The 113,800-nt window shown below is 46.9% G+C and overlaps 1 protein-coding gene across 5 annotated transcripts; it reads left to right on the top strand.

Moving 5' to 3' along the window:
* Nucleotides 1–29,053: 29,053 nt before the first annotated feature.
* LOC141239282 (OX-2 membrane glycoprotein-like) lies at nt 29,054–112,030 on the top strand. 5 transcript variants are annotated; one of them, XM_073668527.1, is made up of 10 exons: nt 29,054–29,199; nt 63,327–63,659; nt 67,709–67,900; nt 68,796–69,002; nt 70,003–70,035; nt 85,845–85,950; nt 88,329–88,404; nt 89,662–89,787; nt 93,890–93,982; nt 111,570–112,030. In XM_073668527.1, exons 1-10 carry the CDS (start codon nt 29,121–29,123, stop codon nt 111,663–111,665), a joined length of 1,341 nt encoding a protein of 446 aa, XP_073524628.1. In that variant the 5' UTR covers nt 29,054–29,120; the 3' UTR covers nt 111,666–112,030. The 5 variants fall into 5 exon arrangements, with proteins under 5 accessions (XP_073524628.1, XP_073524627.1, XP_073524630.1 ...); XM_073668526.1 differs by having other exon boundaries at nt 88,326–88,404; XM_073668529.1 differs by lacking the exon at nt 70,003–70,035.
* Nucleotides 112,031–113,800: the final 1,770 nt, after the last annotated feature.

The following is a 113,800-nucleotide window of genomic DNA, read 5'->3' as shown; positions in this document are numbered from 1 at the left end:
CTCCATCGGTTCACCACTGTTAGTACACACATTCTCATAACCAGAAACTGACATAGCAGAGGATTTGCTCTCATTAACCCTTGCACGCAGTCTCCTATCCACACGTATAGCTAATTGCATAGCCTGTTGCAAATCTTCAGGTGTAGGATAAGCAATTAGCAGGTCTTTAACCCTTTCACTGAGCCCAGCAAGAAATAGACTTTTCAGAGCAGAATCGTTCCACCCTGTTTGAGTAGACCATCGACGGAAATGAGTACAATATTTTTCCACATTACCTGATCCCTGTCTCAAACGTCTTAACTCAGTCTCAGCTGATGAGACACGATCAGGATCATCATATAATAGTCCCAAAGCAGAAAAAAAACTATCCACTGAACTGAAGCATGTATCACTAGGTTGCAAAGAAAAGGCCCACTCCTGAGGCTCTTTGCGCAAAAGTGACATTATAAACCCTATGCGCTGGGAATCATCCCCAGAGGACTTGGGTCTCAAACGAAAATACAATAAGCAAGCATTTTTAAATGAAAAAAATTCTCGGTGTTCACCAAAAAATAAATCCGGCATACGTACCTTAGGCTCCAAGAAATGTGCTCCAGGACAGTTACTCACGTGTTGACGGAGCTCAGTCACCTCCAAAGAGAGTCCCTGCAGGTGTTTAGCCAAATCCAGAACCGACACCATGATGGAACAGAAAAAATCTTTCCTTAGAACATTTGCTGGGCTGGACTTACTGTTATGTTCTGCTACCAGAGCTAAGGAAAGAGAGGAGATCTGTCCCTACGATAGAACTCAGCTGAATCCCTACGATGTAACAGGGAACCTGATCCTGCGATCAGACCTGCTAAAGTCCTAAGCTAGTCTGTACGGAGACCTATAGATGTGGGGAAGGAATCCCTACAAGTACTAAGGACTGGGAGGAAAATGGGACACCTCCTAACAGAAATAGTAGCAGACAGACGAACAAACAAAATATATAGAACATAGAGGTCCGTAGACCAAGCAAACTAACAGAGTTAGATACAGAGCACAGGCTAGCTAGAAAGTAGTTAAACAATGAAGTCCAGCAAAGCCAGAAGGGCGGAGCAGGATTAAATAGACCAACAAGGTCATGTGACCAGCAAAGGAAAAAAAACCTAAGAGCAAGGTTCTAACAGATATACCTCTCTGGACACAATATCACCTCCCTACTAACCAAAATCCCACAATGTCTGTCCCCTATTTCATCCTTACTCTCTGCTAGATTTCTTAAAATTAACAGGGACAAAACAGAGTTCATCATCTCACTCAACCCCCCAACTGACCGATCAATTTAAGTCAATGGCTGCTCACTTTCCCCGATCCCGCAAGCTTGCTCCTTTGGTGTAACCCTGGACTCTGATCTCTCCTTCACATCACATATCCAAGCCCTTTCCACTTCCTGCTGACTCCAACTCAAAAATATTTTCCGGATCCGCATATTCCTTACTCAAGAATCTGCCAAAAACCCTAGTCCATGCCCTCATCATCTCCTGCCCTGACTACTGCAACCTCCTGCTCTTCGGCCTCCCTTCTAATACTCTTGCACCCCTCCAATCTATCCTAAACTCTGCTGCCCGACTAATTCACCACTCCTCTCGCTATTCCCCAACCTCTCCCCTCTGTCAATCCCTTCACTGGTTCCCCATTACCCAGAGACTTCCGTTCAAAACCCTAACCATGGCATACAAAGCCCTTCTCAACCTGTCTCCTCCATACAACTATGGCCTAGTCTCCTGGTACTTACCTAAACGCAACCTCCGATCCTCACAAGATCTCCTGCTCTACTCCCCTCTTATCTCCTCTCCCCACAATCACATACAAGATTTCTCCAGAGCATCCCCCCTACTCTGGAACTCTCTACCCCAACACATCAGACTCTCACCTACCGTGAGTCAAAAGGAATCTGCAGATCCACCTCTTCCGACAAGCCTACAGCCTGCAGTAACCACCCCCCCCACCACATTACTGCATGACCTCCCCTACCCTCACCTACTGTATCCTCACCCATCCCTTGTAGACTGTGAGCCCTCGCGGGCAGGGTTCTCGCTCCTCCTGTACCAGTCATTGATTTCTATTGTCTAAGATTATTGTACTTGTTTTCATTATGTATACCCCTTTCACACATGTAAAGCGCCATGGAATAAATGGTGCTATAATAATAAATAATAATCATATATAAAATACTCTACGGTGTATGAAATGCTGAATCATCCTTCTTGAAGTAACACACGCAGTAAAAGATCAAATAGCAAATCTAGATGCATAAAACAGTGCAGATCTCTGCAGGGAACAGTGCAACAGTACAAGTATTCTAGTGCATATAGAAAACATACTTCAGATTATTATTAATCCCCAACTTTGGGGTATTACCCTATTGTCCGCTGTTATCAGCCTGTTTCCATGTTAGTTCTCAATTATCCTGAGCAATGCAACCCTGTCTTCAGCATTTTCAACGCGCGTCGGGGCTGTACCACATGGTGCCTCTTACGTATTTGGACCAGTAATGCAGGTATTATATATTTGCCCCTGTTTTGCTTGAGGTTGAGGTAGACAGTGTCTATATTCAGGTTATCACCTTCCATGCACTCTTACCTAGACTCACATAGGAGATCTGTATGTATATTTCCACAGTAACTATTTAGTATTATACATATTTTGAGGCGTACACCTCTGGAATGAGTATCACTCCCTCCTCTGTTGTGGTTTACATGTGAATTGTATAGGCTCAAATCAGTCCTCTCCTTTGCAATTGATGTGGTGCATTGTTACATATATAATTATGTTAGTTTCATTCCAGTATGTATTTTTCCTTGTTCCTGCTGGTCCCATTTGAGTAACGATTGAATCTTTGTATCTGTGTATCATTAATGATCTTTCATTTGGCACTTTGGTACGGTCATGCTGGTGCATGTAGTGCCACTAAACCCTTCTACTTCTTAATAAAAGTTTTTTATTTAATTTAGTTTCCTTTTGACTTGTTATTCGGATGTTCTTTTGTTGTACATTATAGTTTCCGAATGGTCTGCCATTCTATATGGGTCCGTATAAAACAGCACAACACTAGTTGTAGACCCGATTAATTGCGGGTCTAAATAAGGATTAATATGTGCTGGTACATCCAGTGTATTGTTAGCATTTTCAACATGCAAACAATTATCATGAGCTATTGTCTTCTGTTATCAGTCATTTTAACCCCTTAAGCCCCGGAGCATTTTCTGTTTTTGCATCTTCGTTTTTTGCTCCCCTTGTTCCCAGAGCCATAGCGTTTTTATTTTTTGGACAATATGGCCATATGAGGGCTTATTTTTTGCGGGACGAGTTGTACTTTTCAACGCCATTACTAGTTTTACCATATCGTGTACGGGAAAACGAGAAAAAAAATCCAAGTGCGGTAAAATTGCAAAAAAAGTGCAATACCACAGTTGTTTTTTAATTATTTCTTTTACCACGGTCACTGAATGCTAAAACTGACCTGCCATTCTTATTCTCCAGGTCATTACGAGTTCATAGACTCCAAACATGTATAGGTTCTTTTATATTTAAGTGGTGAAAAAAAATTCCAAAATTTGGTAAAAAAAAAAAAAAAATAGTGCCATTTTCCGAGACCCGTTGCGTCTCCATTTTTCATGATCTTGGGATGGGTGAGGGCTTATTTTTTGCGCGCCGGGCTGAAGTTTTTATTGATAACATTTTGGGGTAGATCCGATGTTTTGATCGCCCGTTATTGCATTTTATTGCAATTTTGCGGCGACCAAAAAACGTAATTCTGGCGTTTAGAATTTTTTTCTCGTTACGCCGTTTACCGATTGAATGAATTCTTTTTTTATATTGATAGATGGGGCGATTCTGAATGCGGCGATACCAAGTGAAAAGGTTAAAGACCTGCTAATTGCTTATCCTACACCTGAGGATTTGCAACAGGCTATGCAATTAGCTATACGGGTGGACAGAAGACTGCGTGCTAGGGTTAATGAGAGCAAATCCTCTGCTATGTCAGTTTCTGGTTATGATAATGTGTGTACTAACAGTGGTGAACCGATGGAGATTGGATCGGTGGCACCTCGCTCTCAAGAAAAACACCGTCGTTTTTCAGAAGGCTTGTGTTTCAGCAAAGGAAAAAAAACCTAAGAGCAAGGTTGTAACAGTACCCCCCCTTCTAATAGGATCCTCCGGATCCCCTAGGACCAGGCTTATCAGGAAATCTCCTGTGAAACGCTCTGATAAGTCTGGACGCGGAAACATCATCCGACCTCACCCAAGAGTTATCCTCGGGTCCGAAACCTTTCCAGGCCACAAGATACTGCAAACTACCTCTATACAGTCTAGAGTTAAGGATGCGAGAAATTTCATATTCCCCGTCCTCCACCACCGGAGGAACAGAGGCAGAGGCGTCACAATCCGATACAACAGCTTTTTTCAACAGAGAGACATGAAATACCGGATTAATTCTCCAGGAGGTAGGAACCTCCAACCTAACAGCAGATTGGTTGACAACCTGAAGCACCTTAAAGGGCCCTACAAACTTGGGACCCAATTTCTTAGAAGGAATCCTCAACCGCAGATTCCTAGAGGACAACCAAACCATGTCACCAACAGCGAACAAAACCTCCTGTCGTTTCCTATCAAAGTAGTCCTTAGATTTTCTGTTGGCCTCCTGAAGATTACCACGCACATCCGTCCAAACTCTCTCCAAATCACCGGAAAAATTCTCCTCCTCAGGCACGGCAGATCCCAACTTGGAGAACGACCCAAACGACGGATGTCTCCCAGAACAACAAAAAAAAGGCGAACAACCAGCAGAAGAAGATGTATGATTGTTCAGAGCAAATTCAGCAAGTGGCAGAAACTCAGACCACCCCTCTTGATTGTCTGCCACAAAACAACGCAAGAACTGCTCAACATCCTGGTTTTTCCTTTCTGTCTGGCAATTAGATTCAGGATGATATCCGGACGAGAACGATAAATGAACTCCCAACCTGTGACAAAAGGCACGCCAAAAACGAGCCATGAACTGAGGACCCCTGTCAGAAACAATGTCAGTAGGAACGCCATGAAGTCTGACAATTTCCTTGACAAAGGCCTTAGCGAGAGTTTTAGCGCAGGGCAGTTTGACGAAGGGAACCAAGTGACACATCTTGCTAAAACGGTCCACGACCACCCAGATGACAGTAAAACCCTCAGAGGGGGGAAGGTCAGTTATAAAGTCCATAGCCAAATGTGTCTAAGGAGCACTGGGAACCTCCAAAGGACAAAGCAACCCCGCAGCAGGAGTATGTGAGGACTTAGATCTAGCACATATAGTATATTGACGCACCCACTTAATGACTTCCTTCTGCCATCCAGGCCACCAAAAACTGCGACCCACCAGTCTCTTGGTCTCAGAGATTCCGGGATGACCTGCCAGCCGAGATTCGTGACACTCAACAAACAAATCTCTCCTAAAGGTCCCAGGCACAAACAACCTCCCATGAGGAGTGTTAGATGGGGCATTCTCCTGTGCTTTAAGAATCTCATCTTCCAAAACGGAGTCCAAAGCAGCTATCACAACACCTTCTTGTAAAATGTTCTCCTCTTTCTCAGCACCGACTATGGGAGAAAAACTGCGAGACAAGGCATCCGCCTTAACATTCTTAGTACCAGGGATGTAAGTAACGGAGAAATTAAACCGCGAGAAAAACAGTGCCCACCTAGCCTGACGGGCATTCAGGCGCTTGGCAGCATCAAGATATATCAGATTTTTATGATCCGTAAGAACCTGAACGGGAAATTCCGCACCTTCCAAGAAGTGGCGCCAGTGTTCAAATGCGAGTTTAATAGCCAATAATTCCCGATTACCAATATCGTAATTCAGTTCAGTCTCCGAAAATTTTTTTGAAAAAAAGGCACAGGGATGTAATCCATCCCCGTTATCCTGAGACAATACTGCGCCAACCCCCACAGAGGAAGCATCAACCTCAACCAAAAACGGCTTAGTCACATCAGGCTGCATAAGGATGGGAGCAGAGGTGAACCTCTCCTTGAGATACACAAAAGCTTCAATGGCCTCAGAAGACCACTGAACCGCATCAGCACCTTTCCTGGTGAGATCGGTCAGAGGTTTGACAATACTAGAAAAATTTTTTATGAATTTTCTGTAATAATTGGCGAAACCTAAAAACCTCTGTATCGATTTCAAACCAATAGGCCTAGGCCATTCCTGTACAGCTTGAACTTTAACCGGGTCCATCTCAAAACCTTCGCTGGAGATAATGTAACCCAAAAAACTAATTCTCTGTACAGCGAACTCACATTTCTCCAGCTTAGCAAAAAGCGAATTGTCCATTAATAACTGTAATACCTCACGTACGCTCCGCCAATGAGACTCCAGATCCGGCGAATAAATCAAAATGTCATCCAAATGCACAACCACATTTTTGCCGATCAAAGGTCTAAGGATGTCATTAATAAGATTCTGAAAAAATGCAGGAGCATTAGTAAGACCAAAGGGCATAACCAGATTCTCAAAATGACCCACAGGAGTGTTAAAAGCAGTCTTCCATTCGTCACCCTCCTTCATGCGCAACAGATTGTATGCCCCCTTAAGGTCAATTTTAGAGAACCACTTGGCCCCCATTAACTGGTTAAACAGATCAGGAATCAATGGCAGTGGGTAAGGATTGCGTACAGTAATTTTGTTAATCTCACGAAAATCCAGACAAGGACGTAAACCGCCGTCCTTTTTTTTTACAAAAAAAAATCCAACCGCCACAGGAGACTTAGAGGGCCTAATGTGACCGGCGGCCAAACTTGTCTGTATGTATTCCTCCAAAGCCTTCCTCTCAGGAATAGTAAGGTTAAATAAACGACTTTTAGGAAGAGTCGCTCCAGGGACAAATTCAATAGAACAATCATAGTCTCTATGGGGAGGCAAAACCTGCGATTCCTTCTCAGAAAAAACTCTCCAAAAATCCTGAATAGGAACAGGCAATTCTCCCCTATCCAAAGCTGCAATACGCCCGTTACAACACTTGTCATAACATTTATGGCTCCAGGATTTAATTTCACTGGTAGACCAATCCAGTACAGGATTGTGAAATTTTAACCAGGGCAATCCCAATATTACTGGAGAAGGCAAGTTATTCAAAACTACCAAATCCAACTTCTCATGGTGAACACCATTAATAGTGAGAGGAAATTCACAGACCTTGAGAGTAATATTCTTCAAAGGGGAACCATCCACCGAAACCACAGCAATGGGGGATGATAAAGGTTCGGGTTTTAAATTGAGTCTTTCCAAGAATCCCCCATCAATTACATTCAGAGTAGACCCACAATCAACAAACACCCGAAATTCCATTAATTTTTCCTGAGCAATCGTGGAAGCAGCTAAAAATACACCCTTGGAATTTAAACAGGCAATACGGGCATGACTGACCATTTTTTTTTCTTTCTTGATACGAAGCTCACAGTCTTTAATTAAATGACCAGATTTTCCGCAATAGAAACACAAGCCTTCAGAAAATCTGCGATCTTTTTCTTGAGAGCGAGGTGTCATCGCTCCAATCTCCATCGGTTCACCACTGTTAGTACACACATTCTCATAACCAGAAACTGACATAGCAGAGGATTTGCTCTCATTAACCCTTGCACGCAGTCTCCTATCCACACGTATAGCTAATTGCATAGCCTGTTGCAAATCTTCAGGTGTAGGATAAGCAATTAGCAGGTCTTTAACCCTTTCACTGAGCCCAGCAAGAAATAGACTTTTCAGAGCAGAATCGTTCCACCCTGTTTGAGTAGACCATCGACGGAAATGAGTACAATATTTTTCCACATTACCTGATCCCTGTCTCAAACGTCTTAACTCAGTCTCAGCTGATGAGACACGATCAGGATCATCATATAATAGTCCCAAAGCAGAAAAAAAACTATCCACTGAACTGAAGCATGTATCACTAGGTTGCAAAGAAAAGGCCCACTCCTGAGGCTCTTTGCGCAAAAGTGACATTATAAACCCTATGCGCTGGGAATCATCCCCAGAGGACTTGGGTCTCAAACGAAAATACAATAAGCAAGCATTTTTAAATGAAAAAAATTCTCGGTGTTCACCAAAAAATAAATCCGGCATACGTACCTTAGGCTCCAAGAAATGTGCTCCAGGACAGTTACTCACGTGTTGACGGAGCTCAGTCACCTCCAAAGAGAGTCCCTGCAGGTGTTTAGCCAAATCCAGAACCGACACCATGATGGAACAGAAAAAATCTTTCCTTAGAACATTTGCTGGGCTGGACTTACTGTTATGTTCTGCTACCAGAGCTAAGGAAAGAGAGGAGATCTGTCCCTACGATAGAACTCAGCTGAATCCCTACGATGTAACAGGGAACCTGATCCTGCGATCAGACCTGCTAAAGTCCTAAGCTAGTCTGTACGGAGACCTATAGATGTGGGGAAGGAATCCCTACAAGTACTAAGGACTGGGAGGAAAATGGGACACCTCCTAACAGAAATAGTAGCAGACAGACGAACAAACAAAATATATAGAACATAGAGGTCCGTAGACCAAGCAAACTAACAGAGTTAGATACAGAGCACAGGCTAGCTAGAAAGTAGTTAAACAATGAAGTCCAGCAAAGCCAGAAGGGCGGAGCAGGATTAAATAGACCAACAAGGTCATGTGACCAGCAAAGGAAAAAAAACCTAAGAGCAAGGTTCTAACAGATATACCTCTCTGGACACAATATCACCTCCCTACTAACCAAAATCCCACAATGTCTGTCCCCTATTTCATCCTTACTCTCTGCTAGATTTCTTAAAATTAACAGGGACAAAACAGAGTTCATCATCTCACTCAACCCCCCAACTGACCGATCAATTTAAGTCAATGGCTGCTCACTTTCCCCGATCCCGCAAGCTTGCTCCTTTGGTGTAACCCTGGACTCTGATCTCTCCTTCACATCACATATCCAAGCCCTTTCCACTTCCTGCTGACTCCAACTCAAAAATATTTTCCGGATCCGCATATTCCTTACTCAAGAATCTGCCAAAAACCCTAGTCCATGCCCTCATCATCTCCTGCCCTGACTACTGCAACCTCCTGCTCTTCGGCCTCCCTTCTAATACTCTTGCACCCCTCCAATCTATCCTAAACTCTGCTGCCCGACTAATTCACCACTCCTCTCGCTATTCCCCAACCTCTCCCCTCTGTCAATCCCTTCACTGGTTCCCCATTACCCAGAGACTTCCGTTCAAAACCCTAACCATGGCATACAAAGCCCTTCTCAACCTGTCTCCTCCATACAACTATGGCCTAGTCTCCTGGTACTTACCTAAACGCAACCTCCGATCCTCACAAGATCTCCTGCTCTACTCCCCTCTTATCTCCTCTCCCCACAATCACATACAAGATTTCTCCAGAGCATCCCCCCTACTCTGGAACTCTCTACCCCAACACATCAGACTCTCACCTACCGTGAGTCAAAAGGAATCTGCAGATCCACCTCTTCCGACAAGCCTACAGCCTGCAGTAACCACCCCCCCCACCACATTACTGCATGACCTCCCCTACCCTCACCTACTGTATCCTCACCCATCCCTTGTAGACTGTGAGCCCTCGCGGGCAGGGTTCTCGCTCCTCCTGTACCAGTCATTGATTTCTATTGTCTAAGATTATTGTACTTGTTTTCATTATGTATACCCCTTTCACACATGTAAAGCGCCATGGAATAAATGGTGCTATAATAATAAATAATAATCATATATAAAATACTCTACGGTGTATGAAATGCTGAATCATCCTTCTTGAAGTAACACACGCAGTAAAAGATCAAATAGCAAATCTAGATGCATAAAACAGTGCAGATCTCTGCAGGGAACAGTGCAACAGTACAAGTATTCTAGTGCATATAGAAAACATACTTCAGATTATTATTAATCCCCAACTTTGGGGTATTACCCTATTGTCCACTGTTATCAGCCTGTTTCCATGTTAGTTCTCAATTATCCTGAGCAATGCAACCCTGTCTTCAGCATTTTCAACGCGCGTCGGGGCTGTACCACATGGTGCCTCTTACGTATTTGGACCAGTAATGCAGGTATTATATATTTGCCCCTGTTTTGCTTGAGGTTGAGGTAGACAGTGTCTATATTCAGGTTATCACCTTCCATGCACTCTTACCTAGACTCACATAGGAGATCTGTATGTATATTTCCACAGTAACTATTTAGTATTATACATATTTTGAGGCGTACACCTCTGGAATGAGTATCACTCCCTCCTCTGTTGTGGTTTACATGTGAATTGTATAGGCTCAAATCAGTCCTCTCCTTTGCAATTGATGTGGTGCATTGTTACATATATAATTATGTTAGTTTCATTCCAGTATGTATTTTTCCTTGTTCCTGCTGGTCCCATTTGAGTAACGATTGAATCTTTGTATCTGTGTATCATTAATGATCTTTCATTTGGCACTTTGGTACGGTCATGCTGGTGCATGTAGTGCCACTAAACCCTTCTACTTCTTAATAAAAGTTTTTTATTTAATTTAGTTTCCTTTTGACTTGTTATTCGGATGTTCTTTTGTTGTACATTATAGTTTCCGAATGGTCTGCCATTCTATATGGGTCCGTATAAAACAGCACAACACTAGTTGTAGACCCGATTAATTGCGGGTCTAAATAAGGATTAATATGTGCTGGTACATCCAGTGTATTGTTAGCATTTTCAACATGCAAACAATTATCATGAGCTATTGTCTTCTGTTATCAGTCATTTTAACCCCTTAAGCCCCGGAGCATTTTCTGTTTTTGCATCTTCGTTTTTTGCTCCCCTTGTTCCCAGAGCCATAGCGTTTTTATTTTTTGGACAATATGGCCATATGAGGGCTTATTTTTTGCGGGACGAGTTGTACTTTTCAACGCCATTACTAGTTTTACCATATCGTGTACGGGAAAACGAGAAAAAAAATCCAAGTGCGGTAAAATTGCAAAAAAAGTGCAATACCACAGTTGTTTTTTAATTATTTCTTTTACCACGGTCACTGAATGCTAAAACTGACCTGCCATTCTTATTCTCCAGGTCATTACGAGTTCATAGACTCCAAACATGTATAGGTTCTTTTATATTTAAGTGGTGAAAAAAAATTCCAAAATTTGGTAAAAAAAAAAAAAAAATAGTGCCATTTTCCGAGACCCGTTGCGTCTCCATTTTTCATGATCTTGGGATGGGTGAGGGCTTATTTTTTGCGCGCCGGGCTGAAGTTTTTATTGATAACATTTTGGGGTAGATCCGATGTTTTGATCGCCCGTTATTGCATTTTATTGCAATTTTGCGGCGACCAAAAAACGTAATTCTGGCGTTTAGAATTTTTTTCTCGTTACGCCGTTTACCGATTGAATGAATTCTTTTTTTATATTGATAGATGGGGCGATTCTGAATGCGGCGATACCAAATATGTGTATGTAGGGTTTTTTTTTTATATTTTATTTTGAATGGGGCGAAAGGGGGGTGATTTAAACTTTTATATTTTTTTATTTTTTTTTATATTTTTAAAAACTTTTTTTTTTAACTTTTTGCTTGCTTCTATAGTCTCCATAGGAGACTAGAAGTAGCAACTGTCCGATCGCCTCTGCTGCATAAAGGGGACGAGCAGGTCCCCTGCATGCAGCAGAAATGGTCCTGTGCTATGAGCGCCGACCACTAGGTGGCGCTCATAGTGACAAGATCATGACAACCACAGGCGTCTGCTGCAGACCCTGGGTTGTCATGCCCACCCATCGGTGACCCGCGATCACGTGACGGGGTCGCCAGTGGGCGGGGCTTAGGACGCGCTTCCAGGAAGCGCGCGTTAAATGCCGCTGTCGGAGATTGACAGCGGCATTTAACATGTTAACAGCCGCGGGTGGATCGCCATTCCACCCGAGGCTGTTGCGGGCACATGTTAGCTGTAAGAATCAGCTGACATGTGCTCCATTCAGTGAGGGCTCAGCGCTGCAGCACACACTGAACGGGCAGTACGCAAATGTGCGTACTAATACGGCAAGGGTAGTTAAGGGGTTAACAATATATAATTTTTAAGCTCCTTCAGCTATTGTCTATGATGCCTCATGCATGGCCACCAGATGAAGAAATATTTGATTTTCTATTTTTTTTTAACAGACTTTGATGATTTTAGATATTTTTTCCTTCTTTATTTTTCCGCATCAGAGAGATTGAGGCCTAAGAACAGGTCTGCCCTGAATACGGGGTGAGTTGAGACTCACAGCCGCGTGAGGTGGTTATGTCGGGACATCTGGATGGTGAAAGACTCCTCTGGAGGACCCCAGAGTGTGACATCACCACAGGACCTACAGATAGGAGGACACATTATATGTGTAATCAGGACCCATCAGAAAAGCCTCTGATCCTTCAGTTCTCCGGTAATTCTCGGCCTATTGCATTTACTGCATGTTTTATTATATTGGTGATCCAGAGACGAGACGAGTAATATTAGGAAACACATAAGGATGGATGGAGCTGCTTCATCTTCAGTGGTGACAGGTATCTGGCCCATTGTGACATCACTCGTGTTCCGCTCCTCGTGATGTCACAGTGAGATCACCATTGCGATGTCACTGGCTGTGGGGTTATCAGGAGTGAAGGTACTGGAAGAGGCTTTGTCTGGAGAGGCTGACTGTGGACTACACAAAACGCGATATTCCTCCAGGCTACAATGCTGTTTGCATTTCTTCTATTAGCGAGTGTGCTATTGTGACGCCCAGCTGCGCTTGGTATCACAGATCCTAGAAGAGTGTATTGATGGATTCCTCCACAAGAGGCCCCCATAACCATTCACACATCTCCACCTTCCACCTCAGACCACCAGAGGGAGCCCGTTAGGGATAGATAAATAGGGAAGGTGGAGCCAGGCAGCAGTTAGTCTAGACTGGAGTCGACAGAGAGCAGAACCTGTTGAGAGAGTTCCTGCAGTAGAGAAGCCTGAGAGAGGCTAGTCTGCAGTGGAGCACAGTCCAGACTCAGTTGTAGCTCAGAGGAGTGAGCTTTAGGTGTGCCGGCGCCATAAGATCGGTGAAGCGTGGCAAGCTGCCGTTAGTGTGTATAGCCTAGTGAGGGCCCGAGTAGGCCGAAAGCGAGTGGAGAGTTAGTACATAGGGGGCAGAGGAGCTTAACTAGCTCACCCCGAAGCAGTTACCGGACACCGGGTCCGAAGCTTAGCAGGATCTCCACGACCCAGTAAGATATAACCGGAATCCCTGGAGAACTATAAGTCCCAGGATCGCTAAAGTGCTGATACGTACCAGAGCCAGGAGACACATAGGTCGGGAGCGTCACTCCAAGAGAAGGCCCTACCACAAGGTCAGCCAGCACAGGACAGAGACAAAGTTAGGCCTAGCTCCAGGCAGGTCAGAAACTTACTACGCAGAGGCAAGAGACAGGAGGCCCAAAACCCGCTCATTGGGGAGGATCTTGATGTGCACCCTTCACCCTACAGTGCTCCGGGACGTGCCTGAATTTCCATCAGTTAAAGGTACTGAAGTGACTATCGTGTCTGTCCCTGTTCTTGCTTTGACCCGGCTGGGTCTCGCCTGTCCTGCATCCCCCTTCATACGCTGCCCTGAGGCCTAGCTCCACCTGTGGGGAGCTATACCATCGAGCTGCCTTATCATCGGCCTCAGTGGACTGCGCAGCGCTGGTGAATCTCACCAGAAGCCACAGGTGGCGTCACAAACTTTTATAAAAATTAATAAATATCCACCCTTTTTAAAGAGAGACCCCAGGGTACGGGCCCGAGAGATGACCACCGCGACATCCCTAAGACTAAAGGCCCGGGTAACCGAGTCATCCCTATCCCCTGGGCTAGTCACTATTTGCACCTGCGGAGGGCGCTAATATCAACAGCCGCCCCCAGGATTCCAGGGCTTTGACCCCTGCAGGTAAGTGCTTTACCAGATATTCACACAATATGGGATTATTGGTAATAAGTCAGAGGATACATTTCATGGAGTATTCTCCATGTATTACTTGTGATGTCCGGAGTCTTCTCCCATCATGTATTCCCTATTCCAGCATCTCTAACACATTGTAAGAATGGGAATCCACTCTGAGCGACAAAACAAGTCACGTGTCTCTGATCCTCATATCTGTGACCTCATCAATACTTTTGGGAGAAATAATTTCATATTTTTGGTAATTGGAGAATTTCTGCACCTTTTTGGGATTTACTATTATCCTGCCCTGTTCACTCCTAGAGTTCAGGCCTCCATACACATGAGACTAACGACCGTGGAACTGGCTGATATCAGCCGCTCTGCCGACAGTCCAATCTCCAATTTACAACTGTTCGTCCTTTTGTTCTCAGCTAAATAAGCCGCCGCCAGAGGAATCTACCAGTGGCTTTCTTACAGAGGACACCGGTGTGATCAGTAGAGTTAGCGTTCCTGTGTATGGAGGAGTCAGGAGAAATATCTGCCGGCTGATCCATCAGCTGTGAACCATCGGCCGACCGCTATGTATTGTGTGGGTGTCCCTTACTCATAGGAATGGTCCTGGGTCTGATCAAGTGAAGAAGATGCAGAATATTATGTATATATAAGTAGCGCTAAATATCTGATGTGTTCTTCATCTTTTCTTCCATTAGAATCCTATAGTAGATTTGGTATAATTCCTGCCATCTACTTCTTCTCTGGATTTATATTTGGTGTCATCTGTACCGTCATATGTGGGTAAGTCTTATAATGATTTATGGGCTTCATGGGAGTCTGTATCAGGAATATCACATCTTCAGGTTATCACACCAGTCAGTAAAGAGCACAATCCAGTGTAGATGCTTCGTGGCCCATAAACTGCCTCTGACCTGCTGGGGCCACAATGGACTTTTCTGTACAATAGAAAAAGAATTGCTGATTGTCAGATACCAAAAATTACTGCAGAAAGGGACAGATACAAGAGATGACGGAAAATATATTCTGCAGAATATAGATATGGTTACTTCATAATGTGACTTCTGTTTTATCATTTTAAAGCTATCGCCATATGTGTATGGATGCTAGAAGACAAGATACATTGGAAGCAGATATAAAGAGTAGGGCTACTCCTAACGGTAAGTACGGCCATCACCAATCTGACAATAATATCTAGCTACATACAAATACTTCTTGCAAGTGAATTTACCATAGACATAGGAGAAACAATCTAGAAGAAACATATAGCAGTTTATTCTTTTGAAATACTGATGTCAATGTTCTGTGTTACAGGAGAACGTGAGGATGAAACATCTATTATAACGGATGATGCTCCTCATGGACCCATGGCCGAACAGAGAGATGTCCACAAAGACACCGACATCTCTACGGCTGGACCCCATTACGTCATAATCAATATGGACCTGGATGAGGATGTGATCATCTCCTCTGACAGTAAGTTCTCAGGCTTTTATTACACGTACTATAACATGTATTTAACAGGGGAAAAAAACTGCCTAATAAGAAAAAATCTCCAAAAAATCTCTAAAATCCCATACAAAAATGTTACTCTGGGGGTTGGGTCCCTCTACTTTCATTATTAACTGTACCATTTAGAGATTATAAACCTTCCACAATTTTAATATGTCTAACAAACATATACAAGCTTTACTGTTGTTAATGTTAATTTCAATGTTCTGTGTTGCAGGAGAACAAGAGGATGAAATCATGAATGTAAATGATGATGCTCCTCATGGACCGATGGCCGAAAACAGAGAAGTCTTCAAAGACACCAACATTTCTACGGCTGGTCCTGGTTATGTCATCGATATGGACCTGGATGAGGATGTGATCATCTCCTCTGACAGTAAGTTCTCAGATTTTTATAAAGTGTTTAACAGAGAAAAAAATTGCCTTTTAAAAAAAAGTCTCTAAATAAAGTATGTAGGGAATTAAACCCTATTAAAAAGTTCCCACTGGCGGTTGGGTTCCTCCATCTTCAAACTTTAGTGTACCATTTAGAGGTTTCAAAGCTAGTATGATATGAATATTTTAACAAAGATATAGAAGCTTGTATTCTAATAATACAAATGTCAATGTTTTGTGTTGCAGAAGAACAAGAGGATGAAATAACTATTGTAAATGATGATGCTCCTCATGGACGGATGGTCGAAAAAAGAGAAGTCTTCAAAAACACCAACATCTCTACGCCTCGTCCTGATTATGTCATAATCAATATGGACTTGGATGAGGATGTGATCATCATTATGGACTTGGGTGAGGATGTGATCATCTTCTCTGACAGTAAGTTCTCAGGCTTTTATAAAGAGTTTAACAAAAAAGAAAACAGCCTAATAGAAAAAATGTTTCTAAAAGAAGCATGTAGGTAATTAATCTATAAACAGAATTCAAGCTGGAGGTTGGGTTCCTCTGTCTTCAAACTTTCCTGTATCATTTAGAGATTACAAAACTTGTATAATATTAATATCATTTAACAAAGATATTGAAGCTTGTATTCTAATAATAATAATTTCAATGTTCTGTGTTAAAGAAGAACAAGAAGATGAAATCATGAATGTAAATGATGATGCTCCTCGTGGATCGATGGTCGAAAAGAGAGAAGTCTTCAAAAATACCAAGATCTCTACGCCTGGTCCTGGTTATGTGATCATCAATATGGACCTGGATGAGGATGTGATCATCAATATGGACCTGGGTGAGGATTTGATCATCGTCTCTGACAGTAAGTTCTCAGGCTTTTATAAAGTGATTAACAAAAAAGAAAACAGTCTAATAGAAAAAATGTCTCTAAAAGAAGCATGTAGGTAATTAATCTATAAACAGAATTCAAGCTGGAGGTTGGGCTCCTCTATCTTCAAACTTTCCTGTATCATTTAGAGATTACAAAACTTGTATAATATTAATATTCTTTAACAAAGACATAGAAGTTTGTATTCTAATTATTCTAATTTCAATCTTTTGTGTTACAGAAGAACAAGAGGATGAAATCATGAATGTAAATGATGATGCTCCTCATGGACCGATGGCCGAACGGAGAGAAGTGCTCAAAAACACCACCATCTCTACGCCTGGTCCTGGTTATGTGATCATTAATATGGACCTGGATGAGGATGTAAGTTCTTAGGGCTCCTGTGTATGTTTTATGATATATGTTATGTTTTACTATGAACAGGCAATAGGCTAAATCATTAGAAATTGGGCACAAAACTAATAACAAAAAGTAATGTCAATGCCAAGTACGTGTAGACGTGCTGTAGTACCAGAAATGCCAGGCCACCACTTCTACCCTGACAGTCGTTTCACCATCACAGATTTTTCAAGGAGTTATAGAAATTGGAGTGGAGTGTTGTATATGGCTGTATATGTATCATGCTGGAGGAATTGCTAGTAAGCTGTAATATAATAATACAAGATAAAAAAAAATAATAGCCAGGGTACTATTCCTATCACAGCAATGATAAGGTGTAGAGCATACCTGAACATAGAGATTAAATAATGGCCACTAGATATTACCATATAAACTCGAGTTTAAGCCCACCCTAATATAAGCTGAAGCACCTAATTTTACTAGAAAAAAATGGGAAAACTTATTGACTCGAGTATAAGCCGATGGGAGGAAAGGCAGCAGCTACTGGTATATTTTCCCCTCCTGGAATGGCATGGCCCTCATCCCCAATCCTGTTATGCATAGCCCCCTTATCCCAATCCTGGTATACATGGTCCCCTCATCCGCAATCCTGGTATACATGGCCCCCTCATTCCAATCCTGGTATGCATGGCCCCCTAATCCCAATCCTGGTATGCATGGCCCCCTCATTTCAATTCTGGTATGCATGGCCCCATCATCCCAATCCTGGTATGCATAGCCTCCTCATCCCAATCCTGGTATACATGGTCCCATTATCCCATATCCTGGTATGCATGGCCCCATCATCCCCAATCCTGGTATGGAAGGCCCCATCATCAGCAATCCTGATATGCATGTCCCCATCATCCTCAATCCTGGTATGCATGGCCCCATCATCCGCAATCCTGGTGTGCATGGCCCCATCATCCCCAATACTGGTGTGCATGGCCCCATCATCCCCAATACTGGTGTGCATGGCCCCATCATCCCCAATCCTGGTGTGCATGGCCCCATCATCCCCAATCCTGGTATGCATGGCCCCAGCATTCCCAATCCTGGTATGCATGGCCCCCCCCACTGCACACACAAAAAAATAAACAATCCTACTCACCTTCCTTCCCTCTGCTCCAGCGCTGCGTCCTGTTCTGCCAGTGCCAGCAGCTCACCTCAGCATCTGAGCAGCGCATGATATCACTGCCATGCGCCCTCAGATGCCGAGGTGAGCTGCGGGGATATTCACTCCTCTCCATGCCAGGCCTATCACCGTGGAGAGGAGTGAATAGTTATTTTCTTTAATAGCGCACACTGTTAGCTGGAGCCATGCCCGCTCTGCGGGTCAGCGATCCTCTGTGCCCGCTACTAAAAAGAATGAGTATTCACTCTTCTCCACGCGCATAGGAGTGGAGAAGAATGAATATTCATACTCTCTAATAGCGGGCACAGAGGAGCGCTGAGGACGATCTGCGGCTGCTGCTGACTGTGTGCGTTTTTAAAGAAAATGAATATTCACTCTTCTCCACTCCCAAGGGCATGGAGAGGAGTGAATATTCATTTATTTTAGCAGCGGGCACAAGTGGTAACTGCAGCAGCCGGCTACTGCCTGTGCCCATTCCTCCTCCACCGAAACTCCCCGCACATCGGTATATATAAGTATATATAAGAACATACCCCAGTATAAGCCAAGGGGGGCTTTTCAAGCATAAAAAATGTTCTGAAAAGGTTGTCTTGTACTCAAGTATATATGGTACATAGTACTGTATTATAATATAGAGTTAATTTACGATATGTAAACTTCTTCTGTTGCCACATTCATTATAATCTGTCTCCATGTACATATATTAATCTTTATTATTTTGCTGATTTTGTAACATATATTTTCCAGATGAGGCAGAGCGGTGTCTCGCTGTGTTCCCACTAACAATATGGGATCCAGCTGGAGATGACAACTGTACATCAACAAGAAGAGGCAGATTCCGGGCTCGGTCTCTGATCCCAATCACTGGATAAGACATTTATTGGACTTTCCGCAGCTAGATGCACTCACAGAACAAGTGAGTTTCCTTCTGCATGACGAGGCAGATTCCGGGCTCGGTCTCTGATCCCAATCATTGGATAAGACATTTACTGGACTTTCCGCAGCTAGATGCACTCACAGAACAAGTGAGTTTCCTTCTGCATGACGAGGCAGATTCCGGGCTCGGTCTCTGATCCCAATCATTGGATAAGACATTTATTGGACTTTCCGGAGCTAGACGCTGTAGCGCTGGCGTCCCTGCCCTCTGCTAGGCAGGGACGCTGCTCCCCTCACCGCTCTGCTGTCAGCGCGCGCTCCGTCCCGGCGTCCTCTCCCCGCTCTGCTGTCAGCGCGCGCTCCGTCCCGACGTCCTCCTCCTGCTCTGCTGTCAGCGCGCGCTCCGTCCCGGCGTCCTCCTCCTGCTCTGCTCTCAGCGCGCGCTCCTTCCCGGCCCCTGTGCTTAGGGCGCGCGCGCTTCCCTCCTCTTAAAGGGGCCGCGCGCGCCGCCCTAAAGAGTCCCCGGCCAATGGCCGGAGGACTTCATCATATATAAGGCACCTCCTCCAAAATGGAGGTGCCCGAGCAATGTTGTTTGCACCTGTGTCTCACCTGTGCTTCAGCCCTCAGGTCCCGTTGCCAGTTACCTGCCAGTTACCTGCCAGTTTCCTGCCAGTTTCCTGCTAGTTACCTGCCTGATTCCTGCCTGAATACTTGTTACCTGCCTGCCTGCCTGAGGTCCGACGGTCTGCCTTACAACTCCGGTCAGTCTGTCTAAGGACCAACTTGTCCGCTCACCTGGGAGCGCACATCAGCTACCTGCCTGCTTGCCTGAGGTCCGACGGTCTGCCTTACAACTCCGGTCAGTCTGTCTATGGACCAGCTTGCCCGCTCACCTGGGAGCGCTTCTCCGCTACCTGCCTGCTTGCCAGCCCGGAGGCTCCGTTGTCACGTGCTGTGACCACCAGCTATCTCAGAGACTCTTGCCCGCTCACCTGGGAGCGCATCTCCGTTACCTGCCTGCTTGCCAGCCCGGAGGTCCCGTTGTCACGTGCGGTGACCACCAGCTATTCCAGAGACTCTTGCCCGCTCACCTGGGAGCGCTTCTCCGTTACCTACCTGCCTGCCAGCCCGGAGGTTCCGCCGTCACGTGCCGTGACCACCTGCTATTCCAGAGACTCTCGCTTGCTCACCTGGGAGCACACATCTACCATCTGCCTGCTAGCCTACCCGGAGGCTCTGCCATCACAGGTCGTACCTACCCCTTACCCAGAGACTGCCCTGATCACTTGCCGTAACTCCCTGTCCGTTCACCCAGAGACTGCCACCCGCTCCCTTACAAGGGCCGCCCCCTTGTATAGTAGCTCAGAGGTTCCGCCTCCCGGACCCGTTACAGTTTGCTCGGGCCATGGAACCCGGTGGCACCCAAGCTCCCTCGCTCTCGGACCTCTGTCTTGAACTGTCCCGTCAGAAGTCCCAACAGGAGGCCATCCTGGGTCATCTGCGGAATGTTAATACTCGCCTGAACACCCTGTCTGATCCTGCAACTACGACCAGTACCATGGTATCCTTTTCCGGACCCCGGCTCTCTGCACCTCCTCGCTTCGGAGGCGACTCCGTCCTGGCTCGGGGCTTCATAAATCAGTGCACCCTGCATTTTGAACTATTGTCCCACCAGTTTAACTCCGACCGAGCCAAAATTGCATTCATCATGTCCCATCTCACCGGGGAGGCTCTGGCCTGGCTAAATCCTCTATGGGAGAGAGGAGACCCCCTGGTGTCCGATTTGCCTGCCTTTCTCACGGCTTTCCGGAAAGCCTTCGACGAACCCGGACGGAGGACCTCATCCGCATCATCTCTGCTACGCCTCCGTCAGGGAAGCCTCACCGTGGGTCAATATGCCATACGGTTCCGTACCCTTGCCTCGGAGCTGGCCTGGGATAACGAAGCTCTGGTATCCGTCTTCTGGGAGGGTCTGTCCGGCCGTATTAAAGATGAACTTGCTGGTCGGGACATTCCTACCACTCTCGATGACCTAATAACTCTTGCCACCCGGATTGACCTACGGTTCCAGGAACGTGCCAAAGAGGTCACCCGCGAAAAGGGGCTTCCACGTCTGGTTCCTACTTTTCTGAAACCCGTCACTCCTTCCGTTTCTCCCCAGGTACACTCTCCTGAGCCTATGCAGGTCGACCAGACCAAGATGGTCAAATCCCGTCAGGACTTTCGCCGTGCCGAGGGGAGCTGCTTCTACTGTGGCAGTAAGGAGCATCGGATCCGTGCCTGCCCGGAGAGGTCGGGAGAACGCCTGTGTCTAGGTTCGCTCAGAGGACTTGATCTAGACAAAAATAAATCCTCTCCATCCCTGCTGCTGTCTGTCTCAATCATCTGCGGGGAGAATCGTTATTCCGAACTAGCCCAACTTGACTCTGGAGCAGCCGGAAATCTTATTTCACTGTCCCTGGTGGAGAAATACCGCATCCCCACCAAACCTCTGGCTGTACCCTTGTCTGTTGTTGCCGTGGATGGGGGCCTCTTATCTCGCCCCATCCAATTCATCACCGAATCCATTACTCTGCAGGTGGGTATGCTGCATTCAGAGAGTATCTCCCTTCACGTTCTGCCTGGACTCTCTCACGCCCTCTTGCTAGGTCTGCCTTGGCTCCAGAGACATGCACCCGTGCTTGACTGGCAAACCGGAGAAGTCCTTCGCTGGGGACAAGACTGTCATAAAACCTGTCTGGTTCCCGTCCATTCCGTCCGTCCCTCTCCTATCCCAGCTAATCTACCTGGACTTCCGATTCCTTATTGGTCTTGTGCTGATGTCTTTGATATGGAGGAGGCAGAGACATTACCACCTCATAGACCATGTGACTGCCCCATCGATCCCGCCAGAGTAATGCAGGTGGCCCCCGTGAGTCTAAATTGTCTCCCTCCTGGTAAGACGTTCGTATCGGTACCTGATCGGGAGAGGATCCTACACTGGGGTCATTCGTCTAAACTAGCTGGCCACGCCGGTCAGAAAAAGACCCTCCAGCTTATTACCCGGCACTACTGGTGGCCTAACCTGCACAAGGATGTTATGGACTTTGTTTCTGCCTGTGTGTCCTGCGCCCGCAACAAGGTTCCGAGACACCTGTCGGCCGGCCGCCTTCTTCCTCTGCCAGCACCTGCTGCCCCCTGGCAGCATATAGCGATGGACTTCGTAACTGATCTGCCCGTCTCTGCCGGTTGTACGGTCATTTGGGTGGTCGCTGACCGCTTTTCCAAGATGGCTCACTTCATTCCCCTGCCAGGTCTTCCGTCTGCACCCGAGCTGGCTAGAGTCTTTATCCGCCACATCTTCCGTCTTCATGGCCTGCCCCGTCACATCGTGTCGGATCGAGGAGTACAGTTCACTTCTCGTTTCTGGAGAGCCACTTGTAAATTGCTAGACGTCACTCTGGACTTCTCCTCCGCTTACCACCCACAGTCTAATGGTCAAGTGGAGCGGATCAATCAGAACCTGACCAGTTACCTCCGGCACTTCGTTAATGCTCACCATTCTGACTGGGTGGATCTCCTGCCATGGGCCGAATTCTCGTACAACAATCACGAGAGCGAGTCTTCCTCCATATGGGAGAGTACCCGGTCCGCACTCCTTCTGTCATCCGAGCGTATGAAAAGGCACGCTGACAAAGAACGTCTGGATCCTCCTCAATTCCGTCCTGGGGATAAAGTCTGGCTCTCGTCCAAATATGTCCGGCTCAAGATCCCTTCCTATAAGTTGGGGCCTCGGTTCATCGGCCCACTGGAGGTTATCAGTCAGATCAACCCGGTGGCCTATAAATTGAAACTCCCGGCCAACTTACGGATCCCTAACTCCTTCCATGTATCTCTCCTCAAACCTGTGGTACTTAACTCTTTTTCTAAGTCTACAGGTACGCCTCTTGCTCCGGTTTCTGCTGAGGACGAGTTTGAGGTAGAGAACATTCTTGCCACCAAAAGGGTAAGAGGAAAGACCTTTTTCTTGGTAGATTGGAGGGGGTTTGGTCCTGAGGAGAGAACGTGGGAGCCCCGGGAGAATATCCATGCCCCTCTCATCCTAGCTAAATTTCTGTCTGGCCTAAAAAAGGGGGGGCCTAAAGGGGGGGTACTGTAGCGCTGGCGTCCCTGCCCTCTGCTAGGCAGGGACGCTGCTCCCCTCACCGCTCTGCTGTCAGCGCGCGCTCCGTCCCGGCGTCCTCTCCCCGCTCTGCTGTCAGCGCGCGCTCCGTCCCGGCGTCCTCCTCCTGCTCTGCTGTCAGCGCGCGCTCCGTCCTGGCGTCCTCCTCCTGCTCTGCTCTCAGCGCGCGCTCCTTCCCGGCCCCTGTGCTTAGGGCGCGCGCGCGCGCGCTTCCCTCCTCTTAAAGGGGCCGCGCGCGCCGCCCTAAAGAGTCCCCGGCCAATGGCCGGAGGACTTCATCATATATAAGGCACCTCCTCCAAAATGGAGGTGCCCGAGCAATGTTGTTTGCACCTGTGTCTCACCTGTGCTTCAGCCCTCAGGTCCCGTTGCCAGTTACCTGCCAGTTACCTGCCAGTTTCCTGCCAGTTTCCTGCTAGTTACCTGCCTGATTCCTGCCTGAATACTTGTTACCTGCCTGCCTGCCTGAGGTCCGACGGTCTGCCTTACAACTCCGGTCAGTCTGTCTAAGGACCAACTTGTCCGCTCACCTGGGAGCGCACATCAGCTACCTGCCTGCTTGCCTGAGGTCCGACGGTCTGCCTTACAACTCCGGTCAGTCTGTCTATGGACCAGCTTGCCCGCTCACCTGGGAGCGCTTCTCCGCTACCTGCCTGCTTGCCAGCCCGGAGGCTCCGTTGTCACGTGCTGTGACCACCAGCTATCTCAGAGACTCTTGCCCGCTCACCTGGGAGCGCATCTCCGTTACCTGCCTGCTTGCCAGCCCGGAGGTCCCGTTGTCACGTGCGGTGACCACCAGCTATTCCAGAGACTCTTGCCCGCTCACCTGGGAGCGCTTCTCCGTTACCTACCTGCCTGCCAGCCCGGAGGTTCCGCCGTCACGTGCCGTGACCACCTGCTATTCCAGAGACTCTCGCTTGCTCACCTGGGAGCACACATCTACCATCTGCCTGCTAGCCTACCCGGAGGCTCTGCCATCACAGGTCGTACCTACCCCTTACCCAGAGACTGCCCTGATCACTTGCCGTAACTCCCTGTCCGTTCACCCAGAGACTGCCACCCGCTCCCTTACAAGGGCCGCCCCCTTGTATAGTAGCTCAGAGGTTCCGCCTCCCGGACCCGTTACAGACGCACTCACAGAACAAGTGAGTTTCCTTCTGCATGACGAAGCAGATTCCGTGCTCGGTCTCTGTTCTCAACCACTGAAAACGACATTTACTGGACTTTCCGCAGCTAGACGCACTCACAGATAAAGGGAGATCCCTACTGCACAGGAGGCAGATTCTAGGTGGTCTCTGATCTCAACCACTGAATATGACATTTACTGGACTTTCCGCAGCTAGACGCACTCACAGATAAAGGGAGATACCTGCTGCACATGAGGCAGATTCTGGGCGGTCTCTGATCTCAACCACTGAATATGACATTTACTGGACTTTTCGCAGCTAGGTGCACTCACAAATAAAAAGAGATACCTACTGCACACGAGGCAGATTCCGGTCTCTGTTCTCAACAATGGATAAAACATTTGATGGACTTTCTGAAGCTAGATATAATCACAAATCAAGTGAGTTATCTGCTGCACCATGAGGCAGATTCCGGGCTCGGTCTCTGTTCTCGTCCATGAACATCTACAGCCTAAGGGAAGGGCAGTCCTTCAGCCATGGTTCCCTAGAGGTTTCCTCCAAGGGGGTTTTTCCTCTCCTGAGTGCTGAAGGTTGACTCTAAATGAGTCAATGGCCCTTTGTCATCATTATTATTGGGGAACTTTTTAAGACTATTGCCCTGACTTCTAATGGGAACTTCTACATTATCTACCTTGAAAGAAGTTAATAAAGAAGTCAGTGAATCTTATGTAGCCGTGTATCTGAGTTTCTATTGATCCTTACAGTACAGCAGAATGTACAAAACACTGTGAGGAGGGAATATTTTTTGTAGTCATTAAACACATGGCCACTTTTTTTTCTCACAATCAAACTTATTTGCCACAAATTTAATTGTACATCTTTTCTTCGGTCTGTTTCACAATGGGGCTGGGACTTCCAGCTTGTCCAAGACTTTAATGTCACTGCACACCATACAGTCATGGAGCAGATCATGTCATTAGAACATTACGATGTGCGTCGCCCAAGGACCAGTTATTGTCTGTAGGGCGCACATCAGTGGCAACATGCTTCTCGATGGAAGAACGTCTGCGGCCTGTTCAAGCTGGAAGTTCCGACCCTATGGTTCAGCAAAATAGTAGCTACAGCTGGCAGCCATAATGCTCAATTTGTGGGGAAAAAAATTGCAAAATATCTATATTCTGGAGAATACGAATTTTTGTACAGTACGAGTTGAATTCTCTCATCTCCATTAAATAGTCTTTAAGATATAATGATTATGACTCTCACTCAAAGCACATCACTCCACCGGTAAGTGTGGGAGCATAAAGACATTACAAATTAGCACGTTCTTAAAAAAATATACAGTACATGCAGTCTTAAATCATGAGAAAGGCATTTGTGGTTTACCATCTGCATTAACAACACCCCCCGAGTATTCTAAGCTGCTAGAAGTGATTGTTGGTAAATTATACCTTGTGTTCTTTAAATCAAGTAAGAGCCCTATAGTAGAATAAGTTTATATTACTTCTAAATGCATGCATTACATGTGTTGAGCATGTTATTTCACATGTCAATTTTGTTTTTCTACATCTTTTTGAATAAATGCTTCTGAATTCTCACAGCGCGCACTGACAGAATTATCCGGTTCCGGGAGCAGGTGATCATGCGACCGCAAGTATTTGATTTCCACACCTCCGGCCACATTCTGACTAGACGTGCTCGGCTATGCTCAATTTTCTCACTTGTATTGAGCGCGGCCACGCACGGTTGGCAGGTGACTACATGTATGCAAATCTCATGCTAACAGTCACATGACCGCCCCCTCCCGGCACCAGAGAACTTCATAGCGTGCGATGCACACACTGTGAGGATTCAGAAGTCATCAGTCACATAGAGACACTGCAGACTTTAACCTCAAGCCTAGACAATACAATTAACCAAAATCACTGTACTAGGACTGATATTACCACTATAAAGTGGCTGTATAATGGTTATATCAGTTCTACACCAGTACTTTGCAGACCATATATGCTACAGCCTCTTAAATTCATACTTTTAAATCCTCACAGCGCGCACTGTTAGGATTCTCCGGAGCCTGAAACGGAAGGTCATGTGACCGCAAGTAAAAGAATTTGCACACCTCCGGCCAGAGGCATACATATAAATCATGGGGTCCTATAACAGAAGTTCTAACTGCCCCTCCCCAGCAAAAATAATAATATTCGGTAGGGTCACCGAAGAGCATACGAGTATGTCACGACTTTGCAATCCTTACAAAGTAATTTTCCTCCTAGTGAAGCCCTAGATTCACTTTTCATTGCACCCATAAAGTATGATGCTAACAAAAGTGCCCCACAAACACTGTATGATACTCCCTGTGGTAGAGTCGCTAGCTTTGCTGCACTAGGAGGTAGATACAGGACACTGTCTCTTTAAATGACTTTGTGGTTTATTGTAGGAAGCATCATAAACCACGGTCAAGTGCATAACATAAACGTAGCCTTTCTGGCATAACAGGAAACAAAAAGGAAAAAGGTACAGAACAGTCCTTACTTCGGCCAAGGTCCGTCCACTCAGGGTTAGCAATAGCACATGGTCCAGTTGAGCACATAAACACAAGCTCCTCTCTCTCAGGAGATAGCTTCCACACACTGAACAACACCTGAGGATAAGGCTGGCTATTTAAAGCCCAGACCCCACCCCGGGGTGGAGATATGGGGAATGACCTCCCACCCGCACTACGGTCATTCACCTATAAAACATGCCCTTTTTAAATGGCTGATTAGCCCTCTCTGCACCTACTTTCGCATCACTGAAGCTAACAGCCTCAGTGAAACATATCTCCCCTCCAGTATTCTGCCAGTGACTTTGTCACACCCCACATTGATTTTTTCCACAATACCCTCCACACACACAGTATGATGACCCTGCTGTTGTACCCCACCTCAACTACCAGAGAGTATAACAGCCCCCATACAGCCCTCCACACAACTCGTGAAATTGACTTTAAAAATAGCCTTCATTTTGAAAAAATTAAAAACATGAGACCATAGTGCAAATAAAAGCGTACAGAGGCTTTTCGCGTTTCGGATATGTAGATTCTTACTCATAGCATAATACATACAATGTTGAAATGGAAAAACTTTTAAGGCATACGGAGAAAGTAGCCGCCCACCGACATCACCTGTTCAGAAGCTCAGTTACACATGAGTCCAGCATCTCTGAAAACTCAGTTTTAACCCTAAATGAACTGACTGTTTCTGTTTAAAAAAAAAAAAATGGAAGGTTGACAAAATAATTACAAACTCCATAAATATAACTCGCTAAATCTAAGTATATAATGCATTCCATTGTCCTCCATGTAGTATAATGCACTCCCCATAGTATAATGTGCTCACCATAAAAAAAAATACAATACTCACCTCTCTTCTTCATTTCCCCGCTGCTCCAGTCTCTTTAGTGAGCACTCTGAGCGCCCGCACATTTCAGCACAGCGGGTGCCATGTCGTGACGTCATCATGCCTGCTGTGCTGAGACGTCAGATGCAGAAGGGAAATGGTGGGACAGGCAGCGTCAGCTGACGCTCACTCTCTCATCATTGCTTTCAACTGTATTGGCATCCAGTGCCCGGTGCACCCGGTGCTGGCACCAGCCTTTCCCCCGGCTCCTGGGCCCCATAGCGCCTGCGTGGCAGTGCAGGGAGATTGTGTCTCTCTGCTCTTCCACTGAGTTTAACTGTATTGGCATGCACTGATACAGTTCAAAGTAGCGTAGCTCCAGCTGGGCCCCTCAGAGTGCGGGGGCCCAGGGCGACTGCACCCTACGCCCCCCCTTGTAGCTACGCTACTGCAATGACCCATCACTATGATAAAAGCTTCAGCTGTGCCTCTGGCTCGTTTTTCATGCTGGTTTACGACAATGATCGGTTTTGAGTAAAGCTGTGTCCAATTTCTACCAAACTGAAGCTTAAGGCTATGTTCACATGCAACTTTTTTTTTTCTGGCTGCGTTTTTTTCTTCATGCAATTTTTAAAACTGCTTTTTTTAACACTTCCGGCAAAAACTGGAAGATTTTAGAAATCTCATGCACACGCTTGTTTTTTTTTTTTTTTTCATGACTGAATTTGCAAAGTAGAGCGTTTTTTTTTTAAAAAATCTGCAGCGTGTCAATTACTGCAGCGTGTTTGCGGCGTTTTTTCGCCCCCCCCCCCCCCCCCCCAGAAAGCAATGAAAAAATCAAAATGCATAAAATGCAACAGCGTTTTTCATGAATGAAACCAAATTTATCTGCTGTAAGATCAAAGCACAAGTATTCTGCACCCCAAAAAAAAAAAAAAAAAGCGCCAAGAAACTCTACGAAGACCCTAAAAAGCGGGCAGTTTGAATGCAGCCTTTCTGCCAAGAGAGACTGTTTTGGCTGCAGAAAAAAAATGCATCAAAGAAATGTTGTATGTGAACATAGCCTAAGTGTCATTTCTTTATATCTGCATGGAGATAGGAGAAGTATACTTCTTATATCTCCGCAGTCTAAACAGCGCTGCGATGGTGCTAAGATCAAACTTTTCAATCACTCAGCCCCGCCCTATCAGGGTGGCAGAGCTCCCGGGACTATGTACATACAACCCTGAACATGGCAAGCACAGATACATTGCTTCTGCTGTGATTGCTTTGCAGGGACTGGCCCTTTAAAATAAAAGTGAAAGTATAGTGAATTTCCCGCCAAAACTGAGAATCAGAAATGCAGCTGAGTCTGTTCCTCATGTCTGTGCTCACAAGCTTCATAGTTATCGGGCTCATGTTCTGCCATGTAATCCTGGGTAAGTGCAGTCCTCCTTGTGTCTGGTATTTAACTCTTTCTTCTGTCTCTCGCTTTCCCACTATGTAGCCCTGTGCATGCTTCTTTAAGAAAATATTTGCATTAAATCATTGTTAACCCCTTAACTGCCCTTGACCTTCAGAGACGCGGACATCACCCCCCCCCATTTACTTCTCTGGATCATAAGGGTCTGTGCAGACGTCAAGTAATTTCTGCACCATTTTTGCATCTCTTGGCAGGAAAAACGCAGCGTACAAAAATACGTGTTTTTTGCGGCATTTTTTCACCTGCGTTTTTGGACAGCAATGATTGCTATAGGGATAGATAATAGATATAGATGGACAGATATATAGACAGGCGCGTAATGACCATAGTCGCAGAGGTCGCGACCGGTGCCATGTGGGTGGGGGGTCGCCCGACGCCAGCACAATCTTCAACTGGACGTTGGTCCTCTGATGCACATTTAGCTGCAGTGTATTATGGCACAGAGACCTGCTGGGTCTGTACACTGCCATACACGCTGCCCGCCCACCAGAAGCTGGCAGCTGACGTCAGCGTGCACGAGACCGGGGGAGCATGGCAGTGACATCATATGCTCCCGTCACGTGCACGCTGAAGTCAGGGAAGGTGAGTAGAATGGTTTATTTTTTTTATGTGCATTAAAGAACAGAGGCAGAATGGGGGGCATATACCAGGATGGGGGATATATACATCCGGATAAGGCCCAGGATGGGGGACATATATATCCGGATGAGGGATATATATTCCAGAATGGAGGACATATATACTAAGAAGGGGCCCAGGATAAGGGACATATATACCAGGATGGGGCCCAGGATAAGGAACATATATACCAGGGTGAGGGATACATATTTCAGAATGGATGACATATATGCAGGATGGGGGATATATATACCAGGATGGGGGACATATATACCAGGATAGGGTACATATATACCATAATGGGGGACATACATATATATCAGGATGGGGGACATATATACCAGAATGGAGGACATATACGTATACCAGAACGGAGGACATATATACCAGGATGGGGGACATATATACTAGGATGGGGCCCAGGATAAGGGACATATATACCAGGGTGAGGGATACATATTCCAGAATGGAGGACATATATGCAGGATTGGGGACGTATATACCAGGATGGGGGACATATATACCAGAATGGGGGACATATATACCAGACTGGGGGATAAATATACCAGAATGGAGGACAGATATACCAGGATGGGTGACATATATACTAGGATGGGGCCCAGGATAAGGGACATATATACCAGGATGGGGGATATATATATACCACAATGGAGAACATATATACCAGGATAGGGGACATTTATACCAGGATGGGGGGATATATATATACAGGATGGGGCCAGGATGAGTGACATATATACCAGGATGGTATACGTATATATCAGGATGCGTTTTCTTTTATGCTGAGAGCTGATATTGCCAAAGGCCGGTGTTCACAGGAGGTTTAAAATGACAGGCACGGGGGTCATCAGCAGACCCCCGGCTGTCATGAAAACCCATCTTGCCCCACGATCACGTGACTGGGGCATTGATGGGCGGGTTGAGTCAGGCGTGGACTGGCCCATAGGGGAACAGGGGAATCCCCCGGTGGGCCCCTGTGCAGATATGGGCCCCCAACCGCATTGTATGGGCTTTACTTGGCATAATTCACTTGATTCACTCTGTACAGAAAAAAGCAGCATCTCATCATTCATTAGCCAAACTACCCAGTTTATTATTATATAGAGATATAGGTACATTTGTGAATGATGGTGGTGTAATTTCTACATGCAGGTGAAAAGTGGGGCCACCAAAGTCAAGGTTACTGCGTGGTCCTAGGCACCCCAGTCTGATACTGGGTTGAATGACGCGCTTCCGGCCAGCGCATATTAAATCCCGGTGTCAGTGATTGACAGTGAGACTTAACTGGTTAACAGCCGTGCTCCACTCACCGCTGTTAGAGACACTTGTGTGAGGAAAGATGCGAGCCCACATCAACGGCGGGGACACTACATTTGACGTACATGTACATCAAAGGTAGTGAAGGGATTAAAGCATACAAGGACCAAACTTCTTAAAGTTAACCAAAGTTATGGAAAGTTAGTTTAAAAAAATAAGGTGAAACCAATAAATTTCAGTCTCCTGGTTCTCCTCCTACCTCTCTGACCGCTCCTTCACGGTATCTTTTGCTGGCTCCTCTTCCTCTTCTTGTCTCCTTACTATCAGGGTTCCTCAAGGCTCAGTCCTAGGCCCCCTCCTCTTCTCTCTATACACTGCCCCTATTGGACGAACAATCAGCATATTTGGGTTCCAGTGTCATCTCTATGCTGACGACACCCAATTATACACTTCTTCTCCTGACATCACTCCTACCCAGGGCCAGCTCCAGGTTTTCGTGGGCCCTGGGCTAAAGAGTTTTTCTAGGCCCCTTTAACACCTACCATGATTCATGATGCACAGATACCGCAGAGAAATATAGGTATACAACACAGGGTCCAGCCTGCCCCCTCATCCTTCACATATGCAGACATGCACACACACAGTACGCAGACATGCACACACACACACACAGCACAGTACGCAGACATGCGCACACGCACAGTACGCAGACATGCGCACACACACAGTACGCAGACATGCGCACACATACAGTACGCAGACATGCGCACACATACAGTACGCAGACATGCGCGCACGCACAGTACGCAGACATGCGCGCACGCACAGTACGCAGACATGCGCGCACGCACAGTACGCAGACATGCGCGCACGCACAGTACGCAGACATGCGCGCACGCACAGTACGCAGACATGCTCAGTATGCAGACATGCGCACACACAGTACGCAGACATGCTCAGTATGCAGACATGCGCACACACAGTACGCAGACATGCTCAGTATGCAGACATGCGCACACACAGTACGCAGACATGCTCAGTATGCAGACATGCGCACACACAGTACGCAGACATGCTCAGTATGCGGACATGCGCACACACAGTACGCAGACATGCTCAGTATGCAGACATGCGCACACACAGTACGCAGACATGCTCAGTACGCAGACATGCGCACACACAGTATGCAGACATGCTCAGTACGCAGACATGCGCACACACAGTACGCAGACATGCTCAGTATGCAGACATGCACACACTGTATGCAGACAACACAGGGCCCAGCCTGTCCCCTCATCCTTCACATATGCAGACATAGACACACACACAGTACGCAGACATGCACACACACACAGCACAGTACGCAGACATGCGCACACACACAGTACGCAGACATGCGCACACATACAGTACGCAGACATGCGCACACATACAGTACGCAGACATGCGCGCACGCACAGTACGCAGACATGCACGCACAGTACGCAGACATGCGCGCACGCACAGTACGCAGACATGCTCAGTATGCAGACATGCGCACACACAGTACGCAGACATGCTCAGTATGCAGACATGCGCACACACAGTACGCAGACATGCTCAGTATGCAGACATGCGCACACACAGTACGCAGACATGCTCAGTATGCAGACATGCGCACACACAGTACGCAGACATGCTCAGTATGCGGACATGCGCACACACAGTACGCAGACATGCTCAGTATGCAGACATGCGCACACACAGTACGCAGACATGCTCAGTACGCAGACATGCGCACACACAGTATGCAGACATGCTCAGTACGCAGACATGCGCACACACAGTACGCAGACATGCTCAGTATGCAGACATGCACACACTGTATGCAGACAACACAGGGCCCAGCCTGTCCCCTCATCCTTCACATATGCAGACATAGACACACACACAGTACGCAGACATGCACACACACAGTACGCAGACATGCACACACACAGTACGCAGACATGCACACACACAATACGCAGACATGCACACACACAGTACGCAGACATGCTCATTATGCACACACAGTACGCAGACATGCTCAGTACGCAGACATGCTCAGTACGCAGACATGCTCGGTATGCAGACATGCACACACTGTATGCAGACAACACAGGGCCCAGCCTGTCCCCTCATCCTTCACATATGCAGACATGGACACACACACAGTATGCAGACATGCACACACACAGTATGCAGACATGCACACACACAGTACGCAGACATGCACACACACAGTACGCAGACAGGCAGACACACAATACGCAGACATGCACACACACAGTACGCAGACATGCTCAGTATGCAGACATGCGCACACACAGTACGCAGACATGCTCAGTGCGCAGACATGCTCAGTACGCAGACATGCGCGCACACACAGTACGCAGACATGCGTGCACACACAGTACGCAGACATGCGCGCGCACACACAGTACGCAGACATGCGCGCACACACAGTACGCAAACATGCGCGCACACACAGTACGCAAACATGCGCGCGCACACACAGTACGCAGACATGCGCGCGCACACACAGTACGCAGACATGCGCGCGCACACACAGTACGCAGACATGCGCGCACACACAGTACGCAGACATGCGCGCACACACAGTACGCAGACATGCGCGCACACACAGTACGCAGACATGCGCGCGCACACACAGTACGCAGACATGCGCGCGCACACACAGTACGCAGACATGCGCGCGCACACACAGTATGCAGACATGCGCGCACACACACAGTGTGTAGACATGCGTGCGCACACACAGTACGCAGACATGCGTGCACACACAGTACGCAGACATGCGTGCACACACAGTACGCAGACATGCGCGCACACACAGTACGCAGACATGCGCGCACACACAGTACGCAGACATGCGCGCACACACAGTACGCAGACATGCGCGCACACACAGTACGCAGACATGCACGCACACACAGTATGCTGAAATGCACGCGCACACACAGTGCGCAGACATGCACACACACTATACGAAGACATGCACACACACTGTACGCAGACATGCACACACACACTGTACGCAGACATGCACACACACACTGTACGCAGACATGCACACACACACTGTACGCAGACATGCACACACACACTGTACACAGACATGCACACACACACTGTACACAGACATGCACACACACACTGTACACAGACATGCACACACACAGTACGCAGACATGCACACACACACTGTACACAGACATGCACACACACTGTACACAGACATGCACACACACACTGTACACAGACATGCACACACACACTGTACACAGACATGCACACACACTGTACACAGACATGCACACACACACTGTACACAGACATGCACACACACACTGTACACAGACATGCACACACACACTGTACACAGACATGCACACACACACAGTACGCAGACATGCACACACACACTGTACGCAGACATGCACACACACACTGTACACAGACATGCACACACCCACTGTATGCAGTACGCAGTGACAGCAATCAAACAACGCCAGCAGTCCTGCACAGATGCTGGGGGAGCAGCCTGGGTCTCGATGGCGAGGGGGCCCCCCTGATGGTCCAGGGCCCCTGCATTTGCCCGGGTGCGCCGGGTGCTGTCACTGGCCCTGCCCCTACCCTAATACAAAATACTACAGATTGTCTGTCTGCTGTCTCCAACATCATGTCCTCTCTCTATCTTAAACTGAATCTCTCCAAAGCTGAACTTCTTGTGTTTCCTCCCTCTACTAACCTAACTCTATCTAACATTAAAATTACCTTGGACGGTTCAACCATAACCCCCAAGCAGCATGCCCGCTGCCTTGGGGTCATATTCGACACTAACCTTTCCTTTACTCCCTATATCCTATCACTCACTCGCTCTTGTCACCTGCATCTTAAAAACATCTCCAGAATCCGACCTTTTCTCACCTTTGAAACTGCTAAACTCTTAGGCTATGTGCCCACGCTGCAGAAATGCTCCGGATTTTTCCTGAATGTTTCTGCATCTCCCTGGCAGAAAAAACGCATGCGGATTGTACACGTGGATTGTACACGTGGATTGTACATGCGGATTGTACATGCGGATTGTACATGCGTTTTTCCTGCCAGCGACAAGCGTAAGTGAAGCATTTTTCACATGCATTTCTGCATGCGGGTTATCAAGCGCTTCTCCAAGTGATTTTAGCATCACTTGGAAAGTGCTTGACAACTTGGTCACACTATATAAATCCATGCAGCCGGCATGTATTTTATATAGTGTGACCAAGTTAGTTAAAAAAAAAGAATACAAATGGTAAAAAATAAAAAAAAAACATTATACTCACCTTCCGATGTCCCCCAGTCTCCTCCGATGCGTCCGGTGTCTCGCGGTGGTGTAAAAGGACCTTCCATGACGTCATTTAGTCATGTGACAGGTCACGTGACAGCCGAAGTCAGCGGTCGCGTGACCTGTCACATGACTGAATGATGTCATGGAAGGTCCTTTTACTCCATCGCGAGCCGCCAGGGAGCCAAGACGTACGGGATAGAAGACCGCGGGCCATCAGAAGGTAAGTATAATGTGTTTTTTTTTATTTTAAATTCTTTTTTAACTACAGGTTCTATGGTACCCGGGTCTGGATGAGAGTCTCCTCTTCTCCCGACCCGGGTACCATGCGCACATTGAATCGCTTAATATCCGCATGTGCACATGTAGTCATGCGGATATTAAGCGATTCAATGCAAATGGCAACAAAAACGCAGTGATTATGCAAAATAATTGGTAGTGCTGCAGATTTTTCTGCAATGATAATCCGCAACGGAAATTTCCGCAGCATGTGCACAGCACATGCGGATTATCATTGGGGAACATAGCAAACCTACTAACAAGCATTTTTTAAGCATTTCTTCGGTGGAATTGCCGCTGCGGAAACGCTTAAAAAGCTCATAGTGGGCACACAGCCTTACGGTCACTCTTATTCGCTCTCGTCTGGACTACTGCAACTCTCTTCTGATCAGTCTCCCTCTTACCAAACTTTCTCCTCTCCAATCCGTCTTGAATGCAACAGCCCGAGTCGTATTTCTGTCCAGCCGCTTCACCGATGCCTCCATCTTGTGCCAGTCATTACACTGGTTGCCCATTCTCTACAGCAGGGGTCCTCAAACTTTTTACACAGGGGGCCAGTTCACTGACCCTCAGACCATTGGAGGGCCGGAATATAATTTTTTAAAAAAACTATGAACAAATTCCTATGCACACTGCACATATCTTATTTTGAAGTAAAAAAACAATACAGGAACAAATACAATATTTAAAATGAAGAACAAGTAAAGTTAAATCAACCGGTATTTCAATAGGCAGCATAGGTCCCCAATAGGCAGCATAGGTCCCCAATAGGCAGCATAGGTCCTCAATAGGCAGCATAGGTCCTCAATAGGCAGCATAGGTCCCCAATAGGCAGCATAGGTCCCCAATAGGCAGCATAGGTCCTCAATAGGCAGCATAGTTCCCCAATAGGCAGCATAGGTCCTCAATAGGCAGGTAAATGTCCCCAATAGGCAGGTAAATGTCCCCAATAGGCAGCATAGGTCCCCAATAGGCAGGTAAATGTCCCCAATAGGCAGCATAGGTCCCCAATAGGCAGGTAAATGTCCCAAATAGGCAGCATAGGTCCCCAATAGGCAGGTAAATGTCCCCAATAGGCAGCATAGGTCCCCAATGGGCGGGTAAATGTCCACAATAGGCAGGTAAATGTCCCCAATAGGCAGCATAGGTCCTCAATGGGCAGGTAAATGTCCCCAATAGGCAGCATAGGTCCTCAATAGGCAGGCTGTTTCCCCCTTATAATGCCCTATGCAGGCTGTCCCCCCCCCCCTTATAATGCCCCATGCAGGATGTCACCCCCCATATAATGCCCCATGCAGGATGTTCCTTTCTCCCACCATATAATGCCCCATGCAAGATATCACTCCCCTGTCTATATAATGCCCCATGCAGGATGTCACCCCCCCCATATAATGCCCCATGCAGGATGTCACCCCCCATATAATGCCCCATGCAGGATGTCAGCCCCCATATAATGTCCCATGCAGGATATCACTCCCCTGTCTTTATAATGCCCCATTCAGGATATCACCCCCCATATAATGCCCCATTCAGGATATCACCCCCCATATAATGCCCCATGCAGCATGTCACCCCCCCATATAATGCCCCATTCAGGATGTCACCCCCCCATATAATGCTCCATGCAGGATATCAAACCCCTCTCTTTATAATGCCCCATGCAGCATGTCACTCCCCCATATAATGCCCCATGCAGGATGTTACCCCCCCATATAATGCTCCATGCAGGATATCAACCCCCTCTCTTTATAATGCCCCATGCAGCATGTCACTCCCCCATATAATGCCCCATGCAGGATGTCACACCCCCATATAATGCCTCATGCAGGATGTCACACCCCCATATTATGCCCCATGCAGGATGTCACCCCTAATATTATGCCCCATGCCTCCATACATTAAAAAAAACAAACAAAAAAAACCTCACCTCACTTCTCACTTGCTGGCGCTGCTCGGGTCCGGACTCCAGCATCGCCGGCGTCTTCCCGCTCTGCGCTGCCTGTGACGGCTCAGGGGAGGGCGCTGTGGAAAGACGTCACCGCACCCTCTGACCTGAGACGTCACAGGGAGCGCACAGCGGATCTGCAGAGGCACGGGGAGAGGTAAGTATCCCTTTATGGGAGGCACGTAGCTTGAACGTTGTAATAACAGGTTTAATAAACATTATTTATACTTTACTTGTAGCAAAAATATTTTCTTTCTTTTTAATATATATAAAATACTTTTATAACAATTGAGCACACGCACATTAGCAGCAACACAACTTTACTTTCTGCAACGACCAGTTTTGATGAGATCCCTCCTCGGGCGTGTCCCTCTCATCCGGGTAAGCTGGCTTGTGGGGGACCTGCTGCAAACCCCCAACGAAGGTCCTGGGCGGGCTGCAGGACTGGTGTAGGACCACTGGTTTGGCCACGGCAAGCAGGTTTTAGCGGTGGTGGTCTTGTGAAAACCACCAGGGGGCACCTCAGGAGGTGCAAACTATGTACAATGGTGGGACCGCTCATAGTTCACGGACTGCAAGTTCAGGTTAACTTCTACTTAACATGAGAGCTACCGGGGAACTAGTAGCTCAAGGGCGCCCCCTCCTGGCCTGCGCCTGGTTATGGGAGGTGGGTGACCCGTCCTGGTCATCCTCCTGTTCAGTCGGGGTGTCCTGTTCCAACAGTTCCCTCACCCTCTGAACATTTAGGGCATGCTGTAGAGCCATGGGCACCATCCGTGTCACAGCTCCTGCTGGTGCGGCGACTGCTCCTGCCTGAGCAGCATCGGACTAAGATATTTCTTGCGGGGGCGTTGTCGAGGGCCGCGGCGTTCTGCTGATCATCCACCATCGCTGCGCCCCCCCTAGTTAACTGCAGCCTACCTTCCTGCTTGTAGAGCCGGCTGTGGTCCCCCGGACGGGGATAGGAGAACTGCTCAACTAGCAGTTCCCGGTGCAGGACCTGGCGTTCCCTTGCGTCTGACATCAGGGCGTGTGCTTCCTGGCACGGCGGTCTCCTTCCAGGACCTGACGCTGCGTCAGTGCGTGAGGCGGGGCCTGGACTTCGCGCGGTTACGCCCCTCTTCTTCCCACGAGGCAACAGGAAAATGGCGGACAATGGCGGGAAACAGTGGCAATTGGCGGGAAAACTTCACCACGGTATGCGACACAGTTCTTTAAGGCGCACAGTACCCGGTGGCAGCGGGCACGATATCCTGTTCGTGACGCCACTTAAAATGACGCGCCCAGGGGATGGGGATGACTCGGTACCTGGGCCTTTACCTGGTTTGGGGATGTCGTGGTGGTCGGCTCCCGGGCCCGTACCCTGGGGTCACTCTTGAAAAAGGGGATTGGAACTTGGATAAATTAAATAAACAGTTTGTGACGCCACCTGTGGTACCTGGTAATGATTACCAGCGCTGCTTCAGACCTCCGGGGGTGTTGGGATGGCAGCTGAGGTGTTTCTGCTCCCCACAGGTGGAGCGGGCCCCCGGGGCAGGGATGGGGACCCAGCCGGGTCAGAGGAAGAACAGACACGCACACAGGGGTTCGCTTCAGTACCTTTACTGATGATGGTAGTCAGGCACGGTCCGGGGTACTTGTAGGTGGTGTGCACTTCTGGACTTGCTCCCCAGTGTGCGGGTGTAAGGCCTCCTTGTCTGTATCTTCCTGCCTCTCTCCCTGGAGCTTCTGACCTGCCTAGAACAGGGTCTAGCTTCCTTGCTGTTTCTAACACCCGTCTGCTTGGCGGCGAGGGCTTTCCACTGGTTACCACTATCCCTGGACGCTGGGGCCTTCGTGGTACCTGGTCCTCTGAAAGTGCGGTATTCACGGGTGGACCGAGGAGTATAAAATCATCCTCAGTATGCCGGATTCCTTACTGGGCATAGAGATCCCAATAGGCACGGGCCCGATGCCCGGCTTGCGTCTGGGAAGAACCTTGTATGCTCCCTCTGTCCCAGATGGCTCTTCTCCTCTCCTCTTCCTTCTGGCCCACTCTAGGCCCTCGCTGGCCAGGCTAGCCCGCAGCATGGGGCCTAGCCTGGCCTTCAGCCACACAGACTGCAGCTTGCGCTCTCTGTGGTTCCTCTCTCTCTGGAAGCTGACTGAGAACTCAACTAAACTGCACTGAGAGCTCCCTAGCTAAACTCCAACCCCCAGTATCTGCATACTTGTCAGGGCTCCATCTAGTGGACTTGGGTGGAGATGTCTGCATGTATTGAGGCCACTGGGGAGAACCCGTCTGTGCAACACCCATGAGTTCTGTGACAGCCTGCAGCTGCAGAGCATCACAGAAATATGAAGGGGTGAGCCTACACCATATAATGTCAGCACAGGGGGGGGTGTGGGCAAGTCTCTCCCTTCAGCAGGGACCTCATGGAGAAGCCCATCTCCGAATCCGATAAGAAGAGGGTGTTATGGGATCAGGGGAGGTTGTGCCGGGAAACGGTTCCCTGTAACCCCCAACAGGAGTGGATGAAGGAAAGGCAGCTGGTCGTGCCCTATCAGTTTAGTAACATAGTAACATAGTTTTTTAAGGTTGAAAGAAGACTAAGTCCATCTAGTTCAACCCATAGCCTAACATGTTGATCCAGAGGAAGGCAAAAAAAAACATGTGGCAAACACTAAGCTCCACATTGGGGAAAAAATTCCTTCCTAACTCCACATACGGCAATCCGACTAGTTCCCTGGATCAACGCCCTATCAAGGAATCTAGTATATATAACCTGTAATATTATACTTTTCAAGAAAGGCATCCATGCCCTTCTTAAATTTTAGTAGAGAATCACTCATTACAACATCATGCGGCAGAGAGCTCCATAGTCTCACTGCTCTTACAGTAAAGAATCCCCGTCTGTGATTATGATTAAACCTTCTTTCCTCCAAACGTAGAAGATGCCCCCTTGTCCCCGTCTCAGGCCTCAGAGTAAAAAGATCAGTAGAAAGGTCTTTGTACTGTCCCCTCATATACTTGTACATAGTAATAAGATCACCCCTAAGCCTTCGTTTTTCCAAACTAAGTAACCCCAAGTGTAATAACCTGCCTTGGTATTGCAGACCCACAGTCCTCTAATAACCTTGGTCGCTCTTCTCTGCACCCGCTCTAGCTCAGCTATGTCTTTCTTATACACCGGACACCAGAACTATACACAGTATTCTAACTGTGGTCGCACTAGTGACTTGTATAGAGGTAAAATTATGTTCTCCTCATGAGCATCTATGCCTCTTTTAATGCATCCCATTATTTTATTTGCCTTTGCAGCAGCTGCCTGACACTGGCCACTAAACATGAGCTTGTCATCCACCAATACACCCAGGTCTTTTTCAGTTACAGTTTTGCCCAGTGTTTTACAATTAAGCATATAATTATACAGTTTATTTCCTCTGCCCAAGTGCATTACCTTACATTTATCCCCATTAAAGCTCATTTGCCATTTATCAGCCCAAGCTTCTAGTTTACATAGATCCTCCTGTAATATAAAATTGTACTCCTCTGTATTGATTACCCTGCAGAGTTTAGTGTCATCTGCAAATATTGAAATACTACTCTGTATGCCCCCTACAAGGTCATTAATAAATATGTTAAAAAGAAGGGGGCCCAATACTGACCCCTGTGGTACCCCACTGTTAAGTGAGACTCAGTCTGAGTGTGTTCCATTAATAACCACCCTTTGTTTCCTATCACTGAGTCAATTTTTAACCCACTTACACATATTTTCCCCTATCTCCATTGTTCTCATGTTATGTATCCACCTTTTGTGTGGAACCGTTATCAAAAGCTTTTGAAAAGTCCATATACACAACATCCACTGCATTTCCTTGGTCCAGTCCGGAACTTGCCTCCTCATAAAAGCTGATCAGATTAGTTTGACAGGAACTCCTCATCGTCATCCACCATTTCACCCAGACTATTTTTAAGGGGGCCAACACTATCATTTTTTAGTTTCTTACTATTTACGTAGTTAAATAATATTTTGGGATTATTTTTACTTTCTCTGGCAATGAGTCTCTCTGTCTCAATCTTTGCTGCCTTGATTTGTTTTTTACAGAATTTATTTAATTTTCTGTATTTATTTAATGCCTCATCACTACCTACTAGCTTTAGTGCTCTAAATGCTTTGTTTTTGTCACTTATTGCGCCCCTTACAGCTCTATTTAGCCATAGTGGTTTCCTCCTATTTCTAGCATGTTTATTCCCATAGGGTATATATTGTGCACAGATCCTATTCAAGATGCTAATAAATGTCTCCCATTTGCTTTGTGTAGTTTTATGTCTCAGGATATCGTCCCAGTTTATTGCACTAAGATCATCTCTCAACCGTTGGAAATTTGCCTTCCTGAAATTTAGTGTCCTTGTAACCCCTCTAACTACACATCTTACTAAAGGATAAATGAAAGCTTATTATTTTGTGATATCACTATTACCCAAGTAATGCCCAACTCGTATATTTGATATGCGGTCTGGCCTGTTGGTTAATACTAGGTCTAGCAGTTGGGTCCTGAACCAGTTGTGAAAGGTAATTGTCTCTCATAGTTGTCAAAAACCCATTACCTTTGCTGGAACTACAGGTTTCTGTTCCCCAATGTATTTCAGGGTAGTTGAAGTCCCCCATAATAATGACTTTTCCTTGAGTCTATGCTTCATCTATTTGCTTTATGATGATATTCTCCACTGCTTCCATTATTTTTGGAGACTTATAACAAATCCCTATCAGTAATTTATTATTTTCTCCCCCTCCCCTTATCTCCACCCACAGGGACTCTATATTTTCATTAGATTCACACATATTCTCATGCAAGATGGGTTTTAAGGATGATTTTACATATAACCCCCCCCCCCTCTAACGGGTCTGGGAGGCGGAACCTCTGGGCTACAATACAAGGGGGCGGTCCTTGTAAGGGAGCGGGTGGCGACCAGGCAGGTAGTCACAGGAGGTGACCAGGACAGTCTCTGGGTGTACGGGCAGGAGGACACGGCAAGTGATCGGGGCAGTCTCTGGATAAAGGGTAGGTACGACCTGTGATGGCTGAACCTCCAGGTAGGCTAGCAAGGCAGATGAAGAATGTGTGCTCCCAGGTGAGCAAGCGAGAGTCTCTGGAATAGCAGGTGGTCACAGCACGTGACGGCGGAGCCTCCAGGTAGGCAAGCAGGCAGGTAACGGAGAAGCGCTCCCAGGTGAGCGGGCAAGAGTCTCAGGAATAGCTGGTGGTCACAGCACGTGACAGCGGAGCCTCCGGGCAGGCAAGCAGGCAGGTAGCGGAGAAGCGCTCCCAGGTGAGCGGGCAAGAGTCTGGAGTAGCTGGTGGTCACAGCACGTGACAGCGGAGCCTCCGGGCAGGCAAGCAGGCAGGTAGCGGAGAAGCGCTCCCAGGTGAGCGGGCAAGAGTCTGGAGTAGCTGGTGGTCACAGCACGTGACAGCGGAGCCTCCGGGCAGGCAAGCAGGCAGGTAGTGGAGAAGCGCTCCCAGGTGAGCGGGCAAGAGTCTGGAGTAGCTGGTGGTCACAGCACGTGACAGCGGAGCCTCCGGGCTGGCAAGCAGGCAGGTAACGGAGAAGTGCTCCCAGGTGAGCGGGCAAGCTGGTCCATAGACAGACTGACCGGAGTTGTAAGGCAGACCGTCGGACCTCAGGAAAGCAGGCAGGTAGCTGAGGTGCGCTCCCAGGTGAGCGGGCAGGCTGGTCCTTAGACAGACTGACAGGAGTAGTAAGGCAGACCGTCGGACCTCAGACTAGCAGACAGGTAGCAAGTAATCAGGCAGGAATCTGACAGGTAACTGGCAACGGGACCTGAGGGCTGAAGCACAGGTGAGACACAGGTGCAAACAACATTGCTCGGGCACCTCCATTTTGGAGGAGGTGCCTTATATATGATGAAGTCCTCCGGCCATTGGCCGGGGACTCCTTAGGACGGCGCGCGCGGCCCCTTTAAGAGGAGGGGAGCGCGCGCGCGCGCGCCCTAAGCACAGGGGCCGGGAAGGAGCGCGCGCTGAGAGCAGAGCGGGAGGAGGACGCCGGGAAGGAGCGCGCGCTGACAGCAGAGCGGGAGAGGGACGCCGGGCACGGGGCAGAGCGGTGAGGGGAGCAGCGTCCCTGCCTAGCAGAGGGCAGGGACGCCGGCACTACAGTACCCCCCCCTTTAGGCCCCCCCTTTTTTAGGCCAGACAGAAATTTAGCTAGGATGAGAGGGGCATGGATGTTCTCCCGGGGCTCCCACGTTCTCTCCTCAGGACCAAACCCCTTCCAATCTACCAGAAAAAAGGTCTTTCCTCTTACCCTTTTGGTGGCAAGAATGTTCTCTACCTCAAACTCGTCCTCAGCAGAAACCGGAGCAGGAGGCGTACCTGTAGACTTGGAAAAAGAGTTAAGTACCACAGGTTTGAGGAGAGATACATGGAAGGAGTTAGGGATCCGTAAGTTGGCCGGGAGTTTCAATTTATAGGCCACCGGGTTGATCTGACTGGTGACCTCCAGAGGTCCGATGAACCGAGGCCCTAACTTGTAAGAGGGTATCTTGAGTCGAACATATTTAGATGAGAGCCAGACCTTATCTCCTGGACGAAATTGAGGAGGATCCAGGCGTTTTTTGTCAGCGTGTCTTTTCATCCGCTCGGACGACTGAAGGAGTGCGGATCGGGTACTCTCCCAAATGGAGGAAAATTTGCTAACGAGAGATTCCGCAGCCGGGTTGTCCACCGAGGTGGAGACAGGAAAAGGAATCCGAGGATGCTGACCAAAGACTACAAAAAACGGGGATTTGGAGGAGGATTCGCTCTCTTGATTATTGTAAGAGAACTCGGCCCATGGTAGGAGATCCACCCAGTCAGAATGGTGGGCATTAACGAAGTGCCGGAGGTAACTGGTCAGGTTCTGATTGATCCGCTCCACTTGACCATTGGACTGTGGGTGGTAAGCGGAAGAGAAGTCCAGGGTGACGTCTAGTAGTTTACAAGTGGCTCTCCAGAAGCGTGAGGTGAACTGTACCCCACGATCCGACACGATGTGGAGGGGCAGGCCATGAAGACGGAAGATGTGACGAATAAAGTCTCTAGCTAGCTCGGGTGCAGACGGGAGGCCTGGCAGGGGAACGAAATGAGCCATCTTGGAGAAGCGGTCAGCGACCACCCAAATGACCGTACAACCGGCAGAGAGTGGGAGGTCAGTTATGAAGTCCATTGCAATATGCTGCCAGGGGGCAGCAGGTACTGGGAGCGGAAGGAGGCGACCGGCTGGCAGATGTCTCGGAACCTTGTTGCGGGCGCAGGACACACAGGCAGAAACAAAGTCTATTACATCCTTGTGCAGGGTAGGCCACCAGTAGTGCCGGGAAATAAGCTGGAGGGTCTTCTTCTGACCAGCGTGGCCAGCCAGTTTAGACGAGTGACCCCAGTGAAGGATCTTCTCCCGATCAGGTACTGATACGAACGTCTTTCCGGGAGGGAGACGATTTAGACTCACGGGAGCCACCTGCATTACTCTGGCGGGATCGATGATGTGTTTCGGATCTTCCTCGAGATCAGATACCAGAAAGGATCGAGACAAGGCGTCCGCCTTGACGTTTTTGTCAGCCGGGCGAAAATGAAGGACAAAATCAAAACGAGCAAAAAACAAGGACCACCGGGCTTGGCGCGGGTTAAGTCTCTGGGCATGCTGGAGGTAAGCCAAGTTCTTGTGGTCAGTGTAAATTATTACCGGGTGAAGAGCCCCCTCAAGCAGGTAACGCCACTCCTCCAATGCCAGTTTGATGGCCAATAACTCTCGATCTCCAATGGAATAATTGCGCTCTGAGGAGGAGAAGAGTTTAGAGAAGAAGCCGCAAGTTACCATCCTCCCGGAAGAAGATTTTTGAGTAAGTACCGCTCCAGCTCCAGAGGAGGAGGCGTCCACTTCCAGGAAGAACTGCTTGTTGCCGTCCGGGCGATGCAGCACCGGGGCGGAAGAGAAGGCCTGTTTTAAGGAAAGAAAGGCTTCTTCTGCTTCGGGCGGCCACTCTTTGGAATTAGTACCCTTACGGGTGAGCGCGGAAATTGGGGCAGTCCGGGAAGAGAAGTGTGGTATGAAGAGGCGGTAGTAGTTGGCGAAGCCCAGGAACCGCTGAATGGCCTTCAACCCCTCCGGTCGGGGCCATTTCTCGATGGCAGACAGTTTCTCTGGATCCATTCGTAGGCCGGTCTGAGAAATAATGTAGCCCAAAAATGGAAGCGAGGTCTGCTCAAAGAGGCACTTCTCGTATTTAGCGAAGAGGTGATTCTGCCTGAGCCTGAGCAGGACCTGACGAACGTCCCTCCGGTGAGTCTGGAGATCCGGAGAGAAGACCAAGATGTCGTCCAGGTACACCACTACGCAGGAGTAGAGAAGGTCCCGGAAGATGTCATTGACCAACTCTTGAAAGACGGCAGGAGCGTTACAGAGACCAAAGGGCATTACCAGGTATTCATAGTGGCCGTCCCGGGTGTTGAATGCCGTCTTCCATTCATCCCCTTGACGGATACGAACCAGGTTGTACGCCCCACGGAGGTCTAGTTTGGTGAAGATTCTAGCCCCCCTCAGACGATCAAATAATTCTGGAATGAGCGGAAGGGGGTACTTATTCTTCACCGTGATCTGGTTTAGGCCTCTATAGTCTATACAGGGACGGAGAGAGCCGTCCTTCTTTTTGACGAAAAAGAAGCCTGCTCCCGCCGGGGAGGTAGATTTCCGGATGAATCCCCTGGCCAGATTCTCCTCAATATATTCGGACATCGACCGGGTCTCAGCAGCGGATAAAGGATAAATACGCCCACGGGGAGGAGTAGTACCGGGTAACAGGTCGATGGGACAGTCGTATGGTCTATGAGGGGGTAATGTCTCTGCCTCCTTTTTATTAAAGACATCAGCATAAGACCAATAAGGAATTGGAAGTCCAGGTAGATTAGCTGGGGTAGGAGAGGGACGGACGGGATGGACGGGAACCAGGCAGGTCTTATGACAGTCTTGTCCCCAGCGAAGGACTTCTCCGGTTTGCCAGTCAAGCACGGGTGCATGTCTCTGGAGCCAAGGCAGACCTAGCAAGAGGGCGTGAGAGAGTCCAGGCAGAACATGAAAGGAGATACTTTCAGAATGCAGCATTCCCACCTGCAGAGTAATAGATTCGGTGATGAGTTGGATGGGGCGTGGTAAGAGCCCCCCATCCACGGCAGCCACAGACAAGGGTACAGCCAGAGGTTTGGTGGGGATGCGGTATTTCTCTACCAGGGACTGTGAAATAAGATTCCCGGCCGCTCCAGAGTCCAGTTGGGCTAGTTCGAAATAACGGTTCTCCCCGTAGACGATTGAAACTGACAACAGCAGGGATGGAGAGGATTTATTCTTGTCTAGGTGGACCTCTCTGAGCGAACCTAGACACAGGCGTTTCCCGACCTCTCCGGGCAGGCACGGATCCGGTGCTCCTTGCTGCCACAGTAGAAGCAGGTCCCCTCGGCACGGCGTAAGTCCTGACGGGTCTTGACCATCTTGGTCTGGTCGACCTGCATAGGCTCAGGAGGGTGTACCTGGTTAGAGACAGAAGGAGTGACGGGTTTCTGAAAAGTAGGAGCTAGACGTGGTAACCTCCTCTCACGGGTGACCTCTCTGGCACGCTCCTGGAACCGTAGGTCAATCCGGGTGGCAAGAGTTATTAAGTCATCGAGAGTGGTAGGAATGTCCCGACCGGCAAGTTCATCTTTAATACGGCCGGACAGACCCTCCCAGAAGACGGAAACCAGAGCGTCGTTATCCCAGGCCAGCTCCGAGGCAAGGGTACGGAACCGTATGGCATATTGGCCCACGGTGAGACTCCCCTGACGGAGGCGTAGCAACAATGATGCAGATGAGGTCTTCCGTCCGGGTTCGTCGAAGACTTTCCGGAAAGCCGTGAGAAAAGCAGGCAAGTTGGACACCAGGGGGTCTCCTCTCTCCCATAGAGGATTTAGCCAGGCCAGGGCCTCCCCGGTGAGATGGGACATGATGAAGGCAATTTTGGCCCGGTCGGAGTTAAACTGGTGGGACAAAAGTTCAAAGTGCAGGGTGCACTGATTTAAGAAGCCTCGAGCCTGGACGGAGTCGCCTCCGAAGCGAGGAGGTGCAGAAAGCCGGGGTCCGGGGTAGGATACCATGGTATTAGTGGGCAGCGGAGCTGCCGGATTGCAAGATATGGCACTGGCGGAGGTTGTTGGTGGATCAGACAGAGTGTTCAGGCGAGTATTGACATTCCGCAGGTGACCCAGGATGGACTCCTGTTGGGACCTCTGACGGGACAGTTCAAGACAGAGGTCCGAGAGCGAAGGAGCTTGGGTGCCACCGGGTTCCATGGCCCGAGCAAACTGTAACGGGTCTGGGAGGCGGAACCTCTGGGCTACAATACAAGGGGGCGGTCCTTGTAAGGGAGCGGGTGGTGACCAGGCAGCTAGTCACAGGAGGTGACCAGGACAGTCTCTGGGTGTACGGGCAGGAGGACACGGCAAGTGATCGGGGCAGTCTCTGGATAAAGGGTAGGTACGACCTGTGATGGCTGAACCTCCAGGTAGGCTAGCAAGGCAGATGAAGAATGTGTGCTCCCAGGTGAGCAAGCGAGAGTCTCTGGAATAGCAGGTGGTCACAGCACGTGACGGCGGAGCCTCCAGGTAGGCAAGCAGGCAGGTAACGGAGAAGCGCTCCCAGGTGAGCGGGCAAGAGTCTCAGGAATAGCTGGTGGTCACAGCACGTGACAGCGGAGCCTCCGGGCAGGCAAGCAGGCAGGTAGCGGAGAAGCGCTCCCAGGTGAGCGGGCAAGAGTCTGGAGTAGCTGGTGGTCACAGCACGTGACAGCGGAGCCTCCGGGCAGGCAAGCAGGCAGGTAGCGGAGAAGCGCTCCCAGGTGAGCGGGCAAGAGTCTGGAGTAGCTGGTGGTCACAGCACGTGACAGCGGAGCCTCCGGGCAGGCAAGCAGGCAGGTAGCGGAGAAGCGCTCCCAGGTGAGCGGGCAAGAGTCTGGAGTAGCTGGTGGTCACAGCACGTGACAGCGGAGCCTCCGGGCTGGCAAGCAGGCAGGTAACGGAGAAGTGCTCCCAGGTGAGCGGGCAAGCTGGTCCATAGACAGACTGACCGGAGTTGTAAGGCAGACCGTCGGACCTCAGGAAAGCAGGCAGGTAGCTGAGGTGCGCTCCCAGGTGAGCGGGCAGGCTGGTCCTTAGACAGACTGACAGGAGTAGTAAGGCAGACCGTCGGACCTCAGACTAGCAGACAGGTAGCAAGTAATCAGGCAGGAATCTGACAGGTAACTGGCAGGTAACTGGCAACGGGACCTGAGGGCTGAAGCACAGGTGAGACACAGGTGCAAACAACATTGCTCGGGCACCTCCATTTTGGAGGAGGTGCCTTATATATGATGAAGTCCTCCGGCCATTGGCCGGGGACTCCTTAGGACGGCGCGCGCGGCCCCTTTAAGAGGAGGGGAGCGCGCGCGCCCTAAGCACAGGGGCCGGGAAGGAGCGCGCGCTGACAGCAGAGCGGGAGGAGGACGCCGGGAAGGAGCGCGCGCTGACAGCAGAGCGGGAGAGGGACGCCGGGCACGGGGCAGAGCGGTGAGGGGAGCAGCGTCCCTGCCTAGCAGAGGGCAGGGACGCCGGCACTACACCCCCCTTCCCCTCCTCGCTTATTTGTACAGTCATTTCTGAACAGACTATATCCCTGTAAATTAACTGACCAGTCATGGCTCTCGTCCTGCCATGTCTCAGATATCCCCACCATGTCATACTTATTTTCCAACGAAATTAATTTGAATTCCTCCATTTTGTTGGTGAGGCTTCTGGCATTAGTGTATATGCATTTTATGTATCTCTCTGTACCTCTATTCCTTCTTACTATATTGACTGTTCTAACCCCACCCCCAATTTCTTTATTTGTGCCCAGGTCACTATCTGCACTATCTTCCCCACCTATAAAATGAATACCCTCCCCCCCCAATCCCTAGTTTAAATACTCCTCCAACCTTCTAGCCATTTTCTCCCCCAGCACAGCTGCACTCTCCCCATTGAGGTGCAGCCCGTCCCTAGCGTAGAACCTGTAGCCAACTGAGAAGTCGGCCCAGTTCTCCAGAAACCCAAACCCCTCCTTCCTACACCAATTCCCGAGCCACTTATTTATCTCCCTAATCTCCCATTGCCTCTCTGGCGTGGCATGTGGTACAGGCAGTATTTCAGAGAATACCACCTTGGAGGTCCTTGCTTTAAGCTTCCAGCCTAATTTCCTGAAATCATCTTTAAGGACCTTCCAACTACCTATAACTTTGTCATTTGTGCCAATGTGCACCATGACCGCTGGGTCCTCACCAGCCCCTCCCAGTAATCTGTCAACCCGATGTGCCAGACTCGAGCGCCAGGTAGTCAGCACACTGTCCGACGATCCCTGTCATTGTGACAGATTGTCTTATCTGTTCCACTAATAATTGAGTCCCCCACTACCAGCAACTGCCATGCTCTCCTATTTCCCCCCTTACTGGAGCTGACACTCCTCTGGCTTTCAGATGACATGCCTTGCTGCATCAGTGCTACCCCTGTACTGACACCCCCCTCATCTGCCAACTTTGCAAACTTATTGGAGTGTGCCAAATCAGGACTAGCCTCCCTGGCACTCTTCCCTCTACCCCCCCCTTCTAACTGTCACCCAGCTAGCTACCTCACTGCCCTGCAGCTCTATACTACCATCCTCCCCCACATCTACCCCAGTGAGCAGCAGACTCCTTTCCATATTGTCTATGGATCTCGGTGTTGCCAGCTGCTCATTTAGATCCAGTATCTGGGCTTCCAAATGCACAACGTGCTCTCATCTCGCGCAGCAGTATGCACCCACGACCGGCTGTTCAAGGATTGCATACATGTGGCAAGATGTACACTGGATAGCATTGTCAATAATGGAGCTCATTTCCTAATGGGGATTGCACTTGACAGAAATGTTAAGTAAAAAGAAATGTAAAGAATTAATAAAATACAGACAGCAATTTAGTCCAAATTCCTCCCTTCCAAACTCCCTGAATCCAAAATCACTGAATCACAAGTCACACACTTACATCCGTTTGCACTTATGCTCCGGTCACACTCGGCTCGTTCACACTCGCTAAGGAAGAAGATTTAAAGAGTGTTTTTTTTTTCCCTTTAGCAGCAATCCAACCTACAGGTCAATGCACTTCCAAAGGACAGGAGGAGTTGCGGGTTGCCCATAAGATTCCACTAGCTGGACACTTGAGGGTCCGCAAAACCAATGCCCTGCTGTCGCACCACTTCTATTGGCCCCAAATGGACCCAAATGTTGTCAACTACTGCTGCTCCTGTATCGCGTGTCAAAGGGTGGGGAAGTCGGGGTGTGCCCCAAGGCTCCCCTGATCACTTTGCTGGTGATAGAGAAGCCATTCCAGAGGATTGCTGTGGACATCATTGGCCCGCTGGCCATCCCCAGCAGCTCTGGAAAACAGTTCATCATTACTGTGGTAGACTATGCTACCCGGTACTCAGAGGCAGAAGCTCTGTCCTCCATTGGGGCTGATAAGGTGGCAGATGCCCTGCTGGCCATTTTTTCAGGAGTAGGATTTCACAGGGAGATGCTTACGGACCAGGAGACTCAGTTCATGTCTCAGTTAATGGAAGCTCTCTGTAAGAAAATGCATGTGCAGCACCTGGTATCAAGTTCGTATCACCCACAGACCAATGATTTGTGTGAACGATTCAATGGTACCCTTAAGCAGATGCTTAAGATGCTGGTGGAGTCCCATGGACATGACTGGGAGCAGTACCTCCCACACCTGCTCTTTGCTTACAGAGAAGTACCACAGGTCTCAACGGGGTTTTCCCCCTTCGTGCTCCTGTATGGCAGACGAGTCCGGGTGCCCCTTGGTCTCATAAGGGAATCCTGGGAAGGGGAACTGAACTCACCCGAAGTGTCCGTCACAGAGTATGTCATGCGGCTCCGTGACAAAATGTAGGCAATGACACAGCTGGTGCATGAGAATATGGTGCAGGTTCAGGCCAGCCAGAAGCTGTGGTATGACTGGAACGCCCGGGAGCGGGTGTACGAAGTGGGTCAGAAGGTGTGGGTCCCAGTCCCCAAGACCCAGAGCAAGCTTCAGGCGGCCTGGGGAAGTCCCATACCCCATACATCAGTGCCTCAATGATGTGAACTATGTGGTCACCATTGACCATGCTAGTAAGAGGCAGAAGGTCTTCCATGTCAACATGATGAAAGCCCATCATGACCGGGAGGCCTGTGCCCTTCCTGTGTGCAGCGTCCCCGAAGAAGACGAGACAGAAGTCTTAGTGGACGTACTGGCCGCTGTCCGGGATGGAGGGTCTATTGAGGACGCGGAATTCAACCCGCAGCTATCCACGGACCAGAAGTCCCAGCTAAGGTGTTTTGGCCTTACCTGACCCTCTTCAAGGGTGTACAAGGGACGACGTATCTAGCTGTCCACCAGGCGGACACAGGGAGTCCCCCCCAGTCCGTCAATCTGCTTACCGTGGATCTCTAGAAAAGACATGAAGGCAGAGATAGATGAGATATTGGGCCTGGGGGTGATCCAAAGGTCAAAAAGTTCGGCTTCGCCTGTAGTATTGGTCCCGAAAAAGGACCAGATCACCCAGTTCTGCGTGGACTACAGGAGGCTAAATGCCATCACAGCTCCCAATGCGTACCCAATGCCATGCATCGATGAGCTGCTGGATCGCTTAGCCGGGGCCTGGTACTTGACCATTATGGACCTGAGTCGAGGATACTGGCAGATTCCTCTGTCTCAGGAGGCCCAGGAGAGGTCCACCTTCATTACACTGTTCGGGCTGTATGAATCCCTCGTCATGCCCTTTAGCATGAGGAATGCACCTGCCACTTTCCAGCGATTGGTCAATCAGCTGCTCGAGGGACTGGAGGGGTTCACGGTTGCGTACCTGGATGACATTGCCATCTTCAGTCCCACCTGGGAGGAATACCTGGCGCACCTGGAGCAGGTGCTCAGGCGGGTCCTGGGCGCTGGGTTGACTATAAAGCCTGCAAAGTGTCAGGTAAGGATGACAGAGGTGCAGTACCTTGAACACCGGGTGGCGGAACTCTGAAGTCAGAGCCCGAGAAGGTTGATGCCATCACCTCCTGGCCCTCCCTCCAAACCAAGAAGCAGGTGATGTCCTTCTTGGGTACAGCAGGGTACTATAAGAAGTTTGTTCCCAACTATAGTGCCCTAGCTAAGCCCCAGACGGACCTCACTAAAAAGAAGCTACTGCAGACAGTCGGCTGGACAGCTGACTGGGAGCGGTCCTTAACAGAACTGAAGGCCCTGGTCCAATCAGCCCCTACGCCACCTCATAGAGGGGGAGATGTCATGGAGATATTAAGAAAATATTAACCATTTCTCCCTGAAGCCCCCCTCACCCCCCCCCCCCTTATTCATAATTTTTCAGGAAAAGAACTGACAATCTAAATTGTCTCCTATGCAAATTAACACTCCACGCAGCTACCTGTGTGCAAGTCTCACACACTGCACACAGGAAAAGTGGCTAATTAGCTAGATGCTGGCACAAAGAGAAAACTACAGGACCCAATTAACATACAAATACATTTCCTCTTAACACAGACCTGGGATAGAATCATAGAATCATAGAATCATAGAATGGTAGAGTTGGAAGGGACCTCCTGGGTCATCTGGTCCAACCCCCTGCTCAAAGCAGGATTCACTAAATCATCTCAGACAGATGTCTGTCCAGCCTCTGTTTGAAGACGTCCATTGAAGGGGAACTCACCACCTCTCGTGGCAGCCTGTTCCACTCATTAATCACCCTAACTGTCAAAAAGTTTTTTCTAATATCTAATCTGTGTCTCCTCCCATTTAGTTTCATCCCGTTGCTTCTAGTCTTTCCCTGTGCAAATGAGAATAAAGATGATCCTTCTACCATGTGACAGCCCTTGACATATTTGTAGACAGCTATTAAGTCTCCTCTCAGTCTTCTTTTTTGCAAGCTAAACATTCCCAAATCCTGCAACCGTTCCTCATAGGACATGGTTTGCAGACCAGTCACCATTCTGGTCGCTCTTCTCTGAACTTGTTCCAGTTTGTCTATGTCTTTTTTAAAATGTGGTGCCCAAAACTGTACACAGTATTCCAGATGAGGTCTGACCAAAGAGGAGTAAAGACCGATAATGACTTCACGTGATCTAGACTGTATGCTTCTGTTAATACATCCCAGAATTGTATTTGCCTTTTTTGCTGCTGCATCACACTGTTGACTCATGTTCAGTCTATGATCTATTAGTATACCTGTCTTTTTCACATGTACTGTTGCTTAGCTCTATTCCTCCCATTCTGTATATGCTTTTTTCATTTTTATTGCCCAGATGTAGTACTTTGCATTTTTCCCTGTTAAAAACCATTCTGTTGGTTGCTGCCCACTGCTCCAGTTTATTTAGGTCTTTTTGAATCCTATCTCTCTCTTCTCTAGTATTAGCTATCCCTCCTAGCTTTGTGTCATCAGCAAATTTAATCAGTTTACCCTCAATTCCTTCATCTAAATCATTGATGAAGATGTTGAACAATACAGGTCCCAGGACAGAGCCCTGTGGTATCCCACTTGAGACATTCATCCAGCTGGATGTGAAGCCATTTACAACCACCCTTTGAGTCCGATCACTAAGCCAGTTATGAATCCACCTAACAGTTGCCTGGTCCATTGCATACTTGGTCATTTTTTCAATAAGGATGGTGTGAGATACTTTGTCAAATGCTTTGCTGAAGTCAAGATATACTATATCTACAGCATTTCCCTGATCCACCCAGTCAGTGATTCTGTCATAGAAGGAAATTAAGTTAGTCTGACATGACTTGTTAGTTACAAACCCATGCTGACTCTGGTTAATCACTTCATTCTTATCCAGGTACTTACATACATGATGTTTAATAATTTGTTCAAAGATCTTTCCTGGTATAGAAGTCAGACTCACCGGCCTATAGTTCCCTGGGTCCACCTTCTTCCCCTTTTTGAAGATAGGAACAACATTTGCTCTTCTCCAGTCTTCTGGGACTTCTCCTGTTCTCCAAGAATTTTCAAAGATTATGGAGAGTGGTTCTAAAATTTCTTCTACGATCTCCTTCAGTACTCTGGGGTGTAATTCATCTGGACCTGGAGACTTGAACTCATTTATGTTAGCTAAATATTCCCTCACAATCTTTCTGTTTACAGATAACTTGGATTCTTCTATTCCTTTAAAAGGACAGTGAAAATCAGTTGATGTTACATTTTCTTTCTGAGAGAAAACCGATGCAAAATAGGAATTAAAAAGTTCGGCCTTCTCAACATCCTCTCTTACCATTTCTCCATTTTCATCCTGTAAAAATCCTATAGCATCTTTGACTTTTCTTTTACTTTTGACATACCCCCAAAATCCTTTTTTATTGCTTTTGACATCTCTTGCAAGCCTTAATTCATTGTCAGCTTTAGCTAACCTGATACGTGCCCTGCAGGATCTGCAGACTGCATTATAATCTTCTTTAGATATGCCTCCCTCTTTCCATTTAATAAACATTTCTTTCTTTCTTTTTAGCATGTGTTTAAGTTCTGTGTTCATCCATCCTGGTTTCCTTAAATGCTTCCCATTCTTCCTACTTTTCGGGATTGTTAACGATTGTGCTTTGAGAATCTCATTTTTAAAAATTTCCCATCCTTCCTGGACATTTTTGTCCTTAAGGACATCCAGCCATTGGATCCCTCCTATTCTCTTTCTGAGTCTCTTAAAATCTGCCTTTCTAAAATCTAACCTTGAAGTTTGAGTCTTCACATGTCTTCCTCCTCTAGTTATCCAAAATTCTATAATAGCATGATCGCTGCCTCCTAGGGTCCCAGCCACCTTTACCTCCTCAACCATTTCCTCCCTGTTTATAAGGATTAGATCCAAAGTAACAGATCCCCTTGTTTTCTCCCCTACCTTTTGGAAGATAAAGTTGTCAGCAAGAGAGGATAAGAATTTGCTTGACCTGTTAGTTTTACTTGAGAGAGATTCCCAACAAATGTCTGGATAGTTGAAATCTCCCATGACCACTACGTCATATTTTTTGGAGAACTTGGTCATTTGATACATAAAGAGTTCATCCATATCTTCAGCTTGCCCAGGTGGCCTGTAGTAAATGCCTACAATGGTGTCCTTTCCGTTGTTCTCTCCTTGTATTCTTACCCAAACAGTTTCCACAGAACTCCCAGTCTCTGAAGCTTCAATCTCTGTGCAGATATACGCTTTTCTAACATACAATGCGACACCTCCTCCTCGTTTATCAATTCTGTTTCTTGCAAATAAGTTGTATCCTTTTAGCCTTTTATTCCAATCATGTGTATCGTCCCACCAAGTTTCAGTGATTCCAATGACATCATATTTCTTTTCCTGCATTAGTAGTTCCAATTCTCCTTGTTTGTTGCCCATGCTTTGTGCATTTGTATAAAAACATTTTAGTTTGTGATTGGTTTCTCTTCCTCCCATATTTTTATTTAGATTTTTTTGTCTTTGTTCTTTCTTTCCACTTCCAGTAGCAGAGATCTCAATAGTATTTGTCAGCTGTATGGCTTTTTCTGGCCTTTTGCTTCCCTTCCCACATTGTTCTAGTTTAAAGCTCTCCTGATGAGTGTAGCAAGGCGACTTCCAAATACATGTTTTCCAGATAGAATGACACCTTCCAGTATAGGGGCAGAGATAAAAGGAAGAAGGAAATGGCTCGTTTAGTCTCCAAGAGAGTTTAACAATTCCCCAGCCGCAGACTGCAGGATTTGCGGCACCTATACGGAATATGGAATATTGTAAGTTCCCTAAGTCTGATAATGATGGGACCTATATTTTCAGTGGCCGGGTCAGCCAAGGAATGTATGCATATTTCCCTGTAGCTGTAAAACCCTCCATGGAGCCATAGCATAAAAGCACCAGGATGATGGGTCGCAAATACGTCATGTGTGGTCTCTAAATGAAGGTAAATTCATAAGGGAAAAGTGGCATCGTTTGCAAGCTTCTGCGATCAACGAGCGTTAACTTATCCCAGAAGATAGCGTTTTTAATTGAAACATGAAGGGAGGAGCCGAGCCCACTTGATGTCAGCACAGGGGGGGGTGTGGTCAATTCTCTTCCTTTAGCATAAAATAGTTGGCTGAGGTTGGAGATTCATTCATTGCCAGAGGGGTATAAGGACTATAAGCAACGGATCCTGTTCGATAACAGTCTAATCAAATCGGGGAGCCCCTCCTCCACCTATATTGAATCGTCTCAGCGATCGTATAGTAAGTTTCTTCCTAAAACCTTATTATTTTGTGTAACTGATTATGTATTTTAATGTCTCCTTTGTAAAATCCTTCTATGTATTTTCCTAAACACTGCCTTCCTTTTGGATTAAATATAAAATGTAATACTTCTGTTTCTTTTGTCCTGTAATCGTTCCCTCCCCCGAAGACATATACGCTACCAGAACGCAGGCGTCTGCCCAGGCCTGTATTATATTTCAAAGCTGGACGGTGGTGGCAGCGAATAATAAAGTTAATAATCAGGCTATCGTGAAGCTGACAGTGACAGTACGGGGCGTAAACACGTATTCCATGCGTTGGAATCTAGAGGTGTGATGCCATACTCTCACTGGTTGCTTGCCGATACCTAAGTAGTGAGTAGTCTGGACTGTGTGCTCGCGATTCCGGACGAAATCCGTGACACAGTGACGGCACGGTGAGATATTGCGTGATCTCCCCGGTGTCGGCCCTGTGAAATACCTGACATGTTGGATCATACTCAGTTGACTCCCAGGGAAACCAAAAATCTGTAAACTGGGCAAGCACTGGAATATTAAATAGTTCATTTTTTTTATGCACACTTACTATAGGGGAAGAGAGATGTACAGTTTGATTATCATAGGACAATCTACTCATCCTTTGAAACAGAGGCTAACCAGGCCTAGGTGTTAGGGATGTCATTCTCTGTAGTCCCAGAGTCCCCTAGGCTTTGCTTTCCTGTTATCCTCATGGCCTGCAATAAAAGTTCACAGATTTTATGGACCTTTGTCCAAAGTTAACCATGTGGATGACAAACTTATCCTAATTTTATTTTTCCCTTACAAACATATCCATACAATATGAGCAATATATATATATGATATATAATTTCTATAATATATAATATAATAATAGATCTTACAAAAAAAATATATAATAATAGATCTTACAAAACTATCACAATAGGACATGATTAAAATCAATTAAAAACAACAAGAACCGTGGACACAGCAATTATTATGACATGATTAAGGTATTGCTAATTGTCTCTTCAGAGAGAAAGAGGACTTGAACTCTCCCGCCACCTATTGGAAGCAGCAATCCTAAAAGTCTATATCAACCCTTTAACGAGCCTTGCCACATGACTTGGGATAAAAGCCAGAACCAGAATTTCAATTTGCACACACATGTTTTGGGGTGTTGCCCCTCATCAGTGCAAAGCATGAGATCTGATTGATCAGTATGAGAGGCCACTGATTATGGTCTAAGGCAGGGATGTTAAACTTAAACACACAGAGGGCCCCAAAATGAAAAACTTGGACAAAGTCGCAGGGCAACCAATATACAGTATAATAGTCCACAAAGTCCTTTCCTACAGAATAATGGGCCCCACATAGTCCTCCAAACAGAATAATGAGCCTCAAATACAGTTGTGCTCAAAAGTTTTCCTTCCTCCGGCAGAATTTTTGCTTTCTTGGCATTGTTTCAGAGAATATGAATGATAACAAAAAAACTTTTTCTCCACTCATGGTTATTGGTTGGGTGAAGCCATTTATTGTCAAACTACTGTGTTGTCTCTTTTTAAATCTTAATGACAACCAAAAACATCCAAATGACCCTGATCAAAAGTTCCCATACCAAAGTTCTTAATACCGGGTATTGCCCCCTTTCACATCAATGACAGCTTGAAGTCTTTTGTGGTAGTTGAGCATGAGGTTACTGGAGGCAAATTTGCACTCATCAGCCCGGAAGCTGCGCATGGGACGTACTTGGACGTTCCAACATGGCGACGATTCAAAAACACAAGGCCAAGTTGACCTGTCATTGGCTACAGCAGTGAAGGTTCTGGAGTGGCCAACTCAGTCTCCTGACCTCAATATCATTGAGTCACTCTGGGAAGATCTCAAGCGCGTAGTTTATGCTAGACAGCCCAGGAATTTACAGGAACTGGAGGCTTTTTGCCAAGCAGAATGGGCAGCTTTACCATCTGAGAAAATAAAGAACCTCATCCACAACTACCACAAAAGACTTCAAGCTGTCATTGATGTGAAAGGGGGCAATACACGGTATCAACAACCGTATGTGAACTTTTGATCAGGGTCATTTGGATGTGTTTGGTTGTCATTAAGATTTAAAAAGAGAAAATACAGTAGTTTGACAATAAATGGCTTCACCCAACCAATAACGATGAGTGGAGAAATTTTTTTTTTGTTGTTATTATTATTTATTATTATAGCGCCATTCATTCCATGGCATTTTACATGTGAAAGGGATATATATGTAGCACAAACAATTACAATAAATTTTGAACAATAAAAGTCGGTGACTGGTAAAGAAGGAGCAAGGACCCTGCCCGCGAGGGCTCACAATCTACAGGGGATGGGTGAGGATATAGTAGGTGAGGGTAGAGCTGGTCGTGCAGCAAATGGTGGAGCGATGGTTACTGCAGGTTGTAGGCTTGTCGGAAGAGGTGGGTCTTCAGCTTCCTTTTGAAGGTTTGTACAGTAGGTGTAAGTCTGATGTGTTGGGGTAGAGAATTCCAGAGTAGGGGGGATGCACGGGAGAAATCTTGTATACAATTGTGGGAAGTGGAGATAAGAGGGGAGTAGAGAACGAGATCTTGTGAGGATCGGAGGTTGCGTGTAGGTAAGTACTAGGAGACTAGGTCACAGATGTATGGGGGAGACAGGTTGTGGATGGCTTTGTATGCCATGATTAGGGTTTTGAACTGCAGTCTCTGGGCAATGGGGAGCCAGTGAAGGGATTGACAGAGAGGAGAGGCCGGGGAATAGTGGGGGGGACAGGTGGATTAGTCGGGCAGCAGAGTTTCGGATAGATTGGAGGGGTGCGAGAGTGGTAGAAAGGAGACCACAGAGCAAGAGATTGCAGTAGTCGAGGCAGGAGATGATGAGGGCGTGCAGTAGTGTTTTTGCAGATTCGTGATTGAGGAATGCGCGGATCCGGGATATATATTTGAGTTCGAGTCCGCAGGAAGTGGAAAGGGCTTGGATATGTGGTTTAAAGGAAAGGTTAGAGTCCAGGATTACCCCGAGGCAGTGGGCTTGTGGGACTGGGGAGAGTGGGTAGCCATTGACTTTGATGGATAGGTCAGTTGAGGGGGTTGAGTGAGACGGTGGAAAGATGATGAATTCAGTTTTGTTCATGTTAAGTTTTAGAAATCTGTCAGAGAAGAAGGATGAGATAGCAGACAGACATTGTGGGATTTTGGTTAGTAGGGCGGAGATATCAGGTCCAGAGAGGTAGATCTGTGTGTCGTCAGCATAGAGGTGATAATGAAAGCCGTGAGACTCTATGAGCTGTCCCAGGCCAAAAGTGTAGATGGAGAAGAGCAGGGGTCCTAGGACTGAACCTTGGGGGACACCGACATATAGGGGGCGAGATGAGGAGGTGGTGTGTGAATGGGAGACACTGAATGACCTGTCTGTTAAGTATGAGGAGATCCAAGATAGGGCCAAGTCTGTCATGCCAAGAAATGAGAGAGTCTGTAGTAAGAGGGAATGGTCGACTGTGTCAAAGGCAGATGACATTTCCAGGAGTAGGAGGACAGATTAGTGTCGCTTGAATTTGACAGTTAGTAGGTCGTTGGTTTAGTCAGGGCAGTTTCAGTGAAGTGGTGCAGTTGGGAGCCAGATTGGAGGCGGTAAAAGAAGGAGCAGGAGGAGAGGTGGGAGGACACTTCAGAATGGACGTGTTGCTCCAGTAGTTTTTAGGCATAAGGGAGAAGTGATATGGGGCGGTAGCTAGTCAGAGAGGATGGGTCAAGGAATGGCTTTTTGAGGATGGGTGTGATCAAGGCATGTTTGAAACATGAGGGGAAGACACCAGTTGTTAGTGACAGGTTGAAAAGGTGGGTTAGGGTAGGGATGAAGTTTGTGGTGTGGTTAGGGATGAGGTGGGATGGGGTTGAGTCAAGTTCGGAGGTGTTGAGGTGTGATTTGGAGAGTAAAGAGGACAGTTGAGAGTCCGTAATGGTGAAGAAGCTGGTTTATCGTTCATATTCTCCGAAACAAGGCCAAGAAAGCAAAAATTCTGCCGGGGTATGTAAACTTTTGAGCACAACTGTAGTCCTCCATGTAGAATAATGGGCCTCACATAGTTCTCCATACAGAATAATGGGCCTCACATAGTTCTCCATACAGAATAATGGCCCCACATAGTCCTCCATACAGAATAATGGGCTCACATAGTGCTCCATACAGAATAATGGCCCCCACATAGTCCTCCATACAGAATAATGGGCCCCACATAGTCCTCCATACACAATAATGGGCCCCATAGTCCTCCATACAGTATAATGGACCCCACACAGTCCTCCATACAGAATAATGTGCCCCACATAGTCCTCTATACAGAATAATGGCCTCACATAGTCCTCCATACAGAATAATGGGCCTCACATAGTCCTCAATACAGAATAATGGAACCTATTACATGTATTTTTGGATATTTGTTCTAATATAATAAGTGTCAAGCTAGTGGCTTGATCTGCCATAGCCTGTCCAGACATTTTCTTTTATAACATAAATGTGATCCCACTAGTTTGACACTTATTATATTAGAACAAAAATCTGAAAATATAAAATCTAATAGGTTCCAAAGACTAGTGAATAGGGAATCCTACTGAATTTTTTAATTATCCATTCTTACACCGGAGGGTCTAAATGAATGTATTGAAAACACAACACAATAGAAGTATTCATATATTTTCATTTATTTTCGTCCTTTGTAATTTTCTTCACATGAATTTTATGGTATATTTAATATGCATTTTATATGTATTTGCATTTGTCTATATAAGATAGAATGTGCAATACTGTAGGTGCGGTATAGTCAGGGAATAAATTAATAATTAATGGGATTAGTGACACCTGTTTTGGAGGATATAAAACAACCAGGATGTATAAATCATTTGTATATGCCTGAAGAAGGAGCTAGTTCAGCTCTGAAACGCGTAGCATTTTAAGAAATATAATTTTATACTCAACATTTTGGTACCCATCCTTTGGTCCAGAATTGGCAGCACTTTTGAAACCCTCCTTTTTTCAACTTCTCTATTATATTTTCTGGGTCCAAGTCCTGGATCCTGTGGGTTGAGCAACAGCCTTTGGAGTGTCTATATGCTATCATCAGAGTTGTGCCTAGAATCGCACAACTCACATAGGTGGGTAGATTACTTGCTCTACTCTGTCCTCTTAGTGTCTGACCTGCACAAGGAGCGCTTCCCCTTTCTCTTCTTTTTTTCCCATTTTCACTAAACCATCTCAGACAGATTTCTGTCCAGCCTCTGTATGAAGACTTCCATTGAAGGAGAACTCACCATCCTCATTGAGCACCCTCACTGTCAATTTTTTTCTAATGTCTAATCCGTATCTTCTCCTTTTCAGTTTCATTCCATTGCTTCTTGTGTTTCCATGTACAATTGAGAATAAGGATGATCCCTCTACAGTGTGACATGCCTTCAGATGTTTGTAGACAGCTATTAAGTCTTCTCTTAGCCTTCTTTTTTGCAAGTTAAACATTCCAAGATCCTTTAACCGTTCCTCGTAGGACATAGTTTACAGTCAACTCACCATCCTGGTTGCTCTTCTCTAAACTTGCTCCATTTTTTTATGTCTTTTTTAAAATGTGGTGCCCAGAACTGGACACAGTATTCCAGAAGGAGGAGTAGAGGTGGATAATTACTTAGTTTGATAATCATGTGGTTTTCCGCATAGTGATATGGCCGTAGTTTACAGTCATATTATTTAATGAAAGGAAAATGAAGACACTAGATTAAACAAATCTTCAGTTACAGCCCTCAAAATGTTTTGTTACAATATATAGCCATAGCCCTGTTAGCTCCTGAAGAAGCTGTGTGAACAGCAGGGTGGAGAGATGGAAATGAATTGCCATAATAAGTCGTAATCTCTCCAGCTAAAAATTCCCACAAATACACTCCAAAATATTGTGACAAGCCTTCAGAGACCAGTGGAAGGTGTATAGTAGATATACTGTCATTTATGTTTCTTAACCTGTGTTCCGCCATCATGTATAGCACTAGCCCTGTTACCCCTGAGGAAGCTTCAGTGGGTGGTTGGATATGGACTGTTATAATAGTTTCTTATCATTTCTCCAAAATCTTCTCAGAAGATTGGGGGCTGTATAACTGAAGAAGAAGCCAACTCCATATGAACGCCATTATTTTGGAACGGGTTGCTTCATACTTTTGGACATATGGCGTATGTTTTTTGTAGTTGTCATTTCCATAACCCTGACGCCCGTTAACTTGTTATTTTAGGAAGTGAACCCCAGGTAAACTTTAAGATAAGAAGCGAGGAAGGCATCGTTTATCTAACATGTGAGATCCCATCTTCTATGGATATCGTACAAGTCACCTGGCAAAAGAGAAGAGGAAATTCTTATGAGACTTTAGTAACAAATAGTAAAAAGTTCGGGAATAAGATTTCCAAACTGTATGAAAACCGTCTCTCAGTTCTCAAAACCAAAGACTCAGGGACGTCGTCCATTGCTCTCTCACAACTGGAAAAGGAAGATGGTGCCTGTTTTATGGCCATTTTCAACATATATCCTGACGGAGCTCTCACAGGAGAAGGTTGCCTGCCAAAATTACGTAAGTACAACACTAAAAAACTTATAAATGGAGATAAAAACAAAAAAAATGTTTACTTGAAAATGTTTCTTTTTGGAAAGATTCTAAAATATCTGTTGCCTATTGTGTTTCAATATGTAATCACTGTCTTCTGGACAGTGACTCTGAATGTGGACAAAGGTTATAGATAGCTGTCGACAGTTAGACCGCCCCTCTACATCGGGCATGCATGTGTTCTCAGGGGGATATAAATTGCTGCCATACACTTATTTCCTCCTAAAGACCTCACAATCTCCCTTGACAAAAAAAATATTGGGAATATTGACATTTAACATGCTCAACCCTTTATTTCTGGCTAGCCATGGTGGCTAATGTTAACCAGTTCAAGCAGTGGCGTACTGCCAATGGCGGCAGTCCACGCCACTGCTATGGGGCCCGTGACCGCGGGGGGGCCTGTGAGCCGAGGGGCCCCAAGCAGCGGGGGGACCCAAGCAGCGTGGGGACGAGTTGTATTGGTGGATAGTGGTGGGGGGAGGGAGGTTGTGGCGGAGCGGAGCACACACAGTAGCCGCTGAAGCAGCTATCACGTGTGCCCGCTGCTAAAGGGTGTAACGGGTCTGGGAGGCGGAACCTCTGAGCTACTATACAAGGGGGCAGTCCTTGTAAGGGAGCGGGTGGCGACCAGGGAAGACGGGCAGGAGGTCACAGCAGGTGACCGGGACAGTCTCTGAGTGAACGGGCAGATGGTCACGGCAAGTGACCGGGGCAGTCTCTGGATGAACGGGCAGATGGTCACGGCAAGTGACCGGGGCAGTCTCTGGATGAACGGGCAGATGGTCACGGCAAGTGACCGGGGCAGTCTCTAGGTAAAGGGTTGGTACGACCTGTGGCGGCTGATGATAGACGTGAGCTCCCAGGTGAACAGGCGAGAGTCTCTGGATGAACGGGTGGTCACAGCATGTGACGGCGGAGCCTCCAGGAAGACCAACAGACAGGCGGCAGATGAGCGCTCCCAGGTGAGCGGGCAGAAGTCTCTGGACAGGAGGGTGGTCACAGCACGTGACGGCAGAGCCTCCAGGTAGGCTAGCAGACTGGCAACAGATGAGCGCTCCCAGGTGAGCGAGCAGGAGTCACTGGACAGGCAGGTGGTCACAGCACGTGACGGCGGAGCCTCCAGGTAGACTAGCAGGCAGGTAGCTGGTGTGTGCTCCCAGGTGAGCGGGCAAGCTGGTCCATAGACAGACTGACAGGAGATGGAAGGCAGACCGTCGGACCTCAGGCAAGCAGGCAGGTGGCTGATGTGTGCTCCCAGGTGAGCGGGCAGTCTGGTCCTTAGACAGACTGACAGGAGTAGTAAGGCAGACCGTCGGACCTCAGACTAGCAGGCAGGTAGCAGATAATCAGGCAGGAATCTGGCAGGTAACTGGCAGGTAACAGGCAGGTAACTGGCAACGGGACCTGAGGGCTGAAGCAGAGTAGTGAACAGTGCAACAACATTGCTCGGGCACCTCCATTTTGGAGGAGGTGCCTTAAATATGGTGAAGTCCTCCGGCCATTGGCCGGGGACTCCTTAGGACGGCGCGCGCGGCCCCTTTAAGAGGGAGGGAGAGCGCGCGCGCCCTAAGCACAGTGGACGGGAAGGAGCGCGCGCTGCCAGCAGCGCGGGAGGAGGACGCCGGGCACGGAGCAGGGAGGTGAGGGGAACAGCGTCCCTGCCTAGCAGAGGGCAGGGACGCCGGCGCTACAGTGGGACATGAATATTCCCTCTTCTCTACTCCCATGGGCGTGGAGAAGAGGGAATATTCATTCTCTTTAGTAGCGGGCACGGAGGAGCTCCTGCTGACAGTGCCTGCTACTAAAGCGAATGCATATTCACGCTTCTCCACGCCCATAGTCCTGGAGTGGAGAGGAGTGAATATGCCGGCAGCAGCAGCTCACTTCGGGATCTGAGAGCGTGCGCTGCTCAGATGCCGACATAAGCTGCAGCAGACAGGACGCAGCGCTGGAGGAGAGGTGAGGAAGGAAGGTGAGTGTTAGTGTTTATTTTTTTTGTGTGTGCTGTGATTGGGGGATGAGAGGGGGCCATATATACCAGGATTGGGGGTTTGGGGGGGGCACACATACAAAGATTGGGGGATTGAGGGGACCACATATACCAGGATTGGGGATTGAGGGAGCCACGCATACCAGGATTGGGGGATTGAGGGGGCCACGCATACCAGGATTGGGGGATTGAGGAGGCCACGCATACCAGGATTGGGGGATTGAGGAAGCCACACATACCAGGATTGGGGGATTGAGGAGGTCACACATACCAGGATTAAGGGATTGAGGAAGCCACACATACCAGGATTGGGGGATTGAGGAAGCCACACATACCAGGATTGGGGAATTGAGGAGGCCACACATACCAGGATTGAGGAGGCCACACATACCAGGATTGGGGGATTGAGGAGGCCACACATACCAGGATTGGGGGATTAAGAAGGCCACACATACCAGGATTGGGGGATTGAGGAGGCCACACATACCAGGATTGGGGGATTGAGGAGGCCACACATACCAGGATTGGGGGATTGAGGAGGCCACACATACCAGGATTGGGGGATTGAGGAGGCCACACATACCAGGATTGGGGGATGAGGGGTGCCATACGTACCAGGATTGGGAAATTTACTATTAGCTGCTGCATTTCCCACCCTAGGCTTACACTCGAGTCAATACGTTTTTCCAGGTTTTTTGTAGTAAAATTAGGGGCCTGTAGGACTGTGGGGTGCATTATACTATATGGGGGCTGCATTTTACCCTATGAGGTGTGTAATATACTGTATGGAGGACTGTGGGGAATGAATTATATTCTATGGAGGACTATGGGAAGTTCATTATACTATATGGAGGATTATGGGGGGCGCATTATACTATATGGAGGATTATCAGTGGCGTATTATACTATATGGAAGGCTATGTTGGGCCATTACAATATTTTGAGGGCTATGTGGGGGGCCATTATACTGTTTGGTGGGCTAGTGCAGGCCATTATACTGTATGTAAGCCCATTATAGTGTATGGAGAGCTCTGTGGGGGTCACAGTTGGGGGATTATACTGTGTTAGGGTCACCGTACTTTGCCTTGGGAGTTGAAGTGGGGTACTGTAGGGTCATTATACTGTGCATGTGGAGGCTAATGTGGAGGAATGCACCATGGGGGTATCATACTGTGTTTGGGGGGCACTTTTGTTGGCATCATACTTCATGGGGAAATGAAAGAGGGATCTAGGACTTTAGCAGGAGAAAAATTACTATGTAAAGGCTGGAAAGTTGTGAGATCTGCTCTTCTGTGACACAGACAAATATTTATTTATTTATTTATTTGGGGGGGGGCCCAATTAGAGCTTCTGCTATGGGGCCCCATGATTTCTATGTACGCCCCTGAGTTCAAGATGGGTTAATTTACCCCCATTCTTCACCAGTTACATTTTCATCTTTTTTTGTACATAATACATGGAGCTTAATTTTTTGTGTCACTATTACATTCTGCGTATTTTTTTTTCTTTTTTGCGGATATTGGGCGTTAAAATAGTGGCATTTTTAATGTTGAGTCCTTTTTTTACTCCAGCAATTTTTTACTTTGCTGTTTTTGTGCTTGGTGCTTTTCTGTATCAAACATACGATTTTCTATGTATCCTTGCAGTTTTGCTAAATGCCAAGAGATAATTTACATGCCGTACATACGATTCAGGGGTACCAAGAAGTAGTAAATATGAAGTTGATTTTTTTTATTTTTTATTTTACTCACTTATATAGTGCCATTAATTCTACAGCGCTTTACAGACATTATGGGCACTGTCCCCATTCCCCCACAGTCTACACTCCCTTCCAGTATGTCTTTGGAGTATGGAAAGAAACCCACGCAGACCTGGGGAGAATATACAAACTCTTTGCAGATGTTGTACTTGGTGGGATTTGAACCCAGGACCCCAGTGCTGCAAGGCTGCAGTGCTAACCACTGAGCCACCGTGCTGCCCATAGTAGATGCATATAATTCCATTTTGTTCAATTTTCACCCCTTAGGAGGAATCAAAGAAGTGGTTTGTAAGAGTTCAGCTGACTTCAGTGTAACCTTAGACCCTCCAGAGATAAAGACTCAACACTCAGAACCGGATGGGACCGCCATTCTGATCGGTCGATGGATTAATGATGATATATCTCCGGTGTGTAACTTCCATCTACGAAGAACAGCAAGATCTAAGAGAAAAGTTAAAGGTGATAGTCAAGGGTTTCAAAGCCTTTAAAAAGAATGAATTTTATTACGGGTTGACTATTTTTTAAAGCTGGGGATAATTGAGCCAAATTGCTCATGTGATGTGCCCTAGGTATAAATTAGAAGATCACATAGAGCTCAGTTTGCCTTTTCTTGGGTTTGGGTTGGGCTCCCATGTGTTTGAAACTGACAAGTGACGTATCCTACAACGTCGAAACAACTTACTATACTCATGTCAAGTCTTTTAACTGCCGATATTTTCCTGGTATCTAAAAGATGTCATGTGCACATATTCTTAAAGTTATGTGCTGAGTTTTTTTTTGAAGATCTTTTTAACTCCTTTTTATTAAAACTACTTTGTCGTTCATATGTTCAATCATTTTTTTTCCACTCCAAGTTTCGAAAAAACAACATATGGTGTGAAAAAAAAAGTTCTCATTTCACTTCTTTAGAGTGCCACCATATGGAATCTGGCTCCAAACTAGGCACTTTCCAATCAAAAGACTCCAAAACCAAACCTGCTGGGATACGTTCACAGCGAGGTTATTTAGGAGTTTTTGAAGCAAAAACTCTACAAGGGTATGTGCACATGGCCAATGCAGCCGTTGAGTTTTCCGAGGCGAATTCAGCAAAACATCAACAGCTGTTTTCCCGAGGCAGCTTCGCCGATGGCTTTGCCCTCATTCTTCACGAGCATGTCACTTTATTAACACTGAAGCAGTTGAAAGAAGTGACCTAAGACAGAACATGTGCACAGATGTCGTTTTGATATTGCGGTCCATTATGTTCATTTTATGGGGCACTTTGGCTGAGCTTTTTACGGCTGACTCTGGGTGTAATCCATTGGAAAAAGACGCCAGTACTTTTTCTAACTTTTTTTTTTATTTCCAAATCAAGACGGGGATGAAATATTTAGCATGGAGTGCAAGGCATCAGGACCACAGAAACCGAAAATAACCTGGAATAATGAAGGACGACCCATAAGTAGAGAAGAGAAGGAGAACACGACAGGCGATCTTATCACGGTCACAAGCACGCTGCACTACTCGCTGTCAACACTTTCCGATGAAGCAGAAATAAGTTGCAACATAGTGTACAACAAAGGTAAGGAAATGGGGTCAAGTCTGTATTCAACGTAGAAAGGAGACTCAACCGATCCAAACATACATGTGAAAAAAGACCACTGTGAGCAAAAGTGTTTGGTGCCATCTTAACAAAACAAGTGGCGAGAAGGTGACCCATCACAAACAATCACTGTGACTCAACTATGTGATGGTTAATGCAGAACTCTACATTTTTTGCTCCATTTAGAAGCTTACAAAAATGTAAAGTGGTTACCCGGTACTATTTTATTTTTTTCTTATGGGTTTAAAAACTTACAGGCAGGTAGTTCCTAAGATTCTGTCTGTTCTGCCCAGTGCCAATCTCTGCCAGCTCAGAGAGGTCATGGACCACTCCTGCTGTCTTCTGGTGACCACACAACAGAGTCTTCTCTTCCATTCTGCTCTGTTGATGAGGCATCATTGACGATGTCATGCTGATTGACAGTTAGCTCCCCGCTGCATAACTGCGGGGAGCCGCCTGTCAATTGATATGTTTTCGGCAGTCACACCCCATTGACAGAGCAACCCGGGAGAGGAAGAGCAGCTCTGTTGATGTGAAGCTGAAGAATCACCGGCAAGAGGTGACTGTGATCACTCTGAGCCGCGGCGCCGGGCAGAACAGGCAGGTAGTTGGCAAATACATTTTCAGAGCTGGATAAAAATGGCGTGAAAGCGGCAAAATTCGCAAAATGTATACGCAGCCTTGTGTTGCGTAAAAGCTTTGATGAAACAGGGCTAATGTCTTTACAAGTGATTTATTGTTCATTGTCATAATAATGTAGCTTCTTTTAGTCTAAGGACATATTCAGAAATTCATTAGAATTTTGGACCCAAATACAAAATTGTTAAAATTTGAAGGGTCATTATGAGTGGAGTATCAATGTTTTTGCCTATTATTCGATGGAGTTAAGCAGGACGGTCCTTGTCCCCTGAATCCTCTGTGAAACACAAAAATAAGAGTTTTGTCGCTTATAATAATATCTCTCCTTTCTTCATTGTAGACCCTCATTTGTCTAAGAATGTCCAAGAAAATGGTAACTATAGAATCCATGATGTGTTGGGCATGAATGATATTGGGTCAGAGGAAGAGGCCATGGAGAATGGAATCCACATATATTCGTCATGTCGTCATCACATGGTGATGTGACTGGTGCTTAAGGCGGTCCCGCAGCTGTCACTGGTATTGGTTGTCTTCTGCTTGTCACTGTTATGGAAGTCTAGTTGTGGTGGTCACTACTATTAAGGTCCTTTACTGCTCATTGGTAAGGGGAGTTGTGGTTGTTACTGTTACGGGTGTCACTGATATTGAGGTCTTGTGCCTGTCATTGTTATGGAGGTCCTGTAGCTGTCAATGGTCATATGGTTTTCATTGACATGGGCATCCTTGGGCTGTCATTGGTATGGGGACACTGGTATGGTTCTCCAGAGGCTGTCATTGTTATGGAGATCTGGTGGATGTCTTTTATGAGAGGCCTGAAGCTGTCACTCTGTTATGAGGACACCATGGCTGGAACTGTTAAGAGTAGTGTTGAGCCACCCCCGTAGTGTTCGAGTTCGGTTCGGTTCGTCGAACACCCGTGTGTTCGCCGAACTGTTCGTCGAACTGTTCGTCGAACACCTTCGAACACCGTTAAAACCAATGGCAGGCAAACAAAAACACATAGAAACACATAGAAAACACCTTCAAAGGTGTCCAAAAGCTGACAAACTGCTCAGAAGACACAACTAACACATGGAAAAGTGACAAGTACATATAGTCATGCGAAAATAAAAGAGGTGGAGGAGTAAAAGGAGGGGGAGACACAGATATAGGCATGTCATGCCCTTCTAAAATCCAAAAAGTGAGAAGCCGACACGGCCAGTCCGCTCCTGCCCGTGCCACCTCCGTGTCGCCGGGTTTGTGCCAGAGCCGCGGTGAACCCTGATGGCCAGCCCCCCTCTCCCAATACTGGTGCCTGTCCGCTGGTGGGTCGAGCGAGCCCCCCTGTGGTGGAGGCAGCTCTAAGCTTTTTAATTTAAATTGTCTCTCTAATTTGAATGAATACACTTTAAATCCATTTACAAGGATCTATTGGAGGGCAAGTCTCATGCCAGCAGCCGCGTAATTCCAGCTCCAGTAGCGTCCACTAAAGCTGCTGCAGTTAAAAAGCTTTTATAAGGATCGAGCTCGGCTGTCCACCGCAAGCCATCCTACTGCCAGTCCCAGCCCCTATGCCTTGGGGTGCCTCCTGATGCTCTTCACTGAGTATCCCATGGTCCCGAAGCATTTCCTTTGAAAAAATTAAGTGTCTAAACTACAGGTGGTGTAGCTTGCTTAACAGCCGGGATAATCCGCTGACTAGCAGACACTGCTACTAGGCACAAAGTATTTCCTGGGCTAGATGCAGTTAAAAATTTGTAATTAGATACTCTCGTTGGATGCTGAGAAAGCATTCCATAGAGTCTCCTGGCACGCCATATATGATTCTCTTAAAAAGCTTGGGGTAGGGGTCTAGGGGACCCTTTTATAGCCAAAATCACGGCCCTGTATCGCAATACGTCACCTAGGCTGAAGATAAATGGAACTGTAGCACCCTGAGGGCTCGGTTGCTACAGACGTATTGCACCTCACCCAGAGGTGTGATATCTCACTCTCAGGTAAGGATGGAGTGTGGATCAGGACCCGACACCTGCATGCATTACACCACATTGCCGTGGGGCAGGGCGACCAATATGCCCCTGAGATGGGCACGACAGTCCCTGTCCCTGGCTGGAGTGGGGGGAGGGAACACTGAGGAAGGGGAACCCTGTAGTGCAGGAGCAGGGAGGAAGCAGTTCCTGGGTGCATTGAGAAGGGAGTTTAAAAGGTGGGCACCATCTTAGTTCAGTGCAGAGAAGTCTGAGCAGAAGTGGCAGGGAGCAGGGGCTCTGCATGAGCTCTGCTCCGGAGGCGGGCCTAGTAACAGAGGCCCAGGCCTGGAAGAGGGAGAAGGAAGGAAGAGGAGCGGAGAAGGCTCCAGGAACGAGGAATGAAGGGATCCCAGGGGTGCGGACGGGCGAGTCGCCACCGCACGCCCGAATCCACCTGCGTGGAGGGGTCAGGCCAAAGGGGGAGACCGGTCCCCGAACTAGTGGAGGTAGGAAACGACCCTCAGCTAGAAACCGGAGGCTCTGACATTTTATGTGGCGCAGCCCCTCGCTACACCCGCTAGGAAGGCACCACATAGGGTCAGGGAAACTGGCGCCAAGTTTACCAAGAGGAGGCCCGAGGCAGCCGGACAGAAGTGTTGGTAAGAAAGGCCAGACAAAGGACACACAAAGGGGGTCCTGTGAAGTGCTCCAAAGTTATCTGGGAGTTGTCTGAGCCCCTCACCTGGTGAGCACAGTACGACGTGGGCAGCCGTTACCTGCAGACGTGGTCTGGATAATAAGAACTGTGAGTAAAGGCCCTGGACTGCATCACTGACTCCGTGTCGTTACTGCTGCTGCCCTGCACCATCACCCCCATCCTCCGCATACACTGCCCTGAGGCTATACTCCTCCCGTGGGGAGTTATGCTACGCTCTGCTGCACCCACAACACCAGCCTCAGCGGTCTGCCCTGTAGCGGTGGTTCACTCTGACCGCAATCCACGGGTGGCGTAGTCGGACATTTAAACATCAAAACCACATAAATAGTTCCGCCACTGGTTTGACCGCCCTGAGCCACGGAACCGGGTCGCCGCCACGAAGACTACAACCACCAGCATCCACCAAAAAGGGTCCGGCTCCGGGTGTCCCAAGGCCCAGGGGGTGCGTCAGAACATTTTCATCACCTTTCACAATCACCAATGGGACAAGGCAGGGATGTCCTCTGTCCCCTCTCTTATACATCCTAGTGACGGAGCACCTGCTCTCATCAATTCGCCATAACCCCAATATTAGGTGGATTGAGGTGGGAGGCACCGAGTACAAGTGCTCTCTATTTGCTGATGATGTCCTAGTATATATCACTCAATCACATATATCCATCCCTGCTGTTATGGCTGAAATAGATCACTTTGTTACATGGTAAAATTTTAAAATCAATGCAGCGAAGTCTGAGGCCCTCGATGTCTCCCTCCCCAAATCCATATAGGATTCCATCCAGTCCAACTTTCCCTTTGCCTGGCCCTCACAGGGTATCAAATACTTAGGAATTCCTATTCATAGAGACCTCTCCCATCTATGTTATCTTAATTTTGGGCCCTTTATTGAACAATTCCATACAGACCACGGTTGGCAAGTTAGAACTGTAAGATTCACTACGTGAACCGCTGGTGTTTTGTGGAAAAGCACATGTACACCGCGTTCCAAATTATTATGCAAAAAGTGTTTAGGAGTGATAAGGGAAGAATTTGTTTGTTTGTCAGTTAAACTCATTGATGGTGATGTGTGTCAGGGCTCTTTATATCACTGTAAGCAATTGCAGACACCTGTGCTAATTAGTTTGGCAGGTGTGTCCAATGAAAGGCAAGACTACTTAAGAAGGCTCTCTCACATTATTAAGCAGCCTACATTTTCTGCCAAAATGGGAAAGAAAAAGGATGTGTCGGCTGCTGAGAAGCAACAAATTGTGGAGTGTTTAGGTCAAGGCATGACTACAATCAACATTGTGCGATGATCAGGATGAAGTGTCTTGGCAATCAAGAAGTATGTAGCTGATTCACAGTACACACGTGTGCGTGCTGATAAGGGCAAATTGAGGACTCTTTCCTACAGGCAATTACGTCAGGTTGAAAGAGCAGCGGCAAAAAAGCCTTGTCATAGCAGCAGACAAGTTTTTGAAGCTGCTTGTGCCTCCAACGTCCCCCGAACAACAAGATGCAGGGTCCTTCAGAGGTTTGCAGCTGTGCATACGCCATCCTGTCGACCTCCTCTATCCACTTCACACAAGCAGAAACGGCTCCAGTGGGCCAAACATTACATGAAGACTGATTTCAAAACTGTTTTGTTCACGGATGAGTGCCATGCAGCGCTCGATGGTCCAGATGGATGGAGTGGAGGATGGCTGGTTGATGGACACCCCACGCAAACACGGCTACAGCGCCAACAAGGAGGAGGTGGAGTAATGTTTTGGGCTGGAATCATGGGGAGAGAGATTGTCGGCCCCTTTAGGATCCCTGAAGGCGCTAAAGATGAACTCCATAATGTATGTGGATTTTCTCAAACAGCACTTCCTGCCATGGTTCAAGAAGAAGAACCGTGTATTTCACAGCAAGATCATTTTTCTGCATGATAATGCACCATCTCATGCTGCACATAAAACATCTGCATCTCTGGCTGATATGGGCATAAAAGGGGACAAACTTATGGTGTGACCCCCATGCTCCCCTGACCTCTACCCCATTCCAAACCTTTGGAGCATCATTAAAAGGAGTGTCTATGATGGCGGGAGGCAGTTCACATCTAAGCAACAGCTCTGGGAGGGTATTCTGTCCTCATGCAAAACAATTGAAGCAGAAACCATCCAAAACCTGACAAATTCAATGGACGAGAGAGTTCAGAAGCTCCTTTCGAACAAGGGGTCCTATGTGAAAATGTAACATCACCTAGAATAAAGTTTTGAGTTGAAAACTGTTTGATTTCAGTTTCTAACAACCTGCTAATGCTTATAATTTCAAAAATGACCATTTTTTTGGTCTTTATTAAAATGAAAAGGTTGATCGAAAAGTTTGGGGGATCTAAGAGTGTGGCAACCCAGTAGTCATGATTACTTCGAATTCTGACAATATGAGGGTCATGCTGCAGGTAGTGCAGCAAGAAGGCACTTATGTGTCTTGCGCATCTCGGAGCCCCAAAATTATTTTCCGGGCTAGATGCAGCTAAAAATTATTTTTAATTTTAAATCTGGTGAAGCTTATTGTTATGTTCTGCTACCAGAGCTAAGGAAAGAGAGGAGATCTGTCCCTACGATAGAACTCAGCTGAATCCCTACGATGTAACAGGGAACCTGATCCTGCGATCAGACCTGCTAAAGTCCTAAGCTAGTCTGTACGAAGACCTATAGATGTGGGGGAGGAATCCCTACAAGTACTAAGGACTGGGAGGAATATGGGACACCTCCTAACCGAAATAGTAGCAGACAGACGAACAAACAAAATATAAAGAACATAGAGGTCAGTAAACCAAGCAAACTAACAGAGCAAGACACAGAGCACAGGCTAGCTAGAAAGTAGATATACAATGAAGTCCAGCAAAGCCAGAAGGGCGGAGCAGGATTAAATAGGCCAACAAGGTCATGTGACCAGCAAAGGAAAAAAAACCTAACAGCAAGGTTCTAACAGTACCCCCCCTTCTAAGAGGATCCTCCGGATCCCCTAGGACCAGGCTTATCAGGAAATCTCCTGTGAAACGCTCTGATAAGTCTGGACGCGGAAACATCATCTGACCTCACCCAAGAGTTATCCTCGGGTCCGAAACCTTTCCAGGCCACAAGATACTGCAAACTACCTCTATACCGTCTAGAGTCAAGGATGCGAGAAATTTCATATTCCCCATCCTCCACCACCGGAGGAACAGAGGCAGAGGCGTCACCATCCGACACAACAGCTTTTTTTAACAGAGAGACATGAAAGACCGGATTAATTCTCCAGGAGGTAGGAACCTCCAACCTAACAGCAGATTGGTTGACAACCTGAAGCACCTTAAAGGGCCCTACAAACTTGGGACCCAATTTCTTAGAAGGAATCCTCAACCGCAGATTCCTAGAGGACAACCAAACCATGTCACCAACAGCGAACAAAACCTCCTGTCGTTTCCTATCAAAGTAGTCTTTAGATTTTCTGTTGGCCTCCTGAAGATTACCACGCACATCCGTCCAAACTCTTTCCAAATCACCGGAAAAATTCTCCTCCTCAGGCACGGCAGATCCCAACTTGGAGAACGACCCAAACGACGGATGTCTCCCAGAACAACAAAAAAAAGGCGAACAACCAGCAGAAGAAGATGTATGATTGTTCAGAGCAAATTCGGCAAGTGGCAGAAACTCAGACCACCCCTCTTGATTGTCTGCCACAAAACAACGCAAGAACTGCTCAACATCCTGGTTTTTCCTTTCTGTCTGGCCATTAGATTCAGGATGATATCCGGACGAAAACGACAAATGAATTCCCAACCTGTCACAAAAGGCACGCCAAAAACGAGCCACGAACTGAGGACCCCTATCAGAAACAATGTCAGTAGGAACGCCATGAAGTCTGACAATTTCCTTGACAAAGGCCTTAGCGAGAGTTTTAGCGCAGGGCAGTTTGATGAAGGGAACCAAGTGACACATCTTGCTAAAACGGTCCACGACCACCCAGATGACAGTAAAACCCTCAGAGGGGGGAAGGTCAGTTATAAAGTCCATAGCCAAATGTGTCCAAGGAGCACTGGGGACCTCCAAAGGACAAAGCAACCCCGCAGCAGGAGTATGTGAGGACTTAGATCTAGCACATACAGTACATTGGCGTACCCACTTAATGACTTCCTTCTGCCATCCAGGCCACCAAAAACTGCGACCCACCAGTCTCTTGGTCTCAGAGATTCCGGGATGACCTGCCAACCGAGATTCGTGACACTCAACAAACAAATCTCTCCTAAAGGTCCCAGGCACAAACAACCTCCCATGAGGAGTGTTAGATGGGGCATTCTCCTGAGCTTTAAGAATCTCATCTTCCAAAACGGAGTCTAAAGCAGCTATCACAACACCTTCTTGTAAAATGTTTTCCTCTTTCTCAGCACCGACTATGGGAGAAAAACTGCGAGACAAGGCATCCGCCTTAACATTCTTAGTACCAGGGATGTAAGTAACGGAGAAATTAAACCGCGAGAAAAACAGTGCCCACCTAGCCTGACGGGCATTCAGGCGCTTGGCAGCGTCAAGATATATCAGATTTTTATGATCCGTAAGAACCTGAACGGGAAATTCCGCACCTTCCAAGAAGTGGCGCCAGTGTTCAAATGCGAGTTTAATAGCCAATAATTCCCGATTACCAATATCGTAATTCAATTCAGTCTCCGAAAATTTTTTTGAAAAAAAGGCACAGGGATGTAATCCATCCCCGTTATCCTGAGACAATACTGCGCCAACCCCCACAGAGGAAGCATCAACCTCAACCAAAAACGGCCTAGTAACATCAGGCTGCATAAGGATGGGAGCAGAGGTGAACCTCTCCTTGAGATACACAAAAGCTTCAATGGCCTCAGAAGACCACTGAACCGCATCAGCACCTTTCCTGGTGAGATCAGTCAGAGGTTTGACAATACTAGAAAAAATTTTTATGAATTTTCTATAGTAATTGGCGAAACCCAAAAACCTCTGTATCGATTTCAAACCAATAGGCCTAGGCCATTCCTGCACAGCCTGAACCTTAACCGGATCCATCTCAAAACCTTTGCTGGAGATAATGTAGCCCAAAAAACTAATTCTCTGTACAGCGAACTCACATTTCTCCAGTTTAGCAAAAAGCGAATTGTCCATTAATAACTGTAATACCTCACGCACGCTCCGCCAATGAGACTCCAGATCTGGCGAATAAATCAAAATGTCATCCAAATACACAACCACATTTTTACCGATCAAAGGTCTAAGGATGTCATTAATCAGATTCTGAAAAAATGCAGGAGCATTAGTAAGACCAAAAGGCATAACCAGATTCTCAAAATGACCCACAGGAGTGTTAAAAGCAGTCTTCCATTCATCACCCTCCTTCATGCGCAACAGATTGTATGCCCCCTTAAGGTCAATTTTAGAGAACCACTTGGCCCCCAATAACTGGTTAAACAGATCAGGAATCAATGGCAGTGGGTAAGGATTGCGTACCGTAATTTTGTTAATCTCACGAAAATCCAGACAAGGACGTAAACCGCCGTCCTTTTTTTTTACAAAAAAAAATCCAACCGCCACAGGAGACTTAGAGGGCCTAATGTGACCGGCGGCCAAACTTGTCTGTATGTATTCCTCCAAAGCCTTCCTCTCAGGAATAGTAAGGTTAAATAAACGACTTTTAGGAAGAGTCGCTCCAGGGACAAATTCAATAGAACAATCATAGTTTCTATGGGGAGGCAAAACCTGCGAATCTTTCTCAGAAAAAACTCTCCAAAAATCCTGAATAGGAACAGGTAATTCTCCCCTATCCAAAGCTGCAATACGCCCGTTACAACACTTGTCATAACATTTATGGCTCCAGGATTTAATTTCACTGGTAGACCAATCCAGTACAGGATTGTGAAATTTTAACCAGGGCAAACCCAATATTACTGGAGAAGGCAAGTTATTCAACACTACCAAATCCAATTTCTCATGGTGAACACCATTAATAGTGAGAGGAAATTCACAGACCTTGAGAGTAATATTCTTCAAAGGGGAACCATCCACAGAAACCACAGCAATGGGGGATGATAAAGGTTCAGGTTTTAAATTGAGTTTTTCCACGAATCCCCCATCAATTACATTCAGTGTAGACCCGCAATCAACAAACACCCGAAATTCCATTAATTTTTCCTGAGCAATCGTGGAAGCAGCTAAAAATACACCCTTGGAATTTAAACAGGCAATACGGGCGTGACTGACCATTTTTTTTTCTTTCTTCATACGAAGCTCACAGCCTTTAATCAAATGACCAGATTTTCCGCAATAGAAACACAAGCCTTTCGAAAAACGACGGTCTTTTTCTTGAGAGCGAGGTGCCACCGATCCAATCTCCATCGGTTCACCACTGTTAGTACACACATTCTCATAACCAGAAACTGACATAGCAGAGGATTTGCTCTCATTAACCCTAGCACGCAGTCTTCTATCCACCCGTATAGCTAATTGCATAGCCTGTTGCAAATCCTCAGGTGTAGGATAAGCAATTAGCAGGTCTTTAACCCTTTTACTGAGCCCAGCAAGAAATAGACTTTTCAGAGCAGAATCGTTCCACCCTGTTTGAGTGGACCAACGACGAAAATGTGTACAATATTTTTCGACATTACCTGATCCTTGTTTTAAACGTCTCAACTCAGTCTCAGCTGATGCGACACGGTCAGGATCATCATATAATAGTCCTAAAGCAGAAAAAAAAATATCCACTGATCTGAAGCATGTATCACTAGGTTGCAAAGAAAAGGCCCACTCCTGAGGCTCTTTGCGCAAAAGTGACATTATGAACCCTACGCGCTGGGATTCATCCCCAGAGGACTTGGGTCTCAAACGAAAATACAATAAGCAAGCATTTTTAAACGAAAAAAATTCTCGATGTTCACCAAAAAATAAATCCGGCAAACATACCTTAGGCTCCAAGAAATGTGCTCCAGAACAGTTACTCACATGCTGACGGAGCTCGGCCACTTCCAGAGAGAGTCCCTGCAGGCGATGAGCCAAATCCTGAACCGACACCATGATGGAACAGAAAAATCTTTCCTTAGAGAATTTGCTGGCTGGACTTACTGTTATGTTCTGCTACCAGAGCTAAGGAAAGAGAGGAGATCTGTCCCTACGATAGAACTCAGCTGAATCCCTACGATGTAACAGGGAACCTGATCCTGCGATCAGACCTGCTAAAGTCCTAAGCTAGTCTGTACGGAGACCTATAGATGTGGGGGAGGAATCCCTACAAGTACTAAGGACTGGGAGGAATATGGGACACCTCCTAACCGAAATAGTAGCAGACAGACGAACAAACAAAATATAAAGAACATAGAGGTCAGTAAACCAAGCAAACTAACAGAGCAAGACACAGAGCACAGGCTAGCTAGAAAGTAGATATACAATGAAGTCCAGCAAAGCCAGAAGGGCGGAGCAGGATTAAATAGGCCAACAAGGTCATGTGACCAGCAAAGGAAAAAAAACCTAACAGCAAGGTTCTAACACTTATTATAGATGGCCTAATAGGATCAGTGCTGCACACTGCTACAAAGCCCAAATTATTTTCCAGTCAAGATACAGATAAACATGATTAGTAATTTGAAAGCTTAAAACGTTTGGTAGGGTGATTTTAACCAATCATCAAGCTTTTACTCTCCCCAGGATGACACAGGGGTAGAAAAGTCGTTTCGGATCCATGATTTGTTCATCTTTATGAACGTGAGTCTGTCTACATTATCAGTGGAGAGCCGCGTGCGCTTATCTGTCAGCACACCACCAGCAGCGCTGAACACACGTTCAGACAGAACGCTGGCTGCGGGGCATGACAAGATCTCCAAGGCGTAAGTGGCTAGCTCCGGCCATTTATCCAGATTGGAAGCCCAAAAAGAGCAAGGGTCCAGTGACACAGTCGTGGCTTCAATGTTTACTTGGAGATACTCCTGTACCATCGTCTCTAGGCGTTGACTATGTGTCAGACTTCTTGTCTCCTGTGGCCTTGCAAAGGATGGGCTAAAAAAGTGGTGAAATGATTCCGCAAAATTGATGTTACCAGCAGATACTGTGGTTCTGTTACGGTTTGAGTGCTGAACACTTGACGGTCCCACGGTTGGCAAGTTGGAACTTTGAGATTCACTACGTGCACCACTGGTATTTTGTGGAAAAGCACATGTAAGATTCTGCAACAGTCTCTGCTGATACTCCTGCATGCGTGCATCCCTTTCTATGGCAGGAATAATTTCTGCAAATTTACTTTTGTACCGGGGATCTAACAGTGTGGCAACCCAGTAGTCAGGATTATTTCTAATTCTCACAATTCGAGGGTCATGTTGCAGGTAGTGCAGCAAGAAGGCACTCATGTGTGTTGCGCATCCAGGAGCACCAAGTCCCTGTTGTGTTGGTGGCGAGGTAACAATCATGCTTCCTTCCTCTGTCCTCTCCCCCCAACCTCGCACAACAGAAATGTGATCAAGGTCTCCCTCATCTGATGAGTCTTCCATCAGTTCGTCCTCCACTTCTTCCTGGGCTCCTGCACCTTCCTCACTAGTTTGGCTGCTACCATGCGCCCTGGTAAAACCATCTCCCCCACCCTCACATGCCTGCCGCCTTGGTGCTGCCGACCGTCTGGACCTTGCAGATGTTAGCCCTTCCGCATACAACTCCTCCTCCTCTACTTCCTCCACCTCCTCTTGTGCCACCACCTGACTCCGAATTCTGTTTAACATGTGCTCCAGCATGTAAATCACCGGAATAGTCATGCTGATAATGGCATCGTCAGCACTAAACATCTTCGTCGCCATTTCAAAACTGTGCAGAAGGGTGCATAGGTCCCTGATCTGAGACCACTCCTCCAGCGTGATTTGCCCCACCTCTGAATCTCGTTGGCCCAGGCTATACGTCAGAACGTATTGCACCAGGGCTTGTCGGTGCTGCCACTGTCGCTGCAACATGTGCAGAGTTGAATTCCACCGGGTAGGCACATCGCATTTTAGCCGGTGAAGTGGCAGGCCCAACGACTTCTGTAGAGATGTAAGTCACTGAGCTGCAGGATGCGAACGGCGGAAGTGAGCACACAGCGACCGTGCCCTCTGCAGAAGGCCATCTAGTCTGGGATAGTGGGCTAAAAATTGCTGGACAACCAGGTTCAACACGTGAGCCATACAAGGCACGTGTGTGACATTGCCCCGGCGAAGGGCCGCACCCAGGTTTGCAGCATTGTCGCACACGGCCTTCCCTGGTTTCAGGTCCAGTGGAGACAACCATTCAAGAAATTGGTTCTCCAGAGCTGACCACAACTCCTCAGCTGTGTGACTCACATTTCCCAGACATTTCAATGTAAAAACCGCCTGATGACGTTGAGCCCTACTGCCAGCATAGTAAGGAGGTGTGCAGGATCCCTTCTGCGCAGTTAGAAAGCTTGTGGCATGACCAGACAGGCTTTGGGTGCAGGTGGAAGACCGAGAGGAGGTTGAGGAGGCAGAAGCAGTGGAGGAACTTTGACATAAAGAGGATTGACGCACAACTCGTGGGGACGGGAAGACTTGGACAGCAGCCCCTTGTCCTGCTGTCACCATAGTTACCCAGTGCCCAGTCAGCGACATGTAACGCCCCTGTCCATGCCTACTCGTCCAAGTGTCTGTGGTGAAATGCACCCTGTCACACACAGAGTTTCTCAAAGAAGCGGTGATGTTGTGTGCGACATGCTGGTGGAGCGCAGGCACACCTTTCTTTGAGAAGTAGTGCCGACTGGGCATCTGGTACTGGGGCACTGCGACGGACATAAGGTCTCGAAAATCCTCTGTGTCCACCAGGCGGAAAGGCAGCATTTCTGTAGCCAAGAGCTTGCAGATGGTGAAATTCAACCTCTTAGCTTTCTCATGGCTAGGAGGAAATGGTCTTTTACTTGTCCACATCTGAGGGACCGAGGGCTGGCTATTGTGCTTAGACGGGGTTGATAAGGGTGTCCCCGGCAAACTGCCGGTCTGTGAGGAAGATGCAGGCGGACATGTTAGGTTGCCTTCATCCAAAGGTGGTGCTATCGATGTCGGACAGCGCTCAACACCAGCTGGTGTTACCACCTCCAAAGAAAATGATGACCTGCCAATCACGCTGGCTGTTGCGGGTAAAGAGGTGGCAGGTCTGCGCCCCAAAACAGGTGTGACTGCTGTCCCCCCAGTCACAGAGGATGAAGAGGCCGCGGATGCACAAGATATGGCAGACGGTGGTTGGCCCGGCCGGCTAGGCCGCATTGTAGCACACTGAGCTTCCCACTGCAACTTATGCTTCATGTCCATGTGCCGGTTCATGCATGAAGTACTCAAACTATGTATTTTTTGGCCTCTACTTAGCTTTTGCTGACAAATGTTACAGATAACACGAGTTGGGTCATCTTTATCGATCTGAAATAATGCCCAGGCTATGCAAGGCTTAGCACCCATGCGACCTGAAGAGCCACCACGACTTGTGGTGAGAGCTAGAGTTGTGTTTGAGGATGCAGTTGTTGACGTGCTTCCAGTACTACGTCTCTGTCCAGGAAGGCGCAACCTGACCTCGTCGTCACTAGCATCTTCCTCCACCTCCTCTGCTGACCTCATCTCTTGGCTGACTGTGGGTTGACAGTAAGTGGGATCTCCGACCTCATCATCATCACCCTGTGCGTTATCACACCCGTCGTCCTCAGAGCCAACCTGTTCCTGCCCTGACAAAAAACTAAAGTTGTCGCTCCAATCAGGTATTTGAGTCTTATCATCGTCTTCCTCATTGTCTCCACCAACAGGAGTTACAGTTTGGGAATGAGGGTCTACATTATGGTCAGAACCTTCTGCGTCTGGTCCTGGATCCGACTCATAAAGATTCTGGGCATCAGTGCAGATCATTTCCTCGTCTGGATTCACAGAAGCGCTGGAGTCGACCTCTGATTCCCAGGCTATAGTATGAGTAAACAGCTCTGCAGACTCAACCATCTGTTCTACCTCATACTCAGACGGGCAGCTGGAGATTTGGGAGCTGTGAGGAAGCAAGTGCGATTTGGGTGACACCTTTGAGGACTGGAGTATTTGTGATGTTGAAGTTGATGTGGAGGAGAGCCCACTTAAAGGAGCACTTGATATCCGTTGAAGCACCTGCTGTTTTTGTGCCTCATCTGGAATTTGTAGCGATTGGCGTGGCCGTAAGAAAGGGATCTTATCACATTGTCCGCTAAAAGAAGTAGACATTTTAGTTTGGCTGGAAGATGGTCTTTCTTCTGCAGATGTTACTGTTGCTTTAACACCTACCCCACGGACACAACCTTTTTTCCCCTTCCCAACACGCCTATTCCCCTTTCCACCAGCAGCAGGCCTTTTTCCACTCATTTTGGTGGTTAACTAATTCACAACTCTGGAGTTGTTTGCACAAAAAAACAATGGATGGTAACCGAGCAGAGCTGAGTGGCCAAACTGTGGTATTAGGCCAAAACTATTGGCTGGGTTAGATGCAGAAAAAAATTATTTTGAATTTGCAACCTGATGGAGGTCAGTATAGATGGACTAATAGAGAAAGTCCGACACACTACTAGAAGGCCAAATATTTTTTCAGAGGTAGATGCAGAAAAAAATATATTCAGTTTGCAACCTGATGGAGGTCAGTATAGATGGATTAATAGAACAAGACCCACACACAGCTAGAAGCCCAATATTTTTTCAGAGGTAGATGCAGAAAAAAATATATTCAGTTTGCAACCTGATGGAGGTCAGTATAGATGGACTAATAGAACAAGTCCCACACACTGCTAGAAGCCCAAATATTTTTTCACAGGTACTGTAGATGCAGATAAAAATTAGTTTTAATTTGCAACCTGATGGAGGTCAGTATAGATGGACTAATAGAGAAAGTCCGACACACTACTAGAAGGCCAAATATTTTTTCAGAGGTAGATGCAGAAAAAAATATATTCAGTTTGCAACCTGATGGAGGTCAGTATAGATGGACTAATACAACAAGTCCCGCACACAGCTAGAAGCCCAAATATTTTTTCAGAGGTACTGTAGATGCAGATAAAAATTATTTTTAATTTGCAACCTGATGGAGGTCAGTATAGATGGACTAATAGAGAAAGTCCGACACACTACTAGAAGGCCAAATATTTTTTCAGAGCTAGATGCAGAAAAAAATATATTCAGTTTGCAACCTGATGGAGGTCAGTATAGATGGACTAATACAACAAGTCCCACACACAGCTAGAAGCCCAAATATTTTTTCAGAGGTAGATGCAGAAAAAAATATATTCAGTTTGCAACCTGATGGAGGTCAGTATAGATGGACTAATAGAACAAGTCCCACACACTGCTAGAAGCCCAAATATATTTTCAGAGGTACTGTAGATGCAGATAAAAATTAGTTTTAATTTGCAACCTGATGGAGGTCAGTATAGATGGACTAATAGAATGATGCTATGCCCAAAAGATTTTACTTCACTAGGTGCAGTAAAAAAATTGGTATTCTATACACAGGTGGTATATCTTGCAACACAGATAGGCTACTCCACTGACTAACCCACTCTGCAATAGGCCAAAAAGGATTAGCTTTGCTAGATTCAGCCAAATGCTGTGAAAAAAACTTGCACAGCACTGGCACAGACCTGCCTGGCAAAAACTGATAGGAACTGATGTAACCTAGTCCTGAAAAGGACTGCAATTACAATTAGTCTTTACTCCCACAATCTATCTATTTAAGAGCACAGACCTGCCTGATAAAAGTCGTAGGAAATGCTGTAACCTAGTCCTTAAAAGGACTGCAATCACAACTATTCCCTACTCCCAAGCTATCTGTATATTTGTGCGAAAATTGGCTTGAAATTAACAAGGTATAGCGCACACAGCAACAGCGGTGCCGTCTAACACGCAGCTGCAGCAGTGAGAAAATGGTGGCGACGGGGAAAATGACTTGGTCTTATAGGGCAAGGACATGTGACATACACTGCCAATGACACATGCCCTTGCTTGTGTGAAAAAAAGCACTTCGCTCCGTGTGTGCGCTGCTGATAGGCTGACAGATTGCACCTCCCCACTGCAAATGCGGGAAAGCGAAAAAAAAATGGAGATCTTCATTGTTCCTGCAGAGATCCATCCCCTGCCCCTCCCCCCACCCCGCTGTACACTCAAACTGCGTATTAACATTAATTTTCATCATTACTGAGAAAAAATCCAGTTATGATTTTGGTGCACGAACAGTTATCGAACATAACCTCGAACAGCCGAATTTTTCTCAAATTGTTCGTGTTCGCCGAACGGCTCGAACACCGCCCAAAACAGCTCGAATTTGAGATTGGCGAACAGTTCGAGTAGAACAACGCTCATCTCTAGTTAAGAGTCCTATGGCTGTCACTCTTTCAGGAACAGTGCGTCTGTAGCGGAGACACTGTGGCTGTCACTGGGAATTCAGTAGCTGTCACTGTTATGGGGACACTGTGGTTGTTATTGTTGCTGGGGTCCTGTAGTTATTACTATTGTGATTGTAATTATGCGTCTTTATTTCGTAGATCTCCAAAATGAGAACAGTTACTTTGTCAGAGTCATAATTCTGTCTTCTGCAATCCTAGTAATCCTAGCTGTGGTGCTTATCTATATTGTATATTACTTAAACAGGTAAGTGACACCATATATTGCATAATATGGTGGGTTTAGAGTTGCCTTCTCAAGTTCTTCTCTTCACAAATGACCCATTGATCTGAATGGACCTGTGTAATACTCCATTTCTCCTCTGGAGGTGCTGCAGGGAAATTGAACACTTACGGCCAGGTCTCCCCACAGATAACTGATTGCTGTGGAAACTTTGTAATCAGATTACAAAAGGACCCTAATAACAAGTAGGAATTTTTCCCACTAGAGATCCCTTTGTCATCATGACCAGGTAGGATAAACGATAACTTTACTAATGCTGCCTGTAACAGAAAGGTTGTGTGCCATGTAGTCAACATCTAGACATCTAGGCAATGCACGGTTGTAAGGTAAATTAATAAATATGCAGCTTGCATTTTTTGACTGGGTGATGGGCACACAATCAGCAGATGGACAGACACCCTTAAAAAAAATCTCTAACACTTTGATAACTTTCTTCTTGAGCCGGAGTCACACAACCATGTTTTGTGGCCTAGACTTGGACCAAGATGAACAGACTTGACCCCAGGTCTCCTAACCCAAACTTCACAGCCTCGTATATGACTAAAAGGTGGTTAAGTTCAGGTCTGAGGATACCTGTTTTTCGTCTAAAATTGTAGCAACAAACACCGCAAAGCCATGACTGATGAATCTCGAAAAAGTTAGAAAACTGGAGCTAAGAAAAGGCGAGCAGTTGCCCCCGTCCTGGTAATTTTTTATCCCTTTTTCATTTTTGAACTTTTTTTCTCCTTCTTCCAAGAGCCGAAGCTTATCTCTACTGTTCATCGGCACGGCTGTACGAGAGCTAATTCTTTGTCTTTTTTGTTCTTATGGCCTTCATTGCAAATTAAAAATGACCTGGTAACATGATTCTGCAGGTCTGTACGATTACAGCCGTACCAAACTTGTATGTTTTTTTTTACTGGACAAATTGTAGTTTTGATTGACCCCATTCACTTTACTGAAAAATGGGAACGAAAATTCCAAGTAGGGTGAAAATTATATTGTAAATGTAAATTATTCCAATTTTTGTTTTGTTTTGTAGATTGAGGTAAAAATGTTCTGGTAACTTTGTTCTATGGGTCAGTACAGTTCTGGCGATACCAAGAGTGTCTTTTTTTTTAGCTACTTGAAAAAATATATGAATAAATGCTACCCCAGCCCAGAGCCTCTCACCCAGCCAAATCAGATCTCATACTTTGCACTAATGAGGGGCAGCAGCCTGAAACGCTCTGTCTGCAAATTGAGATTCTTGTTTGGCTTTAATCCAAAGTCATGTGACATGGCTCGTTAACGGATCAATAGTGACTTTTAGGGATCACTGCTTCCAATAGGTGGCGCTATAGAGTTCTAGTTCTCTTCCTCTCTGAAGAGACACTTTGCATATTTAATTTCCCAGAGGAGCATGCATGGCTTATAAGTCTCCTCACCCTGACATTCCAGGCTTGGCTTGTCACTCTCCACAGAGAGTGAGAGGTAACTAAGTAAAGGTTGTCTGTTAGGGTGGATTCACACTTTGCCTTTTTGAAAAAATGTATTTTTTGGGGGGCGGTCAGTTGCAAAATCTGCTGCATATCAGCCCAATGTGAGCCAGTCATATTTAAGAAACTAACGGTGGGCATCATTTAATCCTGGCCAACGCTGTGGGTCTGATTCATTATTGCATTTGCACCTTTTTTTTAGGTTTTGGTGTTTTTTCACCAGTTTGTTTTTTTTGCACCTTATTTTTCTTTGAGTTGTACCTTTTCGAAAGTATTTTTTTTATGTTTATCATTGTAGAGGAGGGGAGTGGGATCTCTAGGTGTTTTGGGCTGATTTATCAATTACAACTTTTTAAAAAGTTGCACACTTTTTGCACAATTGTCCTGTGGTCCCTCTCTGGAGTAATTTAATGTATGTCTGGAATTTTTCAGCAAATTTTGCAACACTTTATCAAAACTTAAGACTTTTTGAACTAAAAAGTCGGAAGAAGATTAACGACAAAAACAAAGAGCAATTTGTGAACAGCATGCGCTATTTTGAAGAATTTTATCAGAAAAAATATCAATAAATACCACAAAAAAATAAATAAAAAAAGGGAGTTACTCCCCCCCCCACAAATGATGAATCAGGTCCCATTGTGTCCACCTTAAGACACATATGATAAATTAATTCCCTAGGGCCCCGGTAACCCAGCTTATGCCAAAATAGTGTCCGCCCAGCTTATTCTGAGCTGAGATGTATCAGCATTACTTTCTTCTGAAATGTGGAGTAATGTAGAAGCATCTAGTAATAAAAAACGTACCCAGTGTGGTCGATAATTGTCACGTTTATTAACTGTTTTTTTCTATTTTTCTGTATTTTTTTATTTATTTTTTTTCTAGCAGGGAAAAGTCAAAGTCCCAAAACAAAGCTGACAAAATAGAAGAAGGAGTTTCTACCCCACTGACTAAAAGTCCACATGTAAGTTGTAAAAGATAAAAAAAAATTCTGCTTAATTAAGTTTTATGAGACACAAATATTAAAAAAAAGCAAAAAAGACACCAAGAAACCAACTACATTTGCTATGATATTCTCCTGTTTTAATTCTGATCCATCTCCTGTTCAGTCTTCTATATGTGTCCCAGTAGGCATCTACTTTCCACTTGTTTCCCAATTATCTAGAGCATGGAAAAGAAAAAGTTTTGGGAAAGAAGTGGGATGAGTCATCATCATCATCTCTGTCCCCATTGGGGATCACAATCTACATTCCCTATCAGTAAGTCTTTGGAGTGTGGGAGGAAACCGGAGAACCCGGAGGAAACCCACGCAAACACGGGGAGAATATACAAACTCCTTGCAGATGTTGTCCTTGCAGATTATCTTGCAGACTATCCCCATTATTAAGAATGCTCAACTCTACGTGACTCCTCTGACAGCATTTTATCTCTGCACAAATGGATTCAACATTATAGTGGAGTAGCTGGCGGATTCACCAGACTTTAGTCTGATGTGTATGGGGACCGTAATGGGCTTGTTCACTACCCAGCATAATCACATCAGGGCCCACAGAAAATTAAAACCATCTATACTCCTCTTCTGAAGTAGCACCATTAATGCAAAGTTGGCTCTGCTATTTTCAGTAGGTCATGTTAAATTGTTGTGTCACTTAACCACTGCAACCAGTCAGCAGTCACTGATCGGCTGCAGCTCATCTATATTCCTTCAGAGCAGACAGCCACTCTGCCAAAATAGGAAAGGCCTTAGCATATGGGTTACATATAGAATAGGTAAGGATGCTGTTGCAGCTCTAAAACTTTGATAGAGAAGATCAAAGATTAAAGAGAAAAATGTGTTAAAGGGGTTGTCCTACTAGTAAATATTAATTTTCCCTGATAGATCAGGTAAAGCAACAATTTTTAATTGCGTTATCCTCCTGTTCCCCTTATGCAACTTGGGGAGCACAGGATGAGGCAGAGTGACTGCTCCTCCCGGCTCCCCGGTCACAGCTTCCAGTTTTACTGCTGCAGCCGCATCCCCCTCCTCCTAGTCTTTCCTGTTTTAGACTACACAGACCTTTCGAGCATTTACAGGGAGTCTGCATGCAGGGAACAGAGAACTATTTTTTTTTTTTTTTTAAGATTAGCAAATGATGATTTTCCTCAATAAGATACACAAGTTTCATTTCTTCATATTTACTGATGATGATTTTCGCAGATTACATTTATGATTGTTTCTTAGAATTGTTACGGGACACCGGGAACTGAGACGAAGAAGCGAAAAAAAGGATCAGCTGGGGAGAAGAATATGGAAAATATTCAGCAGAATAACGCTGAATCCAACTATAGTCCTATTGGCACTGAGGAGGTAAGTAACATCCCTGCACATGTCTGCAGTACACCAGATAAAGGCCACCGTCGTCCAGTAGAGATCTGCTGTAAAGATGCCGAATCGGTGTGGACTGGGGGCTCTGATCTTCTATGATGATTTTTCCAATATTTTCTATAATCAGGGCATCCATGGGATAAGTGGTAACTTATTGACTGGTGGTGGTCTGACCACTGGGATCAGCAGAAAGAGGCACTTTTATACCCATCAGATGGAGCTGTAGAATGCCCCTCCATTCAATCCCTAAGAAGCTGCTCAGTGCTGCGCTTTGCTAGAGAAAATAGTCATTTAAGCCGGCCAAGAACCATGCCGCTCAGTTGACAGGTCCAAAAAGCAGGGCCCCTACGGCTTCTTCACACCTCGCTCCTCTTGAGAGACAGATCTCTCCCTACATGTGTGTATAGGTATAGGGAGAGACCTGTCAATCAAGAGTAGTGGGATGAGAAGACCCCGCCCATGAGGGCTTAAACTCTAGAAAAAAAAGGTCTATGCAACAAGAATGGTGTCTGAATGGATTCTAAGCCTATGTAGGATCCTGACCTATTCTAAAGAAAATCATACAGAAGATGGACAGACTACACGAACGTCACCAATAATTGCTGGGAATATAATCTGGTGCCATGTTTAGATCATGTCTGGTAGTAATGATTATTACACTGATGTATGACTCACTGATTTATGCTCTGTTTACTCTTTACATCTAAACTTGATGTAAGTGTCTCTGTTCTAAATTACTGTGTAAATGTAGAAAACTTTTTAGTTTTCTGTATTTCAACTCCTGTACTATAGATTGTCCTCCAGAAAGTGAAAATTCCCAAACCTGACAGGGCTGTTCAGTTTTTAGAAAACCCACTCTTATAAATCATGTTGGTGAGTTTAATAGATGGGGGGTCGTCTGTTCGGGATCCTCATCTCTTTGCCAAAGCGGAGAGCGGTTACAATTAGCATCTCGTCCTGCAGGACCTGCCCTGACTTTCATTACACAGACAGTAAGTCAATGACACTGCGCAATGCTTCATTTCACCTGTGGTGGCGCTGCAAAGACATTAAAAATATTTAGCTATCCATGCAAGTGGTCTCCTCAGAGGGGAAGAGGACAGGAACTTTAAGGTCACCGATTGGAGGCTAAAATCCTTAAAGTCAATACCATCCTTTTAACCCTTTAAAGATGCGGCCAATTTTAATTTTTACTTTTGCATTTTTCCCTCTTCCTAGAGTCAGAACTTTTTTTTTAATTTTCCCATCCACAGCAGTATGAGGGCTTGGTTTTTTTGCTGAACAAGTTGTGGATTTCAATGACACCATTGATTTCACCTTATTGAAAAACTGGACAAAAATTTCAAATGGGATAAAATGGTGAAAAAAAAAAAAAAAACTAATCCACTACTGTTTTTTGAAGTTTTTTGTTTTTTTTTGGTGTTCATTGTGCAGTAAAAATAACCTGGAAACATAAACACAAGATTAGTATAGTCAGGATAATATCAAAACTGTATAGAGTTTCTTTTATTTAAGTGGTGAAAAAAATTATGTTTGTACACAAAAAAAAAGAGGGTTTTGTCAGTAGAGCTGTATGAGGGCTCTATTTTTTTTTCTGATTTCTTGGGGTGCAAATTAGGTTAAAAATGGGCCATATTCTTTAGGGGAATACCCGGAGCCGGATCAGATGGGGGTTGTAGTCTCCGAGTGGCTGTGACCCGGTCCGTGCCCAGGGTGTCAAGCTCAGAGTATGTGGCAGTCCTACAGATGTTACAAAGTTCTTTATGTCGACTATGCCACCCGTTGAATTGCGGTCACTACGGCCGCCGCTGCAGCAGGGTCCGCTGAGGCTGATGGTGTTGGTGCAGCTTTAGATAGTATAACCCCCAACGGGAGGGGTATAGCCTCAGGGGGTCAGGTGCAGAGGATGGGGGTTGTGGTGGTGCAGCGTAGATGATAAGTAAAGACAGAGTCGGGTTGTGCAGTTCAGGGTGTTTACTTACTGCAGATATTCCGGTCACTCCGGCCTTGAGTGACCACCCGAGCCGTGCTGCGTCCACCAGGTCCTGGATTCAGCCAACCCCCAAGCAAGTCCGGAGCGTGTCCCTGAGCCCTCCTTCTTGTCCTTTCTTCTGGCCGTCCCCACCAGGGATCCACCTAGGTCCAGCTCCCTCGGGCCTTCTGTTGGGAGACCCTTGGCCTTGGGTTCCCTGACCCTACACGTGGTCTGCCTTCAGGGTGGATTTAGTGGGTGGCCGTGGCAGATCCTGCCCACGGCCTCCGGTCTCTGGCTGAGGTGTGCTTTAGCCCCCACCAGTTTGGGATCCGGTACCCTATTGCCAACTCTTCACCCTGTATTTGTATGTGGGTTCTCAGAGTTCCTTTTTGTTTCCCCCTCTGGGTCTCTCTTGCTCCACTCTCACTCTCTCTGGGGCTGCTCTGCTCCTCTTCCTCTGGCTTCTCACAGACTGACTGACTGTGGCAGACTGACTGACTGTGGCAGACTGACCCTGATCTTAGATGGTGCCCACCTTTTATACTCCCTCTATGTGTGAGCTCAGGTGACCAGCACCCAATGAGCTCCTATCTTTACCCAGGCTGCTCCCCCTATCTGCCCCTACACTACATGGGATGTACCACCCCCCTCCCACTCCAGCCAGGAACAGACTCGGTCGTACCTGCACATTTCTAAGTGGGAGTACCGTTGGTCTGCTCCTCGGAAATGGGATGTGTGTAGTGCATGCAGCTTTCTGAGCTCAGATCCACACTCCATCCTTACCCGGGAGTGGAATATCACACCTCTGGCTGAGGTGCAATACCCCTGTAGCAGCCGAACCCTCAGGGTGCTACATATGTGTATGTGTATATATATACTGTATGTGGATATTATGCAATTCAATGTGCGGATGGTACCCAGGTCTGGAGAAGAGGAGACTCTCTTCCACACCCGGGTACAATAGTACCTGTAGTTTAAAAAAGAATTAAAATTAAAAAAAAAACATATACTTACATATACTTACCTTCTGATGGCCCCCTGTCTGCTCTCGGCGGTGCTGCTGGGTCCACGGTGGCTCGCGGTGGTGTAAAAAGACCTTCCATGACGTCATTTAGTCATATGACAGGTCACACGACCGCTGACTTCGGCCATCGCGTGACCTGTCACGTGACTAAATGACGTCATGGAAGGTCCTCTTTAGAGCACCGCGAGCCGTCGAAGACACTGGACGCACCGTCCAGGAGACCGGTGCCCATCGGAAGGTGAGTATAATGTTTTTTTTTATTTTTCTAAATTTTTATTCTTTTTTTTTACAATTTTTTTTTACTATTGATGCTGCATTTGCAGCATCGTAACTTAGTCACACAACATAAATCCATGCCGGTTGCATGGATTTATATAGTGTTACCAAGTTGTCAAGCACTTTTCCAAGTGATGCTAAAATCGCTTGGAAAAGCGCTTGACAACCCGCATGCGAAATCACATGTTCAAAACGCTTCTACCTGGCAGAAAAAAATGCATGTAATATCCGCATGCGTTTTTTCTGCCAGGAAGATGCAGAAATGCATTTCTGCATCGTGGGCACTTAGCCTTAGAGAGCAGGTACGGATGGTAGTACCCTCATTTATCAGACATTTATGGCTTATCCTGTGGCCAAGATGGGAATAACCCTTTGAAGAGGATGGCAATATTAGAAAACATTTTTGGGAATGCTAATAGTTTTTACATTTTTAAGGGTTCTAATAGAGGGGGTATTCTGTTCAGGGCATTTATTTGTGGTCAAAGTGGACAACAGTTACAAAGATCGTCTCTTTCTGGAGGACTCGCCCTGTCCTACAGACTTTACAAGAATTTGACCAGACTTTCTCGGAATTGGAGAGAAAAAAAAGGGGGGAAAGTTTCTCCACCTTCTCCACCAGGTCAATCCCTGGAATTCAGATCACATTCGGATGTCATCTGAGTGCGGTCCATTTTTTTCACTGACCCATAGACATGAATACATGAGTGCCCTCCAGTTCATGGAGGCAAATTGTGCATGATGCCAAAGTAGAAGATTTCTAGCTTCAGGACTTTTAAGTGATTTGGTTTTTCTTTTCATCTATCTCTTAGAATAATATAGGGACCCCAGTAACTGAGATAAAGAAAAGAAAAGGTTCACCTGTGAAAAAGAATAAAGAAAATGGTCCTGTTACCACTAATAAGGTATGAAAAAATGCCTCAGTGTCTGTACATTACTGTAGCCCAGAGGTAAATGACCATACAGATCTACTGTAAAGATACAAAATGTACTTAAAGAGAACCTAATGACCAATATTGAACCAGTACCAAAATATTCTTCTTTTGAATGCCTTGTAGATGGCTTCATTCCAGCAAAATCCAGCAGCGACGCAGTATAATTTACCAAATGTCTGCACTTGTTGTGACGTTTCAGTTGAGCTCCTCTTTTTCAAGCACACGTGTCTTACCATACCACACAGAAAAATCTGGGTCTGACATTCCTAGGGGGCGTGGTCTTTTTTCCCCCTGCATGACGCCTCCTGCTTATGATTGGTCAATGCCATGCAGGGGAAAAAGTACACGCCTTCAGAGAAGAATCCCTTGGTTTTAGTGGAAATGAGCGCAGAAAATTTACAAACTAATATCTTCGCAACAGAGAGGAGAAATTAAAAAAAAAAAAACTTTTTACTCAGCTCTGTATCCACTATTTCATCATGTGGCCAGAGATATGTCCTCTTTAAGCTCTGTCACTATCTTCTGGGATGTTGGCTTCCTAACTAGAGATGAGCGGTGTTCGACTCGAACTGTTCGCCAATCTCAAATTCGAGCTGTTTTGGGCGGTGTTCGAGCCGTTCGGCGAAGACGAACAATTTGAAAAAAATTCGGCTGTTCGAGGTTATGTTCGATAACTGTTCATGCACCAAAATCATAACTGGATTTTTTCTCAGTAGTGATGAAAATTAATGTTAATACGCAGTTTGAGTGTACAGTGGGGTGGGGGGAGGGACAGGGGATGGATCTCTGCAGAAATAATGAAGATCTCCATTTTTTTTTCTCTTTCCTGCATTTGCAGTGGGGAGGTGCAATCTGTCAGCCTATCAGCAGCGCACACACGGAGCGAACTGCTTTTTTTCACACAAGCAAGGGCATGTGTCATTGGCAGTGTATGTCACATGTCCTTGCCCTATAAGACCAAGCCATTTTCCCCGTCGCCACCATTTTCTCACTGCTGCAGCTGCGTGTTAGACGGCACCGCTGTTGCTGTGTGCGCTATACCTTGTTAATTTCAAGCCAATTTTCGCACAAATCTACAGATAGCTTGGGAGTAGGGAAGAGTTGTGATTGCAGTCCTTTTAAGGACTAGGTTACATCATTTCCTATGACTTTTATCAGGCAGGTCTGTGCTCTTAAATAGATAGGTTGGGAGTAAAGACTAATTGTAATTGCAGTCCTTTTCAGGACTAAGTTACATCAGTTCCTATCAGTTTTTGCCAGGCAGATCTGTGCCAGTGCTGTGCAAGTTTTTTTCACAGCATTTGGCTAAATCTAGCAAAGCTAATCCTTTTTGGCCTATTGCAGAGTGTGTCAGTCAGTGGAGTAGCCTATCTGTGTTGCAAGCTACACCACCTGTGTATAGAATACCAATTTTTTTACTGCACCTAGTGAAGTAAAACCTTTTGGGCATAGCATCATTCTATTAGTCCATCTATACTGACCTCCACCAGGTTGCAAATTCAGTATAATTTTTATCTGCATCTAACCCAGCCAATACTTTTGGGCTAATACCACAGTTTGGCCTCTCAGCTCTGCTCGGTTCCCATCCATTGTTTTTTGTGCAAACAACTCCAGAGTTGTGAATTACTTAACCACCAAAATGAGTGGAAAAAGGCCTGCTGCTGGTGGAAAGGGGAATAGGCGTGTTGGGAAGGGGAAAAAAGGTTGTGTCCGTGGGGTAGGTGTTAAAGCAACAGTAACATCTGCAGAAGAAAGACCATCTTCCAGCCAAACTAAAATGTCTACTTCTTTTAGCGGACAATGTGATAAGATCCCTTTCTTACGGCCACGCCAATCGCTACAAATTCCAGATGAGGCACAAAAAGAGCAGGTGCTTCAACGGATATCAAGTGCTCCTTTAAGTGGGCTCTCCTCCACCTCAACTTCAACATCACAAATACTCAAGTCCTCAGAGGTGTCACCCCAATCGCACTTGCTTCCTCACAGCTCCCAAGTCGCCAGCTGCCCGTCTGAGTATGGGGTAGAACAGATGGTTGAGTCTGCAGAGCTGTTTACTCATACTATAGCCTGGGAATCAGAGGTCGGCTCCAGCGCTTCTGTGAATCCAGACGAGGAAATGATCTGCACTGATGCCCAGTCGGATCCAGGACCAGACGCAGAAGGTTCTGACCATAATGTCGACCCAAGTTCCCAAACTGTAACTCCTGTTGGTGGAGACAATGAGGAAGACGATGATGAGACTCAAATACCTGATTGGAGTGACAACTTTAGTTTTTTTGTCAGGGCAGGAAGAGGTTGGCTCTGAGGACGACGGGTGTGATAACACACAGGGTGATGATGACGAGGTTGGAGATCCCACTTACTGTCAACCCACAGTCAGCCAGTCGATGAGGTCAGCAGAGGAAGTGGAGGAGGATGCTAGTGATGACGAGGTCAGGTTGCGCCTTCCTGGACAGAGACGTAGTACTGGAAGCATGTCAACAACTGCATCCTCAAACACAGCTCTGCCTCTGACCACAAGTCGTGGTGGCTCTTCAGGTCGCATGGGTGCTAAGCCTTGCATAGCCTGGGCATTTTTTCAGATCGATAAAGATGACCCAACTCGTGTTATCTGTAACATTTGTCAGCAAAAGCTAAGTAGAGGCCAAAAAATACATAGTTTGAGTACTTCATGCATGAACCGGCACATGGATATGAAGCATAAGTTGCAGTGGGAAGCTCACTGTGCTACAATGCGGCCTAGCCGGCCGGGCCAACCACCGCCTGCCACATCTTGTGCATCCGCGGCCTCTTCATCCTCTGTGACTGGGGGGACAACAGTCACACCTGTTTTGGGACGCAGACCTGCCACCTCTTTACCCGCAACAGCCAGCGTGATTGGCAGGTCATCATTTTCTTTGGAGGTGGTAACACCAGCTGGTGTTGAGCGCTGTCCGACATCGATAGCACCACCTTTGGATCAAGGCAACCTAACATGTCCGCCTGCATCTTCCTCACAGACCGGCAGTTTGCCGGGGACACCCTTCTCAACCCCGTCTAAGCACAACAGCCAGCCCTCGGTCCCTCAGATGTGGACAAGTAAAAGACCATTTCCTCCTAGCCATGAGAAAGCTAAGAGGTTGAATTTCACCATCTGCAAGCTCTTGGCTACAGAAATGCTGCCTTTCCGCCTGGTGGACACAGAGGATTTTCGAGACCTTATGTCCGTCGCAGTGCCCCAGTACCAGATGCCCAGTCGGCACTACTTCTCAAAGAAAGGTGTGCCTGCGCTCCACCAGCATGTCGCACACAACATCACCGCTTCTTTGAGAAACTCTGTCTGTGACGGGGTGCATTTCACCACAGACACTTGGACAAGTAGGCATGGACAGGGGCGTTACATGTCACTGACTGGGTACTGGGTAACTATGGTGACAGCAGGACAAGGGGCTGCTGTCCAAGTCTTGCCGTCCCCACGAGTTGTGCGTCAATCCTCTTTATCTCGAAGTTCCTCCACTGCTTCTGCCTCCTCAACCTCCTCTCAGTCCTCCACCTGCACCCAAAGCCTGTCTGGTCATGCCACAAGCTTCCTAACTGCGCAGAAGGGATCCTGCACACCTCCTTACTATGCTGGCAGCAGGGCTCAACGTCATCAGGCAGTTTTTACTTTGAAATGTCTGGGAAATGTGAGTCACACAGCTGAGGAATTGTGGTCAGCTCTGGAGAACCAGTTTCATGAATGGTTGTCTCCACTGGACCTGAAACCAGGGAAGGCCGTGTGCGACAATGCTGCAAACCTGGGTGTGGCCCTTCGCCGGGGCAATGTCACACACGTGCCTTGTATGGCTCACGTGTTGAACCTGGTTGTCCAGCAATTTTTAGCCCACTATCCCGGACTAGATGGCCTTCTGCAGAGGGCACGGTCGCTGTGTGCTCACTTCCGCCGTTCGCATCCCGCAGCTCAGTGACTTACATCTCTACAGAAGTCGTTGGGCCTGCCACTTCACCGGCTAAAATGCGATGTGCCTACCCGGTGGAATTCAACTCTGCACATGTTGCAGCGACTGTGGCAGCACCGACAAGTCCTGGTGCAATACGTTCTGACATATAGCCTGGGCCAACGAGATCCAGAGGTGGGGCAAATCACGCTGGAGGAGTGGTCTCAGATCAGGGACCTATGCACCCTTCTGCACAGTTTTGAAATGGCGACGAAGATGTTTAGTGCTGATGATGCCATTATCAGCATGACTATTCCGGTGATTTACATGCTGGAGCACATGTTAAACAGAATTCGGAGTCAGGTGGTGGCACAAGAGGAGGTGGAGGATGTAGAGGAGGAGTTGTATGCAGAAGGGCTAACATCTGCAAGGTCCAGACGGTCGGCAGCACCAAGGCGGCAGGCATGTGAGGTTGGGGGAGATGGTTTTACCAGGGCGCATGGTAGCAGCCAAACTAGTGAGGAAGGTGCAGGAGCCCAGGAAGAAGTGGAGGACGAACTGATGGAAGACTCATCAGATGAGGGAGACCTTGATCACATTTCTGTTGTGCAAGGTTGGGGGGAGAGGGCAGAGGAAGGAAGCATGATTGTTACCTCGCCACCAACACATCAGGGACTAGGTGCCCCTGGATGCGCAAGACACATGAGTGCCTTCTTGCTGCACTACCTGCAACATGACCCTCGAATTGTGAGAATTAGAAATAATCCTGACTACTGGGTTGCCACACTGTTAGATCCCCGGTACAAAAGTAAATTTGCAGAAATTATTCCTGCCATAGAAAGAGATGCACGCATGCAGGAGTATCAGCAGAGACTGTTGCAGAATCTTACATGTGCTTTTCCACAAAACACTACGCCTTGGAGATCTTGTCATGCCCCGCAGCCAGCGTTCTATCTGAACGTGTGTTCAGCGCCGCACGCAGCTCTCCACTGATAATGTAGACAGACTCACGTTCATAAAGATGAACAAATCATGGATCCGAAACGACTTTTCTACCCCTGTGTCATCCTGGGGAGAGTAAAAGCTTGATGATTTGTTAAGATCACCTCACCAACCGTTTTATGCTTTCAAATTACTAATCATGTTTATCTGTATCTTGGCTGGAAAATAATTTGGGCCTTGTAGCAGTGTGCAGTACTGATTCTATTAGGCCATCTATACTAAGCTCCACCAGCTTTCAAATTAATAATAATTTTTAGCTGCATCTAGCCCGGAAAATAATTTTGGGGCTCCTAGATGCGCAAGAAACATGAGTGCCTTCTTGCTGCACTACCTGCAACATGACCCTCAGATTGTCAGAATTCGAAATAATCCTGACTACTAGGTTGCCACACTCTTAGATCCCCCACACTCTTCGATCAACCTTTTCATTTTAATAAAGAACAAAAAAATGGTCATTTTTGAAATTCTAAGCATTAGCAGGTTATTAGAAACTGAAATCAAATAGTTTTCAACTCAATACTTTATTCTAGGTGATGTTACATTTGCACATAGGACCCCTTGTTGGAAAGGAGCTTCTGAACTCTCTCGTCCATTGAATTTGTCAGGTTTTGGATGGTTTCTGCTTCATTTGTTTTGCATGAGGACAGAATACCCTCCCAGAGCTGTTGCTTAGATGTGAACTGCCTCCTGCCATCATAGACACTCCTTTTGATGATGCTCCAGAGGTTCTCAATGGGGTTGAGGTCAGGGGAGCATGGGGGTCACACCATAAGTTTGTCCCCTTTTATGCCCATATCAGCCAGAGATGCAGATGTGTTATGTGCAGCATGAGACGGTGCATTATCATGCAGAAAAATGATCTTGCTGCGGAATACACAGTTCTTCTTCTTGAACCATGGCAGGAAGTGCTGTTTGAGAAACTCCACATACCTTATTGAGTTCATCTTTACCCCTTTAGGGATCCTAAAGGGGCCGACAATCTCTCTCCCCATGATTCCAGCCCAAAACATTACTCCACCTCCTCCTTGTTGGCGTCGTAGCCGTGTTTGCATGGGGTGTCCATCAACCAGCCATCCTCCACTCCATCCATCTGGACCATCGAGCATTGCATGGCACTCATCGGTGAACAAAACAGTTTTGAAGTCAGTATTCATGTATTGTTTGGCCCACTGGAGCCATTTCTGCTTGTGTACAGTGGATAGAGGAGGTCGACAGGATGGCTTTTCATTTTTTATTTTTTTTAGAAGTTTAAAATATCCAATAAATTTCGTTCCACTTCACGATTGTGTCCCACTTGTTGTTGATTCTTCCCCAAAAAATTAGAATTTTATATATTTATGTTTGAAGCGAGAAATGTGGCAAAAGGTAGAAAAGTTCAAGGGGGCCAAATACTTTCACAATGCACTGTAGTATTATTATTATTATTATTATTATTATTAGTGATGAGCGAGCACTAAAATGCTCGGGTACTTGTTGCTCGGGTCGAGCACATTGGAATACTCAGGTGCTCGACCCGAGCAACAAGTCCAATGTAAGTCTATGGAAAACTCGAGCATTTTTCAGGGGGCTCCCCCGAGCGGTCTTCAGAGGGTCTAAAAATTGCCCAAATCGATGGGAACAGTGCTCAAATGACATGGGAACAGCATGGGGAAGACTCCTGGAACCATCTCTGACCCCCAGGTCACTGCTGTCAACAACGTTGTCAGAGTATTACGCCACTTTTACGGACTCACAATAAAACCTACAAAAACTAAACCAAAATGGATTTTCCTGGGAAATATGTTAAGGAACATGCTTTCCAGGATAATGACTTGTATATAAGGCAAAATAAGTATATAAAAAGAAAAATACTCCTCCACACCTTGGGCTATGTTCACAAGTAGCGTTTTTGATGTGTTTTTGCACTTTTACATTGCTTTCAGCCAAGACAAATGCATTCACCAGTAAATGTCATTTTAACATTTTACAACCTTTTCTGGCCATGTGGTGTGTGACACATCATCAGACACATGCATACAGTGCTGAAAAGACATGGGAACAGCATGGGAAAGACCCCTGGAAGCATCTCTGACTCTCAGGTCACTGCCTAAAAGTGTGCCCATCATAAGTGATCCTTGTCGCATGCACCTGTCATTGCAGACTTGCAACAATCACCTTCCACGTCCTTGTCCCAGTGCATCGTTCATTTGTTCCTACGCCGTTCCTTGGAATGCAAGCGCAAGTATGCAGCCAGCCACCCACCCACCCACAGGCTGCTATTATACTGCCAAATTTTTGACAGCTTCTTGCACTTGAAATGTGGCCTTTTAGGCTCATGGAGGCGGAAGCTGTCCACAACCTTATGGCGGCGCGACCGGGTATCCATACTCGGTCCCCAGCCGCCACTATTTGTCCCGGTGTCGTCTCCGCCTTCCACAAGCATGGGTCCTACAACATTACCCGTGCTCTCCCCAGTTTACTTACTTGGAAGGACCGCCTAACCAGGACTGACTTTTGCGAAACCTTATCTACTCAAGCTGTCATTTCTCCCAGGAAGTCCTCTAAAGCTGCTTGCACTTGAAATGTGGCCTTTTTGTACTTACTTGGAAGGACCGCCTAACCACAAGCACGTGGTCAAGTGAATGTGGCCAGGGACGGTCCGGAGCCAGTCCACAGCTTGTCGGTGAGTTGTATTTCACCACAGCCAAATTCTTTAGCTTGGTGAAAGGACTTGGGAAACCATATCTACTCCACTGTCATTTCTCCCTGGAAGTCCTCTAAAGCTGCTTGCACTTGAAATGTGACCTTTTAGGCTCGTGGAGGCGGAAGCTTTTCACAACCTCATGCCGGCAGCGGCCGGGTGTCCATGCTCCCAGCCGCCACTATTTCTCCAGGTGTTGTCTCCGCCTTCCACAAGCACGGGTCCCACAACATTCCCCATGCCCTCCCCAGTGCACTTACTGAGAAGGACCCCCTAACCACAAACATGTGGACAGGTGAATGTTGCCAGGGATGGTACAGAGCCAGTCCACATTAAAAATGCAGCCATAGAGTGTCCGGGAACCTTCCCACACACTTTTCTTAGACAGGGCTGCTTCTCAGCAGGATTGTACGGACCCACCAGAGAATTCTCGGGTGGGCCCTGGCTTCTCCATCAGGAGAGTTCATGATAGGCAGAAACTTTGCAGCTGCTATGGGGCTCTTGAGCGGGGAAGAAAGGTGGGCCCTCAGAATCAAATCCTCTGGTGGGCCCAATGTTTTTCAGTCTGACACTTCTTCTCAGTGAGAGTTGTATTTCACCACAGCCATATTCTTTAGCTCGGTGAAAGGACTGGCATAGAGGGAAACCGTATCTACTCTGGGTGTCATTTCTCCCAGAAAGTCCTCTAATGCAGCTTGCTGCAGAAGCAATGGCAGCCCGGCCAACATCAGCTCGCACTTGTCGGTGGTGCTTCGACACACAAACATCTTTCTTTGCGCCTTTAATTTCATGACTACAGAGTTGGGCAATGGCCTGATCTGCAATGTGGTTTGAGAAATAACATCCATAGAGTCCTGGAACCTTCCCACACACTTTTCTTAGTCAGGGCTGCTTCTCGGCAGGGTTGGACGAGCCCACCAAAGAACCGGAGACTCCTTCGGTGGGCCCTGGCTTCTCCTTCAGGAGAGTTCATAGTGCCGAGGTGAGGCCATGATGATGATAGAGGCCACCATCTGCTTAGCTTTCTGCTACTTGGAATGCAAGCACAAGTATTCTGCCAGCCACCCACCCACCCACTGGCCGCAATACTAAACTGCCAGATTTCTGGACAGCTGCTTGCACTTGAAATGTGGCCTTTTAGGCTCATGGAGGTGGAAGCTGTCAACAACCTCAAGGCGGCGGCCAGGTGTCCATACTCGGTCCCCAGCCGCCACTATTTCTCCCAGTGTTGTCTCCACCTTCTACAAGCACGGGTCCTACAACATTACTGTTGGTACTTTTCTGTGGGAATCTGCTTGCCTCCTACCAGCCTGGAATATTTCCAGTGAACTATGGTGCGACGCCATGGTATTAGCACTGCCCCCAGTACCAGCAGCGAAGCCATCCCCAATTTCCTTCTCAGGAATTTTATTTGGTAGACTGAGTGGCTGCCCAAATACATTAGTTTCTCACAACGGAGCTGAAGATAGAGTGGCAGTAGGTGCAAGTTTCTCCAGCCTGTTAGATATTAGAGGGTGAACGGCAGCACATTGGATCAGTGGTTAGCACTGAAGCCTTGTAGCACTGGGATCCTGGGTTCAAATTCCAGCAATGACCACATCTGTAAGGATTTTGTATGTTCTCCCCATGTTTGCGCGTGTTTCCACCTCAGTAAAAAAGCAGCCATACAGTGTTCGGGAACCTTCCCACACACTTTTCTTAGCCAGGACTGCTTCTCAGCAGAGTTGGACGGTCCCACCAGAGAATCCTCTCGTGTGCCCTGGTTTCTACATCAGGAGAGTTCATGATAGCGCAAACTTTGCAGCTGCTATGTGGCTTTTGAGGGGGGGTAGAAAGGTGAGCCCTCAAAATCAAATCCTCTGGTGGGCCCAATGTTTTTCAATCTGAAACAGCTTCTCAGTGGGAGTTGTATTTCACCACAGCCATATTTTTTAGCTCAGTGAAAGGACTTGCATAGAGGGAAACCGTATCTACTCCGGCTGTCATTTCTCCGTCACCAGGTTCCGCCCATTGTCACACACGACCATACCTGGCTGTATGTTCAGCGGTGAGAGCCACAGATCAGGCTGCTGTGTTACAGCTTTCAACAACTCTGCAGCGCTGGGCGGTTTGTCACCTAAGCATTAAGCATGTTATCTTCAGCACAGCCTGTTGCCGCTTGGTCAAGGCAGTGCTGCAGTGCTTTCAGCTTGTGACTGATGTGATCATTTCGGAGTTGGAGACTGAAGAGGAGGAGGAGGCTGAGGAGGATGAGGTGCAGGATCTGTAGACTGTGGGGGCCACCCTGATTGACCTAGGGCCCGCAATCCTTGGCATCGGGAGGACATGTTCCGTCCCAAGGTCCAACTGGGTCCCGGCTTCTACTATGTTAACCCAGTGTGCCGTCGGCGAGATGTACCATCCCTGTCCACAAGCACTTTTCCACGTGTCCGTGGTTAGGTGGACTTTCCCGGTAACTGCGTTGGTGAGGGTATAGCTAATGTTTTGGGACACGTGCTTGTGTATTGCGGGGACGGCACACTGGGAGAAATAGTGGTGGCTGGGGACCGAGTACCGAGGGATGACCGCCATCAGGTTGCGGAATGCTTCTGTCTCCACGAGCCTAAAAGGCAATATTTCTAGCACAAGCAGTCATGAAATGTGGGAATTTAGTAGTGTGGCCTGTGGGGCTTTGGCTGTGTATATGCTCTTGCTTTCTAAGGACTGGGGTATGGACAACTGAACGCTGTTCTGGGACAAGGACGTGGACGTGCTTCCTGATGCTGCTAGTTGAGAGTGTGCAACGACAGGTGCAGGGCAGGAGGCATCTTTGCATGCACCATGGATAGGGGATTGTCTTGCATGCACAACAGCGAAAGAAGCAGTGGTGCCACCCGCAGACACTGTTCCTGGACCCTGGGGTTCGGCCCACAAAGTCAGGTGCTTTGCTGCCATGTGCCTGATCATGCTGGTGGTGGTCAGGCTGCTAGTTTTTCCACCCCTGCTGATGCTGGCCTGGCAGGTGGTGCAAATGGCCTTTTTGGGGTTATTGGCAGAATCTTTAAAAAAACAACCAGACTCGGGAAGACCTAACAGTTGTACTGGTAACTTCCTTCGTGTTGGTGTAACGGGGAACTGTTGCCTGCCTTCTGTCTGCAGCCACCACACTGCTTCTTCCTGCCTGTTGGGGTGCTCTGCCTCCCCTCCCCTGTGTGCTGCTGACCTCGCTCTGCATGTCCTCCTGCCAGGTTGGGTCAGTTACTATATCATCCACCACCTCGTCTTCCACTTCTGCACCCTGGTCCTCCTCCTGACTTTCTGGCAATTGTGTCTCATCATCGTCCACCTCTTGTGACACTTTCCCACCGTCACCTTCGTGTGACCCTGGCTGCTCAAATATTTGGGCATCGCTACATGCGATCTGCTCTTACCCCGCTTCAAGTAGACCGGGCGAGAGGCCCGAATCTATAAATGGAAAAATGAACAGCTCTTCGGAGTGTCAAAGTGTGGGATCAGTTTGTGACGCCCTGCGGCTGCAGGCTGCCACAGAACTCCTGGGTGTTGCACAGATGGATTCTCCCCAGTGGCCTCAATACATGCAGACACCTCCACCCAAGTCCACTAGATGGAGCCCTGTCAGGTATATATATACTGGGGGGTGGAGTTCAGGAAGTCAGTCAGTGGGAAGCAGTGAGTGTGACACGATGCTGCAGCACCAGACAAGCTGAAGTCTGTGTGGCTGAAAGCCAGGATAAGCCCAAGCTGCGGGCTAGTCTGGCTAGTGAGAGCCTAGAGTGGGCTAGAAGGCAAGGAGAAGAGAAGAGCCATGAGGGACAGAGGAACCACAGAGGGTTCGTCCCCTGATGCAAGCCGGGCACCGGGATCTCTATGCCCAGTAGGGAATCCGGCATACTGAGGAGGATTTCATATCCCTCAGTCCACCCGTGAATACCGCACATTCAGAGGACTAGGTACCACGAAGGCCCCAGCGTCCAGGGATCGTGGTAACCAGTGGGAAAGCCCTCGCCGCCAAGCAAGACGGGTGAGAGAAACATCAAGGGAGCTAGACCCTGTTCCAGGCAGGTCAGAAGCTCCAGGGAGAGAGACAGGAAGATACAGAAAGGAGGCCTTACACCCGCTCACTGGGGAGCAAGTCCAGAAATGCACACCACCTACAAGTACCCCGGACCGTACCTGACTACCATCATCAGTAAAGGTACTGAAGCGAACCCCTGTCCCCTCTCTCCTGCATCCCTTCACACCATCCCTGCCCTGGGGGCCCGCTCCACCTGTGGGGAGCAGAAACACCTCAGCTGCCATCCCAACACCCCAGAAGTCTGAAGCAGCGCTGGTAATCATTACCCGGTACCACGGGTGGCGTCACAAACTGTTTATTTATTTTATCCAAGTTCCAATCCCCTTTTTTAAGAGTGACCCCAGGGTACGGGCCCGGGAGAAAACCACCGCGACATCCCCAAACCAGGTTAAAGGCCCGGGTACCGAGTCGTCCCCATCCCCTGGGCGCGTCATACTCTTTGTGGCATCACGAACAGGATTGCGTGCCCATTGCCACCGGGTACTGTGCGCCTTAAAGAACTGTGTCGCATACCGTGGTGAAGTTTTCCCGCCAATTGCCGCTGTTTCCCGCCATTGTCCACCATTTTCCAGTCGCCGCGCGGGAAGAAGAGGGGCGTAACCGCGGGAATCGGAGAGGCGTGACTGCTAGCAGTGCGCGAAGCTCATACCCGCCTCGCGCTCTGACGCAGCATCAGGTCCTGGAAGGAGACCGTCGTGCCAGGAAGCACACTCCCTGATGTCAGGCGCAAGGGGACGCCAGGTCCTGCACCGGGAACTGCTAGTCGAGCAGTTCTCTTCTTCCCATCCGGGGGACCACAGCCGGCTCTGCAAGCAGGAAGGTAGGCCGCAGTTAACTAGGGGGGTGCAGCGATGGCGGATGATCAGCAGAACGCCGCGGCCCTTGACAACGCCCCCGCAGGAGTATCTTTGTCCGCTGCTGCTCGGGCAGGAGCAGTCACCGCACCAGCAGGAGCTGTGGCACGGATCATGCCCATGGCTCTACAGCATGCCCTAAATGTTCAGAGGGTGAGGGAACTGTCGGAACAGGACACCCTGACTGAACGGGAGGTTGACCAGGATGGGTCACCCACCTCCCATAACCAGGCGCAGCCCAGGCGGCGGCGCCCTTGAGCTACAAGTTCTCAGGTAGCTCTGATGTTAAGTATAAGTTAACCTGAACTTGGAGTCCGTGAACTATGAGCGGTCCCACCATTGTACATAGTTTGCACCTCCTGAGGTGCCCCATGGTGGTTTTCACAAGACCACCACCACTAAAACCTGCTTGGCGTGGCCAAACCAGTAGTCCTACACCAGTCCTGCAGCCCGCCCAGGACCTTCGTTATGGGTTTGGAGCAGGTCCCCCACAAGCCAGCTTACCCGGATGAGAGGAACACACCCGAGGAGGGATCTCATCAAAACTGGTCGTTGCAGAAAGTAAAGTTGTGTTGCTGCTAATGTGCGTGTGCTTAATTGTTCTAAAAGTATTTTATATATATTAAAAAGAAAGAAAATATTTTTTTTGCTACAAGTAAAGTATAATGTTTATTAAACCTGTTATTGCAATGTTCAAGCTACGTGCCTCCCATAAAGGGAAGAAAAGTTGTTGTAATGTTTAAAAATGTTATCCTTGTGTTACCTGTTATACAAAAAAAAATTTCAGTCCGGGAGTACTGACTTTTACAAGGATGGGAATGTGACGCCCTGCAGCTGCAGGCTGCCACAGAACTCCTGGGTGTTGCACAGATGGATTCTCCCCAGTGGCCTCAATACATGCAGACACCTCCACCCAAGTCCACTAGATGGAGCCCTGTCAGGTATATATATACTGGGGGGTGGAGTTCAGGAAGTCAGTCAATGGGAAGCAGTGAGTGTGACACAATGCTGCAGCACCAGACAAGCTGAAGTCTGTGTGGCTGAAAGCCAGGCTAGGCCCAAGCTGCGGGCTAGTCTGGCCAGTGAGAGCCTAGAGTGGGCTAGAAGGCAAGGAGAAGAGAAGAGCCATGAGGGACAGAGGAACCACAGAGGGTTCGTCCCCTGATGCAAGCCAGGCACCGGGCCCGAGCCTATTGGGATCTCTATGCCCAGTAGGGAATCCGGCATACTGAGTAGGATTTCATACCCCTCAGTCCACCCGTGAATACCGCACATTCAGAGGACTAGGTACCATGAAGGCCCCAGCGTCCAGGGATCATGGTAACCAGTAGGAAAGCCCTCGCCGCCAAGCAAGATGGGTGAGAGAAACATCAAGGGAGCTAGACCCTGTTCCAGGCAGGTCAGAAGCTCCATGAAGAGAGACAGGAAGATACAGAAAGGAGGCCTTACACCCGCACACTGGGGAGCAAGTCCAGAAGTGCACACCACCTACAAGTACCCCGGACCGTACCTGACTACCATCATCAGTAAAGGTACTTAAGCGAACCCCTGTGTGCATGTCTGTTCTTCCTCTGACCCGGCTGGGTCCCCTCTCTCCTGCATCCCTTCACACCATCCCTGCCCCAGGGGCCCGCTCCACCTGTGGTGAGCAGAAACACCTCAGCTGCCATCCCAACAGCCCCGGAGGTCTGAAGCAGCGCTGGGTTTCATTACCAGGTACCACGGGTGGTGTTGCGAACTGTTTATTTATTTTATCCAAGTTCCAATCCCCTTTTTTAAGAGTGACCCCAGGGTAACGCCCGGGAGCCGACCACCGCGACATCTCCAAACCAGGTTAAAGCCCCGGGTACCGAGTCGTCCCCATCCCCTGGGCGCGTCAAGTTGTCTCTGGGCACTCGGCATGGTGGGAGGAAGGAGGTTCAGGGTGAGGAATGTGCGTTCCAGATTCACGGCTACTGACACTTGACCGTGTGGAAGACAGGGTGGGGGTGGCTAAGTGACTGGAAGCATTATCCGCTATCCAACCAATAACCTTTTCACACTGCTCTGTGTTCACTAGTGGTGTTCTGCGGTCTCCTATTAATTTGGACAGGGAGATCGAGCGAGAAGATGTGGGTGTTTGTTGTGGCACAATTTCGGCTTGCCAACGGCCTTGTCCTCGGCCTCTGCATGCACCATCACGTCCAGTTCCCCATCCCTTGCCACGTGCCTTGCCCATTTTAAATGGAGGACAGTATCTTCCACGCTCACTACAAATGACTGAATTTGGAGCGAATTTATATGTGATCAGTGTGACGGACAAACCACAGTTTTAAATACCTGGCTTGTAGGTAACTATTTTGAACAGCAAACTGGTGTCAATTGCTTCACTGACACACTGAAACTAATTTTTAATGGAGGTCAGAAATGGCAGTATTTTCATCACAATTAAACAGTGGTGGCCAAAAGTATTGGCACCCCTGCAATTCTGACAGATAATATACTCAGTTTCTTCCTGAAAATGATTGCAATCACAAATTCTTTGGTATTATTATCTTCATTTAATTTGCTTGCAAGGAAAAAACACAAAAGAGAATGAAGCAAAAATCAATTCATTGATCATTTCACACAAAACTCCAAAAATGGGCCAGACAAAAGTATTGGCACCCTCAGCCTAATACTTGGTTGCACAACCTTTAGCCAAAATAACTGCGAACAACCGCTTCCGGTAACCATCAATGAGTTTCTTACAGTGCTCTGCTGGAATTGTAGACCATTCTTCTTTGGCGAACTGCTCCAGGTCCCTGATATTTGAAGGGTGCCTTCTCCAAACTGCCATTTTGAGATCTCTCCACAGGTGTTCTATGTGATTCAGGTCTGGGCTCATTGCTGGCCACCTTAGAAGTCACCAGTGCTTTCTCTCAAACCATTTTATAGTGCTTTTGGAAGTGTGTTTTGGGTCATTGTCCTGCTGGGAGACCCATGACCTCTGAGGGAGACCCAGCTTTCTTACACTGGGCCCTACATTATGCTGCAAAATTTGTTGGTAGTCTTCAGACTTCATAATGCCATGCACACGATCAAGCAGTCCAGTGCCAGAGGCAGCAAAGCAACCCCAAAACATCAGGGAACCTCCGCCATGTTTGCCTGTAGGGACCGTGTTCTTTTCTTTGAATGCCTCTTTTTTTTTCCTGTACACTCTATGTTGATGCTTTTTTCCCAAAAAGCTCTACTTTTGTCTCATCTGACCAGAGAACATTCTTCCAAAACGTTTTAGGCTTTCTCAGGTAAGTTTTGGCAAACTCCAGCCTGGCTTTTTTATTTCTCGGGGTAAGAAGTGGGGTCTTCCTGGGTATCCTACCATACAGTCCCTTTTCATTCAGACGCCGACGGATAGTACGGGTTGACACTGTTGTACCCTCGGACTGCAGGGCAGCTTGAACTTGTTTGGATGTTAGCCGAGGTTCTTTATCCGCCATCCGCACAATCTTGCGTTGAAATCTCTCGTCAATTTTTCTTTTCCGTCCACATCTAGGGAGGTTAGCCACAGTGCCATGGGCTTGAAACTTCTTGATGACACTGTGCACGGAAGACACAGGAACATTCAGGTCTTTGGAGATGGACTTGTAGCCTTGAGATTGCTCATGCTTCCTCACAATTTGGTTTCTCAAGTCCTCAGACAGTTCTTTGGTCTTCTTTCTTTTCTCCATGCTCAATGTGGTACACACAAGGACACAGGACCGAGGTTGAGTCAACTTTAATCCATGTTAACTGGCTGCAAGTGTGTTTAGTTATTGCCAACACCTGTTAGGTGCCACAGGTAAGTTACAGGTGCTGTTAATTACACGAATTAGAGAAGCATCACATGATTTTTCAAACAGTGCCAATACTTTTGTCCATCCCCTTTTTTAGGTTTGGTGTGGAATTATATCCAATTTGGCTGTAGGACAATTCTTTTTGTGTTTTTTCATTGAAGACAAATTAGATGAAGATAATAATACCAAAGAATTTGTGACTGCAATCATTTTCCGACATAATTGAGTATTATCCGACAGAATTGCAGGGGTGCCAATACTTTTGGCCACCACTGTATGTGATCCGTGTGACGGAGAAAACACAGTTTTAAATAGCTGGATTTTTAGCGCTGTAATATGGAAAGGACCTGGCTGTATTCTGCAGTGCCAACAAGCAAATGGCGCAGAAAAACGGTGTTCTCTGGATTGCTTTGTAAGCAAATAATGAGGATTAAGATCCAAATAAAAATTATTCCTGGCCCCTGAGACCTGGGCCTTTCTATAGAAATATCTAACAACAGTAGCAGCAGACAAAACTGGAATGGAGCCTCTTGTGCTATATGCACTGCAGTCTGCTATATACCCTGCCTGTCTATATACACTGCCTGCCTGATATCTCTGCAGATGGATTAGTCCTCTGCAGTCCCAATCACTGTAATGCCCACAAGCAACATGGCTACGGCATTACAGTGACTGGCTGGCAATCCCTGCATGTTCATTGGTTCTGTAAAGAGCGCCAAACATGCAGGGAGGAGACCTGAGCTCCCGCTGAGCAACACTGGAAATACTCGGCAAGCGCCGAGCATCTCTAATTATTATTATTGTTATTATTATTAATATTATACAGATAAAATTTACAACTGATCCTGTCTAACAACTGTTATTTGTATGGGAAACAGTTACAGTAATTAAATCCCTTCTCTTTATATGGCCTTACTATTAGATTGTTTAGACGTTTTTTTTCTATATTGTTTAGTTTTCTTTTATTTTGTTTATATCATTTTTCTATTATTTACATGTTTTTTTTCTATTATAGTGTTTAGTTTTCTGTTACATTGTTTATATGTTTTTTCTCTTATATTGTTTATACACTTTTTTTTCTACTATATTGTTTGGTTTTCTTTTATATTGTTTTATATCATTTTTCTTACATTTTTTTTCTATTACGGTGTTTAGTTTTCTATTACACTGGTATATGGTTTTCCAATTGCATTTCAAGTAGAGATTCTCATTGTATTCTTGTCCTTTATATTAAGGTCACTGGAAAAACTCCCAGATCTGAGAAGAAACAAGAAAATAGCTCCCAGCCAGAGGCAAAAAAGAAGAGTGTGAAAAAAATATTGTTTCAATAATTAAGGACTAGGAAGCAGAGCAGGCTCACACATTTTTTGAAAAAATGCACTACAGGGGTTTACTAAGAAATCATACCAGGATATATTCATGCCATTATCGGGAACCCCAAGTCCAGCTCAGACCTTCCTCCTGCTCGTTAGTGACCGATTTTATTTAATGTGGATGCGGGGGAGACATCAGCGGGAGTCTCTTGGTCACCAATCGCCACTAGACAATGTCATTCCTTTTTGATTGATGTATACGTCTTATTCATATATGTTTTATAATTACTTACTTTCATTGAATACATCATCTTTTTACTACACGACACATTTTATGGAGATATATTGTTATGTACAAATTATATCCATCAATTTCTGTCCAATTATCTGTGTGGTTTTATAGTGTCCAAAACTTGTATTGTTTTACTGCCCATGTCTCTCCACCCCCGGAAGAAGCTGGAGCGAAACGCGCGTCGGGGTGAAGGAACATGGTGATGGTAGTCTCTTTTTGGCTTCAGCTAAACATATTTTAATAGGTAATACCTAAATTACTAGTGCAGAGCGATTCTGACTTTGCAACCTATGGATCACTACGGAGCCTTGGTAGTGTATCTATGGATAGGTCTACATTAACACACCGTTGTAATATATTTCCTTCTGTATTCCATGCCTGTATATTCTTTAACTTACGACCTTCATCCATCTTCCCTCTGTTGAGGCACCATTTTATTAATCCAATGCATGAAAAAGAGATAGATATGCTGCCACTGCTACCTCACCTATACAGGGTTGAATCAGGAAGCACCATAGGGCAGAAAAGTAAAGCAGGCGACAGGATCAGCCCAAAAAGTGATAACGTATTAAATTGCAAAGAGATAGAAGCGTCGAAAAAAGGAGCAGAGCTCACCACTGGTATGTTAATTGTCAGCCATTTATTTGGTCGATACATGAGGAGCAGAGACACAAGGAATGAATGAGCAAGAGCTGTTTCGCCTAAGCCACGCTTCTTCCGGCTCTTACGTCATTAGATACACACCCCTTTCTAATACTCTAATCCCAAAACAGGTAACAGGTAAAAATGGTGAAAAATACAAAATAACAACATAAAAAACTTTAAAAAGCACATTAGTACAAAATTGGCTCAAATCATACCGATCATTTAGCCTGACAAGATCTAAAGATTCTGTATTTTGAATAAAGGAAATCTCTTTTTTAAGTAGCAGATTATGTCAGACTCCACTCAATGTGGGAGCTAGTTCAAAATACAAATCCAAAAATCGCATGAAATTAGCATCACCTTGATGCTCCGGTCTGATGTGCGCAATGAACCTAGGAGAACCTTTCCCTGAAGATAATCAATGGACATGTTCACTGAATTGTTTCCACATTGGGCGAACAGTGTTCCCCATGTAAAATGTCCTACAGTCCTCGTGTCTCCCATTCCTTGTGTCTCTGCTCCTCATGTAACGACTGAATTAAGTGCTGACAATTTATACATCAGTGGTGAGCGCCGCTCTCTTTTTTTCAACATTTCTATCCTCTTGAAATTTTATACGTTGTCCTTTTTCGGGCTGAGCACCACTGGATCTGGTCGCCCGGTTTACTTTTTTGCCCCATGGTGCTTCCTTATTCAGTTCTGTATAGGTGTGGTAACAGCGCCAGCGTTTCTCTTTTTTATGTGCTGGACTTAACTGTCTGTATGCTTAAACACGTTGCGTTATGCACACTTTTGAAAATGGAAGAGTTGGCAAATTAAGCACTATTCGCCCAATGTGGAAACGTTTCAGTGAACATATCTGTTCATTATCTTCAGGGAAAAGTTCTCCTAGACTCATTGCGCACATGAGTCAGGAGCATCGAGGTGATCCCAAGTATGTTGGGATTAGAATATTAGACAGGGGTGTGTATCTAATGATGTAAGACCCAGAAGAAGCATGGTTTAGGCGAAACAGCTGTCGCTCATTCATTCCTTGTGTCTCTGCTCCTCAGGTAACAACTGAATAAAGTGCTGACAATTCACCAGTGGTGGGCGCCACTCCCTTTTTTTCAACTCTTCTATCTTTTAACCATTTTATAAATGTTTTCTAATAAACATATTATCTTTTGGACATAAGTGTTGACTTTTTCCAGTGATTTATCTCGTCACTGGCATT

This window comes from Phyllobates terribilis, unplaced genomic scaffold (genome assembly GCF_046119375.1).
Source record: "Phyllobates terribilis strain yellow unplaced genomic scaffold, ASM4611937v1 Scaffold_2__4_contigs__length_985480577, whole genome shotgun sequence".
Classification (NCBI taxonomy): Eukaryota; Metazoa; Chordata; class Amphibia; order Anura; family Dendrobatidae; genus Phyllobates; species Phyllobates terribilis.
This window is presented reverse-complemented; position numbering and strand designations above follow the sequence as displayed.

Bases quoted from the DNA above. Each gene is read 5' to 3' on its own strand.
- LOC141239282 (XM_073668526.1), top strand. From the start codon at position 29,121: ATGCAGCTGAGTCTGTTCCTCATGTCTGTGCTCACAAGCTTCATAGTT. The intron at 29,200-63,326 runs GTAAGTGCAGTC...TTGTTATTTTAG, and splicing joins GTTCTGCCATGTAATCCTGG to GAAGTGAACCCCAGGTAAAC. The intron at 88,405-89,661 runs GTAAGTTGTAAA...ATTGTTTCTTAG, and splicing joins CACTGACTAAAAGTCCACAT to AATTGTTACGGGACACCGGG.